This window comes from Aquarana catesbeiana, linkage group LG03, assembly GCF_042186555.1.
Source record: "Aquarana catesbeiana isolate 2022-GZ linkage group LG03, ASM4218655v1, whole genome shotgun sequence".
Classification (NCBI taxonomy): domain Eukaryota; kingdom Metazoa; phylum Chordata; class Amphibia; order Anura; family Ranidae; genus Aquarana; species Aquarana catesbeiana.
The window spans coordinates 480,854,337-480,998,515 of NC_133326.1; positions in this window are offsets into that span (position 1 = coordinate 480,854,337).

Sequence of the window (144,179 nt, forward strand, 5' to 3'; positions counted from 1 at the left end):
TCAAACGGTCCATGGAGTCTATGGACAGATGCATTCTATGATCAGTAACAAAGCCTCCTGCAGGACGGAATGCCCGTTCTGAAAGCGCGTTGGATGCAGGGCAGCCCAACAACTCAATAGTATACTGGGCAAGTTCTGGCCAGTGGTCTATTCTCATGAACCAGTAAGGTTCCCCTGTGGGGGAATCCCATGTCGTTTTTTTCAATGACTTTTATGTTTATTGCCGGGAACGACAATGCATTATAGCCAGGAGTGGTTTTAAATGACTTTTTTCCTTTAGAAATGTCATTTTGCTCTCAGACTGTTGTAAACATGGGAAACATGCACCACTTTACAGGAATACTATAGACACCCCGCAGGTATGAAATTTAAAGGAATATTACACTTTTATTGTTTCACTTTAAGCATTATTAAAATCACTGCTCCCGAAAAAATGAACGTTTTTGAAACTTTTTTTGCATTGATACATGTCCCCTGGGGCGGGACCCAGGTCCCCAAACATTTTTTATGACAATGACTTGCATATAAGCCTTTAAAATTAGCACTTTTGATTATTCATATTTGTGTCCTATAGACTTTAACGGTGTTCGCGTGTTTGAACACATTTTTTGCCTGTTCGCATGTTCTGGATGCGAACCGAACCAGGGGGTGTTTGGCTCATCCCTAGTTCTTAGACCTTCCCCTTATAACAATGGTCAAGGAGGGTTGCCAACCAGTAATCATCCTTTTCCTTTATGCCACATATTATTGGGTCCTTTTGCGGCTTTGAAGCATGAGGTTGCCCATGCGCCTAAAATTTGCCGAGGCTTGAGAAGCAGACTCTTCGGAGTTACTCAGGATGACAGCATCTGGAACTTCCTCCTCCCAGCCACGTACTACTCCCAAGTGTCCTGGGGTTGGAAAGCCATCGCTTACAGATTGACGCATGTCTTCCTCTTCTTCGAAGCCTATGAACGTTCCAGAATCCTACTCCTCATCCTCCCCTCTCGTCTCCTGTGTGTTCTGTGACATAGGAATGATGGTGTCTGGATAAAGTGGGCCTTGAGAGGAAAGGAAGTCCTCCTCTTCCTCCTGCTGCTCTGCCTCCAGTGCCCTGTCCATACTGCCACGCAGAGTCTGCTCCAGCAGGAACACAACATTGTGTCACTGGGATTGTGTCACTGATACATGCACTCTCTCTAATGATCAGCCATTGGCACGGGGGAAAAAACCGAGGTGGCCTGTGCCTGTCGTCGTGCTGTATTACCACAAGTACTCGTTGATGGCCCTCTGCTGCATGTATAGCAGGTGTAGCAATGACAAAGTCGAGTTCCACCTGGTGGGCATGTCACAAATCAGGCAGTTTACGGGCAGGTGGATTTCCCGCTGAATTTCAGCCAACTGAGCACTGGCTGTGTATGACCACCTGAAATGGCTACAGACTCTTCTGACCAGCTTTAGCACATCTTGCAACCCTGGGTACGTATTTAGGAAGCGCTGCACCACCAAATTGAGGACATGTGCCAGGTATGGAACACGTGTCAACTTTCCCTGCCTAAGGGCGGATAGGAGGTTTGAGCCATTATCACACACCACCATTTCTGGCTCCAGCTGGCATGGTGTGAACCACCTCTGGGCCTGTCCCTACAGAGCTGCAAGAATCTCTGCTCCAAGGTGGTTCCTGTCCCCTAAACACACCAGCTGAAGCACTGCATGGCACCTTTTTAGCCTGACTCTGGGAATAGCCCTTTGAACGCTTAGGGGGTACCTGATGTTCATACGACAATTCTGCAGAGGAGGGCATGGAGGTGGAGAAGGAGGAGGTAGAGCTCACAGGTCTGGCATCATCACCACCAGCTGTATGGAGACGTGGGGGCACAACAAGCTGCAGCACTGAGCCCTGTCCTGCATCCTTTCGAGTTGCAAGCAGCGTTACCCAGTGTGCTGTGAACTAAATATATCGCCCCTATCCATGCTTGCTGGACCACATGTCAGCAGTAAGGTTTATTTTACGGCTGACTGCCTTTCCCAATGATGGGAGAACATTCACTTCTACGTGATGGTAGAGAGATGGAGCGGCCTTACGTGAAAAATAGTAGCGACTGGGAACCTGCCATTGTGGTACAGCACATTGTGCAAATTCACGGAAAGGGGAAGAATCAACCAGGCTGAAAGGCAGAAGTTGGAGAGCCAACAGCTTTGACAAGCTTGCATGAAGACGCTGGGCATGTGGGTGGCAGGGACTGTATTTTTTTTTCTCACAGCAGCAGATGGGGCAGAGAAATTTGCCGGCTATGGTCTACAGCTGGTGGTGTTCTGCTGGCAGATGTGCTGCTAGGACCTGGGACACCCTGTGCTATACCATCATCCCTGTCAGTGGAGGCTGCTGAGAGGTAATGACTGAGTATAGCAGGGGCAGAATGAAGTGGGTAAGGAGGAGGAGAGACAGATTTGTGCCCCTTTTGTGTGGCTTTTAGGTGCTCTTGCCAACGGGCTGAGTGGTTGGACGTTAAATGCCTTGTTAGGCATGTGGTACCCAAATGGTTGGTGTTTTTGCCACATTTAATGTGCCTGAGACACAGTTTGCAGATAGCAACAGTGTGATCTGCTGCAGATGTGCTGGAAAAGGCCCAGACAGCTGAGCTTTGGGGAGTGGGCCAGGAGATAACAGCTGCAGAATGTGATGGAATAGGGTGGCTGCTCTCTACTCTTTCTTGATGTCAGCCTTCTTAGGGTTGTGCCGCTTCACCTTCAGTTTCCTCCTCTGCTCTATCTGGCACCCAAGTCACATCAGTGACCTCATCATCTCCATCTCTTCCATCTTCATCATTACCACTGGAGAAAACTTAGCAACACGCTGCGGCTTGGTGAACATGAATGCCAATGTTAGGAATGTGTTCTTCCCTCTCTCTAGGCTCATGTTCTTGTCATCCTCAACCTCATAACCAACATCTGAATCCAGTAATGGCTGGGCATCATCAAGGCACAAGTGGCTGATGCTGTGGTCAAATAACTCAGATGATTTCTCAATGGCTCATGCTGGGGCTATGGCAGGAATAGACGTAGACAAGGAGGCAGGTTTATCCACTGGCAACTGCAGGGGACTGCACACTTGTCTCTGCATGCGTGACAGAGGATGAGGAGGATGAGGAAGGTTTAGTAAGCCAGTCCACCACCTCCTCTGCATGCTGTGGCCGGATAGCACAGGCAAACTCACTAAACAGAGGAAATGATGCCCTGCCTGTGGACTGACCAGTGACCACCACGTCCACCTTTGCCAGTGGACACATTTGTTGCTGGCTCCCTTACAGTGCCAAGGGAACGTCTGTCTCTCCTTGTTGTCCTCCCAGACATTATTGGGAGGGAGGAGGTGGTGCTTATAAACAAATGTACAGAAGAAGTTGAAATCTGTACGTAGATGCACTTTAATCAATATAAAGAGGTGTTTGGTTCACTTTAACTTGAGTACTCGCTACACAGATACACTCCACGGATACACTATAATATACTGCAATATAATGCGTCAAACATACAGTGACGCACAAAACTATATGGCATTAAACTGGCCGTAACGCACACAAAAGTAAATAGCGTTTAACTGGCAGTAACACACAAAACTATATGGCGTTAAACTGGCAGTAATGCACACAAAAGTAAATGGCGTTAAATTGGCAGCAACACACACAGAAGTTAATGGCATTAAACTGGCAGTAACGTACAAAACTATATGGCGTTAAACTGGCAGTAACACACACAGAACTACATGGCGTTAAACTGGCAGTAACGCACAAAACTATATGGTGTTAAACTGGCAGTAATGTACACAACTATATGGCGTTAAACTGGCAGTAACGCACACAAAAGTAAATGGTGTTAAACTGGCAGTAACGCACACAGAAGTAAATGGCGTTAAACTGACAGTAACACACAAAACTATATGGTGGTAAACTGGCAGTAACGCACACGGCACTATATGGCGTTAAACTGGCAGTAACACACACAAAACTATATGGTGTTAATCTGTCAGTAACAAAACAAAAACAAAACTGTATGGCATTTGTGACAGACCTAGCCGGGAAAGAGACTTTTGGAGGGGACTGTATGCTAGCCTCTTGCCGATCGATCGGGGGCCCTTGCATTTGGGGGAACGGTGCTCTTTGTGAGCTGTATGCCTGGGACCCTTGAGGTGGTATTACTGTGGATTCGGGTCCTGGTCCCCCAGGACACACAGACTCTGGGGACCCTGGATTTGCCATATTGGAAAAGTGGCTGATTCATAATGCTGGGACAGATACTGTTAGGAGATGCTGATGTAAAAATACCTGTCTGTCTATTGTCTGCTAAAATGTGTATTGTAAATAAGTCTACTATGGGATCTAAGAGTCATTAGATCCCCATTGTTATTTGTGTTAATTAACTCTGCTATTGTGTGAAGAAGAGTCTATGTTGATTGTGATAATGTTGATTGGATTTTCTGAACTACAAGACGGCCAGTCTGGCCTAACGGTCATGTCTGAGTCATCTAGGCTGTCTAAAGGGATTAGTTAATTAGCTCATGTTAATTAGGTTAATTAGGTTACAGCTGTATTGTTAGAGTAATATGAGCAGGAGGTCTGCACCTCCACTTTGAGTGTATAAAAGCCTGTATTTTGCAATAAAGGATAGATTCCTGTTTTGAACTTACATACAGCCTGCCTGGTGTTTGTTCTGAGCTATCCCAACTGGACTAGAACGGCACAGAGCTGTAGTTCTAGTCTCGGAGCATCGGATGACCGAACCATCAGATGTTGCAATCTGATTCAATAGCTGCAGAGGAGTGTCGGAAGAGTGGAACCGAGCGAGCAAGGGACTCGTTACAGCATTAAACTGGCAGTAATGCACAAAACTATATGGCGTTAAACTGGCAGTAACGCACACAGAACTATATGGCGTTAAACTGGCAGTAATGCACACAAAACTATATGGCGTTAAACTGGCAGTAATGCACACAAAACTATATGGCGTTAAACTGGCAGTAACACACACAAAACTATATAGCGTTAAACTGGCAGTAATGCACACAAAACTATATGGTGCTAATCTGGCAGTAATGCACACAAAACTGTATGGCATTAAACTGGCAGTAATGCACAAAACTATATGGCGTTAAACTGGCAGTAACGCACGCAGAACTATATGGCATTAAACTGGCAGTAATGCACACAAAACTATATGGCGTTAAACTTGCAGTAACGCACACAAATATAAATGGCATTAAATTGGCAGTAACGCACACAGAAGTTAATGGCGTTAAACTGGTAGTAACACACAAAACTATATGGCGTTAAACTGGCAGTAACGCACACAGAACTATATGGCATTAAACTGGCAGTAATGCACACAGAAGTAAATGGCGTTCAACTGGCAGTAACGCAATCAAATAGACGGTGTTCATCCATCACTACACTGATGCTATCTGAACTGTCCCTACTCTAGCTATACACTAATGTAAAGATTACTGACACAGTCTCAGTAATCTTTACACTAATGTAAAGATTACTGACAGTATCACTACACTACACTGAAACTATCTGAGCTGTCCCTACTCTACACTAATGTATGTATGAATGACACGGTCTCACTACACTACGGTAAAATTATCTGAGCTATCCTTACTCCAGCTGCACATTATACAAAGCTGAATGATGGTCCTCCTCACTACACTCACACTATCCCTAGACTGGCACTAAACTAATATTCTACACTGACAATTGAAGCAAAATAGTACCGTACAGCACACTAACTAACTAATAGCACTGAACAGAGCCCTGTTCTATCTCTCTCCATGCCAAAATCACACTGAAAATGGCTGCCATTGAAACAATACTTTTATACTGTGGGGCGGGAATGAGCCATGATTGTATAAAGTCATGATGACAGTGTCTAATTATGACTCATACAGTGCTCTGTGCCCTCAGTGCTCTGAGCTTTCACTGCTTCAGCCAATCAGGGCTTGCAATGCACTGTTCAGTGCCGCAATGCATTGTGGTCGGTTTGGGGCGCCGAACAAACGGTCAAACAACCCATTTGTTGGGCTGTTTGTCATACGTCCGAACATTGAAAGCTCGGCCCGAACTTATGCTCGGGCCAAACCGTTCACCCATCCCTAATTCTTACCACTAGCACCCCTTTATTCATTTATAGGAGACCCTGACTTCCCCTCGGCTTTTCAACAGAGAGACAGTGTTCTTCCATCGAGCTCTAATGGCCTAACAACCTTCGCATCCCTTAAGTCGGGCTCACAATTTAAATCTTTCGCCCAACTCAGAATTGACCATGATTTACCTTCCTCTGAACATTTTAGATATCCCCAAATTCAGCACTTCTACCAAAGCAGAGGTACTTTATCGTCCCGTGTTCTTAGTACTTAATTTGAACTTATTTGCGAACACACCTCAAGGGAAAGAGGAGTAATCTCATGCTTATATAGGTACATTAATGAGGCCTTCTTTGACCAGAAGACTAAACCAATGACAAGATGGGAAACAGAGGTGGCTCTCTCTTTTTCATCCTCCTGAATGGGAAGAGATGCTAGAAAATATGTATAAAAACACTAGATCCTTTTTAATCTGTGAAACTGCAATTAAACTTCATACCAGATGGTATTTGACCCCTGCCAAGCTTCACACTATATATCCAACTGTATCTCCCCACTGCTTTCGTGGCTGCCCTGAAACAGGCTCTTTATTTCATATCTTCTGGAGCTGTAAGTACCTGCAGCCAAACAGTACCTGTTTGGCAACAGGCAGCCACCAGAGCCTCCAGGATAGCTGGTCACCTCCTTAGGTTGACAGTGCAGATGTGTATCTTTTTTTCACTTCTATCCCTGATGTCCCCATTCCCTGTCAGAAACTGATTCACACTCTATTCGTGGCCATTGATTGGGTAACAGCCCTGAATTGGTGCTCCTCGTTTATGTCCTGGTCATAGGTTTTGACCAGGACGGAGACTTAAAATTATCTGAATGAATACATCACACGCTGTACCATACGATGCACCTCTTTGACAGGAAATGGGAACATTGGAACTTCTCACTTTGAAAGTATTTTTACTTCACACAATAAAGTACCAAACAGGCTATAAAAGTGCTACCAAGTTTGTAAATTTTTTGTTTGTGTTTTTTTTTTCTTGAAAAGAAAAGAAAGTAGATATGGCACTGTTCTGTTAATATATATGTTCTTGGTAGCAGATATTTGTTTGGAGGGTTAAAGAGAAGTGCTAGTAGACCCACTTCCAATACCATTAGTGGATATAGTCAAATGGGAGACAAAAGATAGAACACATCCAGTGCTGTTGGTAAGTACTGTTAGTATGCCTTATTAGTGTGAGTCAAAAAATATAAAACAAAAAAGTATGCTTGAACGGTTAAATCTCCTAATATGGTTCTGTGAACTTAGTCGCAAAAATATCAAACCAATGTATGATACTTATGTGTTGTGGAAACTCAGTATGTGCAATCCAAAAATAAAGATAAAAATAAAAAATATAAAATAAATAAATTAAGAGTAATGTTTAGGTGTGGTTAAATACAATCTAAAATGAATAATGTGACAAATAAATATATATATAGGGCAGGACAGATCCCCAGCATGTACAATAGTCAATAATGATTAATTTATACAAAATGAGAGATCAATAAAGTGCTAATTGTGCCGTTGGAAAACACCAATTAGACTTATACACCTAGTAATTAATAAACCAATCATCCAAAAATCAAAAAACATTTAAAATCAATAGAGTGCTCTTGTGCCAGTGAAGGAATCAGTTTTCTAATCCAATGGACTTCTCAAGTGAGTGACACACCGTGCTCCTATTACGGCTGCAGTCACCAGATTCTTCTCCCCCTCCTGGGGTCTAAAGCATCCACAGTATGTGCCACTGTGTAGCAATATAGGGTACAAAACCGTCCTTATTGTTGGATATGGGGAGATTCCATCATATGTTGAACATCGTAGATAATAGCGTAATACTGTAGCAAACTGTTTATTGTACAAGTGCATAGAAAGGTACTCACATTCAATAGGAATAACACAAGCATGTATTGCTGACACCAGCACCTGTAGCCGGAAATGATGCAAGGATGTATTATGACTCCGCCCTACGCGTTTCATCACTCTATGTTTTTTTTTTTCACTTCTCATTTACTACATCTAGTGGTAGTAATTGGTAGAGGCAGCAGTTCCATTAACCAGTTCCAACCCTTGAGCTAGTATTTATCCCTTTGCATGGAAAAAACATTTTTTTTTTTTTTCCTTCCTTTTTTTTTCCTGTTTCACGCCTAACAAGGTTTATTGATCTTGTTGTGTACTTTGCTCCAAGCTTAACCCATGCCTAATAGAGCTTCCTTTCAATAACTCCCCTTTTCACATTGAATTGTGCCTATGCTTTTACTTACCATGTATGTATGCATTTTATTTGTTTATTATTTTTTGTATGTCCATTGATCTTCAAATAAAAACGTTTGTAATAAAAAAAAAGGTGGTGGTGACTTTTCTCCTCCTTTTAGTGTATCTCAGGTGGAAAATTTGGTGTGGCTACTCTAAGATAAGCCCTACTTTTTTTAATATTATTTAGTATCTTCACAAAAGGCTCTGCTGCAATACATTCTCTAGTTACACAAGGAAGGTGTAAACTGAGTTTTGTTCAACCCCTACTACAAGCCTGATCAGATATACTGCATTGCACGCAGCTTGCACCAATCCACTCCTGCTGCTAGGCACCAGCATGTTCAAGTATCTTCTTCTCTGTCACCTACAGCTACAGCCCAGTATACTCTGCTTCTAACCAATTATCATTACCCTGTCTCCACTAGCTACACTTCTTCTGCCTTTAACCCACTGAAGATTTCTCCTTCTATTCCGTTGCCACTGGCAAACCCTCAGAAACTCTCGTCAGCAACTGCTCCCTCCTTTTCATCATCTCTTGGTTCTACTTATCCATCAGCTGCTCACAGCCCTGCAATCACTTGCAAAACTTCAGTGTATAAACCTAAAAAGAAACAAAAGTTTTATCCAACTTGCACAATTTTGTCATCATCCATTCCTGCCTCCATGCCTGCTGATGGGGTCCATTCCTCCTCCACCCCAGCCCACTCTGTCTCTGCACATGCCGATCCAGTCAAGCCTGCCACCAGGCCAGTTGTTCTGGTCAAGCCCATATCAGTCAAGCCCTCAGTTCTAGACCTGCCTGCCAGTGCCTCATCTATGAGTGGGTCTACTCCTGACTCATCCTCCACTCTGTCCTTAGCCTTTTCATATTCAGGACTCTTAGTGGGCAGGTCTCTTTCTACCACAATTGCATTGCTCGAACTTGCCTAAGAAGCTCTATCCATCCTTGTGACAGACTGACTCATTCGGCCAAGTGGGGTCCTTGACCATTTCCCAAAGCCACTATACATCAAGCCCATGTTCATGCCTCCCAGCCAGATTTTACTGAGCTTTGACATGCTACCCATAGTCAGTTTGATCCTGTGCCTAATGCCCAGCCTGATGATCCTGTTCCTGATGCCCAATCTGATGGTCTGCTGCCTGGCGGCCTGCCACCTAGCGAGGTTTTATTGACTTTGTATCTAATGCCCAGCTAGAGTCCATCGACTCTATGCCTGTTGCTCAGGTGGATTCTAATGAAAAGGTTTGTTGCTCACCTGCTAATGGGTCTGAAAACTTTGAGTGTTCACGTGCCTTATATGGGTTATTTGCTTGGCTTGGGATTATTTTTACAGTTGCCTTGGTTGAGTCCCTCTAGCACTATGTTGCTCCAATAACATCCAAAGCCTGCTGGTCCACATATACCCTCAGTAGCTGGTAGCTGCATTTGCCCTCATAACCCTGGTAGTGGTGAGCTCCCGGGGAGTGGCAGAATATCATTTGTGCCTTGCCATGATCCGATCCTGATGCAGTTACCACAATTCCAGGTGCACTAGGATATGGGTCAGGTAACCAGTGCCTTGGAGAGACCTAGGTGGCCAATGGCCATTGAGAACAGGTAAGCTACATGGGTATGACAAGACACTCTTGTGTCAGCGTTCAGGTTTTGTCACATGAACCCAGGGCTAAGTTCACGGATAACCCTTGGGACCCAAGCCTTGGGGTACATGCTGTTTTGAAGGACTTGGAGTATTAGATGTTTAACTTCTCCAAGAATCTGGCCAACAGGAGATCCAGCCAATTGCTTAACCCCAGCAGTGGGGTACTCAGGCAGTCCTCTGACCCAGGCGATGAGACACCTTGCATATTAACCGCTTCCCGACCGGCTCCTGTATATACACAATGGCAGAATGGCTCTCCTGAGCGAATCACTGTATATATAATGCAGTTCCTTTAAGAGCCATAGCAGGCGCGTGCACCCGCTGCATGGCAGGCGACCCGATGCGCCTGGCCAGGGGGGCTCAATCGTCGCTAGCCACTCGTGATCGCGTGCATGAGTGCAGGAACGGGGATTTGTGTGTGTAAACACACAAATCTCTGTTCTCACAGGGGAGGAGAAACAGATCATCTGTTCCTACTAAGTAGGAACAACGATCAGTCTCCTCTCCCAGTCAGTCACACCCCCTCACAGTTAGAACACACCTAGGGAACACACATTTAACCCCTTGATCGCCCCCTAGTGTTAACCCCTTCCCTTCCAGTGACATTTATACAGTAATCAGTGGCTATTTTTAGCTCCATTAAAATGTCAAAAGTGTCTGGTCTGTCCGCCGCAATGTCGCAGTCCCGATAAAATTTGCTGATCGCCACCATTACTAGTAAAAAAAAATAATAAAAATGCTATAAACCTATCCCCTATTTTGTAGACGCTACAACTTTTGTGAAAACCACTCAATATACGCTTATTGCGTTTTTTTTTTTTTTTTTTACCAAAATATGTACAAGAATACATATTGGCCTATACTGAAATTTGTTTTTTGTTTTTTTTAAATTTGGGTTATTTATTATAGCAAATAGTAAAAAATATTGTGTTTTGTTCCAAATTGTCGCTCTTTTGTTTATAGTGCATATAATAAAAACCACAGAGGTGATCAAATACCACCAAAAGAAAGCTCTATTTGTGGGAAAAAAGGGACATAAATTTTGTTTCGGTACAACGTTGCCAGACCGTGCAATTGTCAGTTAAAGCGGCACTGTGCTGTATCGCAAAAAATGGCCTGGTCAGGAAGGGGGTAAATTCTATCCCAAACTCGCCCATGACTTTATGGAACTTGCTTTGTGCACTGGTCCAAATCATTTGGGGGGGGGGGGGGAATTATGGTGTGGGGTTGATTATCAGGGTTTGGGCTTGGCCCTTAGTACCAGTGAAGGGAACTCTTAAGGCTTCAGCATACCAAGACATTTTGGACAATTTCATGCTCCCAACCTTGTGGGAACAGTTTGGAGTTGGCCCTTCCTGTTCCAACATGATTGCACACCAGTGCACAAAGCAAGGTCCATAAAGACAGGGATGAGCGAGTTTGGGGTGGAGGAACATGACTGGCATGCACAGGTTGAGTCCTGACCTCAACCTGATAGAACACCTTTGGGATGAATTAGAGCAAAGACTGCGAGCCAGGCCTTCTCATCCAACATCACTGCCTGACCTCACAAATGCACTTCTGGAAGAATTGTCAAACATTCCAATAGACACACTCCTAAACCTTGTGGACAGCCTTACCAGAAGATTTGAAGCTGTTCTAGCTGCAAAGGGTGGGCCAACTCAATATTGAACCCTACGGAATAAGACTGGGGTGCCATTAAAGTTCATGTGTGTGTAAAGGCAGGTGTCCCAATGCTTTTGACAATATAGTGTATATGCCCCTAGATTCAAATCCGTTGTTCAGGATACAATCTAAGATAAAGAAAGTAGTGATAGAAGCGATATGGGAAGGCTTTATCAATAGTGATACAATTTTTTTTTGATTTCTAAATATCCAGTTACACCAGTTATGAATATCTTGCCAAAAATCCACAAGGATCCTACCAATCCACCTGGACACCCGATTGTGTCGGGAGTGGAATAGGTCACAACACCATTAGCACAATATTTAGATAAACGTCTTACTCCACTTGTGATAAACACAAAATCATATATACATGATACAAGTGATTATCTTATGAAAGTGAAATTAGTGTGGTGCCTGGCTTTTTCCTTGTCACATAGGATGTAAAGTGCCTTGCAAAAGTATTCACCCCCCTTGGCATTTTTCATGTTTTGTTGCCTCACAACCTGGAATTAACATGGATTGTTTGAGGATTTGCATCATTTAATTTATAGAACTTTCCCACAACTTTGAAGATTTTTTTTTTATTGTGAAGCAAACAACAAATAGGACAAAACAACAGAAAAAGTCAATGTGCATAACTATTCACCCCCCTAAAGTCAATACTTTGTAGAGCCAACTTTTGCAGGTATCACAGCTCCAAGTCACTTTGGATAAGTCTCTAAGAGCTTGCCACATCTTACCACTGGGATTTTTGCCCATTCCTCCTTGCAAAACTGCTCCAGCTCCTTAAAGTTGGATGGTTTGCGGTTGTGAACAGCAATCTTTAAGTCTGACCACAGATTTTCTATTGGATTGAGGTCTGGGCTTTGGCTAGGCTGTTCCAACACATTTACATGTTTCCCCTTAAACCACTCAAGTGTTGCTTTAGCAGTGTGTTTGGGGTCATTGTCCTGCTGGAAGGTGAACCTCCGTCCTAGCCTCAAATCACACACAGAGTGGTACAGGTTTTGCTCAAGAATATCCCTGAATTTAGTATCATCCATCTTTCCCTCAACTCTGACCAGTTTTCAAGTCCTGACTGCTGAAAAACATCCCCACAGCATGATGCTGCCACCACCATGTTTCATTGTGGGGATGATGTTCTTTGGGTGATGTGATGTGTTGGGTTTGTGCCAGACATAGCGTTTTCTTTGATGGCCAAAAAGTTCAATTTTAGTCTTTGAAGACCAGAGCATCTTCCTCCATACATTTTGGGAGTCTCCCACATGCCTTTTTGCAAATTCAAAATGTGCCATTTTGTTTTTTGCTGAAAGTAATGGCTTTCTTCTATCCACTCTGCCATAAAGCCCAACTCTATGGAGCGTACGGCTTATTGTTGTCCTATGTACACATACTCCAGTCTCTGCTGTGGAACTCTGCAGCTCCTCCAGGGTTACCTTAGGTCTCTGTGATGCCTCTCTGATTAATGCCCTCCTTGCCCGGTCCGTGAGTTTTGGTGTGCGGCCGTCTCTTGGCAGGTTTGCTGTTGTGCCATGTTTTTTCCATTTGGTTATGATAGATTTGATGGTGCTCCTAGGGATCATCAAAGATTTGGATATTTTTTTTATAACCTAACCCTGACTTGTACTTCTCAACAACATTGTCCCTTACTTGTTTGGAGAGTTCCTTGGTCTTCATGGCAGTGTTTGGTTAGTGGTGCCTCTTGCTTAGGTGTTGCAGCCCCTGGGGGCTTTCAAAAAGTGTGTATATGTAATGACAGATCATGTGACACTTAGACTGCACACAGGTGGACATCATTTCACTAATTATGTGACTTCTGAAGGTAATTGGTTGCACCAGAGCTTTTTATGGGCTTCTTAACAAAGGGGGTGAATACATATGCACATGCCAATTATCAGTTTTTCATTTCTGCAAAATAGTTTTATGTATATTTTTCTAATTTTACTTCACCAACTTAGACTATTGTGTTCTGATCCATCACATATAATTCAGATTAACCACTTCCTGTCCACCAGCCGTCAAATACCAGCTGGGCGGCACGGCTCTCATTCTGGGTGGACGTCATATGACAGCCCTCCAGAACGACCGCTCTCGCGCGCCCGTGGGGGTGCATATCGCAGCGATGTGTGGTGCGGTGTGTCAGTCAGACACACTGATACACCGATCTCAGTAAAGAGCCTCTGACGGAGGCCATGTCCAATCACAACTGATCATGATGTAAACAGGAAGAGCTGTTGTTCGGCTTTTCCTCACCTGTGTCTGACAGAGGCAAGTAGAGGAGAGCCGAGCAACTGCTCTCCTGAAAGGGGGGGTCTGTGCTGATTGTTTATCAGTGCAGCCCCCCTCAAATGCCCACCGAGGACCACCAGGATGCTGCCAGGACCACCAGGGATTGCCACCACCCTAGACCACCAGGGAAATGCCAATCAGTGCCCAGACAGCTGCCAATCAGTACCCATCCCCAATGCCTGCCAGTGCCATCAGTGATGCCTAACAATGCCATCTATCAGTGCCGCATATTAGTGCCCATCAGTGCCACCTATCAGTGCCACCCATAAGTACCCATCAGTGCAGCCTTTCAGTGCAGATCAGTGTCGCCTATCAGTGCCACCCATGAGTGCCAATCATTGCCGACTATCAATGCCCATCAGTGCTGCATATCAGTGCTACCCATCAGTGCTGCCTTATCAGTGCCCATCAGTGAAGGAGAAAACTTACTTATTTACAAAATTTTATAAAGGAAACAAAAGAAACTTTTTTTTTTCAAAATTTTAGGTCTTTTTTTTATTTGTTTAGCAAAAAATAAAAAATGCAGAGGTGATCAAATACTACCAAAAGAAAGCTCTATTTGTGGGAACAAAATGATAAAAATTCTGTTTGGGTACAGTGTAGCATGACCGCGCAATTGTCATTTAAAAAGCGACAGCAATGTAAGCTGAAAATTGGCTTGGGCAGGAAGGGGGTGTAAGTGCCCTGTATTCAAGTAATTAAAAAAAAACATTGAACTAAAGGCTGTAATGTAACACAATAGGTAAAAAGCTAAGGGGGTGAATACTTTTGCAAGTCACTGTATCTAGTCTGTATGTATACTGTCATTACTCACGAATTAGGTGTAGAAGCATGCTGATGACTCCTGGTACTTTCTCAGAGATATGATGACAGACAGATTTCTTTCTTATTGTATTTATTGAAGATTGTACTTGAGGAGAATGTTTTCTTTTTTAAGGAATCACATGTTTTGCAGCTTAGAGGAGCAGCTATGGGTTCCAATGTCTCACCCCCATATGCAAAAATGTTCATGAACATGATTGAAACCTCATTTATTTATAACAGTCTTTTTGCGGATTACTGCCAAGGATGGTATAGGTTTATTGATGGAACCCTGTTATTGTTCAATGAGCACTGAATCACCTTATGCCTGGTTTGACGTTTAATATTATGTATAGTGAAACTGACATTTCTTTCTTGAATACACTACTGAGATTGAAGGACAATCACACTGATAGCAATCTGTTTATTAAATTGACAGATCTCAAGCAACTGTTACATTTTAAGAGCTTTTACGCTTTTGATGGACACTTTTGACACTTTTTTGGGACCATTGTCATTTATACAGCGATCAGCTATAAAAATCAGCTATAAAAATGCTCTGATTACCGTATAAATGACACTGACAGGGAAGGGGTTAAACACTAGGGGCGAACAAGGGGTTAAGTGATTCTAACTGTGGGGGGCATGGGCTACCACTGACATGACAGCTATCACTGCTCCCGATGACAGGGAGCAGTAGATCTCTGTCATGTCATTAGGTAGAACGGGGAAATGCCTTGCTTACATTGGCATCTCCCCGTTCTGCCGCTTCGTGACACTGAGTCCACGGGACCCGCGGGCACGGTCATGGAGCATTCGGCAGGCGTGTGCACGCCCCGCCGGCACAGTGCTTGCACCCGCAATGCCCTGTCTTAAAGGGGACATACCTGTACACCCATTTGCACAGCTGTACCATTGTGCCAACGTATATCGACGTGTTCTGGTCGGCAACCGGTTAAAGACCATGTAGCCAGGCATAAATAATCCATTAGGGATGAGTTGGTCCAATTACCACTGGCAAGACACTTAGTGGAGAAAAAACATTCAGTTTCCCAATTGAAATTTATGGTAGTCATTGGGTTAATTAAAAACAGGAGGGGTGGCAATCGGGAATTATTATTAAGGAAACAAGAGGTACAGTGAATCCATTTTCTTTATACGCTGCACCCCAGAGGGCTAAACTCAGATTTTGACTTGCATCTTTTTGTATTACCAATTACCAAATGGGAAGTGCAATGTTTAGATATTTTTCCCGGTTTGGGATTTTTATACAGAGTGGATTGATTAATGTTGTGATATACTGTACACTATATTGTCAAAAGTATTGGGACGTCTGCCTTTACACGTACATGAACTTTAATGTCATCCCAGTCTTAGGCCGAAGGGTTCACTATTGAGTTGCCCCACCCTTTGCAGCTATAACCGCTTCAACTCTTCTGGGAAGGGTGTCCACAAGGTTTAGGAGTGTGTCTATGGGTATGTTTGACCATTCTTCCAGAAGCGCATTTGTGAGGTCAGGCACTGATGTTGGATGAGAAGACCTGGCTCTCAGTCTCCACTCTAATTCATCCCAAAGGTATTCTATCGGGTCAGGACTCTGTACAGGCCAGTCAAGTTCCTCCACCCCAAACTCGCTCATCCATGTCTTTATGGACCTTGCTTTGTGCACTGGTCCAAATCATTTAGTGGAGGGGGATTATGGTATGAGGTTGTTTTTCAGGGGTTGGTCTTGGCCCCTTAGTTCCACTGAAGGGAACTCTTAAGGCATCAACATACCAAGACATTTTGGACAATTCCATGCTCCCAACTTTGTGGGAACATTTTGGGGATGGCCCCTTCCTATTCCAACATGACTGAGTACCAGTGCACAAAGCAAGCTCCATGAAGACATGGATGAGCAAGTTTGGGTTGGAGAAACTTGACTGGCCTGCACAAAGTCCTGACCTCAACCCAATAGAACACCTTTGGGATGAATGAGAGTGGAAACTGCAAGCCAGGCCTTCTCATCCACATCAGTGCCTGACCTCACAGATGTGCTTCTGAAAGAATGGTCAAGCCTTCCCAGAAGAGTTAAAGCTGTTATAGCTACAAAAGTTGGGCTAACTCAATATTGAACCCTATGGACTAAGCCATTAAAGTTCATGTGCGTGTAAAGGCAGGTGTATTAATACTTTTGGCAACATAGCAATTATGGATGTATGTATGTGTATATATATATATATATATATATATATATATATATATATATATATATATATATATAAAAGCATTTGCCTGAAGTTCTGCTTTAAGGAAATGTCCTGAAGCAAGATATAGATAATACAGCTTGTGTAAGTGAGCCCCATAGGTTCTCCCAAGATACTGCATACTTGTATTTTTAACAGATAAACTGTCTTTATTTTCCAGATTTACTGTCACACTCCAAGCTCAGTTTTACATAAAAACTCATTAGGAGATACAATGCAGCCCTTCATGCTATTGTTATTGAAGGCCCCTTGAACTGATTGATTAAGCCCGTCGAGATTGCTTATTCAGTTTGCCTATTTTCATAATAAGTGTTTGGGCATTTCAATTCCTGTTCTACTAATGTTTGTTTTAATCTACATGTCGAATCTGTATCAGCATGAACCATAATACTGTATATGTGGGGAAGTTTCATGGATGATCACCTGCTGAGGTTACTGTGAACAAATACAAACTAAACTGCCAAATAGCTTATCTTATTATCATTATCTTTGGAATATTCACTACTCAAGTAATGACTGCATAGATATACCGGTGGCATTTAATATATTGGTACTTTACAAACATACTTCACTCTGTAAATTAGTCTGAATTTATAGTATCTTACATGTTTTTTTTGTTTTTTTGTTTTTTTTAATACTGCATGTACCTATTGTAAATGGTAGTAAAGATTGATGAGCCTTAGGTTGCGACACAGTTACTATAGAATTATGTCTGATTATGCTTCATAGGAATAGTGGCACTGGATTAGTTATGATCGATATTATGTGTGGAAGTAGCGGTCTCTTTGCAGAGGTACGACACACCCATGCCAAGACAGAGCTAGAATTCTCCATTTTTTCTGACTCAGCAAGGGGCGTCAGGCCTCTGCAGACAGACCATTGCTTCCAAACAGAGAGTAAAGAACCTTCTGTCTAAAGTTCTACCTAAAGAAAACAGACTGTAAGGCCACTTTCACATGGATTGAGCTTCCTTTCTTGTGATGGGGGGAAAAAGCGGAGCTTAACAGACCCATGCCCCTTTTCTTGTGATAAAAATAAAAATGGCCCCATGTTAGGTCCAAGGGCAGGAGAATGTAAAAGGATGTGCATCCATTACCACCTTTTTATCTTTGATCCATCATTTTTAGTCTGAAAAAATTCAACAGGATGCAGACTAATCTTTTTTTTTTTTTTGGACCTAGAGAAGTCGGAGGAAATGAGATGAAAACAGATACTCTGAGTTGAACTGAGATTTAATGTAAACAATGTAAAGACATAGGTCTGATTTACTAAAGTAAATGAACAACAACAGGGATAAAGCGTTGTGCTTATTGTGTATGCACATATCAATATCTGTGTACATTGTCATCCTTGAACCTAGCTAGATAAACACACACTGATGTTCAATGCTTATGGTGTCATCCTAATTTGTTGTGTACAGTGAACATACATGAATACTAGTCCATTTGTGCCTTCAGTTTCTAGTGGATACCCCTTCCGATGTAAAAAAAAAATAATTTAATTGTTAAGAATTCAAATATGAATGTGCAAAACTGCATGTAAAAAAATGCTCTGTCTTTGAAGGAAAACAGGCAGCCTAAGCACTATCTATTACTGGAATCTCTACTGCAGGCACCAGCACATGGTAATCTTGTACACCAGTGTCAGGCAAGGCCGTCTTTAATATTGATTAGGCCCTGGGCAAACATTTTTTTTGGGCCCCCCCACCATTCTGAGACATGCAAAAAATAGCAGGTAGACTCAAAATCAGTTTACTGCAGCAGATCACGCAGCTGTCAGGAAGATCCTGCCAGTAACAGGCATCATGAGCTTGCAGTTGCGCGATCGCGAGCCTATGCACATGCGCGCACATGTGCGCGCGCACCCATTGGCACCAGGCGGGCTATTTAAATCAGACTTTCACACTAAGATCTTGCTGTCTGCTCTACAGTGTTACGTGTGTCTTGATCCTTGAAAACCAGTTCCTGTGCTAAACCCGGCTTGCTCCTGACTATCCTTGTTGTCCGCATGCATCTGATCCTGGCTTGTCTCCGACCATCCCTGTCATCTGCCTGCATCCGGCCTCAGCTTGTCTGACTTCTCTCCTGCCTGACCCTCTGCCGTCCGGCTCCAGTCTGCCGTCCGGTTCCAGTCTGCCGTCCGGTTCCAGTCTGCCGTCCGACTCCAGTCTGCCGTCCGGTTCCAGTCTGCCGTCCGGTTCCAGTCTGCCGTCCGGTTCCAGTCTGCCGTCCGGTTCCAGTCCGCCGTCCGGTTCCAGTCTGCTGCACCAGCCTGCCGATCCAGCTCCTTCCAGGTTCCTGTCTACCTTCCGGCTCAGTCTGAGGTTCTTCTTCACAGTGCTTCCTGATTTCCAGACCCATCTCCTGCTGTTGATCCTGCCAGGCACTCGTGCCACTCCTGACTCCTATGCTTCCTGTTCACCCTACCAGGGCCCTCAAGTCGGAGCCGCAAACAAGGCCATCCCCTGCAAGTCGGGCTCGTCCACAAGGTACGTAACAGCAGAGATTGCAATTGGTTGCCAGAAGTTACAGCCTATCCTTACTGCTCACTAGCTGGTTGCTACAGGTTACAATACATAATTTCTGCTTGCCGATTGGTTGCTAGAGGTTACTGCACATTATTAGCGTTCACTGATTAGTTGCTAGGGGTTACAGCACATCATTACCACTAACTGGTTGGTTGCGAACATGGTACAGGAGACAAATCAGAGACTGTGGACATACTACAGGAGACAATCTGAGACTGGGAACATACTACAGGAGACAATCTGAGACATCGGTTATACTACACGAGACAATCAGAGACTGCGGACATGCTACAGGAGACAGGTCAGCGACTGCGGACATACTACAGGAGACAATCTGAGACTGCGGACATGCTACAGGAGACAATTTGAGACTGCGGAGATGCTGCAGGAGACAAATTAGAGACTGTGGACATGCTGCAGGAGACAAATCAGAGACTGCAGACATACTACAGGAGACAATCTGAGGCTGTGGACATGCTACAGGAGACAAATCAGAGACTGCGGACATACTACAGGAGACAATCTGAGACTGCAGACATACTACAGGAGACAAATCAGAGATTGTGAACATGCTACAGGAGACAAATCAGAGACTGTGGACATACTACAGGAGACAATCTGAGACTGCAGACATGCTACAGGAGACAATCAGAGACTGCGGACATATTACAGGAGATAATCTGAGACTTCGGATATACTACAGGAGACAATCAGAGACTGCGGACATGCTACAGGAGACAAATCGGAGACTGCGGACATGCTACAGGAGACAATCGGAGACTGCGGACATGCTACAGGAGACAATTGGAGACTGCAGACATGCTACAGGAGACAATTGGAGACTGCGGACATGCTACAGGAGACAATCGGAGACTGCGGACATACTACAGAAGACAATCGGAGACTACGGACATGCTACAGGAGACAATCGGAGACTGTGGACATGCTACAGGAGACAATCAGAGACTGCAGATATGCTACAGGAGACAATCGGAGACTGCGGACATGCTACAGGAGACAATCGGAGACTGCGGAATACTACAGGAGACAATCAGAGACTGTGGACATACTACAGGAGACAAGCGGAGACTGCGGACATGCAACAGGAGACAATCAGAGATTGCTGACATGCTACAGGAGACAATCGGAGACTGCGGACATGCTACAGGAGACAATCGGAGACTGCGGAATACTACAGGAGACAATCAGAGACTGTGGACATACTACAGGAGACAAGCGGAGACTGCGAACATGCTACAGGAGACAATCAGAGATTGCTGACATGCTACAGGAGACAATCAGAGACTGCGGACATGCTACAGGAGACAATCGGAGACTGCAGACATATTACAGGAGATGGTCAGAGAACTTTCAGCAATGCACAGCAATGTGCAGCTTTACAGTTGAATAACACAGCTTAGGGTTTCAGCAGTCGTGCATTTTATGGGTATAAGGACATACCTGGCTAGCCGAGTTTACTACATACATTCAGAGGGAGTGGGGCTTCCACTCTCTGCTCTTACTACAACTGCTCCACCCTGAGCATACAGGCTGCAAGGGGCAGGGTTAGAGCATCAGTGGAGCTCCTGGCCCTGCCCTCGGACCTCTGTATTTCCCAGCCAGTATAGAGGGGTCAGGGCAAGGAGCTCCACTGATGCTCCCACTTCGATCACTGCTCTCACTACAGCCACTCTGTTCCAATCATACAGGCTGCATGGGGCAGGGTCAGAGTGTTAGTGAAGCTCCCAGTCCTGCCCTCTCTCTGCTGGCTAGCTCGGGAATACAGCCTCCTGTGTCCTCTGCAAAGCCGTCATCGGGGCCCCAAGCGGCAGCTGCATTGGGACCTCCAACTAATATTGGGCCCAGGGCAAGTTCCCCGTTTGCCCCACGGTAAAGACGGTCCTGGTGCCAGGATCATGGTGCTAACAGTCAGGCTTCTGTGCATGTCCACTCCACCACGCACCCTATGTAAACCTAAACTCTGCACTAGCCCTTTGCCAAATGATCTTCAGCCTTGTTATTGTTATCCAGTTTTTAATGTGATTCTTGATCTTGTTACTGACCCAGCTTTTCTCTGATCCAACTCTCAGATTATCTTTGTCTGCTTATGTTAGCTGTTTGTCATTGGACTGACCACACTTTTGAATCTGTACCTCACTGCTTGATTGTTACCAGCTTCTGCCTGCTCCTTACTTCGATTTGGTTCCTGCTCTGGTGTCCTTCCACTCGGCTATCATTTGACCATGTTTGAGACCTGAATTCACCCTCACCTAGACTCGGCATCTCTACTGTGCATTGTCAGCTGTACCTCTGCTTGTCAGATACCAGTACTCCCAAGTTCCTGCTCATAATGTCTACACCTTGGCATTTGTGCCTTTCCTTTGCTCCTGCAGACTCTGTCCCAAATCTTGCTCAGATGGGATCTGTGCAAGAGGGCACCCTTGTCATCTCAAGCTGTGCATACAGGTATGTGACAACTAACTAGTGTTTGAACATTGGTGCGTGAGCAAAGAGTATGTTGATGTGCAGTACAATACCCCTCAACAAACTGTTCATTCAAACATTTTACAAATTATGTTTTTTAATTATTGTTTTTTTAACAGTAGTTGTACTGTGGACAGGTGACAGCTGCAGGCCAGGCAATGTACCTGTACATTGCGGCCTTTCTTCTTGGGTTGGGGCACGCATGCATGTGCCCCATGCCAATCTGTGCAGTCTGGACACAGCACAAATTTTGCAGTTGATTTCAACCAATGATTTTGGCTGAAGTCAGTTGATCAGTTGATACAAAAACACAGAGCTCTGTGTACAGGTAACAGTGATCTGGCTGTGTCTTCTCCCTGCAAAGAAGGGAGAAAAATAAGACTGATAGTACAGTAAAAGCAGCACTCATTACACACATTACACATTTTTAGTGTAGCGATGCACCTGCAGAAGCTGTTGAATTTTTTTGGGTCCCCCTATTCCTGCACAGCAAGGCAACACGCATTTTTCACTCTCATTCAGAGACAAGGAATCAGTCCACGGTCTTGTTTTTGTTAATTTATTAGGGAAAAAACTTGGATAGTGCATCGGGATTATGGTATGCCCAACTTGATTGGAAAAGCGACGATGAAGATCACTTCCTTTTCAATGTCAATCACAAAATGGCAAATCCTTAACTGCATTCCCTCCATAACAGAAACAATCTTCCAGGACTTGGCAATGGTAATCCCCCTTTATGGGAGTTTTGTGTCCCAGAGTAGACTTTTAGCAATATCTCCACTTGCAGGAGCTCAAAGTCCCCTTTCTTGAAAATACTAGCCCTCCTCGCTGTTTAGTGAAATGTCCCAGGACAAGGGATTGGGTCACAGCTTGTTAGCACAGTTCCAGAAATGCTTGCTCAATATTACATCTGATAACTTTAACCCTTTTTGGCCCTGGGGATGTAGAGGTACTCACACTGTCTCCGGAAACCCTGTTGCTGTACAGGTCCTTCTCCACAAGCCAGGGTGTCTCACAACCAAGATCGTGGGATAGTAGAGATCCCTCTGTCTTTCTTCCTCTCTCAGCTCTCAGCCTGGAGGTAGAGCCCCCCTCAACTTGGTGTCCTCTCCCAGGCCACACAACACAGCTTCCTCACTCCATCTTTCACCCGACTCCCTTGCTGCCAAAGCTCCACATTATTTAAGGGTTGATCCAGCCACTCTGCCAGGCCTCCTGCCAGCGTATTGGCCAGATTCCCATAAATTATTATTATACAGGATTATTATTATACAGGATTTATAAAGTGCCAACATTTTGCGCAGCGCTTAACAAAATGAAGGCAGACATTGCAGTTACATTACAATTTAGTACAACAGGAATCAGAGGACCCTGCTCATTAGAGCTTACAATCTAGGAGGGAAGGTGAATTGATACAAAGAGTAATAGCTGTGTGGGATGAGCTGATGGAGAAAGTAAAACAGTGTATTAGTTAGAAGCAGGATAAGCTTCTTAAAAGAGAAGGGTTTTCAGGGATCGTCTAAAGATGGACAGATTAGGGGACAGTCGGACAGATTGGGGTAGGGAGTTCCAAAGGATGGGAGAAGCTCTGTAGAAATCCTGGAGGTGAGCATGGGAGGAGGTGATAAGGGAGCTAAAGAGCAGGGGATCTTGGGAGGACGAAGAGAGTGGCTTGGTTGGTATTTTGAGACTATGTTAGTGATGTAGCTGGGGGCAGAGTTGTGGGTGGATTTGTAAATTATTGTTAGTTCTTTATATTTTATTCGTTGGGTGAGTAGAAGCCAGTGGAGGGATTGGCAGAGAGGGGTGGAGGACACTGAATGGTTGGTAAGGTGGATGAGTCTTGCAGCAGCAGTCATTGTGGACTGAAGGGGGGATAGTGTATGTAAAGGTAATCCAATGAGGAGGGGGTTGCAGTAGTCGATGCGAGAGATGACCAGGGAGTGAAATCGAAGCTTGGTGATGTCATTAGTTAAAAAAGGACGTATTCTAGAGATGTTGCGGAGCCTAAGGTGCATGATTTGGACAGGGATTGGATATGGGCCTGAAAGGACAGTTCAGAGTCTAGGGTTATCCCTAGCACCCTGGCATGTGGGGACGGACTGATAGGTGTGCCATCAGTCCGGAAATATTATGAGCTCAGTTTTAGATTCAGTTTGAGGAAGTGGTGTGACATCCATGCTGATATGACTGTTAGTAAATCATTGATGTATGAGGAGACTGATGGGGTGAGCTGAGGGGTAGAGAGATAGATTTGGGTGTCATCGGCAAATAAATGGTAGTGGAAGCCATGGGAGGCTATCAGCTGACCCAGGGAGGATGTGTAGATTGAGAAGAGTAGAGGTCCAAGGACAGAACCTTGGGGGACCCCAACGGTAAGAGGGGTTAGAGAGGAGGAAGTGGAGTTGTAAGTGACACTGAAGGTGCGGTAAGATTTGAAGCAGCGGAGAGCACAGCCATAGATACCAAGCAAATTTTTTTTTTTTTGGGGAGGAGGGGATGATCAACTGTATCAAAGGAAGCGGAGAGGTCCAAGAGTAAGAGTAGAGAATAATGACCGTTGGTTTTAGCTGTTGGTAAGTCGTTTGTGAATTTTAGGAGAGCAGTTTCTGTGGAGTGCTGTGGACGAAATCCAGACTGAAGGGGATCAAGAAGGTTATTCTCAATGAATTCTCAATAAATATACAGATTAGCACCTAATGGACTCTCCTCACAAGCTTCCAGAAACGTCTCCACGTTTCTAGAACCAGGGGGAGGTACCAGGGGCCTGACTTATAGAGCCCATCAGCCTGACCTACAATAACCAATTACAGACTTGCTAAGTATTATCAATATCACAGGCTTTTGTATATATTTACAAAAACAAATGTACCTACATTAGTCTAGCACTAGAGGGTGCTACATTAGGTACACAGTTTTCCCATCTTTCCCATTTTCCTTTTGATTTCCCCTACATGCTAACCCCTTCCCAGCCAATGTCATTAGTACAGTGTCAGTGTACAGTATTATCACTGATCACTGTATTAGTGTCACTAGCAGTGTCAGTGCCAATTAGGGACCCTCCCAGATAGTTTTGCTTAGTGACAGATTGCCCACCATCCTATCACAGGGACACTATAAGTTGCTGATCACCGCCATTACAGTATAGCATCTATAGCTGCATAAATTCCAGTATATACTGTATACCATAGTTTTCAGGTGCTATAACATTTGCACAAACCAATTAACTCTTTCATGCCTAAGCCCATTTCTGACATTTGTTGCTTACAAGTAGGGATGAGCCAGCGGTTCGAGTCGAACGTAAGTTCGTCTTGAACATTGGGTGTTTGTGCTAAAACAAACCAAACATATGGGGCATTCGCGGGAAATTCGAGCGCCACAGAACGCCCCATAATGCACTGCGAGAACGCATTGCTGTATGATGATTGGCTAAAGCATGCACCCTTTGCCAATATTCCTTGTGGAGAGGAATAGGCTAGACTATCAGTGGAGTGGATCAATCGAAGCAGAGGGACTGCTGGGGCCATTAATCATTACTTACATTGTGTATACCCTACCCACTGATGGAAAGGGTCAGCTGGTTTGGGTGCTGGTGGTGGCTTTCCTGTCTGATCTATCTGGTTCTGAATGAAGATCTTCAGTTCGATCGCCTTTTCAATTTTTTTATTATAGATGGACTTTATTGTTCAATCATTTTTTTAAGTGCTACACCTTCTATTTTATATTGTGTTATTGTGTCCAGCAATTTATTGTCAGCTGCTTTTTTATTTGCTTATTGTCTATTGTTAGCGCAACAGATTTTTTTTTTTATTAGCTGATTAAATTTGCTATGGATCTGGGATCCCTTGAAGGCTGCCTATGCTGACTATCCTAGTCCTCCTCAATCTTGATGATGCTAGCTTCCAACAATATTTTTGGTTTAGGGCACCACCACCATCACCACCCAAGGCCCAATTTTTCTGCCACTGTTTAACAGGGGCATGTAATTACAATTTTTGATGTAATATTTCACAACAGGGCCCGTTCCTGCCACCACCAAGAATAACTGTAAGGGCTTACAGTGTTCTGGCACCACCAAAACCAAAGGCCCATTTTTTCTAACCCTGTTTAACAGGGGCATGTAATTACAATTTTTGATATAATATTTCAATGCCTGGCCCATTCCTGCGCCCAACAAGAGTATCTGTGAGGGGTTACAGTGTTGTGGCACCATCACCACCACACAAGGCCCAATTTTTCTGCCAGGGCATGTAATTACAATTTTTGATGTAATATTTCAATGCAGGAGTAACTGTGAGGGCTTGCAGTGTTTTGGCACCACCAAAATAAAAGGCCCAATTTTTCTAACCCTGTTTAACAGGGGTATGTAATTACAATTTTTGATATAATATTTCACAGCAGGGCCCATTCCTGCATCCAACAAGAGTAAACCCTCGTACACACGATCGGATTTTCCGCAGACAAAGCATCAGACTTTTGTCCGATGAGCGTGTGCCGTGAACTTGTCTTATACAAACGGTACACAATTGTCGGCCAACAAACCCGAACGTAGTGACGTACTACGTGGAATTTCAGCTCTTGAGCGCCACTCTTTGGGCACCTTCTGCTAATGTTGTGTTTGATGAGCATTGATTCCGAACATGCGTTTTTGTACTTTGGACTTTTGTGTGACGGACTTGTGTACACACACGATAGGAAAATCTGACAACAGACCGCTGTCCACCGAAAATTTACTAGCCTGCCATCCAACATTTGTTGGCGGAAAGTTGGCCAATAATTGTCTGATGGAGCGTACTAACGGTCGGATTTTAGGCAAATAGTCTGTCATCTTACAATTCCTAGACGAAAATCCGATCATGTGTAAGAGGCTTTACTGTGAGGGGATATAATGTTCTGGCACCACCAACACCTAAGGCCCAACTTTTCTGCATAGTTTATAGGGCAGGCCATATAGTATATATACTGCTGTTCAGAGTACATAGTGCCTGGGGGCCCCCATGCCATTTTTTTGAATTTTAGTGCGGGGTTCCCCTTAATATCCATACCAGACTTGAATAGCGTGGTATGGATTTGGGGGGGGGGGGGGGCATCCACGTCATTTTTTTTGGTATTTTTTAAGCCATTTTTTTCAATGATTTTTTATCTATATTGCCGGGATCCGTCAATACATTACAGCTGCAAGCAGTTTTAAATGACATTTAACATTTTTTTAAACATTTTTTTTACGTTTTTAAAACTTTTTTTTTGCACTGATACATGTCCCCTGGGGCAAGTTATTGCCATAAAAAGGGCAAACCCTTTTTATGGCAATAACTTGCATATAAGCCTTTAAAATGATCACTTTGATTTTTTACGTTTGCATCCCATAGACTTTAACGGTGTTCGCATGTTGGCACAAATTTTTTGCCTGTTCGCATGTTCTGCTGCGAACCGAACCGGGGGAGTGTTCAGCTCATCCCTACTTACAAGTTAAAATCCGTATTTTTTGCTAGAAATTACTTAGAACCCCCAAACATTATATATATATATATTTTAGCAGAGACCCTGGAAAAAAAAATGGCGATCGTTGCAATATTCTATGTCACACGGTATCAGTGCAGAGGTCTTTCAAACGCAATGTTTGGGGAAAAAATACATTTTTATGAATTCAAAATAAAACGAAACAGTAAAGTTAGCCCGATTTTTTTGTATAATGTGAAAGATGATGTTATGCCAAGTAAATAGATATCTAACATGCCATGCTTTAAAATTGCACACACTCGTGGAATGGCGGAAAACTACGGTACATAAATATCTCCATAGGCGTCGCTTTAAAAAAAGTAACGGTTACCAGGTTAGAGTTACAGAGGAGATCTTTTGCTAGAATTATTGCTTTCACTCTGACGACAGTGGCAATACCTCACATGTGTGATTTGAACACTGTTTACATTTGCGGGCGCGACTTACTCCCTGCTTCGCAAGGAGACAAAAACCGGCACATTCCCACTGACAGGCTAGACCTCTGCTTTGTTTAAAGAGGAACTGCAGTCTGCTCACATACCGTAATTTGTAATAAAAACATCTTCACCATTCTGAAGACACACAGAAGCACACCTCCAGCTCTACAGCCCTGCAACTCTCATTGGCCCTCTTATGACTCATTCCTCCTCCCTTCCTGACAAACTCTCACGAGAGTGAGAGAGCTGCAGGGCCGCCATCAGGGGGGGTACAGCCCATACACTTGTAAGGGGCCCCAGCGTCTGGACAGGCCCGGCCGACTGCCAGGGATGCGAGAAGTCAGGGGCGGGTGCAGAGGAGCTCCATGGATGCTCCTGTATGCGTGTGAGTCGGCAGGCTGCTGCTCTGTCATGAGCTGACATCGGGCTCCTTGCTGCCACCTCTGGCCATGTCTCTGTGTGTGTACATATTTGTGTGTGTGTACATGCCTGTGTGTATACATTAGGGTTGCCACATCATCTATGGTTGCCACCTCATCCCTTTAAACCCGAACACATTTGAATTACACAGGTTCTGTGGCTGATTAAGGTGGTATTTAAACTCTCTTGATGCCTTATCTGCATTTAATTAGCCTCAGAACCTGTGTAATTCAAAGGTGTTCGGGTTTAAAGGGATGAGGTGGCAACTCTAACATCATCCCTTTAATCCAGGACACACATTCATTTCACAGGTTCTGTGGCTGATTAAGGTGGTAATTAAACTCACTTAGTGCCTTATCTGCATTAAATCAGGATCAGAACCTGTGTAATTAATATGTGTCCTGGATTAAAGGGATGATATGGCAACCCTAGTGTACATGCCAGTTTGTGTACATGCCTTTGAGTGTATACATGTCATGTGTGTACACAGGCCTGTGTGTACATGTCTTTGTGTGTACATGTCTTGTGTGTGTACATGTCTCTGTATGTGTACATGCCTGTGTGTGTATGTGCATGTCATATATACAGATGTGAGTGGTGCTGGGAGCATACAGGTGTGAGGGGGGCTGAGATCATACAGGTGTGAGGGGGGCTGAGAGCGTACAGGTGTGAGGGGGGGCTGAGAGCGTACAGGTGTGAGGGGGGCTGAGAGCGTACAGGTGTGAGGGGGGGCTGAGAGCGTACAGGTGTGAAGGGGGCTGAGAGCGTATAGGTGTGAGGGGTGCTGAGAGCATACAGGTGTGAGGGGGGCTGAGAGAGTACAGGTGTGGGGGCTGAGAGCGTACAGGTATGAGGGGGCTGAGAGCGTACAGGTATGAGGGGGGCTGAGAGCGTACAGGTATGAGGGGGGCTGAGCATACAGGTGTGAGGGAGGCTGAGAGCATACAGGTGTGAGGGGGGGCTGAGAGCATACAGGTGTGAGGGGGCTGAGAGCGTACAGGTGTGGGGGGACTGAGAGGGTACAGGTGTGAGGGGGAGGCTGAGACATACAGGTGTGAGGGGGCTGAGAGCTTACAGATGTGAGGGGGGCTGAGAGCGTATAGGTGTGAGGGGGCTGAGAGCGTACAGGTGTGAGGGGGGGCTGAGAGTGTACAGGTGTAAGGGGGGCTGAGAGTGCACAGGTGTGAAGGGGGGGCTGAGACTTACAGGTGTCAGGGGGGCTGAGAGCGTACAGGTGTCAGGGGGCTGAGGCACTGAAGGACTTGGTGGGATGGCTAGTGGGCAGATTTGGTGGGACGGCCAGAGGGCGGGACCCTGGGGAATGTTGGTGGTCAGGCTGGGGGGGGGCAGGCCTAAAGCTTTATAAGTGGCCCCATTATTTCTGATGGCTGCCCTGGAGAGCTGTGCATGATGTCATAAGCCTAGGCTAATGACCAGACAAGAACCAGGAAGTGGGCTGTATAAGATATTTACTGGCAGAAAAAAATATTTACTATCCAAAGTTAAAACAAGGGCAGAAGATTTAATAGATGGAAAATTAAAAAATACACTGAAGGTTGGCTTTAAAAAGGCAGAGCTCTGTCCTGTCTTCCTCCTTGCTGATCAGCAGGTGCCGGTGGTCACCCATTGGCCGGAACTTTCTGATTGACTTGAATTTACCACCCTAACTCCTCCCACAGTTTTTACACTACATAGACAAGTAATATACCGAAACGTGCGGATTGTTCCCGAATGGTGTGCTATTACTTTGTGGAACGTTTCGCCGAATGGTTCACGAAATATTGTCGTTTTTGCGGCGAAATTGGTCCCATAGGAATGAATGGGGAAACTAGAGTGGGAGATGACAAAAGCTGGAAAATCAGAACATGATTTCTAAACTGCCGCCACTCCCTCATTTTCAAGCCCACCTACACAAATCTTATATCAAAATGTTCAGCTACCCCTGCTGCCACTAAACATGTCCACGGCTAAGCCATAGTCCTGATAGTTTTCACAATATGACCATTTGTTTGCAACTCACGCCGTCCATTGACATTCATTGAAACTACACTCTAGCCCCCTCCAAATTTGAAGGGCAATTTCTAAACTGCGACTGTGCCTTCATTTTTAATATTTCAGAGACATACTATACATCAAAATCTAGGTCTGGGTCTTGTGATTCTCACAATATAAAGATCTTCGCTGTAGGATGTATAGTTTTTAAAATACGGCCATTTGTTTAGAGGTAATTTCAGGAAATTTTAGCCATTAATCAGAGTGTACTGTTATGCCGCGTACACACGGTCGGACTTTTCGTCTACAAAAGTCCGACAGCCTGTCCGACAGACTTCCTGCGGACTTTCGGCGGACTTGCAGCAGACTTTCTAACGAACGGACTTGCCTACACACGACCACACAAAAGTCCGACGGATTCGTACGTGATGACGTACACCGGACTAAAATAAGGAAGTTCATAGCCAGTAGCCAATAGCTGCCCTAGCATGGGTTTTTGTCCGTCGGACTAGCACACAGACGAGCGGATTTCGGGGTCCGTCGTAGTTACGACGTAAAGATTTGAAGCATGTTTCAAATCTAAAGTCCGTCGGATTTGAGGCTGAAAAAGTCTGCTGAAAGTCCGGAGAAGCCCACACACGATCGGATTACCAGCCAGCTTTAGTCCGTCGGCGTCCGTTGGACTTTTGTAGACGAAAAGTCCGACCGTGTGTACGCGGCATTAGTGTTTGTTTTGTTGCCATGGTTACCAAAGCTTCTGTTATACACAGGGGGGAAGGTGGCTGGAGCATCTCAGCTGATTACAGAGCCCGGGGGAGGGGACAGACACACCATGTACTGATTTATAATAGAGGAATATGATGGGGCAGTTTTGATAGGGCAATTCTGATGGGGCAGTTTTGATGGGGCAATTATGATGGGGCAGTTTTGATGGGGTAATTCTGATGGGGCAGTTTTGATGAAGCAGTATTTGGGAAGCATAAACAGGGCATGAGCGTTGCTAGGAAACAGTGGTTGTAAACACAAGATGCTGAGACACTCCAAATGCATGTGACTTCATCTGCTAGACTTGATAATGCTTGTAGACTCCTCCCACAGTTTTCACACTACAGAGACAAATAATATACCGAAACGAGCGGATTGTTCCCGATTGGTGTGTTATTACTTTGTGGAATGTTTTGCCGAATGGTCCACGAAATGACGTTTTTGCGGCGAAATTGGTCCCATAGGAATGAATGGCGAAATGTTCAAAACTAGAGTGGGAAGTGACAAAAGCTGACAACCCCATTATCAGCCAAAACATTATGACCACCCCATGATCAGCCAAAACATTATGACCGCCCCATGTAAAAAAAAAAATATTTTTGAAAAAAAAAAAATTTTGAAAAAAGTAAAAAAATAATTTTTGAAAAAAAAAATATTTTTGAAAAAAAAATTTTAAAAAAAAAAATTATTTTTGAAAAAAAAATATTTTTGAAAAAAAAAATTATTTTTGAAAAAAAAAATTATTTTTGAAAAAAAAATTACTTTAAAAAAAATAATAATTTCGAAAAAAAAATTATTTTTGAAATAAAAAAATTCATTTTTGAAAAAAAAAATTACCTTTGAAAAAAAAAATTACTTTTGAAAAAAAAAATCATTTTTGAAGAAAAAAAAATCATTTTTGATTAAAAAAAATTCATTTTTGAAAAAAAAAATTACTTTTGAAAAAAATGTTCAGCTCTTTCAGCGAATGATGGAACTTTTTTACTACTATTTATACTTTTTAAAATATTAAGCTTTTTAACACTTTTCACAGTTACTCAAGCCACTCCACCCCACCCAGTTACTCCGCCCACTCCAGTTGTAGAGGCAAGAACACTTTCACAATTTCCCCAGAAATTGTACCTTTTCTAGTTTATAATTAAGTGTTCTTGCATAGCAAGACCACTTACTGTTATCTCACATATATATTATTCTTATTATTATAGCCAAATTTACCACCCTAACTCCTCCCACAGTTTTTACACTACATAGACAAGTAATATACCGAAACGTGCGGATTGTTCCCGAATGGTGTGCTATTACTTTGTGGAACGTTTCGCCGAATGGTTCACGAAATATCGTCGTTTTTGCGGCGAAATTGGTCCCATAGGAATGAATGGGGAAACTAGAGTGGGAGATGACAAAAGCTGGAAAATCAGAACATGATTTCTAAACTGCCGCCACTCCCTCATTTTCAAGCCCACCTACACAAATCTTATATCAAAACGTTCAGCTATCCCTGCTGCCACTAAACATGTCCACGGCTAAGCCATAGTCCTGATAGTTTTCACAATATGACCATTTGTTTGCAACTCACGCCGTCCATTGACATTCATTGAAACTACACTCTAGCCCCCTCCAAATTTGAAGGGCAATTTCTAAACTGCGACTGTGCCTTCATTTTTAATATTTCAGAGACATACTATACATCAAAATCTAGGTCTGGGTCTTGTGATTCTCACAATATAAAGATCTTCGCTGTAGGATGTATAGTTTTTAAAATACGGCCATTTGTTTAGAGGTCATTTCAGGAAATTTTAGCCATTAATCAGAGTGTACTGTTAGTGTTTGTTTTGTTGCCATGGTTACCAAAGCTTCTGTTATACACAGGGGGGGAAGGTGGCTGGAGCATCTCAGCTGATTACAGAGCCCGGGGGAGGGGACAGACACACCATGTACTGATTTATAATAGAGGAATATGATGGGGCAGTTTTGATGGGGTAATTCTGATGGGGCAGTTTTGATGAAGCAGTATTTGGGAAGCATAAACAGGGCATGAGCGTTGCTAGGAAACAGTGGTTGTAAACACAAGATGCTGAGACACTCCAAATGCATGTGACTTCATCTGCTAGACTTGATAATGCTTGTAGACTGCTCCCACAGTTTTCACACTACAGAGACAAATAATATACCGAAATGAGCGGATTGTTCCCGATTGGCGTGTTATTACTTTGTGGAATGTTTTGCCGAATGGTCCACGAAATGACGTTTTTGCGGCGAAATTGGTCCCATAGGAATGAATGGCGAAATGTTCAAAACTAGAGTGGGAGGTGACAAAAGCTGACAACCCCATGATCAGCCAAAACATTATGACCACCCCATGATCAGCCAAAACATTATGACCGCCCCATGTAAAAAAAAAAATATTTTTGAAAAAAAAAAATATTTTTGAAAAAAGTAAAAAAATAATTTTTGAAAAAAATAATCATTTTTGAAAAAAAAAATATTTTTGAAAAAAAAAAATTATTTTTGAAAAAAAAAATATTTTTGAAAAAAAAATTTCTTTTAAAAAAAAAATTATTTTTGAAAAAAAAATATATTTGAAAAAAAAAATATTTTTGAAAAAAAAAAATTATTTTTGAAAAAAAAAATACTTTAAAAAAAATAATAATTTCGAAAAAAAAATTATTTTTGAAATAAAAAAATTCATTTTTGAAAAAAAAAATTACCTTTGAAAAAAAAAATTACTTTTGAAAAAAAAATCATTTTTGAAGAAAAAAAAATCATTTTTGATTAAAAAAAATTCATTTTTGAAAAAAAAATTACTTTTGAAAAAAATGTTCAGCTCTTTCAGCGAATGATGGAACTTTTTTACTACTATTTATACTTTTTAAAATATTAAGCTTTTTAACACTTTTCACAGTTACTCAAGCCACTCCACCCCACCCAGTTACTCCGCCCACTCCAGTTGTAGAGGCAAGAACACTTTCACAATTTCCCCAGAAATTGTACCTTTTCTAGTTATCTATATACATTGACCAGCCTTTTTTATACTTGTTTCCTCTGCTGATTGATAACAATAAGCTCTCTTCAGTAGGGATGAGCCGAACACCCCCCGGTTCGGTTCGCACCAGAACCCGCGAACGGACCGAAAGTTCGCACGAACGTTAGAACCCCATTGACGTCTATGGGACTCGAACGTTCGAAATCAAAAGTGCTCATTTTAAAGGCTAATTTGCATGGTATTGTCCTAAAAAGGGTTTGGGGACCCGGGTCCTACCCCAGGGGACATGTATCAATGCAAAAAAAACTTTTAAAAACGGCCGTTTTTTCGGGAGCAGTGATTTTAATGATGCTTAAAGTAAAAAAAAAAAAGTGAAATATTCCTTTAAATATCGTACCTGGGGGGTGTCTATAGTATGCCTGTAAAGTGACGCGTGTTTCCCATGTTTAGAACAGTCCCTGCACCAAATGTCATTTTTAAAGGAAAAAATCTCATTTAAAACTGCTTGCGGGTTTAATGTCATGTCGGGTCATGGCAATATGGATGAAAATCAGTGAGACAAACGGCATGGGTACCCCCCAGTCCATTACCAGTCCCTTTGGGTCTTGTATGGATATTAAGGGGAACCCCGCACCCAAATTAAAATAAGGAAAGGTGTGGGGCCACCAGGCCCTATATACTCTGAACAGCAGTATACAGGCGGTGCAAACAAGACAGGGACTGTAGGTTTGTTGTTAAGTAGAATCTGTTTGTAATTTTGAACATTTTTAACGTGTTTAGCTCCAGCCAAAAAATCTTTTCTAAGCTTTTTGGAAAACATAGGGAAGGGTTATCACCCCTGTGACATTTGTTTTGCTGTCTTTCCTCCTCTTCAGAAGATTTCACCTCACTTTTTTGTCCCAATGAAAAATGTTTTTTGAAAATTTGGGTTTTTTTGTGGAACAAGGATTGGAAAGCATCAGTGGAAAGGAGAACTTGTTTTCCCATATTAACTCTTACAGGAGAGAATTTCCCTTCCTAGGGGTAGATTTCATCTCACTTCCTGTTGTCTCCTTCCGTTTGCAAGTAGGAGTCGTTTGTAAGTTAGATGTTTGAAAGTAGGGTCCTGCCCTATATACTCAGCAGAAATTTGGGCCTTAGGTGTTGCTGTGGCCACAACACTGTAAGCCCTCACAGGGCCCTGCTGTGAAATATTAGATCAAGAATTGTAATTACATGCCCCTGTTGAACAGCAGCTGAAAAATTAGGCCTTAGGCACTGGTGCTGGTGCCACAACACTGCAACCCCTCACAGACACTCTAGTTGGAACGCAGGAACGAGCCCTGCTGCAAATTATTGCTTCAAAAATTGTAATTACACGCCCCTGTTAGACAGGGGCAGAAAAATTGGGCCTTAGGCACTGGTGCTGGTGCCACAACACTGCAACCCCTCACAGACACTCTAGTTGGAACGCAGGAACGAGCCCTGCTGCAAATGATTGCTTCAAAAATTGTAATTACACGCCCCTGTTAGACAGGGGCAGAAAAATTGGGCCTTAGGCACTGGTGCTGGTGCCACAACACTGCAACCCCTCACAGACACTCTAGTTGGAACGCAGGAACGAGCCCTGCTGCAAAGTATTGCATCAAAAATTGTAATTACACGCCCCTGTTAGACAGGGGCAGAAAAATTGGGCCCTAGGCACTGGTGCTGGTGCCACAACACTGCAACCCCTCACAGACACTCTAGTTGGAATGCAGGAACGAGCCCTGCTGCAAAGTATTACATCAAAAATTGTAATTACACGCCCCTGTTAAACAGGGGCTGAAAAATTGTGCCTTAGGCACTGGTGGTGGCGCCCAGAACCAAAAATGTTCTTACAAGCTATCAGCGTGATGATTGAGGAGGAAGAGGATAATTACTCAGGGATAGTCACTCAGCATCAGCATAGGCAGTCTTTGAAGGGATCTGAGATTTCAAAAAAAATTATTCGGTTACATCAGCATCAGGTGCTTGGTAGCTGGTGGTGATCCAAGACTCATTCATTTTTATGAAGGTCAGCCGATCGACCGAGTCGGTGGACAGACGCACCCTGTGATCGGTTACCACGCCTCCAGCAGCACTGAATGTGCGTTCCGAAAGAACGCTGGATGCAGGACAGGCCAGTAGCTCAATTGCATACTGTGCAAGCTCTGGCCAGTGATCCATCCTCAAGACCCAGTAACCCAGAGGATTTTCGGTGGGAAAGGTGTCCAAGTCTGATCTTGCCCCTAGGTATTCCTGCACCATGTAAAACAGACGCTGGCGATGGTTGCTGGAACCGATCATACCTTGGGGCTGCGGACCAAAAAATTGTCTGAACGCATCGGTCAGACGGCCACCTTCTCCACCGCTCCTTCTTTGACTGACCGAAGCCTCAGCAACACGTTGTCCAGAAACAGGAGTTTGTAACCTCCCAGTCTCTGGGAACGCGTTGCACAGACCTTTCTGCAAGGCCTCCCGAAGATGTTTCATCCTCTGCTCCCTCTGCGATGGCAAGATAAGGTCCGCAACCTTACCCTTGTAACGTGGATCAAGGAGGGTTGCCAGCCAGTATTGGTCCTTCTCCTTGATACCACGAATACGAGGATCCTTACGCAGGCTTTGCAGGATCAGGGAGGCCATGCAGCGTAGGTTTGCTGAGGCATTCGGTCCGGAGTCCTCTGGGTCACTAAGAACGACATGGTCCGCAGCCACCTCCTCCCAGCCACGTACAAGTCCATGTGTTTCTTGGGACTGATCCCTTAAAGACTGCTGCTGATGCTGAGTGCCAGGCTCCACCTCCATACTGACACAATCTTCCTCCTCCTCCTCTTCCTCCTCGTCCTCTTCCTGTGTGATCGGCGGGCACGCAGGAACACTGTCTGGATAAAGGGGGCCTTGAGAGCTAAGGAAGTCCTCCTCTTCCTGCCTCTGTTCTGCCTCAAGTGCCCTGTCCATTATTCCACGCAGCGTGTGCTCCAACAGGTGGACAAGGGGGACAGTGTCACTGATGCATGCACTGTCACTGCTCACCATCCTCGTGGCCTCCTCGAATGGTGACAGGACAGTGCATGCATCCCTGATCATGGCCCACTGGCGTGGGGAAAAAAAACCAAGCTCCCCTGACCCTGTCCTGGTGCCATAGTCGCACAGGTACTCATTGATGGCCCTCTGCTGCGTGTGCAGCCGCTGCAGCATGGCCAACGTTGAGTTCCACCTGGTGGGCATGTCACAGATTAGGCGGTTCTTGGGCAGGTTAAACTCCTTTTGGAGGTCCGTCAGCCGAGCACTGGCATTATATGACCGGCGGAAATGCACACAGACTTTCCTGGCCTGCCTCAGGACATCCTGTAAGCCCGGGTACCTGCCCAAGAACCGCTGCACCACCAAGTTAAGGACGTGAGCCAAACAGGGCACATGGGTCATTTGTCCCTGTCGGAGGGCAGAGAGGAGGTTGGTGCCATTGTCGCAAACCACCATTCCTGCCTTAAGTTGGCGTGGCGTCAACCACCTCTGAACCTGCCCCTGCAGAGCTGACAGAACCTCTGCCCCAGTGTGGCTCCTGTCCCCCAAGCACACCAGCTCAAGCACCGCATGGCATCTTTTGGCCTGCGTACTTGCGTAGCCCCTTGAACGCCTACGGAGCACCGCTGGTTCCGAGGAAGAGGCCATGGAGGAAGAAGAAGAGGAGGGGGTGGAGGAGAGAGGTGTGTCACAATCAGCATTTTGGAGGCGTGGTGGCGGAACAACCTCCAACACTACTGCACCTTGTCCTGCATCCTTCCCAGCTGCCAGCAGAGTCACCCAATGCGCCGTGAAACTTAGGTAACGTCCCTGTCCATGCCTGCTGGACCATGAGTCAGCGGTAATATGCACCTTACCGCTGACCGCCCTGTCCAGCGAGGCATGGACATTGCCTTCCACATGCCGGTAGAGAGCCGGAATCGCCTTCCGTGAGAAAAAGTGGCGTTTGGGTACCTGCCACTGAGGAACCGCACATTCCACAAACTCACGGAAGGGGGCAGAGTCTACCAACTGAAAAGGCAGCAGTTGAAGTGCTAGCAATTTTGCCAAGCTAGCATTCAACCGCTGGGCATGTGGATGGCTGGGAGCAAACTTCTTTCGGCGGTGCAGCAGCTGGGGCAGGGAAATTTGCCTGGTACAATCTGACGTCGGTGTACCAAAAGCAGATTGCCCACAAGTACTTGGCTGTGACACACCTAATTCTACACCTTCATTCCTCTCACTGTAGGTCTCAGAGAGGACTGAAGGTCTAGTGGGGTTGGAAATCTCAGCTGATGAGGAGCAAGGAGAGATCCTCTTTGTTCTTTGGTGTGGGTCTTTTAGATACGCTTGCCAACGAACTGCATGGCAGGTCAACATATGTCTGGTCAAGCATGTGGTACCCAAGCGGGAGATATTTTGGCCACGCGAGATACGCTTGAGACATATGTTGCAAATAGCAGCGGTGCGATCTGATGCACTCGTCTCAAAAAAGGCCCACACCAAAGAACTTTTTGAATAACGCGCAGAGACTGCAGCGCCCTGCACATGTGGAGCTTTGGGGTGTGATGCAGTCAATGTGCTGCCCTTAGGCTGGCCCCTGGAGGGCATCCTGCCTCGTTGGTGATGTGCTGCCGCCTCCTCCTCCTCCTCCTCCTCCTCCTCCTCCTCCTCCTCCTCTCTCCTATCAGGCACCCACGTTGAGTCAGTGACCTCATCATCCCCTCCCTCCTCATCACTGGAGCAAACCTGGCAGTATGCTGCAGCAGGGGGAGCATGACTGCCAGATTGCTGTCCTTCTTGGGCACCCCCTCTGTCCGCGCTCATGTTACTGCCTTCATCGAGCTCAGTATCGTCATCAGAGCCTTCCAAACGCTGGGCATCCTCCTGGAGCATGTACCCAACACTGTGGTCAAACAGTTCGAGGGAATCCTCATGAGGACATGGTGGAGCTAGGGAAGGAGTCACTGATGACATTGAGCTGAGGGAAGAGGCCGCTGCTTTGCCAGACAAAGCACCCTGGGCATGGGTGAGAGAGGATGAGGAGGATGAGGACGGCTTGGTCATCCACTCGACCAAGTCTTCCGCATGTTGCGGCTCAACATGGCCAGCTGCCGAAAAAAAGGCCAAGCGTGTCCCATGGCCACGTGCTGATGAGGATGCACCGTCTCCACGACCAGCACTAGACACAGAGCCTGCTTGCCCTCTCTTATTGGCTTGTGACTGTCTGCCTCTCCTTCTTGGCCTTCCAGACATACTAATGGCCTGTAGCTGCACTAAGCTGGGATAGAACACCTGTAATTTTCTTCAAGTAGCTTTATATACTGTAACCAGACAAGCCTGCCTGTCAGTAGGAAGATAACAGGAACGGATCTAGCTGAACACTGTGAGCAGGACGCACTGTACTAAATGTAAATAGTCTAGCTGCCTGACCGTGGTACTAATAGGATCAAATAGAACACCTGTAATTTTCTTCAGGTAGCTTTATATACTGTAACCAGACAAGCCTGCCTGTCAGTAGGAAGATAACAGGAACGGATCTAGCTGTACACTGTGAGCAGGACGCACTGTACTAAATGTAAATAGTCTAGCTGCCTGACCGTGGTACTAATAGGATCAAATAGAACACCTGTAATTTTCTTCAGGTAGCTTTATATACTGTAACCAGACAAGCCTGCCTGTCAGTAGGAAGATAACAGGAACGGATCTAGCTGTACACTGTGAGCAGGACGCACTGTACTAAATGTAAATAGTCTAGCTGCCTGACCGTGGTACTAATAGGATCAAATAGAACACCTGTAATTTTCTTCAGGTAGCTTTATATACTGTAACCAGACAAGCCTGCCTGTCAGTAGGAAGATAACAGGAACGGATCTAGCTGAACACTGTGAGCAGGACACACTGTACTAAATGTAAATAGTCTAGCTGCCTGACCGTGGTACTAATAGGATCAAATAGAACACCTGTAATTTTCTTCAGGTAGCTTTATATACTGTAACCAGACAAGCCTGCCGGTCAGTAGGAAGATAACAGGAACGGATCTAGCTGAACACTGTGAGCAGGACGCACTGCACTAAATGTAAATAGCAGGAACGGATCTAGCTGAACACTGTGAGCAGGACGCACTGCACTAAATGTAAATAGTCTAGAAGATAACAGGAACGGATCTAGCTGAACACTGTGAGCAGGACGCACTGCATTAAATGTAAATAGTCTAGATAGAAGATAACAGGAACGGATCTAGCTAAACTGAATACAGTGTATATATATATATGCAACACCTGGGATGCATATATATACACAATACACTGTAAGTGCAGCTAACTGACTGACTGTTCTGCCTAATCTATCTAACTCAAATCAAATGACACTGTCTCTCTCTCTCTCTATCTCTCAGCACACCGGAACACACACTACACAGGGCCGCCGTGCAGGCGGCCTTATATAGTGTGGGGTGTGTACTAAATGCCCTGAGCCGTAATTGGCCAAAGCCACCCTGGCTTTGGCCAATTACAGCTCTCTCTACTGACAGCGCTGTGATTGGCCAAGCATGCGGGTCATAGTGCATGCTTGGCCAATCATCAGCCAGCAATGCACTGCGATGCCGCAGTGAATTATGGGCCGTGACGCGCCACACGAATTTAGCGCGAACGGCCCATAACGTTCGCAATTCGGCGAACGATCGAACAGCCGATGTTCGAGTCGAACATGGGTTCGACTCGAACACGAAGCTCATCCCTACTCTTCAGTAATGACTGGTAGCCAGAGATTATGTGATCTAAACTGCTTAGACAGTAAGTTAGGAAACAGTTTTAAATTCATGTCAAGAGCGAGCTACATTTTACTCAAATCCTTTGGCAGGTAAAGTACTAAGTAAAATCTGTGTAATGCACCTGGGTATTAGCTGTTTGCCTGGAGTTCATCTTTAAATGCCTCTATTTTAAACATGTGCAAAGCACAATGAAACCTTGACAGGGCACTGAAGGTGTTAATGACTATCTGAATTTTTCATTATTTTGTTCCTCTGCTCTTTTCTTAACACACAAATGTAATAAGTCACAAGGGTAGTGCAGCCGTTTGCAAATCATTAGGGAAACCGGAATCACAGTTCGACATTTAGTCCATATGTCTTCAAGGCAAGAGGAGGGAATATTCTCTAGTGGGACTTGCCCTGAGGTTCTTCTGCTTAGTACAGAGAAAGATAGGTGGAAATTCTCCTACATAAAACAGGATTTTTTTTTCCAAATGACTCAGTCATCACTTATTCCCCTAGAAAAAGCTGAGAAAGCAGAGCTCTGACCAAGCAGTTTGCATGTGTCTGAGATCATCTATCACCAGAGAGTCTTCCTTCTGGCTGTCCATACAGCAGGTTCCTTCCTGACCTTTAGTTGTCCAAAAGACTGGCATCAATTGGCTGTATGCATAATCTGGATAAAAATATGACTTAGCCCAAAGTATGCATGAACAACTGGCAAGCCGTTTGTAAAAGCTAACTACATGTCAGTTCTTCTACAGTAAATAGTAAACCCAAGGTCAGTTTTGATACTAAGCATGCCATCTGCTCTTTTAAAGTGTTACTAAACCCAGGGCCCTGCAGTCCCTATATCTGGTCTCCCACAGTGCACAGAACATGGAAATTCAATCATTTTAGTAAATACAAACTGCTAAATACCTTTTCTCATCAGCAGTATATATCAGTCTTTTGACTTCTGTCAGTGCCTTGTTAAAGCTTGTGGGAGGAGTTTTCATACTGCACTGGCTATCAGAATGCAGGACCCCTGACCCGCTATCAGGACATTGCTAATTGGCACTGCGCTGATCACATGCACTCTCTTAAGAAAAAAAAAACTCTCTAGCAATACACACCAAATTGAGCATGTGTAGCCTGACTCCTCTAACTCCGTCTTATCTGGACATGTTTTGGGGGCAATGCAAGAAGGGGAGGATCTGTGCATACAGAATCAAACAGCCTTTTTACACAATGCAGATGATTAACCCCTGAGGTCCCACAGTCAGTACAACAAGCATGCTTTACTGCATACACAGACTGTGGGTTTAGTAACACTTTAATGATACTCAGATAACTAGTTATGTCCCATGGCATGTTAGAGAGTAACTGCGCATTTTTTGAGAGAAAAAAAAAAAAACATTCCCCTCTGGGTGATCTATGTCCATTGCAAGGATTTTAACAAATTTTGTTGCAGATTCTTATCTTTTTTTATTCTGAAGAAATAGCAGTTTGTTTGTCTGTGCCCATATCAGATTGAATCTGTATACAAGTGGTTTTATAATTATCAATCAGCTGCTGCACCTGCAGGGCTCTAACTAGGAAAATTGCAGGGTCTGCATCCCTTCCCTTTAGAAATGATTTCCCTTTGAGAGTATCATGCCAAAAATGACATTTTTGTTGCAGGGAATGTCAAAAATCTGACATGTATCCTAGTTCAGATTTCTGGGAGAATCCGTAAGCCAATCACACAAGCAGGAAATGACATTTCTGGGGGGAGTTCTGTACAACCCCTGTGTACAGAATGCCTCCACTAGGGATGAGCTTCGTGTTCGAGTTAAACCCATGTTCGACTCAAACATCGTCTGTTTGCCCGTTCGCCGAATTGCGAACGATATGGGGCGTTCATGCCAAATTAGTGTGGCATGTCACGGCCTATAATTCACTGCGGCATCGCAGTGCATTGCTGGCTGATGATTGGCCAAGCATGCACTATGACCCGCATGCTTGGCCAATCACAGCGCCGTCTGAACAGAGAGCTGGAACTGGTCAAAGCCAAAGAGGCTTTGGCCAATTATGGCTCAGGGGATTTAGTACACGCCCCACACTATATAAGGCTGCCTGCACGGCGGCCCTGTGTAGTGAGAGAGAGATAGATAGACAGAGAGACAGTGTCATTTGATTTAAGTTAGATAGATTAGGCAGGACAGTCAGTAAGTTAGCTGCACTTACAGAGTATTGTGTAAATATTTGCATCCCAGGTGTTGTGTATATATATATATATATATATATATATATATATATATTCAGTTTAGCTAGATCCGTTCCTGTTATCTTGCTACTGACAGGCAGGCTTGTGTTGTTACAGTATTTACAGCTACCTGAAGAAAATTGCTGGTGTTCTTTTGATCCTATTAGTACCACAGTCAGGCAGCTAGACTATTTACAGTTAGTGTAGTGCGCCCTCCTCACAGTGTTCAGTTAAAGCTACAAGTTAGTTTAGTGAGACCTCTGCACAGTATTCAGCTAAAGCTACAAGTTAGTGTAGTGCACAGTGTTCAGCTAAAGCTACAAGTTAGGGTAGTGTGTCCTTCTTACAGTGTTCAGCTAAAGCTACAAGTTAGTGTAGTGTGTCCTCCTCATAGTGTTCAGCTAAAACTACAAGTTAGTGTAGTGCGACCTCTGCACAGTGTTCAGCTAAAGCTACAAGTTAGTGTAGTGCGTCCTCCTCACAGTGTTCAGCTAAAACTACAAGTTAGTGTAGTGCGACCTCTGCACAGTGTTCAGCTAAAACTACAAGTTAGTGTAGTGCGACCTCTGCACAGTGTTCAGCTAAAGCTGCAAGTTAGTGTAGTGCACAGTGTTCAGCTAAAGCTACAAGTTAGTGTAGTGCGTCCTCTTCACAGTGTTCAGCTAAAACTACAAGTTAGTGTAGTGCGACCTTTGCACAGTGTTCAGCTAAAGCTACCTGTAGAAGGTTGGTGGTGTTTTCCTGATCCTATCACTACCGCAGACAGCTAAATAAGCTACAAGTTAGTTTTTTGCGAGCTCTGCACAGTGTTCAGCTAAAGCTACCTGTAGAAGGTTGGTGGTGTTTTCCTGATCCTATCACTACCGCAGGCAGCTAAATAAGCTACAAGTTAGTTTTTTGCGAGCTCTGCACAGTGTTCAGCTAAAGCTACCTGTAGAAGGTTGGTGGTGTTTTCCTGATCCTATTACTACCGCAGGCAGCTAAATAAGCTACAAGTTAGTTTTTTGCGAGCTCTGCACAGTGTTCAGCTAAAGCTACCTGTAGAAGGTTGGTGGTATTTTCCTGATCCTATCACTACCGCAGGCAGCTAAAACTACAAGTTAGTGTAGTGCGACCTCTGCACAGTGTTCAGCTAAAGCTACCTGTAGAAGGTTGGTGGTGTTTTCCTGATCCTATCACTACCGCAGGCAGCTAAATAAGCTACAAGTTAGTTTTTTGTGAGCTCTGCACAGTGTTCACCTAAAGCTACCTGTAGAAGGTTGGTGGTGTTTTCCTGACCCTATCACTACCGCAGGCAGCTAAATAAGCTACAAGTTAGTCTTTTGCGAGCTCTGCACAGTGTTCAGCTAAAGCTACAAGTTAGTGTAGTGCACAGTGTTCAGCTAAAGCTACAAGTTAGTGTAGTGCGTCCTCTTCACAGTGTTCAGCTAAAACTACAAGTTAGTGTAGTGCGACCTTTGCACAGTGTTCAGCTAAAGCTACCTGTAGAAGGTTGGTGGTGTTTTCCTGATCCTATCACTACCGCAGGCAGCTAAATAAGCTACAAGTTAGTTTTTTGCGAGCTCTGCACAGTGTTCAGCTAAAGCTACCTGTAGAAGGTTGGTGGTGTTTTCCTGATCCTATCACTACCGCAGGCAGCTAAATAAGCTACAAGTTAGTTTTTTGCGAGCTCTGCACAGTGTTCAGCTAAAGCTACCTGTAGAAGGTTGGTGGTGTTTTCCTGATCCTATTACTACCGCAGGCAGCTAAATAAGCTACAAGTTAGTTTTTTGCGAGCTCTGCACAGTGTTCAGCTAAAGCTACCTGTAGAAGGTTGGTGGCATTTTCCTGATCCTATCACTACCGCAGGCAGCTAAAACTACAAGTTAGTGTAGTGCGACCTCTGCACAGTGTTCAGCTAAAGCTACCTGTAGAAGGTTGGTGGTGTTTTCCTGATCCTATCACTACCGCAGGCAGCTAAATAAGCTACAAGTTAGTTTTTTGTGAGCTCTGCACAGTGTTCACCTAAAGCTACCTGTAGAAGGTTGGTGGTGTTTTCCTGACCCTATCACTACCGCAGGCAGCTAAATAAGCTACAAGTTAGTCTTTTGCGAGCTCTGCACAGTGTTCAGCTAAAGCTACAAGTTAGTGTAGTGCACAGTGTTCAGCTAAAGCTACAAGTTAGTGTAGTGCGTCCTCTTCACAGTGTTCAGCTAAAACTACAAGTTAGTGTAGTGCGACCTTTGCACAGTGTTCAGCTAAAGCTACCTGTAGAAGGTTGGTGGTGTTTTCCTGATCCTATCACTACCGCAGGCAGCTAAATAAGCTACAAGTTAGTTTTTTGCGAGCTCTGCACAGTGTTCAGCTAAAGCTACCTGTAGAAGGTTGGTGGTGTTTTCCTGATCCTATCACTACCGCAGGCAGCTAAATAAGCTACAAGTTAGTTTTTTGCGAGCTCTGCACAGTGTTCAGCTAAAGCTACCTGTAGAAGGTTGGTGGTGTTTTCCTGATCCTATTACTACCGCAGGCAGCTAAATAAGCTACAAGTTAGTTTTTTGCGAGCTCTGCACAGTGTTCAGCTAAAGCTACCTGTAGAAGGTTGGTGGCATTTTCCTGATCCTATCACTACCGCAGGCAGCTAAAACTACAAGTTAGTGTAGTGCGACCTCTGCACAGTGTTCAGCTAAAGCTACCTGTAGAAGGTTGGTGGTGTTTTCCTGATCCTATCACTACCGCAGGCAGCTAAATAAGCTACAAGTTAGTTTTTTGTGAGCTCTGCACAGTGTTCACCTAAAGCTACCTGTAGAAGGTTGGTGGTGTTTTCCTGACCCTATCACTACCGCAGGCAGCTAAATAAGCTACAAGTTAGTCTTTTGCGAGCTCTGCACAGTGTTCAGCTAAAGCTACTTGTAGAAGGTTGGTGGTGTTTTCCTGATCCTATCACTACCGCAGGCAGCTAAATAAGCTACAAGTTAGATTTTTGCAAGCTCTGCTCAATGTTCAGCTAAAGCTACCCGTAGAAGGTTGGTGGTGTTCTCATACTACAGGCAGGCAGTTGATTTTGCTAGCTGCAGTATCAGTATATATATATATATATATATATATATATATATATATATATATATATATATCCCAGCTTAGTGCAGCTACAGGCCATTAGTATGTCTGGAAGGCCAACAAGGGGAGGCAGACAGTCACAAGCCAATAAAAGAGGGCAAGCAGGCTCTGTGTCTAGAGGCAACAGTGCTGGTCGTGGAGACGGTGCATCCTCATCAGCACGTGGCCGTGGGACATGCTTGGCCTTTTTTTCAGCAGCTGGCCGTGTTGAGCCTCAACATGCGGAAGACTTGGTCGAGTGGATGACCAAGCCGTCCTCATCCTCCTCATCCTCTCTCACTAATGCTCAGGGTACTTTGTCTGGCAAAGCAGCTGCCAACGCGGCCTCTTCCCTCGGCTCAATGGCATCAGTGACTCCTTCCCTAGCCCCACCATGTCCTCCTGAGGAGTCCCTCGAACTGTTTGACCACAGTGTTGGGTACGAGCTCCAGGAGGATGCCCAACGTTTAGAAGGCTCTGATGATGATACTGAGCTAGATGAAGGCAATAACATGAGCATGGACAGAGGGGGTGCCCAAGAAGGACAGCAATCTGGCAGTCATGTTCCCCCTGCTGCAGCATACTGCCAGGTTTGCTCCAGTGATGAGGAGGGCGGGGATGATGAGGTCACTGACTCAACGTGGGTGCCTGATAGGAGAGAGGAGGAGGAGGAGGCACATCACCAAAGAGGCAGGATGCCCTTCAGGGGCCAGCCTAAGGGCAGCACACTGACTGCATCACACCGCAAAGCTCCGCATGTGCAGGGCGCTGCTGTCTCTGCGCGTTATTCTAAAAGTTCTTTGGTGTGGACCTTTTTTGAGATGAGTGCATCAGATCGCACCACTGCTATTTACAACATATGTCTCAAGCGTATCTCACGTGGCCAAAACATCTCCCGCTTGGGCACCACATGCTTGACCAGACATATGTTGACCTGCCATGCAGTTCGTTGGCAAGCGTATCTAAAAGACCCACACCAAAGAACAAAGAGGACCTCTCTTTGCTCCTCATCAGCTGAGATCTCCAACCCCACTATACCTTCAGTCCTCTCTGAGACCTGCACTGAGAGGAATGAAGGTGTAGAATTAGGTGTGTCACAGCCAAGTACTTGTGGGCAATCTGCTTTCGGTACACCAACGTCAGATTGTACCAGGCAAATTTCCCTGCCCCAGCTGCTACACCGCCGAAAGAAGTTCGCTCCCAGCCATCCACATGCCCAGAGGTTGAATGCTAGCTTGGCAAAATCGCTAGCACTTCAACTGCTACCTTTTAAGTTGGTAGACTCTGCCCCCTTCCGTGAGTTTGTGGAATGTGCGGTTCCTCAGTGGCAGGTACCCAAACGCCACTTTTTCTCACGGAAGGCGATTCCGGCTCTCTACCGGCATGTGGAAGGCAATGTCTTGGCCTCGCTGGACAGGGCAGTCAGTGGTAAGGTGCATATTACCGCTGACTCATGGTCCAGCAGGCATGGACAGGGACGTTACCTAAGTTTCACGGCGCATGGGGTCCTCGAAACCAGCGGTGCTCCGTAGGCATTCAAGGGGCTACGCAAGTATGCAGGCCAAAAGATGCCATGCAGTGCTTGAGCTGGTGTGCTTGGGTGACAGGAGCCACACTGGGGCAGAGGTTCTGTCAGCTCTGCAGGGGCAGGTTCAGAGGTGGTTGACACCACTCCAACTTAAGGCAGGAATGGTGGTTTGCGACAATGGCACCAACCTCCTCTCCGCCTCTGCCCTGTTTGGCTCATGTCCTTAACTTGGTGGTGCATCAGTTCTTGGGCAGGTACCCGGGCTTACAGGATGTTCTGAGGGAGGCCAGGAAAGTCTGTGTGCATTTCTGCTTGTCATATAATGCCAGTGCTCGGCTGGCAGACCTCCAAAAGAAATTTAACCTGCCCAAGAACCGCCTAATCTGTGACATGCCCACCAGGTGGAACTCAACGTTGGCCATGCTGCAGCAGCTGCACACACAGCAGAGGGCCATCAATGAGTACCTGTGCGACTATGGCACCAGGACAGGGTCAGGGGAGCTTGTTTTTTTTTCCCCACACCAGTGGGCCATGATCAGGGATGCATGCACTGTCCTGTCACCATTTGAGGAGGCCACGAGGATGGTGAGCAGTGACAGTGCATGCATCAGTGACACTGTCACCCTTGTCCACCTGTTGGAGCACACACTGCATGGAATAATGGACAGGGCACTTGAGGCAGAACAGAGGCAGGAAGAGGAGGACTTCCTTAGCTCTCAAGGCCCCCTTTATCCAGACAGTGTTCCTGCGTGCCCGCCGATCACACAGGAAGAGGAGGAGGAGGATTGTGTCAGTATGGAGGTGGAGCCTAGCACTCAGCATCAGCAGCAGTCTTTAAAGGATCAGTCCCAAGAAACACATGGACTTGTACGTGGCTGGGAGGAGGTGGCTGCGGACCATGTCATCCTTAGTGACCCAGAGGACTCCGGACCGAATGCCTCAGCAAACCTACGCTGCATGGCCTCCCTGATCCTGCAAAGCCTGCGTAAGGATCCTCATATTTGTGGTATCAAGGAGAAGGACCAATACTGGCTGGCAACCCTCCTTGATCCACGTTACAAGGGTAAGGTTGCGGACCTTATCTTGTCGTCGCAGAGGGAGCAGAGGATGAAACATCTTCGGGAGGCCTTGCAGAAAGGTCTGTGCAACGCATTCCCAGAGACTGGGAGGTTACAAACTCCTGTTTCTGGACAACGTGTTGCTGAGGCTTCGGTCAGTCAAAGAACGAGCGGTGGAGAAAGTGGCCGTCTGACCGATGCATTCAGACAATTTTTTAGTCCGCAGCCCCAAAGTATGATCGGTTCCATCAACCATCGCCAGCGTCTGTTTTACATGGTGCAGGAATACCTAGGGGCAAGATCTGACTTGGACACCTTTCCCACCGAAAATCCTCTGGGTTACTGGGTCTTGAGGATGGATCACTGGCCAGAGCTTGCACAGTATGCAATTTAGCTACTGGCCTGTCCTGCATCCAGCGTTCTTTCAGAACGCACATTCAGTGCTGCTGGAGGCTTTGTAACCGATCACAGGGTGCGTCTGTCCACCGACTCGGTCGATCGACTGACCTTCATAAAAATGAATCAGTCTTGGATCACCACCAGCTACCAAGCACCTGATGCTGATGTAACCGAATAATTTTTTTTGAAATGTCAGATCCCTTCAAAGACTGCCTATGCTGATGCTGAGTGACTATCCTGTTACGCTGAGTAATTATCCTCTTCCTTCTCAATGATCATGCTGATAGCTTGTAAGAACATTTTTGGTTCTGTGCACCGCCACCAGTGCCTAAGGCCCAATTTTTAAGCCCCTGTTTAACAGGGGCATGTAATTACAATTTTTGATGCAATTTTTTGTAGCAGGGCCTGTTCCTGCGTTCCAACTAGAGTATCTGTGAGGGGTTGCAGTGTTGTGGCACCAGCACCAGTGTCTAAGGCCCAATTTTTCAGCCCCTGTTTAACAGGGGCATGTAATTACAATTTTTGATGCAATTCTTTGCAGCAGGGCTCGTTCCTGCGTTCCAACTAGAGTATCTGTGAGGGGTTGCAGTGTTGTGGCACCAGCACCAGTGCCTAAGGCCCAATTTTTCAGCCCCTGTTAAACAGGGGCTTGTAATTACAATTTTTGATGCAATTCTTTGCAGCAGGGCTCATTCCTGTGTTCTAACTAGAGTATCTGTGAGGGGTTGCAGTGTTGTGGCACCAACACCAGTGCCTAAGGCCCAATTTTTCAGCCCCTGTTTAACAGGGTCGTGTAATTACAATTTTTGATGCAATTCTTTTGCAGCAGGGCTCGTTCCTGCGTTCCAACTAGAGTATCTGTGAGGGGTTGCAGTGTTGTGGCACCAGCACCAGTGCCTAAGGCTCAATTTTTCAGCCCCTGTTCAACAGGGACATGTAATTAGAATTCTTGATCTAATATTTCACAGCAGGGCACGTTTCTGCGCCCACCAAGATTAACTGTGAGGACTTACAGTGTTGTGGCACCAACACCACCACCACCACCACTAAAGGCCCATTTTTTCAGCCCCTGTTTAACAGGGGCATGTAATTACAATACCTGATTGAATATTTCACAGCAGGGCACATTTCTGCGCCCACCAAAAGTAACTGTGAGGACTTACAGTGTTGTGGCATCAGCACCACCACCACCATCACCAAAGGCCCAATTTTTCTGGCCCTGTTCCACAGGGGCATGTAATTACAATTCTTGATCTAATATTTCACAGCATGGCCCTGTGAGGGCTTACAGTGTTGAGGCCACAACAACACCTAAGGCCCAAATTTCTGCTGAGTATATAGGGCAGGCCCCTACTTTCAAACATCCAACTTACAAACAACTCCTACTTGCAAAAGGAAGGAGACAACAGGAAGTGAGATGAAATCTACCCCATAGGAAGGGAAATTCTCTCCTGTAAGAGTTAATATGGGAAAAACTTTTCTCCTTTCCACTGATGCTTTATCACCAATCCTTGTTTCACTAAAAACCCCAAATTTTCAAAAAACATTTGTCATTGGGACAAAAAGTGAGGTGAAATCTTCTGAAGAGGAGCACAGACAGCAAAACAAATGTCACAGGGGTGATAACCCTTCCCTGTGTTTTCCAAAAAGCTTAAAAACAGATTTTTTGGCTGGAGCTACACTTTAAAAATGTACCAGTTCAAAATTACAAACATATTCTACTTAACAACAAACCTACAGTCCCTGTCTTATTTGCACCGCCTGTATACTGCTGTTCAGAGTATATAGGGCCTGGGGGCCCCACGCCTTTCCTTTTTTTAATTTGGGTGCGGGGTTCCCCTTAATATCCATTCAGGACCCAAAGGGCCTGGTATTGGACTGGAGGGTACCCATGCCGTTTGTCTCACTGATTTTCATCCATATTGCCAGGACCCGACATTACATTAAAGCCGCAAGCAGTTTTAAATGACTTTTATTCCTTTAAAAATGTCATTTTGTGCAGGGACTGTTCTAAGCATGGGAAACACGTGCCACTTTACAGGCATACTATATACACCCCCAGGTACGATATTTAAAGGAATATTTCACTTTTTTTTTTTTTTTTACTTTAAGCATCATTAAAATCACTGCTCCCGAAAAAACAGACGTTTTTAAAAGTTTTTTTTTGCATTGATACATGTCCCCTGGGGCAGGACCTGGGTCCCCAAACCCTTTTTAGGACAATACCATGAAAATTAGCCTTTAAAATGAGCACTTTTGATTTCGAACGTTCGAGTCCCATAGACGTCAATGGGGTTCTAACGTTCGTGCAAATTTTCGGTCCGTTTGCAGGTTCTGGTGCGAACCGAACCGGGGGGGGGTGTTCGGCTCATCCCTAGCCTCCACATATCCATATTGCATTGCATTTTGCAGAAAACGACAGCGCTGCAGATTGAAAAGGAAAGGTAATTTTTAATAACATTCGATTACAATATGACTTGTGTTTCAATTGTACACACCACATTATCATTTTTTTTTATTTGCTATTTTTTTTTCCCCACGAAAGTGGAATTAACCTTTAAAAATTGCTTAAACAGTCCCCCACCTTGACCCTTTCAAACCCTTAACCCTTAATGTATATGTAAAGCCAAAACTTTTTTCTAATGCCGAGTACACACGAGCGGAATGTCCGACAGAAAAAGTCCGATGGAAGCTTTTCATCGTATATTCCGATCGTGCGTATGCCTCATCTGACTTTTTTTTTTTCGAAAATTCCGACGGACCTAGAAATGGAACATGTTCTAAATATTTCCATCGGAACCAATTCCTATCGGGAAAACCGCTTGTCTGTATGCTGTTCTGACGGACCAAAAAGGACTCATGCTCTGAAGCAAGTATGAGACGGAAGCTATTGGCTACTGGCTATTGAACTTCCTTTTTCTAGTCCCGTCGTACGTGTTGTACGTCGCCGCCTTCTTGACGGTCTGACTTTGTTGTGATCGTGTGTACGCAAGACAGTTTCAGTGGAATTCTGTCGGAACTCCGTCGGAAAAACCTTCAAAGTTTATTTCGGCGGAAAAAACGGTCGTGTGTACAGGGCATTAGTATTGGAGAGAGTGGAGAAGAATTAGCACTTTTGTACACGTTTTCTTTTTTTTTTCCTTTTTTTTGCTATCCTCAGTTACAATGATTTACTTTCACTTCTAGTGACAATGTTTTACTAGAAAGTGAGTGTAACTTTCCAAATAAAAATGTTTTTTTTAAGTAGAGCAAGGAAAGGCTTAAACTCCTTAAACTCCTTTCAGGATTTTATTTCTCTTATGGCCTCTTGTCGGCCCTTTCATACATACAGCAGAACGTCATACCATCTCAAGGACAAGAAAGGCTGCCCATGTCTCCTGCCATTGAATAGGACTGTGGACAGCAGAAAGGGAGAGAAGGACTCTCACTGGCTGGTAAACTTACCTCCCCTTCTGGTGCCAGATGTGAGGAGAAAGTATCCCCAGCATAGGAGGATCAGTGACAATATAGGTGAAAATAAACCACACAAACAAAAAAAAGAAACAAACCCTGATTTTGTGGAATGGACAACCTACTATTTAACATACAGTATATTACGACAGAAGTATAATACAAAATATTAAAACCCCTTCCCGCCGAGCGTACGCAGATGTGCGTACTCGGCTTTCGGGGGTTATACCGGGAGCTGCAGGCATCATCCCGGTACCATTTTGTAGCCCGGTCACCAATCCGCCGCCTCCGGCTGCTGCTGACAGTCCGGAACAAAGCCGTGAGTGGCTTCGTTCCAGCCTTCTAGTTGTAAACGCGGAAGCGACGTCATGACATCACTTCCCATTTACTCGGCTGCCAATGGCGCCGGTTTAAAAAAAGTATACAGTATTCAGAATCGCCATTTTTGGCGATCTGAATACTGTGAAGTGCAAAGGAGAGATTGGGGGTCTTTTAGACCCCCGATCCCTCCATAAAGAGTACCTGTCACCACCTATTACTGTCACAAGGGATGTTTACATTCCTTGTGACAGCAATAAAAATGATCAAAAAAAAAATTTTTTTTAAAACACAATTTCTAAATATAAAAATAAATAAAATAAAAATGAGAAAAAAAATAAATTTAAAGCGCCCCCATCCCAGCGAGCTCGCGCAGCAAAGAAAACGCATACGGAAGTCGCGCCCACATATGTAAACAGTGTTCAAATCACACATGTGAGGTGTCGCCGCGATTGTCACAGTGAGAGCAATAATTCTAGCACTAGACCCCCTCTGTAACTCTAACCTGATAGCCGTAAAAAAAATTTAAAGCGTCGCCTATGGAGATTTTTAGGTACCGTATTTTGTCGCCATTCCACGAGTGCGTGCAATTATAAAGCGTGACATGTTTGGTATCTATTTACTCAAAGTAACATCACATTTCACATTATACAAAAAAATTGGGCTAACTTTACTGTTTGGTTTTTTTAAAATTCATGAAAGTGTCCCTTTTCCCAAAAAGTTGCTTTTAAAACACCGCTGCGCAAATACCGTGTGATAAAAAATATTGCAACAATCACCATTTTATTCTCTAGATTCTCTGCTAAAAAATATATATATATACTGTTTGGGGGCTCTAAGTAATTTTCTAGCAAAAAATACGGATTTTAACTTGTAAACACCAAATGTCAAAAATAGGCTTAGTCATGAAAGGGTTAATAAAGTAGAAAAAAAATAATAAAAGCTGCTTATCGTATGATATACAAAATTAAAGACACAATGTTGTTTTTTTACCTCCATGCATTCTATGCATGAAGGTAAAACATCCTTCTGTGTGCAGAAGCCCCCCAGACCCCCCTATTACTTACCTGAGCCCCCTCTCAATCCAGCAATGTCCATGAGAGCCTTGCCTCTCCAGGAACTCGCAATCCTGATAGGCTTTTGGCTGTAAATCACAGCCAGTGACAAAACTAGGAGATGGAGGGGCGGGGCCGAACCACCGCTCCATGTGTGAATGGACACACAGAGCCATGGGTCAGGAGCCTGCCTGTTTGGGTTCCTCCACAGCAAGCTTCTTGCTGTGGGGGTAGCCCAGCAGGAGGGAGGAGCCAGGAGCGCCGTTGTGGTACCCGAGAAAAGGAGGATCAAGGCTGCTCTGTGCAAAACCATTGTACAGAGCAGGTAAGTATAACATGTTTGTTATTTTAAAAAAAGCAAGGCTTTAGTATCACTTTAACTGCACAAACAAGACACAAAAACGGCATGTCAATTAAAAATCAATTCGTTCTGTGTCCTGCTCTCTTAAACATTTTATTTCAAGTTATCTTGAGTGTCATATACAAAACATGCAGAATCAAGAGTTGTCAAATAGACTTGAAGGTCCCTTGTAAATATTTGTAAATGTATTGCAGTTGTGTAATCACAGCCACACCCTCTTAAAAGAGGGTATATTTCTCCAACAGTGTTCACAGGACCCTTCAAAATCAAGAGCTAGCATCCATGTGAAGATGATCACATTTCTGTGACAAGACAAAAATATTAAATAAACCTATTCTGTAAATGGCAACTGAGTACAAAAGTTCAATATCCAGAGATCAGTCAATGTGTGTACCCTATATTCTTCTTGGGACCCCAGTGTGCAACATTGCAAAAGTCTTCACCAAACACTGTATAAATAACCAATTAAATATCTGAGACAGGGCAAGCATACTAGGTAAGACTCATGACTGATGTATTGCTGATTTTTGTCTGCCAAGACCAAACCAGACTTCCCGCCTTACCCACCTTATGTAAATAAGACACGGCCACCTAGAATGGATTTTAAATGGCCACAGCAGCCTTTTTATTAACAAAACACAATTCAATAAATATATTTTTTTTACATTCCATGAAAGATAAACTTTACCCACTAATGTATAATACTGACTCTCTTAAATCCAGGTATTTGGAGACAAGCATGGTCTACCGAATCGGCTGTATCAAGCATCAAGTTCCTTACCACGGCCCCCAGCCGCAATTACACCGACTCGGGGCAGTTAGTTACCACATTACCACCCGATACAGCCCCAATACTGATATCGCCATACTGGTGTCACATCTACGGGAAGGTACCCATACCAAAGATGGGCCCAACCCATCATTCTCCACAGACAATTTTAACCATGCCCACCTTCAAAAGCCTGAAACCCTTGCCCTCTGCTATGACACTGCTATACCTACACGCCAATAGCATGCCCAATGGAACACCACCACCAACCAAAGATACCACAGGAAAAGAAACAACAGAAAAATAACTTCATTCACAGTAACAAATAGGAGAGGGAGGGAGGGAAAAGTTTCTCCTCAGCTGACCAAACTCTGACTGACCCTGGTCAACACCCACTTCTTACTAGACCCCTAATGACCCTGCCCTGCCACACCCAGCCACACCCTGCTACTGTCCAATCAGACAGGCCTCTAAACCTGCCTAGCTACAGCCTAGACTGCAAACACATTAATGTGGGTCCTCCTCTTAAATGCTGGGCATCCTGTTCCAGGCCTGCTCTGAATGTATTTGCAAAGATGACTGTTTAGATGCAGCAACTCAAAATCCCAGCATTTGCCAAAATGTGTCCCATTTATAATGATTTACTGTACATTGGTAATGGACTAACTACAGTGTAATGAAGAATATACTCCAATTAACTCCAAGCCATAAGGCTAACAGTAGCCTAAACAGTGTCCTGTGAAATTCAACAGTTTCAATAAGTCTGGTCTCTCATGCAGCCATAATACATAACACTGAACATAGTAAAGGCAGTTCAAAATAGGCTATACAGTAAATGGTCACATAAAATAACTGCAAGCAACAAATGTAGACGTTGTACGGTCAAATGGTGGAATAAACTATGTATGTATACTTATCACAAACCAGAGAAGTCAATATTAAGGGAGTAATTTTGCAGGGAGAGAGCAAGGCCAAACCTGACCAGTGTCACTGGTGCTCCAACGGTTGCATCAGAGCAAAGGCTGTTATGCCCTGTACACATGGTCGGACTTTCTGACGGAAAATGTGCGATCGGAGCTTAATGTCGGAAATTCCGACCGTGTGTGGGCTCCATCGGACATTTTCCATCGGATTTTCCGACACACAAAGTTTGAGAGCAGGCTATAACATTTTCCGACAACAAAATCCAATCGCGTCAATTCCGACCGTGTGTGGCCAATTCCGACGCACAAAGTGCCACGCATGCTCAGAAGAAATTCCGAGACGGAACAGCTCGGTCTGGTAAAATTAGCGTTTGGAATGGATAGAGCACTTTCGTCAGGCTGCAATGTTTAAATGTTTAACACAGCGCACTCTCTTCTTCTTTATAATGCTAGAAGAATGAAGTAGTTTTGCTGCTCATATTCACACAGACTTCTCACAAACTTCTTTCTTTATTATTTCTCGTGATTTCATCAATATATTTTGATTTGTCACATCTGACAAAAAATATGTATATTATTATTTTTTTGATTTGTATTTTTTTTCAAGCCTGATTTTATTTTATTTTTTTTGGTTTGTATTGTTTTCAAGCCTGATCTTGTTGTTAATTATTTTTATTTTTTGATTTTACATCCTGAATACTTTTGTGTGTGTTCTGTGTGTCAAGTTACCACAACACCATTATTATCTTGTATTATTTAATCTCAAAATTGGTGGCCTGAGGAGTCCTTATCTAAGGGAGTGCAGTCTGGTCCAGAAGTCCCAGAGATCCTGAAAGCAGCAGATGACATCTGTGTCCCCAGGCTGTGGTCATACAAGAGACTGCATCTTTTGCCAGACCAGACTGAACCCAGGGTCATCACTCTCTGGTCTTCCTTCCACGCTTCCTTCCACGCTGTGTCTGTGGTGTTGGAGTTGTGGCAGGAGGAGGAGGAGGATGGTCCAACTCACACAGGTGGGTTTTGTGTGTGATTTCGCCCCTCACCCCCTTAGTTAGTGTTTTGTAACGAAGGTCCTCACACAGCTGGCGTTGACCCTCCTGCATGCCCTGCAGTTTTGTGGCAGCCATGGAGGCAAAGGCCTCTTCAGGAGTGGGGGTGGCTCTGTGGGACGCAGAAGCCTCCTGAATCAGCCTGAGTGATGAATCCTGCACGTGACTCCCTTTCCTGGGTCTTTTGTTTGGAAGGCGGAGGGGAGGGACCTGTGATTCTGTCAGGCTCCTACTGGGCCCAGCCTTCTCCTGGCTGCCACTTAGCCCCTCCTCCTCCTGGCTGCCACTAACCCCTGCTTCCTCTTGGCTACCACATTCCACAGTCTTCTCCTGTGTGCCACATTCCAGATCTTCGTCCTGGCTGAGGTCTTCCTGTGTATGAAAAAGAGACATAGTTTGATTTTTTTTCTTCATCAATCACACACAATTTTCACCTCATGATTGTTGCAAATTGAATGTTAACAAATATAACAGACTATCATTCTGAGCCCAGCATTTTTCATTCTTGTCCCAATTATTTTTGCCCACTACTGTCTATTGCTATGTAAAAGACTTTATTAAATCAGCAATTAGTGATCAATAATAACATCTAGTAAACATCATTTATTTATTGACCAGAAATCTGTAGAACAATACTATACCTGCCTCCAGCTGGGCTCCTCCACTTCTTCCTGGCTGGAAGTCCCAGATTGGACATCGGAAGCCTCAGCTGGGGTGGAAGGAAGAGTGGAAGGAAGGATTGAGAGGGATTCCCTGACTTCAGTCTGGTCTGACAGAAATGGCAGTCTCTCATAGTACCACAGTCTGGGGACATAAATATCATCTGCTGTAGCTCCTGATCTCTGGGAATCCATCACCTTCTTGCGATCCCTAAAATATGTGCTCCTCAGGCCACCAATTTTGGCTTTTAAATAGGGGATGGTTGCTGTGGGGACCACCGGCTTCACCAACTCCAGCGGTTTCTCCAGCGCTGCCTGCCTCTTTTGTTTATTGTTGTATTGGGGGTGTTTGATCTGCCACAGACAGGGCAGCTCCCTGTATTTGCCTATGAACAGGGGGAGGAAGTTGTGGTCATTGAAACCATCCATTTTATCTGCAAGGGACAAGACAAGACAAACCCTAATGTCATGCAAAACTCTCCTAATCTTGTTACAATATAGGCCTCAATCTAGAAGCAGTATAGGCCCAAGTTTAGATCTTACCTTCGTTATCACAATCGGCGCCTTTGATACTCCTTCCTCCGCTCACAGATCGTACGTACCACGCACGCGTGTTACGCTTTATATACACTGTGCATGTGTGAAACTCCGCCCGCCCCTGACGTTCTTTCTAGTCTATTCCCCGCCCCTTCTTGTTCGGCGCAGTGGTGGAAGAGCACATGGCGGAGACACAACAGGTGCGTGCTAATTACAGCAACGAGGAGGAGGAAAGCCCGGAGCCTGAAACGTCCCGATCCAGAAGGAGACAATTTAAGGCCTCAAATATGTCCTTTGGGGAGATGTTGGAGATGGTCAACATACTGAAAAGGACCAACTATGACGAAAAGTATGGACCTTACCCCAACCCCATTGTCAGAAAGGCCAAGATAATGGCGAAAGTGGTCAAAAGTCTGCAGAATAATTTCGGGGTACGACGATCGAAAGATCAGCTCAGGAAGCAGTGGTCGGACCTCAAATTAAGGGAGCACGATCAGTATAGAAGGATCAGGAGAGTGCTGCAAAAAAGTAAGTAGTTGTGCTGTGTTCCTATTCTTTATTTTTATTATGTTTGTGCTGCTCCATGTGCTTTTCTTAACTGTTGTACAGTTTAAAATGGCAACTTTCATGTTCATGGACACATTATTCGTTCGTACGAAACATTGTTCGTTCGGCCTAGAAAACACCATTGTTTTGGCCAAATGCATTTGAATACATTTTTTATGGCCTACTTCTCTTAAAATAATTTGGTTGTGTCGATGGGTTTGTAACTAGAATGAAATGCAAACTAGATTCTGTGTAAGGAGAGGACACTCAGCAGCAGTTTTCACATCTGGACACTGGAGCACTAGTGTGGGACACAAAAACACCCTTTTTATTAAGGGGCCCCACACAGGTACTCCAGTGGATACTATAGGGGTGACTCCATCTGTGAAGCTTGCCCAAAACAGGTAAGTATTCAAGCTTGACAAAGGAAAAAAATATTTCTTCATCTTGGAACTCTGACCAAACAGACAATTGTACCTCACTTCCAAGCAATGTTTCATATTCCGATTTCTGCCATCAAATATCTGTGTGCTAAGTATACCTATTTTTTTCTTACATAGGGGATAAAAGACTCGGAGGACACCCCTCATCGGAGGAGACAACAGAGCCCCCACCTCAGGAAGAAGTGGAGACCCACCAAAGACAACAGGAGGAGGAGGGAGGAGATGTGGTGGAAATTGTCACAACAACATGTGAGTGTCTGCGACCACAGGCTCAGGTAAGAGATGGATGCCAGCATATTTATAATACATGGTGTGTTTTTGTTTCTATCTTTTTAGGTGATCGTGATGTATTGGATCCAGGTCATTTCACCTCTGAAAGTGCACAGATCCTGATCGGGGAGATCATGGGGTGTAATAGGGACTTGGAAAACATCCAGAAAAACCATCGATGATGTTCAAAAAAAAATGAAGAACATCATTGATGTTTTAGGGAGAGTTTAAAACCCCTCCAAATCCTTTCCCTTTTTTGTGCTTTTTGGGATCTAAAAATTTCTAACATTTTTTGACATATTCGAGAAACGCCAAATTTTGAAGATGCACACAGTGTGTCAACATGTGCTATCTGCCATCACTGGAGATCAATGTATGCATTTTGGGGGTGCAACCCCTTCCTCAATAATAAAGTAGATGGGAGGAAGGGGTTGTACCCCCAAAACACGTCCCTTGATCCCCCGTGATGGCAGGTAGCACATTGACATTCGGCAATTTGTGTGCATCTTCAAAATTTGGCTTTTCCAGGGGTGACTTCACCCCATCTAAACGCAATATCAAACACAGTTTATAAATACTCATTTCTGATATTGACATTTCTACTTTTAGTAATGTGACCCAAAAAATTGTTATACAACAAACATGTTGGTTTGTTTTAAAAACCTTTTATAAATGCACATGTGATTGTGCTGGTATTAAAAAGATTGATAATCAAGAATGTGTGGATTATTGTTTCAACGCTCCAAAACTTTTGTTGTGCTCAAATTGGTGTTTTCTGTGACAATGGGGGTTATTTCCTAAGGGAAAATCCACTTTGCACTACAAGTGCAGTTTCAGTGCAGTTTCAAGTGCACTTGTAGTGCAAAGTGTCTTTGCCTTTAGTAAATAACACCCAACAGTGCTTTGTAATGTTACACAATCATGCCATTTTCAGGACTCACCACATTTCTGTCAGGGTCAGTTAAAATAAACACAAGCAGTAAATGTCACCAAAGATTTTAGTAGTTAAAATTATTTTTTTATTTTAAAAATGCTTCAGACATTGTCTGGCATATTGATGGCCCCCCTACCCGCAAAGTAATCAAGGTATCTAAGACGGACCTCACGGGCACGCAGGGGGGGCAAGCCAGGACGGCCACTTTCAAGCGCCGTCAGGGTTGGTTCATTATGAATTCTAAGCAGATTAGACACAAACATTCTTGCCCAACATCAATATAACATTTATTTTAGAGAGTTTTGAAAGACCAAGGTATAAGGTCCACCTATCAGATCCCCCCCCCCCTCATGGGCCATTTCTAACATTTTAGGGGGGGGGGTGTTTTGGACAGGTAACCCTCTCCACTTCATTGAGAGATGAATGCCTAAATAATGTGTATTACTTTGGCCAGCCCCTCCTTACTTACACTATTGACAGCCCACTGGACAGGTAAGAAGTGTCATAATACAAAGATATAAAATACACATTGTACACATTTTAGCACATTTGGACATTCTGCTATTACCTATCAAGATAATAATCGTATACAAAAACTTTAAACAGTACCATTTGAAAGTATACAGGCAGGCCCTTGCACTACATGGTTTGGGGAATTCATCCATACATCTGACCACAAAAGAGATATAGTGTGTATGGGTTTGGCAAAGTCAGCAGATAGATGATTGAGGATAGATAGAGAATTGGTATCAGCTGACTTAGCAGTTGGGGGGAGGGAGGGTTCCAAATGATTTGGGGACCCAGAAAAAAAGCCTCTGGCACTCTGCCTGAATTTAAAGCACAAATCACATGTTTACTCATTTTAGGGGGTATTTAGGGTAAAGCACTACTATGGAGCTGACAAAATACACTGTTAAGTGACTACATGAGGTGAATATAGGGCCAGGAGACCATGCTGGGGAGGTAAGTGAAGGCAAATATGCATGAAGGACAAAAAAAAATAAGTACATAAAAATCCAGCATGCATGAGGACAAAGGGGACATTCACAGCATATTCCAATCATGGTAATTAGGGAATGAGGAAAGAAATACAATACATTATCAAACATTAAATACAATAAAATGTGATATTAAAGGATAAAAATCTTACCTTAATATACTCCTTCTGCAGGACCTGGATGATGGCAGAACAAGTCTCTGGGATAATGATCCCCAGAACCTGGGGGGAGATGCCTGTCGAGAACTTGAGGTCCTGCAGGCTTCTCCCCGTCGCCAAGTACCACAACGTGGCGACTAGCCTCTGCTCTGGAGTGATGGCTTGCCGCATGCAGGTATCCTGCCTGCTGATATAAGGGGTCAGCAAAGCCAGAAAACAATGAAATACTGTTTTCATTCAGAGAAAGTTCCTGAAATCATCAGGATTATTCTCACGGATCTCACGGCGCAAAGGCATGTGACAAAACTGGTCACGCTGAAGCAACCAATTCTTGGTCCATGAACTCCTCCCCACCCTGTTCATGGACTGGACTTGTGTCAAGGTAAGGACCCCAACACCAAGCCCCCGCACAGCACGAACTCTACGAGCAGTACGTATACGCAACATGGCTGGAAAACGGTCGGCTGCTCAGAACGAAGTAACAGAACGCACTGAAGAACAGCAAGGCCTGTGAAGAGCGACCTGAAAAACAGCAACGAGCGGACAAGAACACACTGAATAATCCAATACGAACTGACTGCACGCACTGAAAAGCAAATACAAACCCACAAGCACAAACTGAACAGCAGAAAACGATCTGAAAACCACGAGTCTGAAAAAGCGCGAAACGTCTCTCACCAAATTTTACTAACACGAGTTTAGCAAAAGGAGCCCAAAGGGTGCCGCGCTTGGTTCAGAACGGCCCTTTTCTAGTCTCGTCGTACGTGGTGTACGTCACCGCGTTCTTGGCGATCGGAAATTCCGACAACTTTGTGCGACTGTGTGTATGCAAGACAAGTTTGAGACAACATCCGTCGGAAAAAATCCATGGATTTTGTTGTCGGAATGTCCGATCAATGTCTGATCGTGTGTACAGGGCATTTGAGTTGAACCACTTACCAATTTTCGGTGCTCTCACATTTTGAATGACAATTACTCAGTCATGCAACACTGTTCCCATATGACATTTTTGTCTTTTTTTCACACAAATAGAACTTTCGGTGGTATTTAATCACCGCTGGGTTTTGTATTTTTTGCGCTATAAATGGAAAAAGAGTGAAAATTCTGTAAAAAAAATGCATTTTTCTTCATTTCAGTTAAAAAATATGCAAATTCGTAATTTTTCTTCATAAATTTTGGCCAAAATTTATACTGCTACAAATCTTTGGTAAAAAATAACCCAAATTGGTGTATATTATTTGGTCTGCGTGAAAGTTATAGAGTCCACAAGCTATGGTACCAATCTCTAAAAATTGATCACACCTGAAGTACTGACGTCTTAAGACCCTAACAAGCCAGGAAAGTACAAATACCCCCCCCCCAAATGACCCCTTTTTGGAAAGTAGACATTCCAAGGTATTTAGTAAGAGGCATGGTGAGTTTTTTGAAGTTGTAATTTTTTTCTACAATTCTTTGCAAAATCAAGATTTTTCTTTTCTTTTTTTTTCACAAAATTATCATATTAGCAGGTTATTTCTCACACACAGCATATGCATACCACAAATTACACCCCAAAACACATTATACTACTCCTCCTGAGTATGGCGATACCACACATGTGAAACTTTTACACAGCGTGGCCACATGCAGAGGCCAAACATGTAGGGAGCACCATCAGGCGTTCTAGGAGCATAAATTACACATATAATTTCTTGACTACCTCTTGCACTTTTGATGGCCCTGGAGCACTAGGACAATATAAACGCCCAAAAAATGACCCCATTTTGGAAAGAAAACACCCCAACATATAGTCTATGAGGCATAATGAGTCTTTTGAGCATTTAACTTTTTTTACAAGTTTTTGGAAAATGTGGAAAGAAAATGAAAACACCCCAAAATAGATTCACCTACTCCTCCTGAGTATAGCGATACCACATGTGGGAGACTTTTCCACAGCCTGGCCACATACAGAGGCCCAACATGCAGGGAGCACTGTCAGGTGTTCTAGGGGCATAAATTTCAAATCTAATTTGACTACCTATTACACTTTTGTGAGGAACTGTAGTGGCATGGATGTGGCATGGATGAGAACTGATGTGGCATGGATGAGCATGAATGGGGATGGATGAGCCATGGATGGGGATGGCTGAGCATGGTTGAACCATGAATGTGGATTGCTGAGTATGGATGGGTTGACTAAGTATGGCTGGGTATGGCTGAGTATGGCTGGGATGACTGAGCATGAATGAGTATGGCTGAGTATGGCTGAGTACGGCTGAGTACGGCTGGGTATGGCTGGGTATGGATGGGATGACTAAGCATGAATGCGTATGGCCGAGTATGGCTGGGTATGGCCGAGCATGGCTGGGTAAGGCTGAGTATGGATGGGGATGACTGAGCATGAATGAGTATGGATGGCATGCATGGATGGCTGAGCATGGATGGCATGCATAGGATGGCTGAGTATGGATGGCATGCAAGGGGATGGCTGAGCATGGATGGCATGCATGGGATGGCTGAGTATGGATGGCATGCATGGGATGGCTGAGTATGGATGGCATGCATGGATGCCTGAGTATGGATGGCATGCATGGGATAGCTGGGTATGGATGACATGCATGGGATGGCTGAGCATGGATGGCATGCATGGGACCCTGAATTGTCACAGAGCAGCGATGTGGGCACTACACATCCAGCCCACAGTGCTGCTGCACCCAATCTCTCCCCTTTCTCCTCGCACTGTACTGATTGGTACAGAGAGGGAAGAGAGGAACTGGACATGAAGCCAGTTTGTTTACAAGTGATTGCTCCGTCATTTGATGGAGCAATCGCGTGGTAAATGGCTGCCATCAATGGCTTTTTACCATGATCCAGTCACGGATATTCCCAGGTGCATGCCCCAGGGGGCACGCGGGAGGGCGATTCTGGAAGGACATCAATGTACGCTCCCCCAGAGTCATGCTGTATTTGTACCGTGCTGTATCGGTCATTCGGCTGTGGCACAGTTGTTAAGTGGTTAAGAGAGCAAAATACAGGGAGTATTTTAAAGTATAATTAAAGGCAAAACTTTTTTTTTGTTTTGGATAGAGTGCAGAGGGATTACAAAGCTTATCAGTTTTCATTGCTGTCTGTGCCCCCATTAAGGAGATTCACCCTCTTTATTTGTCCTGTTTACCATTATCATTGCAAGTGAAAGTAAAAGAAAATCCCAAATGTTGGACTGTCTGCAGAAAAGTAATAGAGGGGAAATCTTCCGATGGGGACACTTGGTCTGGTGACTTTTTAGCATATTTTTTAAATATTTTGCTATACTTCTGTGAAAATATATGTTAGGACTCTTTCACATGGGGCTGTCCGTGTACAGACTCCGCTTGCTCAGCGGTGACCCATCCGTTGATCCCCACTGAGCCGGCGGACGACAGGTCTGTCTTCGCTCACTGTGCAGGGACAGACCTGTCAGAGCTCCGCTCTCCTCTATGGGGGATCAAATGATAATGGATCCGCCTGTCCGTTTTCATCTGATCCGCCAGACGGATGGAAAATAGGGTTTCCAGCCATCTCATAGTGGGTTGCCAGGTCCGAAAATGTTGTGTTTTTTTGTTCTTCTTTCTTTTCTTGAGTACCAGGGACTTCACCGCTAGCCTTATTTAGACAGTACTTTGGACCATGAGACAGTTGTCTTTGTATTCAGTTTTATTTTGGTGAAGGCCAGGAGAAATCAGGACTCACACAGCTTCAGCCTATCATTTTAACAACAGAAAGCTACGTTTTTTTTTTTTTAAACAGGCTTTATTTATGTTGAACAAAGCACTTTTAAGAATGATGCATTGTTGAACTGACATTGTTGCCCCGAGTGTCAATGTCAAACTTTTCCTTGGAGGAGGAGCAGAAGCATGTCTTGTTTTGGTTTGGTATGATTTTGGTTGTCCTCCTGGGCTGCCTGTGTGCGTCAGAGCAGGGAGCATCCTCATATTGACCAATAGGGCATTGTGATCAGATGACTTCTTATGGCATTTTAAGTGGAAGAGCAGGAAAGTGGTGCAAAGAAAGCTGGAGGATGTGGCTGTAATAAGAATAAATTGTAAGTGTTTCTGGGGTTTATTTTTTGAAGAAATCCTTTATTGTCCCATGCTTAATTTATCTGTCTGAATATGTTGCTGTTGAAAAAGAAGAGCCTGTAGTGCTATTTTATTTGAACCATTTCAGCTAGTAAGATTCCTCTATTTCACTACCTTGCAATGTTAATCATATATCTCATAATCCAGTTTGTGAATTGGGTGCTGATCAGCAGCTGGCACTGACCAATCAGGAGTCAAGGGGATGGCAAAATACACAAATTGGCTTCTGGGAGATGTGATTAATGCTGCAGGAGAAACTAATGCAAAAAAGTGATTAGCTGCAATGATTCATTAGAAGTGATGTGACAGAGAATAAATATAGGGAGGTGTATTGTGAGAGTCTTTTTTTAATTTTACATGGCATGGGAGAGCAGTGGAGAAAAAGCCATTAGTCTGTCAATGATGAATTCAAAATAAACAGGGTGAAGCACATTTAATACTGAAGCACTCTCATATAGCTACAAAACACATTCACTGCTCAGTTTACATGGCGGTGTGTGTTTAATACAGAATCGCTGTGACTTTGGAAACTTTCTCATTGTGACAATAGAAATACGATGACACCGAATCTTGCCTCAAGTAGTCTGGCTTTGGTAGCACGTTAGCTGTTACTATAATAGGTTTGCAGAATGTAAATGGATCCCTTGCTGGCTTCTAAATTCTTGAGAAATAATTATATACATTTCTTTTCAGTTTCATCTGTATACTTTTCATAAGGAAATGGTGTTGGGTAACTGAATTAGGAGATGTGTTTAACTGCTTCCCACCTGCGCCATTGTAAAATGGCAGTCAGAACCAGAACCTTATTGTTCTGGGAGGACGTCCTATGACAGCCTCCCAAGAATGGGCCATGCTCTGGCATGATCTGTCACCCACTGTGTCCACCGGACACAACGGATGACTGATCAGTGTACCGGGCTGCTGAATGAACACAGCAAAACACATGACAGTTCTAAACAATGAATGGCTTCTTTTCATACCATTCATTGTATACAATTGTGTTGCTAACTATGATCGGTCACAGTGATCACATGGTACAGACAGCCCATTTGTACCACGTAATTAGCTGTGGCCAATCAGGAAGACTTCCTCTGCTTTTCCCAGAGAGTGCAGCTATGTGGGAGGGGGGTCAAGGGAACGAGCTAGTTACATTATCAATTATCAGCTGTAGAGTGGGGTCTGTGGAGAGAATGACTGTGGGATGCCAAGAATATTGCACAGACAGCAGCCCGGGAAAGGAGGAGGCAGGTGGTGGAGAGCTGGTGGACTTGCCGTAATCACCCTTACAGCCAAAAAAAAAGGACACTTTTGAAAGAAGATTTGTACCAGACAGTGCAGTCTCATTTAAAGCATGTCCTGCTATACAATCGCTTCAGACTTGAGCCAGGAGAGGAGAAAAGTCTGTAGTGGGGTAATTTATGGGGGAGGATGTACTGGGAATGGAGAGGGGCATTGGCACTGGCCAATGTGTTACTTATGTCTGGGTAATGCCCATCCCTGAGCACTTGTGAAATACACTCTTGAACCCTCTACTCCATGCACTATGCACGGAGCCTGGCACACTGTACCATACGCACCCCTTGCGTTCTATATAACATGCAATGTTGCGCTCTGTACCATGCGCATCCCTGCGCTATATACCGTGTGCACCCCTTGTGCTCTGTACCATATGCACCCCTGCCTTCTGTACCATAACCCCCCCCTTCCCTCTGTACCATACGCACCCCTGCACTCTGCACCATACTCACCCCTTGCGTTCTATATCACATGCAATGCTGCGCTCTGTACCATGCGCATCCCTGCGCTATATACCGTATGCACCCCTTGTGCTCTGTACCATATGCACTCCTGCCTTCTGTACCATAACCCCCCCCTTCCCTCTGTACCATAAGCACCCCTGCCCTCTGTACCATAACCCCACCCTTCCCTCTGTACTATAGGCACCCCTGCCCTCTGTACCATATGCACACCTGCGCTCTGTACCATATGCACACCTGCCCTCTGTACCATATGCAACCCTGCCCTCTGTACCATAACCCCCCCTTCCCTCTGTACCATACGCACCCCTGCCCTCTGTACCATAACCCCTCCTTCCCTCTGTACCATACGCACCCCTGCCCTCTGTACTGTACGCACCTCTGCGCTCTGTACCATACCCACCCCTGCTCTCTGTACTATATGCACCCCTGCGCTCTCTACCATTCGCACCCCTTGCGCTCTCTACCATTCGCACCCCTTGCGTTCTCTACCATTCGCACCCGTTGCGCTCTCTACCATAGGCACCCCTCGCACTCTGTACCATACGCCCCCCTATTTAGCAATGTTTCAAGTGATAAATAACAAACATGTTAAATCTACCTGATCCGTGCAGTGGTTTTACACAGAGCAACCCCGATCCTCCTCTTCTGAGGTCCCCCGCTGGCTCTCCTGGCTCCTCCCTCCTGCCAAGTGCCTCTAGAGCAAGCAGCTTGCAATGAGGACACCCGAGCAGGCTCACTCTTGAGCCATGGCTCTGCATGTCCATTCTCACCCAATGGGGAGGATCCTAGAGACCCGAGGCTCTCACCCAGAAAGCTCTGTACCATGCACAACCCTTGCACTCTGTACCATACCCACCGCTGCGCTCTGTACCATGCGCACCCCTGAGCTCTGTACCATGCGCACCCCTTCGGCTCTGTACCATATGCACCGCTGCGCTCTGTATACACAACCCTATTTAGCAATGTTTTAAAGTTATATTAAAGTCACTTTAAAAAAATAAATGCTCTCTGTACCATAGGCACCCCTGCTCTCTGTACTATATGCACCCCTACGCTCTGTACCATACCCACCCCTGCCCTCTGTACTATACCCACCCCTGTGCTCTGTATCATACCCACCCCTGCCCTCTGTACTATACGCACCCCTGCCCTCTGTACCATGCGCACCCCTTGCATTCTGTACCATATGCACCGCTGTGCTCTGTACCATACACATGCCTGTGCTCTGTACCATACGCAACCCTGCGCTCCATACCATACGCACCCCTGCCCTCTGTACTATAGGCACCCCTGCCCTCTGTACCATATGCACACCTGCGCTCTGTACCATACGCACCCCTTGTACTCTCTGTACCATACGCACCCCTGCCCTCTGTACCATACATACCCCTTGGCCTCCTGCCCTCTGTACTATAGGCCCTCTGTACCATACGCACACCTGTGCTATGTACCATACGCACCCCTTGTGCGCTCTGTACCATACGCACCCCTGCCCTCTGTACCATACATACCCCTTGGCCTCTGTACCATATGCACCCCTTGCACTTTGTACCATATGCACCGCTGCCCTCTGTACCATATGCATCCCTGCACTCTGTACCATACAAACCCCTGCCCTCTGTATTATACGCAACGCTGCCCTCTGTACCATATGCACACCTGCCCTCTGTACCATACGCACCCCTATTTAGCAATATTTAAAGTGATATTAAATTCAATTAAAAAACAAACATGTTAAATCTACCTGATCTGTGCAGCAGTTTTACACAGAGAAACCTCGATCCTCCTCTTCTGAGGTCCCCCGCTGGCTCTCCTGGTCCCTCCCTTCTGCCAAGTGCCTCTAGAGCAAGCAGCTTGCAATGAGGGCAACCGAGCAGGCTCGCTCTTGAGCCATGGCTCTGCATGTCCATTCTCCATTCTCCAATGGGAGGGAGAGTTCCTAGAGAGCCGAGGCTCTCACCCAGATAGCTCTGTCCCATGTGCACCTCTGCGCTCTGTACCATACACACTCCTTGCGCTCTGTACCATACGCACCCCTTGCGCTCTGTACCATACGCACCGCTGTGCTCTGTACCATGCGCATCCCTGCCCTCTGTACCATACCCACCCCTGCTCTCTGTACCATACACACCCCTTGCACTCTGTACCATAAGCACCGCTGTGCTCTGTACCATAAGCATCCGTGCTCTCTGTACCATAGGCACCCCTGCCCTCTATACTATATGCAGCCCTATGCTCTGTACCATACCCACCCCTGCGCTCTGTACCATACCCACCCCTCCCCTCTGTACCATACCCACCCCTGCCCTCTGTACCATACCCACCCCTGCCCTCTGTACCATGCACTCCCCTTGCACTCTGTACCATACGCATCGCTGCATTCTGTCCTATATGCATCCCTGCACTCTGTACCATATGGATCCCTGCACTCTGTACTATGCGCATCCCTTGCGTTCTGTACCATAGGCACCCCTGCCCTCTGTACCATACACACGCCTGTGCTCTGTACCATACTCACCCCTGTACTCCATACCATACGCACCCCTGCCCTCTGTACCATACCTACCCCTTGCACTCTGTACCAAATGCACCGCTGCGCTCTGTACCATACGCACCACTGTGCTCTGTACCATATGCATCCGTGCTCTCTGTACCATAGGCACCCCTGCCCTCTGTACTATACGCAGCCCTATGCTCTGTACCATACCCACCCCTGCCCTCTGTACTATACGCACCCCTGCGCTTTGTACCATACCCACCCCTGCCCTCTGTACTATATGCACCCCTGCCCTCTGTACCATGCGCTCCCCTTGCACTCTGTACCCTACGCACCGCTGCGTTCTGTCCTATATGCATCCCTGCACTCTGTACCATATGCATCCCTGCACTCTGTACTATGCGCATCCCTTGCATTCTGTACCATAGGCACCCCTGCCCTCTGTACCATACACACGCCTGTGCTCTGTACCATACTCAACCCTGTACTCCATACCATACGCACCCCTGCCCTCTGTACTATAGGCACCATTGCCCTTTGTACCATACGCACACCTGCCCTCTGTACCATACGCACACCTGCGCTCTGTACCATACGCACCCCTTGTGCTCTCTGTACCATATGCACCCCTGCCCTCTGTACCATACGCACCCCTTACGCTCTCTACCATACGCACCCCTCGCACTCTGTACCATATGCACTGCTGCGCTCTGTGCCATACGTACCACTGTGCTCTGTACCATACGCATCCCTGTGCTCTGTACTATACGCATCCCTGTGCTCTGTACCATAAGCACCCCTGCACTCTATGCTATACGCACCCCTTGCGCTCTGTGCTTTCATTTGTCACAGAGGACGGACAGTTATGGATGTACCTGCCTTTGCTCTGTGGGCAACTGGACAGACAGGGCGCAGCAGTCAGGCGCTCCCCTAACGCACCAGAGAGCCCAGGAATAGCAGCACCCGTCGGTGCCCTGTAAAAGTGTTTGAGCAGTTATAGAGATGCTTAGATTACTTCTACAGGATAGCCCATCACTGGCTGCAAATATTAACCACTTCCTGACTGCCGCACGCTGATATACGTCCTAACTTTGATGGGGGATATCGTTGTTATGGCAGCTGCTAGCTGCCATAACCCGGTATCCTCTTGCAAGATCACTTTTATCAGCAGCGGGAGAAGGACCCTTCCTCCCACCGCGCTCTGATGCCCTCCGCCGCTTACCGGAGCCGTCGGCAGCGGCGGAGGCAATCGAATGTTTCTCCTTGGCATGGAGACGAGTGAGGGGAAGATTGCCCCCACCCGTCTCCATTACATTGCAGGGCGGAAGCGACGTCAAAACGTCACTTCTGCCCATAGCTCTTAAAGGGCCATTTTTTTAAATAATTTTTTTAAATGACAATAATTTTTTTTTTTTTACATTTTAGTGTAAATATGAAATTGGAGGTCTTTTTGACCCCAGATCTCATATTTAAGAGGTCCTGTCATGCTTTTTTTCTATTACAAGGGATGTTTACATTCCTTGTAATAGGAATAAAAGTGACACATTTAAAAAAAAAAAAGTGTAAAAATAAAAAACAAAAAGGTAAAATAAATAAGAAATTCTTTTCTTTTCTTTTAAATGTGCCCCGTCCCGCTGAGCTCACGCGCAGAAGCGAATGCATACGTGAGTAGAGCCCGCATATGAAAACTGTGTTCAAACCACACATGTGAGGTATCGCCACAATCAGTAGAGCGAGAGCAATAATTCTAGCCCTAGACCTCCTCTGTAACTCAAAACATGCAACTTGTAGAATTTTTTAAACATTGCCTATGGAGATTTTTAAGGGTAAAAGTTTGTTGCCATTCCACGAGCGGGCGCAATTTTGAAGCGTCACATGTTGGGTATTAATTTACTCGGCGTAACATTATCTTTCACAATATTAAAAAAAATTGGGCTAACTTTACTGTTGTCTTATTTTTTAATTCAAAAAGTATATTTTTTCCCCAAAAAAGTGCGCTTGTAAGACCGCTGCAAAAATACAGTGTGACAGAAAGTATTGCAACGACCGCCATTTTATTCTCTAGGGTGTTAGGGAATAAAAAATGTATAATGTTTAGGGGTTCTAAGTAATTTTCTAGAAAAAAAAAAATGTTTTTAACTTGTAAACAACACATCTAAAAAAGAGGCTTGGTCCTTAAGTGGTTAATACTGGGACCCTGGCTGCAGCTAGTATAACAACTTCTACTTGAGGACATATAGAAATGTCCTAAAGGGAGTGAAGTGGTTCATCTAAAATGAGTTTATTTGGGGAGTAGTTGCACTAATCTCATCACTCCCTCCTCCATGGGCAAAAAAAAGCACACTCTGCTGATCAAATAATGTATATTTATGCAAAGATCGCAGAAAGATCCTTTAACAAAAATGTTACAAAGTTGTTGATTGTATCCATTTGCTCTAGGTTTATGTTATTCTTCAAAAGTTTATACTTGCATGGGGGGTTTATATTTGCCCAGACATATTCTCTATGTAAGAACAAGCAAAGAGTAACGGGGATTTGAAAAGTAACCAATCACATTTTAGTTTACTCTTAAATTACGGTAACTGGTAAAGAGATTATTAGCCATGGATAACTGCATGCTATGAATGCTGCTAGCTATCTCTTTAAGCTGAAATCCTGGCAAACCAAACATTCTGTAAATACAAACATCATGTATATTCCTAATTGAATCTTGGTGTCTTAGCAGGAAACAACTTCTGTACTTTGGCTCTGTGCAGGACTTTCCTGTATGTAATACAAACCAGTCATGACTGCTCTTTCCTTTTGTGCAAGGTGACTAGTTTTGCCTATGTTCAGCACAGGGATGATGTCACCACTAAATTTACACGGTAATATTTGGAATACAAAAAGTTGATTTTTATTCTGGCTATTGAGGAATATAGTAAAAAGAAAGCGTTTTGTGCCTAGAGTTCAGATTTAATAAGCCTAAGTATCTTTTTTAAACAAGTTCAGTAATTAACTAGTTACTGATGCAACAATTTCACCTTCACAGACCTCTTAGAATCCATTTCTTCTTGGCGGTGCCTCATTGGCCTTCCCGTTGTCTTGACAATTGATCTTATCCCTGTGCAATTACTTTTAACTTATAACAGATATGCCTACAGTATTTACAGTTAGACACAACTTCCTAATAAAAAGTTTACACATGTAAACGGACACATTTTTCAAAAGTGTAGGTTTTTAAAATTTCTAAATATGCCATTTGGTTTTGGGATACAATTTATAATGCACCTGTAAATGGATAAGGTGTTATCTGTATATAACAGTGCTAGGTAATTAGCGGATGCTTAATTTTGAGAATATGATAAGTGCTGTGTCAAACCCACACATTGAAAATATTCTATGAAATTCTGGCGCTGATTATTCGCACAGCAGCAAATTAAATTTATATTAAAATGTAAGCACCCAGGCATGAAGTATCTCCAAGTTATACAGACATGGTTAAAAGAAAAAAAAAAAAAGCTGAAAATAGATGCAAGCTCTATTTAGCAGTTTTATTTAATTATATTTAATAAAATATTGCAAGAAGATTACTTCATCAGTAAACTTTCTCTTAGCTTTCTATATTAATTTAGGCTGGCCATACATTATACAATTTTCTCCTAAACCAGGCAGCCCCTTGCACTACATAGTTGAGAGTAAATCTAAAGGAAATTGAATGAGATCTATCTATCTATCTATCTATCTATCTATCTATCTATCTATCTATCTATCTATCTATCTATCTATCTATCTATCTATCTATCTATCTAACTATCGTAAAGTTTAGGGGTTATTAGCAACTGTGGTAGTTCTCCAAGACCATATGGAAATCCGTTTTTTTAAACAAACAGAAAGTCTTTATTGCTTTAAAGGCAAGCAAAACAGTACTTCCAGTAGCAAACAAACATGGTTTAACTTCGGCAAGACAGCAACATAAAAGTCTGCTTATCTTCAGCACAATAATATCCAAAAAGTTAAACCCATGCAAGGCTTTTACCTGCAGGAAGTTTAGTATAGCCCAAGCATGGCTTGTCAGCTCCCAGTATTTATGTAGTATTCCAGGCACTGTCCACTCTAAACTTCTCACTGCTCCAGGAGCTTCCTGTCTTTAGGGGACTTTTCTTGGAATTAGGCTAATTTCTTAGGGACCAGAGTCCCTGTAAACAGGGTTGGAGGTTCATTCCCACCCAAATATCTCTCCGAACCTCTGAATTTCTGGGTCACAAATGATCACTTACAAATCCAGGGATTACTGTAAGTAATTAGTCTCCTCTCTAATCAGACTGCTCCACCTCCTCAACATGTAGGTGTTGGAGGCAGCATTTGACAATATACAATGTACCCAAGAGAGGACACTGGCCTTTTAATGCTGTCTCCCAGGTTTGTGCTCTACCAAAACATTAAACTCCTAGAGAGAGGGGAACCGCCTAGTCACTCTGGCATTGGTCTGCTTGTTTTTCTTGTTTTTTTTTATTTAATCTTTTATTATAAATTTCAAATATACAAAATACACAATGTCAAATACTACGTAACACTCATTAAATACTGTATCAAAAAGAATATAACCCTATCCCCCCTCCCACCCTCCACCCATTTTGATCTGCTGTCCTCCGCATATATCTTCCTTAGACCGGTTCTATCATTCCATGTGCATATCTTTCTGACGTTTTAAATCTAAACCAACTTGCCCATGTTGCTCTATAGATTTCAGTCCGTCCCTGCTCCACACTGCTTAGGTACTTCATTTTACCAATGTGGTCCACTCTCTGTAGCCACTCTTTAATGCTAGGCTTCTTAGTACACAGCCATTTTTTTAAGAATTAGTCCTTTTGCTGCGTTGAGCAGGTGCGGAACCAAGGATTTTTTATTTTTTTTCCTTGTTTTAGTTGTTCCATGGAACAAACAGTTCCAGGGATGTTGGGGAATCCTCTCTCCTGTTATTACTTCTATATAATCTAGTATGCCTTGCCAGTATTCATTGATCTCTGGGCATTTCCACCATATATGAAATGTTGTTCCTTGTTGATTACAGTTCCTCCAACAAAGTGGAGACTTGGCTGGCTGGATTTTGTTAATTCTATTTGGTGTCAAGTGCCAGCATATCATGCACTTGTAATTTGCCTCTATCGTGGTTATGTCTGATGCATAGCTGTGTGCTGCACCTATCATTTGTTTTTCATCCAATTTTATGTCCATGTCCCATTCCCATTTTCCTGTAAAGGGTAATGCCCCCTGCCCATCCAATTCTGATAATATTTCATATATTTTAGATGACCCATGTCTTAAGGGTTTTTTTGTATTACAGAGCTGTTCTATTGATGTTTGTTCATTCTCCTCTCTGATTGGTTTGGGGATAGTACTTATAAAGTGTTTTAATTGTAAAAACTCCCATTCATTTAAATGAGGCCACCCGTGAGTCACTATTAAGTCCTGCGTTGTGATAATTTCCCAGTGAGTTACAATGTCTTTTAATTGTGCGTTACCTAATTGTTTTCCCAACCGTGTCCCGTTTCCTGGTAAAAAAAAAATTTGTGCCCAAAAGTGGAATTAGTGGTGAATTATATTTCCATTTTTCTTTACGATGCAGTTTATCCCATATTTTAAATACTGTTTTAGTTATCTCATCTGCATTTTTTTAAGTGATCTATATGTTGGTGGGATCTATATAATTTTACTTAATTGTGTCCAAAAAAGTGTATCTTCCATCTTTACCCATCTCTTTTTAGTGTTTATATTTTCCCATTCCACCAATCTTGCTAATATAATTGCATTATAGTACCTTCCCACGTCTGGGAGTGACATCCCTCCTTTTTTTTTCCTAGTCATTAGGTTATAGTTTACTCTAGGCTTTTATTTTGCCATATATACTTCAAGAGTATTGTTTTTATTACTTTAAAGAAATTTGGTGGTAATCCTATTGGGAGCATCTGAAATGTATATGTTATTTTTGGTAGGATCAGCTTTTTTAACATGTTTATTCTTCCTATCCATGAAATTGAACTCCTGGGTACGTTTTCTATTTCATTTTTAAGTTCGTTGAGTAAAGGAATAAAGTTAGCTTGATATAACTTATCTATCTTAGATGTTATTTTAATTCCTAAGTATGTTATTTCTTCTTTTTTCCCAAGTGAAGGGGAATTCTTGTTTTAATAATTTTTCCTCTTTTTTTACTTATTTCTAAATTCAATATTACCGTTTTTATAGGATTTATCTTAAAATTAGAAAGTGAACCATATTCTTTCAACTCCCTTATTAGATTGGGTAAGGACAGCCTTGGTTTAGTCATATATAGGAGTATGTCACCTGCATATGCTGCAACTTTATGCTCTTCTCCTCCAAGTTTTACACCCCCTATATCTATATTGTTTCGTATTTTTGTTAATAGGGGTTCATAATGCGATATATAGGAGTGGCGAGAGCAGGCATCCTTGCCTTGTCCCATTGAACATCTCAAAAGCAGGCGACATACTCCCATTGACCATCACCCTGGCTGCAGGATGTTTGTATAGGTTGCCAATCCATGTCATAGCTCTTGGTCCAAGTCCTATGCTCCTGAGGGATTCCATCATAAATCCCCAATCAACTCGATCGAATGCCTTTTTGGCATCGATCGATATTAAAACCATTGGGGAGCTGTCCTCTTTCTCTTTGTTCATTAGTAGGATGGTTCTAATGCTGTTGTCCCTGCCCTCTCTTCCTGGAACAAAACCGGCTTGGTCAACATTTATCAGATCTGGCAGTAGGTTTTTTAATCTTGATGCCAGGACTTTGGCGTAGAATTTCGTGTCAGCATTTAAAAGTGCTTTGGGTCGGTAATTTGAGCAAATTGTGCCATCTTTCCCAGCTTTTGGTATAACTGAGATATTTGCAAGTAGGGATTCTTTTCTTATTTCCTCATTCTCCCCTAAATTATTTAAATAATTACAGAGTTCTGGGACTAGTTGTTCTTTAAATTTTTTATAGTACTTAATTGAAAACCCGCCTGGGCCTGGGCCTTTCCCACTTGGTGTTTCCTTTAAAGCGGCGTAGATTTCATCATGAGTAATAGGTTCTTCTAGGAAACATGCACTCTCCGCTGTAATTTTTGGTAGATTGGCTTCCACTAAATATTTCTGTATTTTGGATTTTCTAGTCTCTTCCTCTTTTTGTGTCTGGTTGTTTCTGATTGCATATAGTGCACTATAATATGTTTTGAAGGCGTTGGCTATCTCCGCTGTCTGATGTATCATTTCCCCTTTCTCATTTTTTATCTTTTCTATGTAATTTAATGTTTTTTTTTCCTTTTGATATTTTTGCCAAGTACTTCCCAGGCTTATTCCCCCACATGTGCCTTTCTTTCACTACATTTTTGAATATCTTTCTGGTTTCCTGCTCCATCAGATCTTTTAATCGACCTCTCTTTATAATAATCTTCTTTTGTGTTTCTGTGTCTAATTGTGATTTGTGTTTTTGCTCTAAGTCATATAATTCTTTTATTGTGTTTGTAATTTTTATTTCCCTTTCTTTTTTTGCCAGCTCCTAGGGAGATCAATTTCCCTCTAATATAGGCCTTGTGTGCCTCCCAGGTTGTTGCCTTTGAGACTTCTGGTGTATTATTTATGCTGAAATATTGCTCTATCTCCATCTTTATTATTCTTCCTACTTCCTCATCCTCAATGAGGTCCTCATTCAGTCTCCAGTGTCCTTTTCTACGGTCCATATCTCTGAATCTAATTTTTACAGTCACTGGAGCATGGTCGGAGACAGAGATAATTCCAATCGTTGCTTCCACAATGTGCTCCAGTATTTCGTGGTCTACTAAGACGTAGTCCAGCCTCGCATACGTATCATGCACCATAGAATGAAATGTAAAATCCTTTTTCTCCATACGTCAAGTAATTGTTGACTATGCATTTTTTTTTTAATCAATCTTAATTGTTCAATTTCTCGGCATGGTGCACGAGGCGTATTGTCCAGGCCATGATCCATTGAGAAATTAAAGTCTCCCGCTAGGATTAAGTGTCCTTGTTTAAAGTCTATTAAAGCGTTTAAAGCCCAATTTAAGTATTTTTTTGGGCGCTTATTAGGACAATATACATTTCCTAATGTGTATTTTATTCCTTGGAGAGTCTCTTTCAAAAACAGATTTACAAGTTGGTATCGCCTGCGAGTATAGTTTGATATTTGAATCGAGTGATAGATGCATCTCCTGTAGGAAGGCTATATCTGCAAAATACCTCTCCAACTCTTTGAGGATGATGTGTCTTTTTCCTGGGGAATTCAGCCCTCTTACATTATATGAAATAATTTTAACGTCTGTGTGACAGACCTAGCCGGGAGAGAGACTTTTGGAGGGGACTGAATGCTAGCCTCTTGCCGATCGATCGTGGGCCCTGGCATTTGGGGGGAACTGTGCTCTTTGTGAGCTGTATGCCTGGGGACCCTTGAGGTGGTATTACTGTGGATTCGGGTCCTGGTCCCCCAGGACACACAGACTCTGGGGACCCTGGATTTGCCATATTAGAAATACTGGCTGATTCATAATGCTGGGACAAATACTGTTAGGAGATGCTGATGTCAATTCCAGCCACCTGTCTGTCTGTTGCCTGCTAGAATGTGTATTGTAAATAAGTCTAGTATGGGATCTAAGAGTCATTAGATCCCCATTGTTGTTTGTGTTAATTAACTCTGCTATTGTGTGAAGAAGAGTTCGGTGTTGATTTGTGATAATGTTGATTGGGTTTTCTGAGCTACAAGACGGCCAGTCTAGCCTAAAGGTCATGTCTGAGTCATCTAGGCTGTCTAAAGGGATTAGTTAATTAACCCATGTTAATTAGGTTTCTGGTCACAGGTGTATGTTCAGAGTAATATGAGCAGGAGGTATACACCTCCTCTTTTACTGTATAAAAGAGCCTGTATTCCTTTCAATAAAAGAGATTCCTGTTTGAACTTACATACAGCCTGCCTGGTGTTTCTGAGCTATCACAACTGGATTCGATCGGCACATAGCTGTAGTTCGAAGTAGTTGTAGTTCCCGGAGCATTGGATGACCGAACCATCAGATGTTGCGATCTTCAATCTGATTCTATAGCCGCAGAGGAGTGTCGGGAGAGTGGAATCGAGCGAGCAGGGACTCGTTACAGTCTGTCATTATTGCACTTGTTTAGGTTCCTTACTTTCACAGGTAACTGAGGACAAGCAGATCTTATCTCCCTCCCCCTCACCCCCCCCTTTCACCCATCCCAATCCCACTACCCCCCCCTTTAAGGTGGTATCTTGACCGCATGGTCTGAAGCAATCCTTGGGGGACCTTTTTACCCCCTTGCTCCCTTTGAACCGAGGTGGAATTCTGTATGGCCTCGTCCACACTCATCTCATCTACTTCGAGTGAGATGGTACAAAAGCATGCCTAGAGGCCAGGCCTCGCCCCTGATGCCATTAATTCTAGTCTTTTCATGTTTTTCCCCCCATCCCCGGCCAACCCCCCAGCCCCACCAGCCTCTCGAGTCTCCCACAGAAGAAAAAATAAAAAAAAAACAAGTGTGTTCTTTAGAGGTCAATGGATAACATTAAAGTCATCTATATTAAGACTTCATTCCGGTTTAATTTCTTATGCAGTCTTTTTCAGTCTAGCTGTGCGTCCTTTTTTTCTGCCAATCAGACACGAGGGGAAGCCCCAGTTATATTGCCCTTGGTTCTCATGTAATATTCCCAGTAAGTGTTTTAGGGCTCTCCTCCTACTCAAGGTTTCCTGAGATAAGTCTTGAAAAAATTGGATACGATTCCCCTCGAGCTTGACGGGTGACTTCCCTCTCAGATTTTGCCAAAGTTGATTTTTATCTTCCCAATTCGTAAAATGCACGATTATGTCTCTTGGGTTCTCATGTGAAAGTTCTCTAGGCCTTCTTAACCTGTGGGCTCTCTCAATCTTTATTGGGTTTGTTATTTCTTTATTCATCAGGGGGTTACAAATCTGTTTTATAACTTCTGTTAAATCTTCTTGGTGAGGACTCTCAGGAACAACACGTATCCTTAAGTTCTTTCTTCTATCTCTGTTTTCTTGGTCCTCTAATTTATATGCTTGTTCTTGTTGTACTTTTTTGAAAGATTTAATTTCTGCTTCTAGTATCTTCACATTACTACTTTTAGTTTCAGCTATTTTTTCAACTTCTTCCACTCGTTCTAATACATGACCAAGATTCTTATGTATTCTTTCCATCTAATTTTTAGTGATTTTTCCAAAGCAGCAAACATAGATTTGATCTCACTTTTAGTCGGTAGGGAGGGATTTTCTTGCAACAGCTGTTCATCTCTTAATTTAGCTTCAAGGTCTAGCTCTTGTTCTATTCTAGATTTTGACAGGGTATCTGTCTCTTGTGTTATTTTATTTTGCAGCTTTTTCTTTTCCTTCTTCCTTCTCTTCTCCTTATTCTCTGCCTGACTGCTTTTGGTAGTTTGTTGTTTATCCATCGATTGCTTGTCTGCATTTCCTGCTTGTGTGACATATTTACTCATGGGGCCTGGGCTGGTGGTCAGACTTAGACGGGGTGATTTAGGGGTTGCTCCTCCTCTGGCCGCCTTTCCCCTCATTATTCACAGGGCATTATTTTTCTTCTCTAACCCCCTTATTTTTATTAAAGTCCGTTAGTTATATGTTTAGTTAACAAAGTATGTTCTTTGGCTGGATTGTGTTGGAAGGCAGGTGGAGGGATGGTGGATTTCTTCTCCCTTCCTCCTTCCCTCTGTCCCCACGTCCTTTCTTCCCTCTCCCCTCTCCATTTCCCCTCCTCCGCTCTTTATTTCATTTAATAATTTATCCTAGGTAGGGATGAGCCGAACACCCCCCTGTTCGGTTCGCACCAGAACATGCGAACAGGAAAAAAGTTCGTTCGAACATGCGAACACCGTTAAAGTCTATGGGACACGAACATGAATAATCAAAAGTGCTAATTTTCAAGGCTTATATGCAAGTTATTGTCATAAAAAGTGTTTGGGGACCTGGGTCCTGCCCCAGGGGACATGGATCAATGCAAAAAAAAGTTTTAAAAACGGCCGTTTTTTCAGGAGCAGTGATTTTAATAATGCTTAAAGTCAATCAATAAAAGTGTAATATCCCTTTAAATTTCGTACCTGGGGGGTGTCTATAGTGTGCCTGTAAAGGGGCGCATGTTTCCTGTGTTTAGAACAGTCTGACAGCAAAATGACATTTTGAAGGAAAAAACTCATTTAAAACTACCCGCGGCTATTGCATTGCCGACAATACACATAGAAGTTCATTGATAAAAACGGCATGGGAATTCCCCAAAGGGGAACCCCGAACCAAAATTAAAAAAAAAAAATGACGTGGGGGTCCCCCTAAATTCCATACCAGGCCCTTCAGGTCTGGTATGGATATTAAGGGGAACCCCGGCCAAAATTAAAAAAAAAAAATGACGTGGGGTTCCCCCTAAATTCCATACCAGACCCTTCAGGTCTGGTATGGATTTTAAGGGGAACCCCGCGCCAAAAAAAAAATGGCGTGGGGTCCCCCCAAAAATCCATACCAGACCCTTATCCGAGCACGCAACCTGGCAGGCCGCAGGAAAAGAGGGGGGGACGAGAGTGCGGCCCCCCCTCCCTCCTGAACCGTACCAGGCCACATGCCCTCAACATTGGGAGGGTGCTTTGGGGTAGCCCCCCAAAACACCTTGTCCCCATGTTGATGAGGACAAGGGCCTCATCCCCACAACCCTGGCCGGTGGTTGTGGGGGTCTGCGGGCGGGGGGCTTATCGGAATCTGGAAGCCCCCTTTAACAAGGTGACCCCCAGATCCCGGCCCCCCCCCTGTGTGAAATGGTAAGGGGGTACATAAAGTGTCAAAAATGTTAAAAATGACAAGAGACAGTTTTTGACAATTCCTTTATTTAAATGCTTCTTCTTTCTTCTATCTTCCTTCATCTTCTGGTTCTTCTGGCTCTTCTGGTTCTTCTGGTTCTTCCTCCGGCGTTCTCGTCCAGCATCTCCTCCGCGGCGTCTTCTGTCTTCTTCTCCTCGGGCCGCTCCGCACCCATGGCATGGGGGGGAGGCTCCCGCTCTTCTCTTCTTCTTTTCTTCTTTTCTTCTTTTCTTCTCTTCTTCTCTTCTTCTTCATTTTCTTCTCTGGGCCGCTCCGCAATCCATGCTGGCATGGAGGGAGGCTCCCGCTGTGTGACGGCGCTCCTCGTCTGACAGTTCTTAAATAACGGGGGGCGGGGCCACCCGGTGACCCCGCCCCCCTCTGACGCACGGTGACTTGACGGGACTTCCCTGTGACGTCACGGGGAATGCCACAGGGAAGTCCCGTCAAGTCACCGTGCGTCAGAGGTGGGCGGGGTCACCGGGTGGCCCCGCCCCCCCGTTATTTAAGAACTGTCAGACGAGGAGCGCCGTCACACAGCGGGAGCCTCCCTCCATGCCAGCATGGATTGCGGAGCGGCCCGGAGAAGAAAATGAAGAAGAAGAGAAGAAGAGAAGAAAAGAAGAAAAGAAGAAAAGAAGAAGAGAAGAAGAGAAGAGCGGGAGCCTCCCCCCCATGCCATGGGTGCGGAGCGGCCCGAGGAGAAGAAGACAGAAGACGCCGCGGAGGAGATGCTGGTCGAGAACGCCGGAGGAAGAACCAGAAGAGCCAGAAGAACCAGAAGATGAAGGAAGATAGAAGAAAGAAGAAGCATTTAAATAAAGGAATTGTCAAAAACTGTCTCTTGTCATTTTTAACATTTTTGACACTTTTTTCGTGAAATGGTAGGGGTACTTATGTACCCCCTTACCATTTCACACAGGGGGGGGGCCGGGATCTGGGGGTCACCTTGTTAAAGGGGGCTTCCAGATTCCGATAAGCCCCCCGCCCGCAGACCCCCACAACCACCGGCCAGGGTTGTGGGGATGAGGCCCTTGTCCTCATCAACATGGGGACAAGGTGTTTTGGGGGGCTACCCCAAAGCACCCTCCCAATGTTGAGGGCATGTGGCCTGGTACGGTTCAGGAGGGAGGGGGAGCCGCACTCTCGTCCCCCCCTCTTTTCCTGCGGCCTGCCAGGTTGCGTGCTCGGATAAGGGTCTGGTATGGGTTTTTGGGGGGACCCCACGCCGTTTTTTTTTTTTTTTTTTGGCGCGGGGTTCCCCTTAAAATCCATACCAGACCTGAAGGGTCTGGTATGGAATTTAGGGGGAACCCCACGTCATTTTTTTTTTAAATTTTGGCCGGGGTTCCCCTTAATATCCATACCAGACCTGAAGGGCCTGGTATGGAATTTAGGGGGACCCCCACGTCATTTTTTTTTTTTAATTTTGGTTCGGGGTTCCCCTTTGGGGAATTCCCATGCCGTTTTTATCAATGAACTTCTATGTGTATTGTCGGCAATGCAATAGCCGCGGGTAGTTTTAAATGAGTTTTTTCCTTCAAAATGTCATTTTGCTGTCAGACTGTTCTAAACACAGGAAACATGCGCCCCTTTACAGGCACACTATAGACACCCCCCAGGTACGAAATTTAAAGGGATATTACACTTTTATTGATTGACTTTAAGTATTATTAAAATCACTGCTCCTGAAAAAACGGCCGTTTTTAAAACTTTTTTTTGCATTGATCCATGTCCCCTGGGGCAGGACCCAGGTCCCCAAACACTTTTTATGACAATAACTTGCATATTAGCCTTTAAAATTAGCACTTTTGATTTCTCCCATAGACTTTTAAAGGGTGTTCCGCGGCATTCGAATTTGCCGCGAACACCCCAAATTGTTCGCTGTTCGGTGAACTTGCGAACAGCCAATGTTCGAGTCGAACATGAGTTCGACTCGAACTCGAAGCTCATCCCTAATCCTAGGCAAGTGAAGTGCATTTTTTTTGCTTCATAGGATAAAACTTAATATCCCACACTACAGGCTTCCAGGATCTTTAAAAATGTTATTTCTCCCTGCAGATAGTTTTGTGTTATATTTCTAGGAAGCTGTATTTTCATGGATTTTTCCTGCTATTTGAGCATGTTTCCATTTTCTCCCTGTTTAAACTTTTTGTCAGTCTGTCTATTTGTTACGTTTGTTGCGTTTTATCTGTCCAGAGTTGTTTATTTTAAAAGAAGTGATTGTCTGTCTGTTCTTGTGTAACTTGTCCCCTTCTGTGGTTCTATGGAGCTATGGTGATAATATTGGTGGTAGCAGTTCTTATGCAATAGGTTAGGGTGAGTTTATTTTTTTGTATAGTACAACATGTAATAGCATATCTGCAGGCGTTCTGAGTTGTACTCACAGCACCAATGCTCTTCGAGGGGCATGTCTTCTCAGACTTGCTGCACCTCGCTGTCTACTGGATCTAGGTGAGCATGAGAAGAGAGAGGGGAGAGGGGGGGGGTAGTGCGGTCCGTTCACAGTCTCCACTATCTCCTCTTCTCGGTCCAGTCAAGGAATGAGACACCTCACATGGGGACCCCAAGGTACTTTCCCGAGTCTCTAGTCTCCGCGCCCTGCTACAAAGCTGCATCGTCCCTGGGAAAAGCCGCTCTGTTGCTTCCTATCCACTCCGCTGTTCGGCGGGGCGGTGTCCAGGAGAGGGGGAACAGTGACCCTAGGGAAGGTGGTTAACCACCATCAACCCACTCTCCCTATAGGCTGGTGGCTCATCCGGCTCACTGCTGAGGCTTATCAAGGGGAGCAGGGAGTGGGATGCCTCAGGGGTTAAAACAGCTTTTGGTCTGTTTCAAATCCTTCATTCAAGGCAGGCCAGTGGGGAGACTGTTCTATCCATAGAGCCAAGGGTAGACCGTTCTATCCCATGGAGCCAGGCTTGGGGCACCCAGGCTCATAGCTCCACCAGCGCCTGCGAAACAACTTTAGGTAGAGTGGGCAAACCTTCGGCTGTCATCTGCAAGTCCACGGGAGCAAGCGGAGCACGGCTGGTGGGGGGGTAGGGCAGCTGGGTGAAGTCAGGGGGTTATAGTCGGATCATTTCATCAGGGAGCAAGACCCGGTTCACTCTCGCACTCTCTAGCTGTGGACCGGCGCCATTGCTAGACTCCTCCTCCACTTCCTAGATCCGGTCTGCTTGTTTTGTCTCATCCAAGTCAATGGGGCATGGTCTGACACCAGGCGGAATTACCTGCCTAGCAGAAAGAACCACAGAGAGTCCAGAATACACATTATGGAGAGACACACTCACTCTAACACAGCCTAGTTCTTCTTGGTAGCCATCAGTTTCCTGCTTAGAAAAACACAGGATGCTCTTCCCCATTGACCAATTAAGACAGGACAATTCCCAAGCCATCACTTGAGGCATCTGTCTGCACCACTAATTCTCTAGGAAAATCAGGAACCATGAGCACTGGATGCTGGTATAATGCAGCCTTAAGCTCCCAAAAAGCATCCTCTGCATCAGCATTCCATTGTATCATTACTGCCTTCCTGCCTTTTGCCAAGTCAGTCAGTGGTGTTGCAATGATGGCAACGTTAGGAACAAATTGCCACTAGTAGCCAACAATGCCCAAAAATGCTGTGACCTATTTCTTTGTTAGGGGGCAGGGCCAGTTCTGTATGACTTCTACTTTATTCATTTGGGGTTTTGCTCTGACCTACAAAGTTTCTTAAGTACTTGGCTTCCTCCATCCTAATTGCACATTTCTCGGGATTGACCATAAACCTGGCTTACATTAATAAGTCTAAGACCGCCTGAACCCAGGGAAGATGGGACTCCCAAACTGTACTAAGAATGACAATATCATTTGGGTAGACTGAGGTGTATTGCCAATGAGGGCATAGTGTCTTGTCCATTGCCCTTTGGAAGGTGGCCGGGGCAGAGTGTAAGACAAATGGTATTCTCTTATACTAAAAGTAGCTTTCAGGTGTCGAAAAAGCAGTTTTCACCTTGGCTCCCTGGCTCCTTAGCTTTATTGGTTACAGGTATCTGCCAGTACCCATTGGTGAGATCTAATTTGGTAATATTCCAGTCTCTCATCTACACAGGGCATCGGTTAGGCATCAAGTTATGTTTCCTAAAGTTGTAGAGTGCCAACACAATTGGACTTGACCATTCACTCTGCAACTCCTCAGTGACATTGAGCTTAAGCAATCTTCCTTCTTCTGCACTTCCTCTCTATGTGCATCTGGGATGGGATACTGCTTTTCTCAAACCTTTACATTAGGCTCTATTATAATTTCATGTTGGATAATATTGGTGAGACTAGGTAGTTCAGAAAATATAATTTTATTTCTCTGTATAAGAAATCTTTAATTTGCTGAGTTTGTGGCTTGGATAGGAAAGTAGCAACCTGCACCAGGTCAACTCCTGCAGGGTCCCCTAAATTAACACCAACCAGAGTGGATGCCTGTTCTCAGTCTCTTCAGGGTTTTAACAAATTTGTGTGATAGATTTGGTGAAGTTTCCTCTTTCCAGGCTGTTGTACTGTGTAGTTTACCACTCTTACTTTTTTACACCACCCTGAATGGTCCCTGCTACTTGGCCAAGTACTCTCTACTGTGCAAATCAGAACAGTCACCAGTCTCCCTGAAACTTTATACAAAAAATATACAAATAAATGCATGTTCATCAGATAGATTTAAAAAAATGAAATATCATGCAGTACATGTTTAGCTTACTTTGGAGCCTAATTCATTTGGGGTTAATTCAAAGCTGCAATAAATCAATAAACAAAAGACCAGCCATTCATCATTCGCCAAGTGGAACCTAAAGTAAACAAACAAAGGGTTTGTGAATAATTAATACTGCTAGAGTCAGAGTTGGGTTAAGGATGGGTGTTCAATATACCTGTGTGATGTCCCAAAATTTGCAGGCTCACCAATAATAATAAGTGCAGTCTCTTTTCCTAAAATACTACAGAGAGAAAAAAAATTTTCAGGGGAAGACTCAGAGAGAAGAGACACAGGCAGACCATGCTGCTTAATAAGGGATACATTTTATTAGAAAATTATATTTAATATAAAAAGAGCCAAGACCAGGTACCCACCACCAACACCAAGATCATATTAAAATTAGACAACCTTGTCTGTTTAAGAGCAGCTGCATCACGCTTCAATCATGCATGCACACACCTGTAACAAGGCTATTGTTAATGGGATTAAATAATATTTGTGGATCAGACTAATGATTTCAGTGACATGCACCATACATGACAAAGTCCGTCCAGTCACTGTATTTAGATAGAAACCCTTTTAACAAAAGACCCCTCATTTGAAGGGTAGTTGATTGAGTCAAGTTGCTAGTCCCACAGAGACAGCCTTAATTAGAGTTTATTTATTTATTTATGGTACTTATATAGCGCCGTCAATTTATGCAGCGCTTTACATTTACATTGTACATTCACATCAGTCCCTACCCTCAAGGAGCTTACAATCTAAGGTCCCTAACTCACATTCATACATACTAGGGACAATTTAGACAGGATCCAATTAACCTACCAGCATGTCTTTAGAGTGTGAGAGGAAACCGGAGTACCCGGAGGAAACCCACGCAGGCACAGGGAGAACATGCAAACTCCAAGCAGGTAGTGTCGTGGTTGGGATTCAAACCAGCGACCCTTCTTACTGCTAGGCGAAAGTGCTACCCACTGCACCACTGTGCCGCCCAGAGTTGTAACAAGGCATAGCTGTCAGTGTGGAGAGATGATTATAGTTCACAGTTAGTATCCAGTCCAAAGACACAGAAATACAGTTTCCCAGAATGGGATTGCATGTATTCACACGGTTTTACTGTTGGAAAAACAATAGCTCAATGACGTTGTTTATGAAGTTGGCTAATACTGGCTGAGAAGTAACAAAAAGCAGGATGCAAGGTAAAAGGAGACAGTTAAAGGACCTATGGTCTGGGGGGGCTGTATGTGCCATCCTGTATGCTCCGTTTGTTGAGTGGGGTCTGTGGGGCTCCAGTGAGCAGTTTGCTGTCAGCACTATATAAGTGTCAAGTCCTCTGGGCCACCATCCGCTTGTATCAGCCAAAGTAGTCACCGCTGGCTTCAGGCAATCAACTGCACATGCACAGGCGTGATGAAATACGTCATCTACGACGCATAGAGCGTCTTTGTCATAATGCCAAATCCGACATGTTTCACCAGGGAATCTGTTTTTTTCAAGGATAGGAGAGGTATGAGTTGTGTTTCTATTTATACTGCATTCAATACCTCCCACTTTCAATTTGAGGTTGCTATACAAGGAATCACCACTAGATGTCATCTCCCATATAAAGCATCACACTCTCTTTCTCTTCCACTTTTCAGAGGCACTCAATTATGGCCATACATTTGCAGACACGGATCGATACGTTTTTTGCAAAGTTAGAATTGAAAATAAAACAGGTTGACTTAATAAATATCTCAAATAGTAAAGATATAGAATCAGACCTACATAACGATAGACAAGGCAGAGAGGACAGAAAAGGGGGGCTGAATGAAGATTATGCGACTAATTGATTGCTATGCAACTTTTTCAGCAAACAGTCGCATATATCACAATGGATTGATTAGGGCTGAAAGACTATGTATGTCTCTCTATATCTTTTATATCTATACTTTATATTTTTTTTTATATATTTTTTTTTTTTTTTTTATATCTATACTTTACTTTATACACAGCGGCTGTATTCAACAGAACAAAAGATATTCACATAATGTGACATGCACCCAATGCGGCTCATAACAATGCAGATAGACTACACATTCTGGATAGGGCCTAAACTTGCGTCAGGTAGATTTACTTTAGGATAGTCAAAAATTTTTTATGAAAGTTATGCGATTATTACTTTGAGGATAACGCAAATTTAGCTAAACCTGGAAAAACGCATGTTTCATTATAAATTGGTTTGAGCCCAAGGGGGATGCATATATGGATCTTAGTTAGTCGAATAACAGCTGCCTAATGTAAATAACTTTATACACAGCAGCTGCATTCCATAAAACAAAAGATAGTCACATAATTCAGCATGCATCCAATGTGGCTCAAAACAACGCAGATAAACTACTCATTCCAGATAGGGCCTAAACTTGCAGTATATATATATATATATATATATATATTTACTTTAAAGTAGTCAACAGATATGGAAATTATGCGATTCTTGATTCCAAGATCACATAGATTTAGCTATACCTTAAAAAAACGAATTTTTCAATAAAAATTAGATTAGGCCCAGAGAGGATGCATGTATGTATCTTAAGTAGTTGAATAACAGCTGCCTGAAGTATATAAAGAAACCACATACCTCAGATGTATATCATATATTGTTAGGCCCTAATCAATCCAAAAATGGCTGGAGGCTGCATTCTGTGTTTAGGCCTTAAGGCGTAAGTGTTTTTAATCGGAAGATCCACATCTTCTCCTTTTGGAGCAGGATCGTGTCAAAATCACCCCTGCGTGTAGGTAAATTTAAGGTATAGAGCCCTTTGATATGGATGCCAGCGGTATTGCCATTATGGTAATCTGCGAAGTGTAACGCAAGTGGGAACATGTCCTCTCTTTTTTGTTTGTTATCTTCTTTGACTGCTTTTTTTATGCTTCTTAAATGTTCCCCGATGCAAACCCGGAGCTGTCTTTTGGTTTTTCCAATGTAATATTTGTGACATGGACACTCCAGCATGTAAATGACCCTGGATGTTGCACAATTAATAAAATTCTTAATTTGGACTGAGACACTCTGAGTCGCATCAGTGAACATTCTAGTCCTCTCAACAAATTTGCATACCTGGCAATGTCCGTAGGCATACATTCCCTTGGGGGGGGGGGGGGGGGGGAATCTGATAACCAATCTGTCTTTCTTTTTCTGGTGTATTTTGAGTGTACAAGTACATCTTTTAAACTCCTTGCTCTCCTGGCAATCATTTGAGGGCGAGGACCAACAATTTCATTCAGCATTGGCGATTTTGTCAGTAGCCCCCAGTGCTTTTGAAGTATGCCTGTTACCTGTTTCCACTGTGCCCCATAATTAGTAATAATTCTTAATGGAGCTTGCGTAGATGTTAGTTTTTTGTTTCCATTTGTGGAGACTATTTTGTCAGCCAGAAGATCCTGTCTGTTTGTCAACCAGGCCTTTTTGCGTGCTCGTTTCAAAGTTTTTTTGGGGTAACCCCTATCTTTAAACCTGGCAAACATTTCATTAGCCTCCTTACGAAAGTCATCGTCTTTTGAGCAGTTTCTGCGAAGTTGCAGAAACTGGCACACTGGGATGCCTCTGATTAGATGATATGGATGGTGACTTGATGCCTGCAGAAGCGTGTTTGCTGCTGTGGGCTTTCTGTAGGTACAATCACCAGTCGTGTATCCACACGTGTAATCTGCAAGTCAAGGAAGGAAATTGTATTGGCATCTATCACATGGGTCAAGATGATGTTTCTGTCATTCTTATTTAGAGTCGACAGAAACTCATCAAGTTCTTCATGGTCACCCAGCCATACCATGATGATATCATCAATATACCTCAGCCAGGTCAGACCACATCCCTTTCCCACAGGCCCAGGTGGAGGCAAGCATATGAGGGGGCCCAGGGAGCTCCCATCGCTGTGCCCCTCGTTTGCTGATAGTATCCATTGAGGAATTGGAAATAGTTGTTGGTCAATGCCAATTCCAATAGTTCCAAGATGAATTCATTTTGTGCCCCGAAGTCAGGATGCGCTGTTTCCAGAAAGAAAAAAACCGCTCTAAGGCCCCAGTCGTGGGGTATCGACGTGTAAAGGGATTCCACGTCGATACCCACAAGTAGGGCCTCAGGCGGTATCTCCAAATCATGTAACTTAGCCAAAACGTCGTGAGTATCTCAAACGTATGATGGCATAGAGGTCACCAAAGTTTTTATGAAGGAATCAACATATCTCCCATATATCTCGGCCTGCCGGGGGGATTATCGAGGGATTTATGGAGTTTTGGGATTATCCCTTTCATGACTAAGCCTATTTTTGAAATTTGGTGTTTACAAGTTAAAATCCGTATTTTTTTCTAGAAAATGACTTAGAACCCCCAAACATTATATATATTTTTTTAGCAGAGAATCTAGAGAATAAAATGGCGATTGTTGCAATATTTTTTATCACACGGTATTTGTGCAGCGGTGTTTTAAACGCAAATTTTTGGAAAAGTGACACTTTCATGAATTTTAAAAAATCCAAACAGTAAAGTTACCCCAATTTTTTTGTATAATGTGAAAGATGATGTTACGCCGAGTAAATAGATACCAAACATGTCACCCTTTATAATTGCACGCACTCGTGGAATGGCGACGAACTACGGTACCTTTGAATTTCCATAGGCGACGATTTAAAAATTTTTTACGGTTACCAAGTTTGAGCTACAGAGGAGGTCTAGGGCTAGAATTATTGCTCTCGCTCTGACGATCGTGGCGATACCTCACATGTGTGGTTTGAACACCGTTTACATATGCGGGCGCGACTTCCGTATGCGTTTTCTTCGCTGCGCGAGCTCACGGGCACAGGGGCACTTTAAACATTTTTTTTTTTTTAAATTTAATTTATTTATTTTTGTACTTTATAAATTGTGTTTAAATTTTTTTTTTTTTTTTTTACTTTTATTGCTGTCACAAGCAATGTAAACATCCCTTGTGACAGTAATATGTGGTGACAGGTACTCTTTATGGAGGGATGGGGGGTCTAAAAGACCCCCCATCCCTCCTTTACACTTCAAAGTATTCAGATCGCTGAAAACGACGATTCTGAATACTGTGTACTTTTTTAAATTCGGCGCCATTGGCAGCCGAGTAAATGGGAAGTGACGTCATGGCGTCGCTTCCGCATTTACAACAAGAAGGCTGGAACGAAGCCGCTCGCAGCTTCGTTCCAGCCCGCCCCCAGCCGCCGAAGGCAGCCGAACAGACACCGGGCCTCCCGATCGCACGGGAGGCCCGGTAACAGCGGCGGGAGACGGCGGGAGGGGGGGATGTCCCCTCCCGCTCCTCCGGTATAACAGCCGAGCGGCTTTTAGCCGCATCGGTTGTTATACACGGGTAGCCGATCGCCCGCTGTAAACAACGGTACCGGGATGATGCCTGCAGCTGCGGGCATCATCCCAGTATAACCCCGGAAAGCCGAGTACGCATATGTGCATTCGGTCGGCGGGAAGGGGTTATATAAAAGGTGGGATTATTATATTCTCCCACCCTCAGACAATCCCATTCCTTCTTTAATAGGAGGTTCACTTTGTGGCCCAAGAAAAGTTGTTGGTTTATTTTCTTGACTAATGCAGGAAAGGGGTTACCCGGCAGCTTCCGGTAGGTGGTGGTATCACTTAGCTGCCACAAAACCTCTCCTTCGTACATGTCAGCTGACATTAAAACCACGTTACCTCCCTTGTCACTTGACTTCACTATCAAGTCATCCACACTTTCAAGTTCAGAAAGTGCTTGTCTATCCTGACTTGATAGATTATCTGGGCCACGTTGAGTCCAGTTATTTTTATTAAGGTCAGCCTTTACAAAATTAAGGAACACCCTAATCCAATGGTGTTTATGCAGGGGAGGCATTTTCTTGGACTTATTTTGTAAGTTACTCGGTCTTGTAACTGGTTCAGGATTAAATTCATTGTCTGAGTCAATCTGCTTATCCAAAAGGGCAATCAGACTCTCTAGGGCTAGGCTTTCTTCTTTATCCTCCGGGATCATAGCAGATGTAGCCCCCTTTGGCGTGGTATTATTTGGGCCAGTGTGCCAGATTTTAAATACCACCTTGCGCAAGAATAAACTGATGTCTTTGAACACTGTAAATTCGTCCATTGCTGTTGAGGGCAAAAAGGACAAACCCTTACTTAATAAATTGATGTTTCTCTCTTCTATTGGAAAATTTGATAAATTAACAACCTTCATATCCCTCAGCAGAGGCGATAAGACCGTTTGGGAATCGTAGCTATCTAGTTCTTGGTGCTGCGAGTTTTGGTCTGTTTGCGAGTCTGGTAAACCCTCCCTCGAGTATTGTTTTTCCTTTCTTGTCCTTGATCTCTTATGTCTACTCTTCCTCCTTCCTTTTGTGGGTTCCCTAAAGGGACTAGATTAGTCATATTTGTCCCATCTGCAAAGTCTACATTTTTAGTGTTGTCACCTTTGTCACTATCTGAAGAATACTTCTTATTTCTTGAATGATTGGATGATCTATTTCTATTTCTTCTACTTTGTCTGCGTCCTCTCGGGATCGTAAGATCAAATATTACACCCTTTTCCAAATCCTCAATGTTTTGCCTAAATTTTTTCTGTTTTATAGTCATTAGATGTTTCTGTGTTTTTTCTATTTCCTTTCTCAAAATACCATTATGTTTCTCAAAGTCAACTTCATTCTGTAGATGCTCTAGCTCTTTACTGGTCTGTTCAAGTTCTGCCTTTAGCTTATCTAATTGGATCTTTTCCTCATCAACAATCAATTGGATAACAGAAAACCCATGCTCAATGCATTTGGCTTTCCATTTCTCCATAAATCTAGGCGTGTGTAGGTGTTCCGCAGGCACAACCCTCTCACGCAAACCTCTTGGGATAACACCAAATTTAATATGTGATTCCAGAGAGGAAATATCCCATTTACGATTTAAATATTTGATTGTCAATTTTTTATGTTCTTTAAAAAGTTTTTAATAGTCTGTTCATTGTCAGTCTTTTCCGTCACTTGTTCTCTAGTGAATGCAGTTTGTATCTCCAAGTCTATATCATCACCTATGCAATAGGCCATGATATATATCTCAGTCAATTTAGAGATCAAATATTAACCCCTAGTGCCTGTGAATAGTAGATAGAGTTGAACCACTGTGATGGAAGCTGATGCAGCTGCTCTTAAACAGACAACGTTGTCTAATTTTAATATGATCTTGGTGTTGGTGGTGGGTACCTAGTCTTGGCTCTTTTTTGTATTAAATATATTTTTCTAATAAAATGTATCCCTTATTAAGCAGCATGGTCCACCTGTGTCTCTTCTCAGTGGGAGTCTTCCCCTGAAATTTTTTCTCTCTCTCAGAGTTTGGTTAAGGCCTGATCACAGAGAGATATAGAACAGGGCTCTGTTCAGTGCTACTAGCAAGTTAGTGTGTTATAGTGTACTATTGTGATTCTATTGCCAGTGTAGAATATCAGTTTAGTGTGAATCTAGTTTTCCTGTTGCCTCCGTGGCAGCATACCAATGGTTGGTTGCTCTGCCCCCGACCACAGGACCACTTTAACTCTATAAATAAAAGAGTTGTTCCTCCCCGCCAGCATTCTTTTCTCTGTCCTCATTTCTGCAGGATCACGCTCAGCCCTACCTCACCGCTTTATGGTGTGACCATTGCAGGTTCATGCTCTCCTGCAGTATGGAGTCCCATTGCTTGGGCTGCTAAAGGCGCCAGATAAGTATGGGAGCCTGTTTTTCTGTGGATCTTTTTGAGGCTTTATGGGTTAACAGGAGCCAGATTATCTCCTTTATGTTCCCTTGTTCGGCATACTGGAGCCTAAATGCTTAAATGCTTGTGCTTTGTTACAAACGCAATGGGGGATTCCTGCTTACCTGAGTGAGAATGACCCGAGCTCCTATGACCTTTTGATCTATCCGGAGAATCTCTGTGGGATGACCTGCGGGATGATCCGTGATGCGGGCTACAATAAAAACTCCTCGGCTCATACTTCTTGCAGTGGTCACAGATCACCCCGGCATACCTCTAGTAAACATGACTCCCAGCGTAGATCGGTGTATCCAGGAGCTAAAGCATGCTGGGCGTGTGGCAAACAAACACTCCCTGATAAATTGGTATATGGTCAATGCCGTGTAGAAGCTACGGGGGACAAAGAAAGAGATAAACTAGAATCCATGGAGTCAATCAAAAACCTGATCAAAGACTCTATCCGGGAGTTGGCCTTATCCCAAGATCAAGTAACCCCACCCTCGGACAAAGCAGCAGTAAATACACCCAACCCACAGCCGGATCCAGAGGTTATTTCTGAAGACGAGACGGAAGTAGGAGAGGAAAAGCGTTCAGCCTTTGATTTCGCTCTAGTGGAACCTTTTATCAATGCGGTAAAGGACGCAATCCAATCAGAGGAAGATCCAGAGCCTCCATCTAAAGCAAAGAGATATTTTCCACACCTGAAGAAAAAATTATCAGCCTTCCCCTTAATGGAAAAAATAAAGGAAGTCGTGACAGATGAATGGCAGAAGGTGGACAAAAGGCCCTTAGCTTTCAATCGTTTTCTCAAATTGTACCCACTTGCGGAAGCGGATGCACAGCTTTTCGACTCGCTTCCAACGGTAGACGCTTCAATTATGAGTTAGCCAGAAATACAACACTACCTCTAGAAGATGCGGTCTCCTTTAGGGATGTCCTTGACCAAAGGATCGATTCAGATCTAAAAAAATCTTATCAAGCAGCAAGAGGGGCATGCAAGCCATCGGTAGCCCTGACTTCGATCTAACGGGCTACCAGAGTATGGTCAGACAATATTGAGACAGCCCTCAGACAGGGTGTGGGCTCTAATGAAATCATCAAGGCACTAGATGAGCTAAGGTTGGCCCCAGATTTCATAGCAGAGGCTGCCATTGATGTCCTAAAGTGTTCCTCCAGAGCTATGCTGTATTCCATCACTGCCAGGAGGGCATTGTGGCTAAAGCCATGGTCGGCCGACCCAACTTCAAAACAATCATGGTGTCGCATACCATAGAATGGTAAAGCTCTGTTCGGCGACAAAATGGATGCAACAATTACCAGAGTCACAGGGGGGAAAAGCGGTCTAATTCCCCAGGACAGAAGCAGGAGAAAAAGATTTGTGTCACGTCCAGCTGGTCAGCAGAGAGCAAGAGATTCCAGAACGTACCGCCCAGGTAGGGAGTACAGAAGAGGCTGGAAGGGCTCGCAGGCCACTTTCTTGAAGACAGGGAAACCTAAAGCCTCAACATCCACGGTTGAGGGCCAGAAGTCTTTTTGACTCCCTATCCACCCAAACCGCTCCAGTAGGAGCTCGCAGTGGAGGAGGAATCACCTGGATCAGAGGATATTAGTCACATCCACCATGAAATACAGTCTTTGGTGGTGGACGAGACCATCCAATCTGCAGGTTCACTGTTCCCTAGGGCCCATCTTGTGGACTATTCTTACGTCAGACGCGAGTCAGTTGGGCTGGGGTGCACACTTCCAAGGTCAACTAGTTCAAGGAAGATGGCAGTTCGATTCGGAGGCGGTAGTCTTGAACATACTGGAACTAAGAGCAGCATGGATGACAATCCTACATTTAGCCACCTACCTCAGAGGGAAGTCCATACTTCTACAGCTGGACAACAAAGCGGCAGTGGCCTATGTCCAGAACCATGGGGGAACACACAGCAGGTCCCTACTCAATGAAGTAATGCCCATTCTGACCTGGGCCGAGAGGAACCTAATCAACCTACGGGCCTCATATATCCCAGGGCCCGAGAACCAATTAGCCGACCATCTGTTAAGATCATTCATCAACAACAACGAATGGTCCCTGAATCCCAGGGTTTTCGGTTGGATATGCCAGCAATGGGGCACCCCCAAATAGACCTATTTGCCTCCCCACTCAATGCGAAAATGCCTCTATTCTTCTCAAGGTTCCCGTCCCCAAGGTCAGTGGGAGTGGATGCTCTAGTCCAGCCTTGGAAATTTCAGAAAGGATATACGTTTCCTCCAACTCCTTTGATATTGAGGTTTCTCCAGCGCCTGACAACAGAGAAAGTCACAATCTTGGCAGTAATCCCGTATTGGCCCAAAAGACCGTGGTTCACACTCCTAGTCAAGTTGGCCCTGTGCAAACCGCTTCCTCTTCCACACCTGAACGACCTTCTGTCTCAAGACGGTTTCTCTCATCCGCATCCAGAAATCCTAGACTTGAGGGCCTGGAAATTGAGCGGAAAAGGTTGGATGATTTAGGATGCTCACATAATGTTATTCAAACACTTCTACAGGCAAGGAAGTCTTCCACTAATTCCACCTATTACAGAATATTGAGAAAATTTACAGAACTGGCAGAGGTTAACCATTTCGATCCCCTGGATCCTGGGGTCCAGAATGTACTTCTCTTCCTACAGAATGGCTTAGACTTAGGATTAGGCCTAAACACACTTAAGGTCCAGGTCTTGGCCCTTTCAGCCCTAACAGATACATGATGGGGAACCCTCTGGTCGAACGCTTTTTGAAGGCAGTCCTGAGATTGTGACCTCCCAGGAAAGCATTATACCCCAAATGGGACCTGATGATTGTGCTTGATGCCCTATCAAATCCTCCCTTTTGCTCCCACAGAAGATTGCACCTTAGAGGATATTTCCTTGAAAGCGGTATTCTTGATTGCCATCACCTCGGCTCGCAGAGTATCAGAGACCCAAGCTCTAGGATAATGGGAACCCTACATCACCTTCTTCCTGGACAGGGTGGTTTTGCAACCCATCCATCAATTCATTCCTAAAGTGCCTTCACTCTACCATCTTAACCAGGAATGGGTTCTCCCAGCATTTGGGGAAGACCCAGACTCCTCAAGATTACACGAGTTAGATATAGCCAGATCCCTGAGGCACTAAGTTTAACACAACAGTTTCACAAAGATCAAAGGCTGTTTGTCATCCCACACGGGGGAATGGCCTCCTCTTGGGCAGCATTGGCGCGGGTCTCCGCTGAGACAATTTGCCGAGCAGCTAGTTGGTTGTCCTTCAACACTTTCGTGTCTCACTATAGTGTAGACCCAGCGGTTCTTACTTCCTGGGAATTTGGGGAAGGAACCTTGCAGATATCAAGGCTGTAGTTTTGATTAAATTTCTTATTGCAGTACCCTCCCTGTAAGCTAGTTATTTACCATTGGTATGCTGCCATGGAGGCACCAGGAAAACGGAAAATTGAATACTTACCTTTCCGTAATTTTCCTTTCCTGGTGCCTACCCATGGCAGCATACAACCTCCCTTCAATAATCCTTAGTATTCTGAGATCTAGTTACAAGAATGCCGGCGGGGAGGAACAACTCTTTTATTTATAGAGTTAAAGTGGTCCTGTGGGTTGGTCGGGGGCGGAGCAACCAACCATTGGTATGCTGTCATGGGTAGGCACCAGGAAAGGAAAATTACGGAAAGGTAAGTATTCAATTTTCCGTTATAGTTCAGTGTGAGTGTAGTGTGACCATTCATTTTTACTTTAGTGTAGCTTCATTTGTCAGGGCAGGTTTCTTGCATGTTTAATGCAGTATATTTCAGTGCGTTACTGCACATTTATCGCAGTATATATCAGTGCGTTACTGCACGTTTAAAGCAGTGTATTTACGTGCGTTACTGCATATTTAACGCAGTACATTTGAGTGTTTTACTGTGCGTTTAACGCAGTATATATCAGTGCATTACTGCACATTTAACGCAGTCTATTTGAATGCGTTACTGCACGTTTAATGCATTTTTAACCAGTGCGTTACTGTACGTTTAATGCAGTACACATCAGTGCATTACTGCACATTTACCACAGTATATTGCAGTGCATCAGTGCATATTTACTGCAGTATAGTCTAGTGTGTCAGAGTGTGTCTGTGTAGTGAGTACTCAAGTTAAAGTGCACCAAACACCACTTTCCATCGATTAAAGTGCATCCAAATACACATTTCCACATCTTTATTACATTTTGTCAATAAGCGCCCTCCATCATGTCTGGCAGGCCAACAAGGAGAGGAAAACGTTCCCATGGCACTGTGAGGGGGCTAGGAGCGTATGTGTCCACAGGCAAAGGTGGACGTAGTCCATCATCGGGCAGGGCATAATTTCCTGTTTAGTGATGTTGTCCATGCCATCCAGCCACAGCATGCAGAGGAGGAGGTGAATTGGCTTACTAAACCATCATCATCCTCCTAATCCTCCATCACCCACGCAGAGACTAGTGCACAGTCCACTGCAGCTGCCAGAGTGGCTTATTCTGCCTCCTTGTCCACAGCTACTCCTGCCATAGCCCCGGCATCAGGCATAGAGGAGTCAGCTGAGTTATCTGAACATAGAATCAGCCACTTTCCCGTTGACAATGCACAGCCATTACTTGATTCTGATCTTGGTTCTGAGGTTGAGGAAGGTAGGAACACAGAGGGGAGAATGCTGGTAAACAACAAATTGACAGTCATGTTCCCCCAGCCGCAGCGTATTGCCATGTTGTCTCCAGTGATAATGAGGATGGGGGATGAAGATGATGAAGTCACTGACGCGACTTGGGTGCTGGATAGTGCAGAAGAGGAAAGTGAGGGTGAGGCACAATCCCAAAGTGGCAACCATCATGGAAGAGTAAAGAGCAGCCACCCTATTCCACCAGATTTTTGAGCTGTTATCTCCCGGCTCACTTCCCACAGCTCAGCTGTTTAGGCCGTTTTTAGCACATGTGCAACCAACCGCACTGTTGCAAATTGCAAACTTTGCCTCAAGCACATCCAGCATGTCAAAAACACCAGCCATTTGGGTACCACATGCTTGACAAGCCATTTAACCTCCCACCGCTCAGCCCATTGGCAAGAGCACCTGAAAGCCACACAAAAGGGATGCAATTCTGCTCCTCCTCACTACTTACTTTTCTGGTCTACCCCGCTATACCTCATGAACTCTCAGCAGCCTCCACTGACAGGGTTGATGGTATAGTGCAGGGTGTCCCAGGTCCTTGCAGCACATCTGCCAGTAGTACACCACCAGTTGTAGACTATAGCAGGAACATTTCTCTGCCTATCTGTTGCAGTGAAAAAAAAATATAGTCACTGCCACCCACATGCCCAGCATCTAAATTTATTTAGATTTGTCAGCTCCACCCCCTCTTCGTCCTCCAAGCTCTCCTCTGCTGAATTGTCCAATAAACCACAAGTACCCCCTAAGCATTCAAGGGGCTATTCAATAAGTCAGGCTAAAAGGTGCCATGCAGTGCTTTAGCTGGTCTATCTAGGGGACAGGAGCCACACCGGCAGGGGCATTGCTAGGTGGCTAAAAAAACAGGGGCTTCAGCCCGAAATCCGAGCCCAGCACTGGGGTGGTGGTGGTGTCTGTTACCTACCTGACACGCACTGACCTACCTGATGCACACTGACCATTACACTCACCTACCTGACATAAACTGACCTACCTAACATACACTGACCATTACACTCAACCACCTGACATACACTGACCATTACACTCACCTACCTAACATACACTGACCCACACTGACATACACTGACCTACCTGACCCACACTCACCTACCTGAAACACACTGACCTACCCGACCATTACACTCACCTACCTGACATACACTGACCTACCTGACATACACTGACCCACACTGACCATTACACTCACCTACCTGACATACACTGACCTACCTGACATACACCGACCATTACACTCACCTACCTGACATACACAGACCATTACACTCACCTACCTGACATGCACTGACCATTACACTCACCTACCTGACATAAACTGACCCACAATGACATACACTGACCTACATGACATACCCTGACCTACCTGACACACACTGAACTACCTGACACGCACTGATCTACCTGACCCACACTGACATACACTGACCCACACTGACCTACCTGACTTCAGGTGACGTGACCTTCTCCTCTTGCAGCTCAGCCGTAGTGTGCGGCGTGCCTGTAGAGTAGACAGCAGGCCCAGGCACTCCAGGCTGCCAGAGCCATGACACACAAGAGGAGAGGAGAGCTGTCCATCTGAGCACCGAGTGGGGTTCTTATCACAGTGGTGCGGCGGCCGCATTGTAATTCCCACCGTCTGGAGCCTGCCGTGCCTATGATGGACATCACACGTCCCGGGGTCCATACATCATAGGCGCTGCAGGTTCCAGAAGGCGGGACCTGCTATGTCACTCGGCCGCGCTCGAGTCAGATTGCTCCTTGCTCAGGGGTGGCTCTCATGCTCGGGGCTAGTAATAGAACCGTCGATGCTTGAGACCCGGGGCTTTTTGGGGACCCACTTGGGGTTCCAGCCACCGTCAGCCCCCTCTGCTGATGCCACAGCACACCGGAGCAGAGATTCTTGCAGCTCTGCAGGGGCAGGCCCAGAGGTGGTTCATGCCCTGCCATCTGAAGCCAGGAATGGTGGTGTGCGATAATGGCCTCCTGTCTGTCCTTAGACAGGGAAAGTTGACACATGTGCTATGCCTGGCACATGTCCTAAATTTGGTGGTGCAGCATTTTTTAAATAGGTACCCAGGGTTGGAAGATCTGCTAAAGCAGGCCAGAATAGTCTGTAGACATTTCAGGCAGTCATACACAGCCAGTGCTCGGTTGGCTGAAATTCAGCGGGAATTCCACCTGCCCTTAAACTGCCTGATTTGTGATACACCCACCAGGTGGAACTTGACTTTGACCAATGCTGCAGTGGCTGCACATGCAACAGAGGACCTTCAAAGAGTACCTGTGTAACTATGGCACAACGACAGGCTCAGCCTGGCTCTGCTTTTTTTCCCCATGCCAATGGCTGCTGATAAAGAATGCATGCACTGTACTGTCACCATTTGAGGAGGCCACAGGGATGGTGTGCCTTGACAAAGCATGGAGCAGACTCTGCGTGGCATTGTGGACAGGGCAATCGAGGCAGAGCAGCGGCAGGAAGAGGAGGACTTCCTTTCCTCTCAAGGCCCTCTTTATGCAGACACCCATTCTTCCTACACCACTGAACACACAAGAGGAGAGGGAGGAGGTGGAGGAGGATTCTGACAGCTTTGGAGACATTGAAGCAAAGAAAGACATATGTCAACCCTTAACAGATGGTTTTCCATCCCCAGAACCCTTGGGAGTAGTACGTGGCTGGGAGGAGACAGTTCCAGATATTCTGCTTCTCATGCCTCCTCAAACTTGCGGTGCATGGACTCCCTCATTCTTCAAAGCCTGCGATAGGACCCGAGAATACGTGGCATCAAGGAGAAGGATCACTATTGGTTGGCAACCCTCCTTGACCACCGTTACAAAGGGAAAGTATCGGAACTCATCCTGTCCCCACAGAGGGTGCAGAAGAAGAAATCTCATCTTCTCATCTCCTCAAAGAGGTGTTTATATAATGCCTTTCCTGACTCTGGTAGGTTACAGGCTGGTGGAAAACATTGTTTTGAGGCTTCTGTTGGTCAAGAAAGGAGCAGTGGAAAAGGGGGCGGCCTCAGAGATGCATTTCAAAATTTGTCCTCTGCACCCAGGGCTTTCACTTTCCACATCCTATCGGCAGCATTTTCTACATATGGTGGGAGATTATCTAGGGGCGATAACAGATGTGTGGCGAGCTTTACAGTTGACGATCCAATGGGTACTGGGTCATGAGAATAGACCACTGGCCAGAACTTTCCCAGTATGCAATAGAGCTGCTGGACTGCCCTACATCCAGCGTGCTTTGTGAACAGGCATTCAGTGCTGCTGGAGGTTTTGTGATAGATAAGAGAGTTTGTCTGTCCACAGTCTCTGTGGATCGGCTGACGTTTATGAAAATGAATCAGTCCTGGATTAGCAGCAGCTATCTAGGCCATGATGCCAATGTCACTTATTATGCGCTTTCTGGATCCTAAATCTCTGAAAGTCTGTCTAGGTTGCCTAGCTTTGTGGGTGTTGATTTCATCTGGAAGACATTTTTTGGTGTAGGTTTCATGGGCAGAATTAACACCCAAGGACCAATTTTTACACACCTGTTTGACAGGTGCATATCAGTACAATTTTTGACAGCAAGGCCAATTCTTGCTTTCATCAAGAGTACCTCTATAGGGTTATGGTGTGAAGCCACCACTGACACCCAAAGACCAATTTTTTCACAACTGTTTTGCCGCGTACACACGAGCGGAATTTCTGACAGAAAGAGTCCGATGGGAGCTTTTCATCGTATATTCCGACCGTGTATATGCCCCATCAGATTTTTACTGTCGAAAATTCAGACAGATTTAGATAGAGAACATGTTCTATATTTTTCCGACGGAACAAATTACTATCGGAAAAAACGCTCGTCTGTATGCTGTTCCGACGCACCAAAAACTACGCATTCTCTGAAGCAAGTACGAGATGGAAGCTATTGGCTACAAACTATTGAACTTCCGTTTTCTAGCCCCATCATATGTGTTGTACATCACCATCTTCTGGAAGGTCGGAATTTGGTGTGACTGTGTGTATGCAAGACAGCTTGAGCGGAGTTCCGTCGGAACTCCGTCGTAAAAACCTTCAGAGTTTATTCCGATGGCAAAACCGGTCGTGTGTACAGGGCATTTGAGCAGGGCATCAAATTTCAATCTTCGACAGCAAGGCCAATTCTTGCTTTCATCAAAAGTACCTCAATAGGGTTAGGGTGTGAAGGCACCACTGACACCCAAAGCCCATTTTTTTGCGCCTGGTACTTCTATCCAAAGTCCACGAAAGAGACACCAGAACTTATCTAAAAAACCTCTAATCTTGTTCCGAGTGCACTAAATTGTGGCCTCATCATACAGACTGGCACCCAAGCTTTTGTTTATAAAATAAAGAAAGCTTGAATGCAAAATGTCATTTTTTTCAGCTTTATAAAAGTCATTATTGCTGCAGCAGGCTCCATACATGATACAGATGAGCCACCTTACAGGCAGACTAAGGAGACCCCCCCAGGCACTATATTAAAAGGAATATTTAATATGATTTGTTATTTTTCATTTTTATGGTTTAACATTAAGCATCAGTAAATCACTGCTCATTTAAAAATGATGTTTTTTTACAAACCTTTTTTTCATTTATACATGTCCCCCAGGGCAGTACCTGAAACCCCATAACCGTTGTATGCCCAATCACTTGCATATAAGCCTTCAAATGGGCTTTTTTGATTTTTCCAGTTTGGTTCCAATAGACTTCAACGAGGTTCGTTATTCGGTTCCTAGCGTTTGCGATGTTCGAAAGTTCTGCCGTGAACCGAACAGGTGATCATTTGGTACATCTCTAGTGATAACCTTCATGGTGTAACTTGGATTCTTCCTTCAGATAGATCTTTTAGTAGCAGCTCCATGGCATCTGCTGTTCAACTTGTGATAAATTGATTACATTTTATTAAAAAAGTATATCACAGTCAGAACTGAAAATAAAACCTTGCATTTTGTATCCAGGCAATATTGTAGTACCCTAGTTTCTTTTGCAGCTAATCGGATGATCTGCAAACCCATACTTATGATCTTAAAATCTTTTCCCAAACTACCCCACTGCAGGCTTCTTCATGTTTCTTGCAATCTGGTTTGGAAGTTTAAATTGTTTGTTTATAAAGGAAGCAAATATAGAGGATGTTATATGGTTCCAGAGTTCAGGAAGTACACTCCAAATCACCACCTGAGTCGTTATTTGTATTGTGACAGCAATGAATTTCACAGAATTCAAAAGTCTAACTCCAGCCTCGCTATGTTCAGAAAAAGGTCCATTTACAGAGGCTGAGACAAGGCATATATAACTGCTGGGAGTGCTTATAATTGTTTGCTGTTGTTCATATGGGGTAAATCTTGCTTGCATACAATCTATTTATAATTACCGTATTTATCGGCATATAACACGCACTTTTTTCCCCCTGAAAATCAGGGGAAAATCGTGGGTGCGTGTTATAGGCCGATCCCCCCCCAATTGTGTGTGATCGGAGCGATCGCGGCAATTGCCGCGATCGCCGCCGACATACGGCGCCGTGACTGCAGGGACTCGGCGGAGCGGAGCTACACATAGCCGAGAGTCCTCGGGTTTTCTCGGCGCTGCTTACAGTCCCGCCCATAGGGCGGAACTGGGCGGGACTGTAAGCGGCGCCGAGAAAACCCGAGGACTCTCGGCTATGTGTATCAGCGCTCCGCCGAGTCCCTGCAGTCTCGGCGCCATATTTAAATTTACACAGGGCTGTGTATGACGGCAGGGATCGCGGCGATCCCACAAAGCTGCACGGGGGCAAGGCTGCACGGGGGGGCAAGGCTGCACTGGGGCAAGGCTGCATGGGGGCAAAGCTGCACGGGGGCAAGGCTGCACTGGAGAAAAGCTGCACTGACATGGCTGCACTGACATTGCTGCACTGACATGGCTGCACTGACAAGGCTGCACTGGGGCAAAGCTGCACTGACAAGGCTGCAATGGACACTGGGGCAAGGCTGCACTGACAATTCTGCACTGGGGCAAAGCTGCACTGACAAGGCTGCACTGACAAGGCTGCAATGGACACTGGGGCAAGGCTGCACTGACACTGACAAGGCTGCAGATGGACACTGATAACGCTGCATTGATGGGCATTTTAATGTAAGTTTTTCTTCCTTAAACTTTACTCCTAAAAGTTTTTTTCCTTAAAATTCCCTCCTTAACTTGGGTGCGTGTTATACGCCGGCGCGTGTTATACGCCGATAAATACGGTATGTGTCCAAGTAGACTACCTTGTTCTAAGGATTACAACACTGAACAGCAGCACGAACAGTTGTGTCACCTTAATACAAGATGTAGAAAATAACATATCAATTGGCAGGATCAACAGGCAGTAAAATTATGTTATGGGGGATTCATAAAAACTAAAACTGCTGTATGAATGCTAGTGATGAACTGCATCATATGTTGTTTTTTTTTTTATTTTACTTATCCCTTTCATGACTAAGCCTATTTCTTTATCGTACATCATAGGACACAGAGCCTCAAGTAATTACTTGGTGGTGGGTTATGGGCCTACCTTCAAGTGTTGACACTGGTATAACCAATACAGGAAGTTGACTCCCCTATATAACCCCTCCTCCTTCCAGGAGTCCTCAGTTTTTTCGCCAGTGTCTAAGGTGTTGGTCACGAGTGAAGATGTGCTCTGAGGAGCTCCAGGGAGGGATCTATGCTGGATTTAAAAACCTCCACAACCGGATCCATCCTCGCCACTGAGGCCATAGGATGGTACCTGGGCCTCGCATTGAAGAACGAGGTTTTGCCTGTAAGCTTCTCTTTGAGAGCTGGACCCTAGGAACCAGGACTTTTTTTGGTATTTCATATTACCTAAAGTTGTTCCTGAGGGGTGCTATACAGGTCCAAAGGAGCGGAACCCCTATTAAAAGGGCCCCAGTCTTTGAAGGTTTAACTACGCTGCCCGCCGTGATGGGTGAAAGTTGGATCTGTCTGTTAAATCAGCAGTATCCTGCAGCGAGGATAAGGTAAGGGGAGAAGCCTAGGAACTGTAAAAAGTCCACCTATGCCTTTTTCCCTTTTTCTCCAAAAAATACATATATATGCAATGGACACTGGGGCAAGGCTGCACTGACACTGACAAGGCTGCAGATGGACACTGATAACGCTGCATTGATGGGCATTTTAATGTAAGTTTTTCTTCCTTAAACTTTACTCCTAAAAGTTTTTTTCCTTAAAATTCCCTCCTTAACTTGGGTGCGTGTTATACGCCGGCGCGTGTTATACGCCGATAAATACGGTATGTGTCCAAGTAGACTACCTTGTTCTAAGGATTACAACACTGAACAGCAGCATGAACAGTTGTGTCACCTTAATACAAGATGTAGAAAATAACATATCAATATATATATATATATATGTATTTTTGAGGTTTAACACAGATGCTCTCATATATATATATATATATATATATATATATATATATATATATATATATATATATATATATATATATATATATATATATATATATATATATATATAATGTATAACTGTATGCCTTAAAATGTCTCCTCTAGAGGGAGTATATTACACTTACCTAGTACAATGCTTTTTCAGCAGCTCCGTGTCTGGCTATAGCAGCGGGTGTGGTCCCTGCAGCCAGAGGGGAGTTCTTAATTGAACAGATAGTGTTCCTCTTCTGAGGGATCTAAAGGGGTTACAGCAGTAGTTTATGAATATACAAAACCAGCCATTTGCATTTTTTTGTATAAAGTCTTCCTTTAAAACTAGGAGCTTAACAAACACTGCTGATAAAAATTCCCCTCCCCCTCCCCTCTCCTCCTGGAGAGGTGCGGTAACAGCTGACACTTATGTGTAATCAGGTTCTCACCTGAGGTTTAATACAGATGCTCTCAGTTCATATGCTGAAGACAGAAGTCTGTCACACTAAGACACAGGAGCGCTGGGCATGTAAAGGTGTGTAAACAGGCATTTCCAGCACAGGAAATATTATGGTACTCAGCATCAAAGGCTGATCCTTATGGTGACATTGTTTTCTTTTGCTAAAACTATTGTTCAGCAAATACCATAATTTGTTAAAGTGCCTCTGCTGTTGTGCTTAGCACATTTGATTTCCAGTGTACCACAAAGGTACCAAGGATTCCACCCCCAGGCGCTGGGAACTCCAGTCATGCCTCCACACTGTCATCCTCTCCGGAGATACCTGACATGGCAAGCCAGGGTGAATCATTGGAAGCAATTGGTGGTGCAACTGCTTCTCACACTTCAGCCCCTGTGTATGTGACTGAAGATGCATTCTCCTCTGCCCTATTGGGCTTAGAAGGAAGATTAGCGGCTTTAATCGCATTCTCCATCCAAGAGGATAGGTAGCATGTTAGATCCCCCTCCCCCACCTCAAACCCCTTTTTCCAAGGGAACAGTGGGCACAGGATGCGGTGTTATCCTCAGGTGATCACAGGGAAAAACAAGCCAAATTTTCCTCTGCGGAGGAAACAACAGTTGATGAACCTTATGCAACCTCACAATCTGACAGATTGATGGTACAAACTCTTACAGAGATGGTTCATTCCACTTTTTATACTACTCCTAACAGAGTAAGCTGAAAGTCCAGGTCCCTTCTTTGTTTTTTTTAAAAAAAAACCTTTTACAGCGCTTATTTATGCTGAATGGGATCATCTAGATAAGCATTTTTTTCCCTCCAAAGAGTTTCTCAGTTCTCTATCATGGAGGAAAAATTCACAAAGGTTGGAAAGTACCAGCAGTAGACGCTGCGATTTCCAGCATCAATAAAGATGCATAATTGCTTAAGCATCTAACAGATAAGGAGTTGGAATTTTTTTGTTAAAATCCTCCTACCAATGGCGCTATGTTTCGCCATAGATGCCATAAAAGACCCTATCCACCAGGCGTCTCGCCTTGCGCTTGTGCTAAAACACATGCTTAGGACCCTGTGGTTAAAAGGGTTGGTCAGCCGAAGCATCTTGCAAAAAAGGGTGTCTGACTAGTTTCCCTTTTCATTGGGGAAGGTTTGGTGAAATACATCCAAATGATTTCTAGCAGTAAAGCTCTTTTGTCCAGTAGAAGGTATAAATGTCCTTTTATTTAAAGTTAAGCCACAACAGCTCACAGGTTAAGTACTCTGACGGCCAGTGCAGCCATGGGAGACTTCCTGACAGACATGGGCTCAGATCCATATGTCGGCGTTCACTAGTGAAGGAGCCACTCCTCACAGGTTAACTACTCTGATGGTCAGCGTAGCCATGGGAGGCTTCCTGAAAGACGTGGGACCTCGTCCTCACGTTGACTCCTTGTGACCTTGGACAAGTCACTTAAACAGATTCCTTCCCCTACGCAGGGGCAGCTGCCTCTAGGCAGCGGTGATGGCCTCCAGCGTCAGACTCTAGGGCATGATTTCCAAGAAATACTGTTTAGAACTGTGCAACTTCAAGGTAGTCCCTGCACTACTTTGGTACCACCTTGATGTGACTTGAGGTCCATAAACCTCTAGAATACACAGGCATTGTTTCCTGTTGCATCAAAATCGCGCCCCAACGTATTCTCGGCGGCAAAGGATCACAGTAAAATCACGCAACTTTGGGGTTGCAATAGTGGAAACTGAGCCTATGAGGAGAAAATATTCAGCCCCTGTATACATGATTGAAGATGCGTTTTTCCTCTGCCCTGCAGGGCCTAGAAGGAAAATTAGCGATTTTAATTGCATCCGCTATCCAAGGATGAGAAGCGTGTTAGATCCCCCACCTGAGATCCCTTATCAGGAGAACAGTGGGTAGAGGATGAAGGATTACCCTCAGGTAATCGGGAAGAAAGGCAAACCAAGTACTCCTCTGCAGAGGAGACAACTAGAGTTGAACTTTTTTTCAGCCTCGCAATCTGAGAAATTGCTGGTACAAACCTCTTACAGAGATGATTTGTGCCTCTTTCAAGCTACCTCTAGTAGTGTCAGCTGATAGTTCCGTTTTTTCTTAGGTTCCTTGGAACCTTCACTGCCTTTTTCATGCGTTTCCTGTACATGTAGAAAGCCACGCAGAAATTCAACAGATCCATTCTAGATCTAAAAGAATCTAAATCAGTTCCTGAAGATCCGCTCCTTTTTATGGAGTCAATCAAGTCAGTAGTTTCTATTCTGCAAGGAGGAAAACTTCTGGCGCCTATCGCCATCAGGGATGCATATCTGCATGTCCATATATTTCCCGCTCACCAAAGGTTTCTGCGGTTCGAAGTAGAACAGTAACATTTCAGTTTATAGCCTTGCTCTTTGGGCTAGCTACAGTACATCGAGTGTTCACAAAGGTGCTAGCTCCACCTGTAGCCAGGTCAAGGGCACAGGGCTTAAATAGTCTTGGCATACCTAGATGATCTATTGCTAATAGACCAATCGCTGTTCGGAGTAAGGTGTACGCATTACAACCAGTTACCTGGAAAGGTCTGGGTTGCATTCTCAACCTAGTAAAGTCTCCATTAAAATCGCTAAAAAAGGGCTGCAGTATTTGGGTCTGATCATAGATACAGCCCAGAAAAAGAGTCTTCTTGCCCAGAAAAAAAAAACAAAAAAAACACCACTCTATAAAAGAGTTGGTGCGGATGGTCAGGTCAAAAGGAGGTCCCTCCATTCACCTTTGCATGAGGTTGTTAGAAAGGATGGTGGCTTCATTCGAAGCAGTTCCCTTTGCCCAGTTCCATTCGAGACTGTTGCAAAACAGTATTCTATTTTCTTGGTACAAAACGATCCAAGCTTTGGACTTGCCAATGCGGCTGTCCCCTAGGGTGTCCCAAAGCCTCAATTGGTGGTTACTAAAGAATGTCCTAAAGGGTAAATACTTCAAACCACTTTTCTGGAAAGTGGTAATGACAGAGAAGACAGTGTGCGTCTGGCTCTAAAAGCCTGGACTTCCAGGTTAAGGGATTGTCCCGACAGGATCCAATCCGTCAATGCCACGGCTGTGGCCTATATCAATCACCAAAAGGGGCACCAAGAATCTCTCAGTGCAGAGAGAAGTGAACCATATTCTAACTTGGGCAGAAAGAAATATTCCGTGCCCATCGGCAGTCTTCATTCCGGGAATAGAGAATTGGCTCACGCACTACATGTGCCGCCAGCAGATTATTCCCAGGGGAATGGTCTATTCACCCCGACATGTTTCGGGCTGTTTGTCAAGGATGGGGGACTCCGGATGTAGATCTTCTAGCATCCAGTGCAACATAGAGTTAGTCAACTTTGTGTCCACAACAAAGGATCCATTCGCATGCAGAACAGATGCGTTGATGATACTGTGGGATCAGTTTCTACTGATCTATGCATTTCCCCCTATTCAGTTGCTGCCTTGATCAAGCTGGAAAGAAAACCGGTAATTCTGGCAGCAAAAGCATGCCCCAGAAGGTCATGGTATGCAGAGGTCGTAAAGATGGCAGTGGAGGATCTGTGGTCCCTTCCACTAAGGCCAGACCTGCTCTCACAGGGGCCGATATTCCATCCTACTTTACGAATGCTAAATTTAATATCCTGGCTATTGAGACCCACATTCTGAAAAGACGTAGGCTTTCCAGGGCAGTTATTTCTAATTTAATTAATGCTAGGAAGCCAGCTTCTAGAGCTATATATTATAGAGTCTGGAAAGCTTATGTTTCCTGGTGTAAATCCAAGGGTTGGCACCCTCGGAGATATATTAGAGGCAGAATTCTTGCCTTTCTTCAAGTAGGCGTAGAGATGAAGTTGGCCCTGAGTACTATTAAGGACCAAGTCTCAGCCTTATCAATTTTATTTCAAAGACCACCTTCTACGCATTCTTTAGTCCGGGGTTTCATGCAAGGAGTGATGCAGATTAATCCGCCAGTTAAATCACCCTTAAGCCCTTGGGACTTGAATTTAGTTTTGTCAGTGTTACAAAAACCGCCATTCGAACCATTACAGCATGTTCCCTTAGTTCTTCTGACTAGGAAGCTGATATTTTTGGTTGCTATATCCTCAGCAAGGAGGGTTTCAGAATTAGCTGCTCTTTCCTGTAAAGAGCCATATTTGATTATTCATGAGGACAGAGTGGTGTTACGCCCTCGTCCAGGTTTTCTGCCAAAAGTGGTTTTAGACTTTCATCTGAATGAAGATATTGTCCTGCCGTCGTTTTTTTCCAAAACCATGTTCCAAGGAAGAAAAGTCACTACATTGTCTTGATGTGGTGAGAGCAGTGAAGATCTATTTAAAGAAAACTGCTCAGATTCATAAGACTGAAGTCTTATTTATTCTACCAGAGGGTCCTAAAAAAGGAAAGGCAGCGTCAAAATCCACTGTGGCTAAGTGGATTCGGCAAATTATAATTCAAACTTATGATTTAAAGGGAAAGATTCCCCCTTTTCAAGTTAAGGCACACTCTACCAGAGCGGTTGGTGCTTCTTGGGCAGTGCGTCACCATTCCTCCATGTCTCAGATCTGCAAGGCCGCGACTTGGTCTTCAGTGCATACATTTACAAAATTTTATCAAGTAGATGTAAAATGGAATGAGGATATCGCCTTCGGGCGCAGTGTGCTGCAAGCAGCAGTATAATTCTTCAAGGTCTGGGGGTGCCCTACGGGTTGTGTCTCCCTTCCCTCAAGTAGCATTGCTATGGGACATCCCACCAAGTAATTACTTGAGGCTCTGTGTCCTATGATGTACGATAAAGAAAATAGGATTTTTAAAACAGCTTACCTGTAAAATCCTTTTCTTGGAGTACATCATAGTACACAGAGCTCCCGCCCCTCTGTTTTATGGGGTGAGAGTATATTGCTTATATTGCTTGGCTACAAAAACTGAGGATTCCTGGAAGGAGGAGGGGTTAGATAGGGGAGTCAACTTCCTGTATTGGTTATACCAATGTCAACACCTGAAGGTAGGCCTGTCACGGAACGTCCCACACTCTACTTGAGTGCTTCCATCAGTATACCACTTCCTTGTAGTCTGGATACAGATATCAGATATTCCAACCGCTCTCAAGCATAAAACAAGGCAAGACTTGCTTCACTGCTAACATGGACTATATTTATTTAGAATCAAACTTACAAGACTTTATATGCCGTTGGAACCTCCTCTAACAATACAACTGTAACCTAATTAACATGAGCTAGTTTACTAAATCATTTACCCAGACTAGGTGACTATTCAATACACATTACCATAAACATCAACACAGGGTTAATTAGAACAAACAACAATGTGTGGAATAGAAGCTGTGGTAAGCCAGACTGTTCATCTCCTAGCCAGTCCTGGAGGCTAATGTGATCAGCTCACTCAATTAACATGTTGAGTTCAGAATCAAACAAACCAATAATAGTCTTTACATATATCCTGGGAGATATTGTGGACAAATATTACTGTCCCATTTTAAGTAGTCCAAGATATACTTTCTCACTCACCCTGTGCCAGGATTGCACAGGGTGACTTAGACATAAGAGGTGTATGGGGAGCTGAAACAAGGGCTTCCCCTACTTTCCAAGGGATTCTGAGTTCCACGGGCCCTCCCGTCACATCTCTCCCCATTCGGCAGAAGTCTAACACAGGAGGAGACCCCAGATGGGTTGACTCCGAAGTTAGTCAGTAGTTCCAGTCCTCTAATGCCTGTACCCACACAGTACCCCAAACAAATTGTTCCAAACAAAGCATTACTCACCCAGCCAACCTCTGCCTTTCTCAGAGAACAACATACACCAGGACTGTGTCTGAGGATGAATACCTGGAGCTTAGGCAGCAAATTCAGGTGGAGCTCTGGATTGGAGCCCTCCAGCTCGCTGGTATAAAACAGGGCAAGTGCTTTCCAACCCAAGAGCAACGGGCCAGTGACCGACGGGCATTGCGGATGGCATTCCTGGGAGAGCGGCCCCAGGAGCAATGGGTGACTGAGTTGGACAGGCTGGTCCAGCAGGAGATAGAGCTGGACAATCATTATCGGGCTCTGCTATGGCACGCAGAGGAGGGATATTTAGGGGAGATAACAGAATACTCTCCGGGGGGATATGACTTTGGAGGCCCTGGATTGCTGTGGGAGAGCCTTACAGATCATTTTATGTTTGGCAATGAAGGGGAGCCTGACCTTCAGGACCTGCGAGAATATAGAGAGGCTATGCTCGGTCTTGCAGGGGTCTCAGAGCTCAAACCTGATCTGGACCATTTGCTAAGGAAGCAACAGCATCTGGAAAGGGCATACAGGAAACTGCTAGAACACGTTCAGCACCATGCCAGAGAATCGGCAGTGGAAAATCTGAAGATTTCTGTCCCCAAACCTGAAGTGCTGACAACAGGGCAGAGCTCTGCTAACCTCTGTCCAGCACTGATGGCATCTTCTGGGTTCCATGGACAGGAGATGGTGAACCTCTGTCCCCAGACATCAGTTATAGAGATAGGGGATTTAATAGACTTTTCTGCTGAGGAAGAACAACCTGATGAGCCTCAAGCAGAAGAGCTGGTATTAGGGCCAAACTTCACTGTGCTCTGCCCAGCACCAACAGCGGTATCTGTGGAGTTATAACAAACTTCTCCAGCTAAAGATCTGGCAACCGGACAGAGGGTCCAAGACCTCTGCCCCACACTTGTGGCAGTTTCGGAGGCCCAGGGTGAGAAGGTGGCAATCACTTCCCAGCAGCAGATACAGGGGGAGAAGGGAGAGGAGGTGTGTGTTGTCCCTCCCCAACAGTTGGCCAGGGTGGAGGAAGCGGCCTTCCCTCCCCAGCAAAGATCAGTGCACCTGGGAGACAGTACCATAGGCATGTTGTCCAAGCAACCAGATGAGGGAATGGAAAAGGAAGCAGCCGGCTTACCTCCCCAATGGCAGCTACACAGTTTGGGAGTGGAGGAAGCCAGCCTCCTGCCCCAACTGTTAGCAGGAGCGGAGGTTGCGGAGTCCCCAGCAGAAGTGCTGGCAACAGGGCAGAGTGTTACCAACCTCTGCCCAGCACCGGCAACAACTACAGAGTTCCAGGGAGGCGGGGCAGTCGGCTTCCCTCCCCAACAGTTAGCCAGAACAGATGGTGTGGGGTTTCCAGCAGAAGGGCTGGCAACAGGGCCGAGGACTGCTGGACTCTGCCTCAACTAAAAGAGGATGGATTTCCTGTGAAGGTGGATGGGACTTCAGTCTCCACCTGTATACCCCAGGGATGCTGGGCAGTGGGCCCAGATCCCCAACAGCATGACAGAGTGAGCCCAGTCACCCTGTCTTCTCTCCAGCGGCAGAAAGGACTCCAGGGAGAAGGGCCAGTCCAGGCCTCTCCCCAGCGGCAGATATGTTCTCTGAGAGAGGCAGAGGTTGGCTGGGTGAGTAATGCTTTGTTTGGAACAATTTATTTGGGGTACTGTGTGGGTACAGGTATTAGAGGACTGGAACTACTGACTAACTTCGGAGTCAACCCGTCTGGGGTCTCCTCCTGTGTTCTGCTGCCGAAAGGGGAGAGATGTGACGAGAGGGCCCGTGGAACTCAGAATCCCTTGGAAAGTAGGGGATGTCCTTGTTTCAGCTTCCCATATACATCTTATGTCTAAGCCACCCTGTGCTATCCTGGCACAGGGTGAGTGAGAAAATATATCTTGGACTACTTAAAACGGGACAGTAATATTTGTCCACAATATCTCCCAGGATGTATGTAGAGACTATTATTGGTTTGGTTGATTCTGAACTCAACCTGTTAATTGAGTGAGCTGATCACATTAGCCTCCAGGACTGGCTAGGAAACGAACTGTTGATGACTAGGCTGAGGAGGGGGGAGATTGTTGTTTGTATTGTTAATTGTAATTAGCTGCAGCTATTATGTTTATACTACTGTGTGAAGCTCGGTGCCCACAAGTCTGTCATCTGGTCTGGGTAAATTTTTTAGTAAATTAGCTCATGTTAATTAGGTTAGCTTTGAGTCAGCCTGCTGTATAAATGTGTGTGAGATCTCAAATAAAGAGTTAGTCCTGATGTACTCCAAGACTGGTGTTGTCTAGTTCTTGGGGGTTCCTATAGCCAGATCCATTGGACTCGTGTTCCAGAACTTAGGAAGCGGTATACTGACGGAAGCACTCAAGCGGAGTGTGGGACGTTCTGTGACACCCGGGAACTCTGATGCCAGGTCCATATCTCCGCTGGGGTGACTGAAGTCTGCTATCCTGATCTTGGATCCAGGTGGAGGTTTAGATTTCCCAGACTGCAGGAAGCTTCCTGCTGCTTGCCACCAATGTCATGGAACGTCCCACACTCCACTTGAGTGCTTCCGTCAGTATACCACTTCCTTGTAGTCTGGATACAGATATCAGATATTCCAACTGCTCTCAAGCATAAAACAAGGCGAGACTTGCTTCACTGCTAACATGGACTATATTTATTTAGAATCAAACTTACAAGACTTTATATGCCGTTGGAACCTCCTCTAACAATACAACTGTAACCTAATTAACATGAGCTAGTTTACTAAATCATTTACCCAGACTAGGTGACTATTCAATACACATTACCATAAACATCAACACAGGGTTAATTAGAACAAACAACAATGTGTGGAATAGAAGCTGTGGTAAGCCAGACTGTTTTGTCTCTTAGCCAGTCCTGGAGGCTAATGTGATCAGCTCATTCAATTAACATGTTGAGTTCAGAATCAAACAAACCAATAATAGTCTTTACATATATCCTGGGAGATATTGTGGACAAATATTACTGTCCCATTTTAAGTAGTCCAAGATATACTTTCTCACTCACCCTGTGCCAGGATAGCACAGGGTGACTTAGACATAAGAGGTGTATGGGGAACTGAAACAAGGGCTTCCCCTACTTTCCAAGGGATTCTGAGTTCCACAGGCCCTCCCGTCACAAGGCCCATAACCCACCACCAAGTAATTACTTGAGGCTCTGTGTCCTATGATGTACTCCAAGAAAAGGATTTTACAGGTAAGCTGTTTTAAAAATCCTATTTTTTTAAATTTGGTGTTTACAAGTTAAAATCCGTATTTTTTGCTAGAAAATTACTTAAAGCCCCTAAACATTATATATATTTTTTTAACAGAGAACCTAGAGAATAAAATGGCGATTGTTGCAATATTTTTTATCACACAGTATTTGTGCAGCAGTGTTTTAAACGCAAATTTTTGGGAAAAGGGACACTTTAATGAATTTAAAAAAAAACAAACAGTAAATTTAGCCCAATTTTTTTGTATAATGTGAAAGATGATGTTACGCCGAGTAAATAGATACCAAACATGTCACGCTTTATAATTGTACACACTCGTGGAATGGCGACAAACTACGGTACCTAAAAATCTCCATAGGTGACGCTTTAAATTTTTTTTACGGTTACCAGGTTAGAGTTACAGAGGAGGTCTAGTGCTAGAATTATTGCTCTTGCTCTGACGATCGTGGCGATACCTCACATGTGTGTTTTGAACACCGTTTACATATGCGGGAGCTACTTCCGTATGTGTTTTCTTTGCTGCATGAGCTTGCGGGGACGGGGGCGCTTTAAAAAAATTTTTTTCTTATTTATTTTATTTATTTTCATTTTTAGAAATTGTGTTTTAAAAAAAATAATAATTTTTGATCACTTTTATTGCTGTCACAAGGAATATAAACGATCCCTCCTTTGCACTTCACAGTATTCAGATCGCTGAAAACGGCGATTCTGAACACTGTATATTTTTTTTAAATCGGCGCCATTGGCAGCCGAGTAAACGGGAAGTGACATCATGACATCGCTTCTGCAATTTACATTTAGAAGGCTGGAAAGAAGCCGCCCACAGCTTTGTTTCAGCCCGCCCCCAGCCACTGGAGGCGATGGCACGGGAGGCCCGGTAAGAGCGGCGGGAGGCGGCGGGAGGGACGTCCCCTCTCGCTCCTCCTGTATAACAGCTGAGCGGCTTTTAGCCGCATCGCTTGTTATATCTGGATAGCCGATCTCCGGCTCTACAACATGGTACCAGGATGATGCCTGCAGCTGCGGGCATCATCCCGGTATAACCCCAGAAAGCTGAGTGAGCACATCTGCATACGCTCGGTGGGAAGGGGTTAAAGTTCCATTCTAAAGAAGAATTCCAGGAATGGATATTGTATACAGTTACATTGGCCCAGCTTGGATAAATGCAACTGTGCATATATCATACCTGTGGGATCTCTGTGGAAGCTGAAAACCACTGTAATGGATACCGTTACTCCAGTGTTCTCCACTTGCTTTTGGGTTCTGTGACGAGTGGCTGCTCTGCTGCATTCTGAACACAGAAGTTTGGTAACTTGGCACCCGCACCAGTCATAGAATGCTTACTATTTTCTGAATATATTCAAAGCATGCTCTGATTGGACAAGGTAGAGAGGCAGCACAGTGATGTCATGCTCTTCACCTCATCCAATCAAAGAACACTTTGTCATACTTTCAGAAAATGAAAAGCATTCTCTGAATGGCCCTGGTACTGAGCAGCCAACCTCCTGTGTTCATACTGCAACAGGGCAGCTGCTTAGTCCAGGACCTGGGAGCAAGTGGAGATTGATAGGATGGCGGCGTCTACTTCAGTTTTTCCAGCTTCCAGGGGGATCCAATAGGCATGGAATATACAGTTCATATTTACATTGGACCAGCTATGTATAAAACATCTATCCTTGGAATTCATCTTAAAGTAAAATGCCAGACTTGAGTCTAGCAGTGCCAACTAAATTTGCTGTTATACCATCCAGAATACAAATCAGCTATACCATATACAGTTCTAGACCTTTTAATGAAAAGGTACATGATTTGCAGTATTTTCATGTGTTTTTTTTTGTTTTTTTTCTGGTTTACGAATGTACTTGCATTTGTGCCTATAGAACATGCTCCTGCATTTTATGATTCAGATCACAAGCGACAAGTGAGGAAAAACATATTACAATCTTTTGTGGTAGTTCATTTTACAAACATTGTAAAGGGGGCACAATATGGGCCCACTTGTTTGAGAGTGCGGCCATCCCACCCCTGGGTAGTTAGTTAGTGAAGTTAATTAAGATGTAGGACATAGGGAAAGGTTACTGCCCCTTTAAGATCAGGAGAAGCAGGTTGCTGGCAGGATACAATAGGAACCCTGGGAAGGTTCTGGAATTACAGTGAGGCTATATAAGGAGGTTATTCAGGGGTTTTCCCCCTCTTCCGGGTAACCAGCAAGAAGACAGGAGCCCTTAACCAGAATGGAGTCCCTTGTGAGGCAGCTCTTAGAAAAAGCAGGCAGTGAAGGCGGAGAGGTTTGGCTTTGCCGCTGCCTGGAGTTTATGGATGGAAGAGAGGAACAGCCGGGCAGCAGTGGAGCAGGTGTTTTACCTGTGGAAGCAGGGAGGACGCAGCTGTGGAGTCCGGGGCTGAGCGGAGTAGCGCTTGCTCAGCATGAGTGAGCCAGAATAAACACGCCACTGGAGCGGAGCCGACAGGCTACGGAAGTAGCCGAAGAGGTTCGGGAGCCGAGTAGAGCCGAACACCATGCCAGCGGCATTGTAAGCTGTAGCCGCCGAGCTGTAAAGAAGAGGCGGACTCTTTCCCCGTCGCCGGCAGCTAGAGGAGGACGGAGGAACCACAAGAGCCAGCCAGCCAGTGCAGCAGCAAGGGGGCAGATGCCCGCCCAGCGCTCCCCTGGACAGCATGAAGCAGCAACGTTCCAGCATGACACTCCCCAGGTAGAGGTGTCTTCAGGTGTGCAGGTTGGGCATGAACTACAAGTCCCTGACCCCATGGTGCTGCTGGAGGAGAGTCAGCAAGCGGCAGTTCAGCCTCCAGCAGTGGGTGAGTTGTCACAAATAAACGTGTTATCTGGTTTGGTGGGGTCACTGTCATCTTTAGTGCAGTCTCTTTCTGGTATGTCTGTCCCTGCTGTTGCTCCTAATATATCTGCTCCACCTCTTGCTTCTTCTATTACTGTCCCACCTGTTGTTTTGCATAATTCCCAAGGTATTCAAAATGCTTCCTTCATTCCTGAGTCATTAACCCCAGCTGTGCCTGTCAGGGCGCCTGTACCTGAAATTTGTATGAAAGATGCTATGCCATGTGAAGTTTCCCCACTAGGTTTACACTTAAATTTAGTGGTTAAAGAAAAAATATGTAAAGGGGAATTTTATAGATATTCTGTCACTTTTACCTTTGCATAAAGATTTTATGGTTAAGACTGACAGAAGGGGAGATGAGGAAGACAGGCGTAGACCTATATCACGGTCCTTTAATAATTGGCTTCAGGCTTTCTGCATATATGCTGGAGTGTTAGCAGAGAAACACCCAGGGCTGTGCTGGGACCTTTTTCAACATGTGGACCACATTCTGGAGGCCTACAAGAATTTTGGTGGGCTGGGGTGGTTCTATTATGACAAATCTTTTAGGCAAAAATTGTCCATTCACCCTACGCTAAGCTGGGGAATGAAAGACGTAGGACTTTGGCTCAATCTGATACTGCCACAGAAGCAATTAGCATCTAAGCCGCTCACAGTTATTTCTTCACATACAGCATTTAGGAAAGGCTGCCGTTTGCCTTTAATGACGGGCAATGCTGTTGGAATGCGTCATGCAAATATAGGCATGAATGCGCTGTTTGTGCGGGAGCGCATCCGGCAGCGAAATGTTTTAAGAAACAAGGGACTGCGGGAGCCAGTCAAGCACAAAAAGATATTTTTTCCAAGAGCCTGCACGCCAGTGAGGCTGGAAAGAATGCGTCCTTGGCTGGACAGTTACCCAGACAGGGAGAAAGCGTGTTTTCTCCTTGAAGGTTTTGCAAACGGTATTCCATTACCCTCCTTCTCGGGAGAGGGGTGCAAGGTGGTAGGCAATTTAAAATCTGTGGAGCTCTTTCCTCAAGTGGTTAGGGATAAGTTGTTAAAGGAACTGGCGGAAGGTATCCGCCTTTCAGGAATTTTCGGATCTTCCCTTTGGGGGTGGTTCCAAAGCGGGAGCCAAATGAATTCCGCATCATTCATCATTTGTCCTTCCCAAAGGGCAGTTCATTGAATGATGAGATAGACGGGGAGTTGTGCTCGGTTTCCTATGCATCTTTTGAAGATGCAATAAGCAAGATCCGATCATGTTGGGAGGGGGCTTTGTTAGCCAAAGCTGATGTAAAATCGGCTTTTCGCTTACTGCCTATTTCCCTAGCGGCCTTTAATTCGTTAGGTTTTTATTTTGAGGAACATTTCTTTTTCGACAAATGTCTCCCTATGGGATGTTCTTTTTCCTGTTCTTATTTTGAAGCGTTTGCCACCTTTTTACAATGGGTGCTTTGTTTCCAAACTGGGTCGGATAGTGTGATTCACTATCTGGATGATTTTTTGTTTATAGGCCCCCTGATTCTTCGCTATGTTTTGATTTATTGAGTGACTTTACGGCCATGTCTCAGTATTTTGGTGTCCCACTAGCGGAAGAAAAACGTGTTTGCCTTCTACGACACTAGAATTTTTAGGGATTCAAATAGACACTTGTGCTATGGAATTTCGGTTGCCAGATGCGAAGTTAACTAAGTTAAAGTTGTTGTTGTCACGGGTATTGGACAAAAAGAAAATTCGGGTGAAAGAGATGCAGTCTCTTTTGGGTTCCCTGGCTTTTGCTTTTGTCGGGTTATGCCAGTTGGCAGAATTTTTTCTCGGCGGCTTTATTTGTCTATTTCTGGTAAGAAATCGCCTTTTGCTCATATTAGACTCACCAGTTCGCTTAAGGAGGACCTCTTAGTTTGGGACAAGTTTCTTGGTCATTACAATGGGAGGTCTCTTTTTCAGGCTGAATTTATTTGTGCGCCGGATTTTCGTTTTTTCACGGATGCGGCGGGTTCGAAAGGTTTTGGTGCGGTCTGGCAGTCACATTGGTACTGCGCAGGATGGCCAGAGTCTTGGGGGTGGAATCGGGCTACCAAAAATGTAGTTTTGTTGGAGCTTTTCCCTATTTTGGTGGCTTTAGTGATTTGGGGGCCCCAGTTCGCGAACAGATGAATTTTGGTTGAAACAGATAACAAGGGCGTGTTGTACGCTGTGAATTGCCTGTCCTCTAGTTCTTTATGGGTTATCAAGGTGTTAAGACAGATTGTTTTGCTATGTCTGCAAATTAATATTTGGCTTAAGGCTAAATATAAACGTGGGATTTTGAACAATATAGCTGACTCCTTATCTCGGTTTCAGATGGACCGTTTTCGAAGTTTGTTACCAGAGGCGGACGAGGTTGGCATTCCATGCCCGGAACAGCTGTGGGAAGTAATCTGATGGTGGCGGACGCAATTAAGGGTTCAGTCGCCCCAAAGACGTGGTACAGTTACATGGCAGCCTGGAGAAGTTGGGTGTCATTTTGAGAGTGAAGGTTTTAGTTGGGAAATCTCTTCCAGGGCCACAATTTTGGCTTTTTTTATCGTCTTTAATGCAGCAGCAGTTTTCTAGTCATTATGTGATGAAAACTCTTGCTGGCATTTCTTTTTTCTTCAAACTACGGAGGTTGCAGCCTTGTTCGGGTTATTTTTCGGTTAGGCAGGCACTAAAAAGTTATAGGAGAAGAGTGTTAGTCCCAGACAGTAGAAGACCGATATCTGTGGACTTGCTTGGGGGTTTTTGTGGAGCAACTAAGCTAGTTTGCTTCTCAGAGTACGAAGCCTTGCTGTTCAACACGGTTTTTTCCTTTGCCTTTTTCGGTGCTTTCCGTATTTCGGAGATGGTACCTGTAAAGAAGAAAGAATTGTCAGGCATTTCATATGAACAAGTAGTAGTTGACCAATTTGGAGTACATATTTGGCTTCAGCGTTCAAAAATGGATCAGGCTGGCAGAGGCTGTTTGGTCAATTTACAAGCTCAGGAGAATGTGCTGGTTTGTCCAGTAGCCTTGGTTCAGTGATTTTTGGGAGCCAGACCTCCGGTTGGGGGGCAATTCTTTATTCATGCTAATTTAGAGCCTCTCACTAAGTATCAATTTGATTCAGTGCTCCGGAAATGCTTAAATCAATTGGGTTTACGGGATTTCAGATTCTCTTCCCACTCCTTTAGGATAGGCACAGCATCAGAGGCAGCCTGAAAGGAGTTATCAGAAACGGCCATTATGGAGATGGGGAGGTGGAAGTCGAAATGTTTCAAATTATATGTCAGATCTAACTTGTTTATTTAATTTCCTAGGTATACAACACACGGTATGGATCATAGGACACTCGTTTATATACTGGGCACGTAAGAGAGCGGCGCACCTCTGTTACTCAGCCAATTTGTCCTTGCAGCCTGAGCAATTTAAGTTATTTTGGAAAGGAATAAGAGGCCTTCAGTGGCATCAACTGTATTTTCACCTATCCAGATTGTACCAAGTTTGGCCCCCACCATGTTAGAACACTGGACTTGCTGGCCATGATCAAGTGAGACCTTCATTGTTTTCATATGTCTTCTGAAGGCACTATTATAGTATTTTCGGAAGTGGTTCCTCGTATCTCTTGGTTGTCCTCTTGTCAGAGGAAGGCTATGGAGAAGATGAGAAAAAGGATCAATAGGGCGCTGGAGAAGTTCATGCCCTCGATAGGAGGTTTGTCTTATCGACACGTAGATCTTGAAGGTGGCATTCAGGGCTTGTACAGGCAGGATGTTGTTCACCTTTCGGATGTGGGTCTTGATATTTTTAATTTAGGCTTACAGTATGGCATTGAGATGGCCACGGCAGTGGAGTGGGCCGGTCCTGATTCTCAAGACCGGCTGGTGGGGACTGGTTATTGATATTATATATGTGGATGGCTGCTTGAGTTCTGATAACTGAGCAGATAATAAACTGTTATTGGTTGATCGATGATGTTATTGTTTGTTAATAAAAGAGTGATAAATATATATGTGTTTAAACCAATAAAGGTGCCGCGGCCAATTTTTGCCATATTTAATGTTTGGTGTTTTTATTAGGATGGTCAATGGGGTAAGTTAATTTTTGGGGGGGTGTGGCCTACAGTCTCAATGACTTTGTATCAATACATTTCCATCAGCATGTAAAGATGTCAATGCATTGCCTTTTCTCACACCTTTTGGATTTAAACAGCACTTTACTGCACACAAAAACAAATTGTACTATTACAGGCTATAATATGATTCAGCTTTTCTCTTTCCCTCTCTTTAAAATGATTTATTTTTATTTTCTTCTCTATAAAATCAGTTTCTATTTACTTAAGGGTTTGGTAATTTTACAACTTTCAATTCTCTAAGCACAACTGCGGCCTGTGTAATAAATAGTTTTGTATCTTGGGTTTAGTTGTATGTTTAACCTTTAGATTTTTCTTTCTTTATCCAAAAGGCTGAACTGATTATATTGGTAAAATGTTAAATAATGTTAAATGTTAGTGAGATTGAGTTTATGCACATATAGTACAAATTTTTTTTTTTTTGTTACAATGTAGGTGAATTTTAAAGAAGCCTCACAATGCAATAGTTGGCAATGGAAGAAAAGTTTTATGCTTCATTTTATGGACTACTCTTATACACTTAATATGCTAATGGCATGTCATATGTTGCCTGGACATTTATGGACCATGTATTAATAAGCTTGATGTGTTTCTAGATACATATACAGTATCTCACAAACGTAAGTACACCCCTCACATTTTTGTAAATATTTTATTATACCTTTTCATGTGACAACACTGAAGAAATGACACTTTGCTACAATGTAAAGTAGTTAGTGTACAGCTTGTATAACAGTGTAAATTTGCTGTCCCCTCAAAATAACTCAACACACAGCCATTAATGTCTAAACCGCTGGCAACAAAAGTGAGTACACCCCTAAGTGAAAATGTCCAAATAAGACCCAATTAGCCATTTTCCCTCCCCGATGTCATGTGACTCATTAGTGTTTCAAAATCTCAGGTGTGAATGGGGAGCAGGTGTGTTAAATTTGATGTTATCATGCTCACTCTCTCATACTGGTCACTGGAAGTTCAACATGACACCTCATGGCAAAGAACTCTCTGAGGATCTGAAAAAAGGAATTGTTGCTCTACATAAAAATGGCCTAGGCTATAAGAAGATTGCCAAGACCCTGAAACTGAGCTGCAATACGATGGCCAGGACCATACAGAGGTTTAACAGGACAGGTTCCACTCAGAACAAGCCTCACCGTGGTCGACCATAGAAGTTGAGTGCACGTGTTCAGCATCATATCCAGTGGTTGTCTTTGGGAAATAAACGTATGAATGCTGCCAGCATTGCTGCAGAGATTGAAGGGGTGGGGAGACAGCCTGTCAGTGCTCAGACCATACGCCGCACACTGCATCAAATTGGTCTGCATGCAGTATAGTCAGTGTTTATCTGGCGCTCCAGATGGAGTAATCCTTAGGGGTATAGTCTGTGGCTGTAATAGCTGGATGGTGATGTATCCATAGAAAGGGGTATTAAGGGTTAACAAGGAAGGCAGCCATCCTTCAGAGTGTGTCCAGAACTGCAAGACATGTAAGGAAAAAAACAGGGAGGGGGAGGCGCCGACTTGAGTGTAGTATTAAAATGATGACTTTAACAGGATAAGATTAAAAACACTTACAAGATGATAGAAGATGCATGCTCGTCGAAGTAAAGTGCAATCCTGGAATTCCACATGACTCTGTGGGTCCCACCACTGTTCCGGATAACTGGAAAGGATTGAGCAGCTGGCTGGAATAGATCACAGTGTTTCTCCAGGAGCAAAGGAGCTAAGCAGCTCCACACAGACCGGGACAGGAAGTGATGTCAGCAGCGTCTGATTGGACCTAGGCAGGGCTGGAATCTTGTCAATCAGGGCTGCAGTGATGAAAGGCTACGCGCTTGGAGCTGACTGCTCCTTCTATTGGCCTGCTGTCTTCTAGAGGAGAACAGCTATATATACACAATGGAGAGCATGTGGGTGTGGCCGTAGAACTGGAACTTCCAGCAGACCAATCAGGGGTTAACAGTCTCGGATTGACAAAAAAACAAAACAAACAAAAAAAAAAAAATATATATATATATATATATATATATATATATATATATATATATATATATATATATATATATATATATATATATATATATATATATATATATATATATATATATATGTATATGTATATGTATATGTATATGTATATGTATATGTATATGTATATATATATATATATATATATATATATATATATATATATATATATATATATATATATATATATATATATATATATATATATATATATATATATATATATATATATATATATATATATATATATATATATATTGTAATGTTTGGGGTATTTAGCTCAAGCGATAAATGCGTTTTTAGTGCAGTGAGTCCACATCAGACAGGCATTATAGTTAAGGGCCTGGTAGCCCACGTTTATTAAACCGAAAAACAAAAGCAAAAAGGTCCATTCAGGATTCCCACGCAGGGGTTTAACTTCATTAAGCACTCCAAAAATGAGGAAAACATACCAAGCCACCTGGCTCTCTTGTCAGCAGTTCCTCTGCTTGCTCTCAACAGATTTGCCAATTCTTTACAGCCCCTGGACTCACTGGCTTCCTCAGTCTCCCCGACTCTCAAGGCTGGCCAGCCTTTCCCAGTCCCTGGGCAAAGAATCCCCTTTACATAGGCTGCAGACTCCCACAGGGCAGACCACTCTCCAGACACAGGTCTGTCTTCACACAGCAGTAGCAACAAGCTACACACACTCCACCTTCCTCCACCTTCTGCTCTCACTAGCCCCTCGTTATATGGGCTGTGTGCACCTGGGCACACAACCTGCTGGCTCTCCATAAAACATGGACACAGGGTTAGAGATCCCATCCCTTTTCCCAGTGACAGGGACTATTACATATCCCCCCCCTTTGTTTCGATCCGGAGGGAGGAACACCAGCACCCGTCATGGTTGGGACACCTCTGTGCTGGCTGTCAGCCACGTAGGCCCAACCTTTTTTTCGGGTGCGCTTCCAGGTACGTCCCACCCTGGATCTTAACAGGGTCCTACATTTCCCTATACTCCCCCCTTGTTTCGCACCGGAGGGAGGAACACATAAACCAGTCACTAAGAATGGGACACCTCTGTGCCAGCCATTCGCTGCGTAGGCCCATTTCTTTTTCCGGGTATGTTTCCACCAGCACTTCACCTTGAACCATGGGCTCCCACTAATCTCTCTATCCCTTCCACCTTCTGGCCACGGGATCCTCCTTTTCCCTCCCACAGACCTACTCTCCTGGGACTGTTGGGGACCCATTTCCATGAAATCTGTCAGGGACTGACCCCTCTCACTACCTGACGCAACACTAACCAACAACATCTGTTTATCAGGTTCACTAACCCCTGTGTGGTTGCCCTTGGCAACCAAATCATCTGAGATCAACACCACATACTTCTGTTTAACCTCGATAGCAATGTTCCACAAGGGGTTATTTAATTCAATATCATAATCACCATCAAGACCTCTTGTCACCTGGTTTGCTAGGACAGGGTCTAGGGAGGGACCATCTACAGGCAAGCAGTTACTCCCTATGGGACATTCCCGCAGTTTCACAACGCTCCCGGTTGTCCAACACTCCAATAGCGACTGTCCTACCAACACACATTTTGCGCCACATTTTTCCACACCAATCTCTTTAACCATTTCTGTGTCCATTGGTACCTCAACCAATACCTCTGAGTTGTCCGACAGTGCTCTACAGTGCTTCTCATACACTTTTTCATTACAGTTACCAACACTGCCATTTCCTGTCAAAGTGTCTCCGGGTACCTCAAACTGCACCTCCCTGCGAGTGATGGATTGAATTCCCACTACTGCTGCGTCTTTTCCGGGCCCTTCCCTTTCACGAGGTCTAGCGGGTGAGACAGCACACGCGCCATGTACCAACCACTGCTCAGCTGCACCTCGGATCGCACCAGCAGGAATGCACCTCATCACACCAGCATACGGAGAGACTTCTACTATGTCTATCATTTCTGATTCCTTTAGCAGTTCCCCTGAACGCCTTCCGCACATAACTGTCGCTGGAAGCATTCTCGCAGAGAACTGCGAGACCACTTTCTGCAAAAGTAACCAACATTGCAGTAACCAATTTTTATCAACATTGCTTAACATCGCCTGTACCACGTGTCTCCACTGATTGGTACTACGCAGTACCAGGTCGCCCATCTGCGGTGGATACATGCAGGTATACAGCGGAAAGATTTTCACCAATTCCAACAACATCTCAGTTATTTCTAGACATGCCACATCTAAACACAGAACTCTAGGGACTTTTCCCTTACTAACGACGTGGAGGGGCTCATTTGCTAAGGCTTGAGAGGCTGAGACACTCAAAGAGACCTCCACCTCAGAGGCCACTGACAAAACTTGCGGCTCCCAATGAGCACCGCTAAATGCATGTGTCACACTCATTGTCTCATTTTCAGCAACACTGAGCCCTTCCAAGTCCCTATCCATTATCCCATCATCCTGGCACTCAACATGACTCATCTCTTTTGCTGTGGACAAAACTTCTGCTATATATGCGCCCTTTTCCGATCCTTCCGCCTGGAGGGGGTTAAGTTCTGCAACAGCCAACGCACCTGTGTCTACTGGCTTTGCAGCCTCTCCATTTGTCACAGCAGCAATAGTGTCCAGCTTACTATTACCTTCAGAAATTTCTTTCCACCACGCTATCACCTTAATGGCGAGACTATCCCAGTCTATCCTGTCTGTGCTCCAGTCATCAGCACTCTGTAGTACTGCTCCCTCTGCCCATGGAGACACAGGTGGACAGAGTGGTTTAGCAGCAGACAATCTGCACCAGTCACTGTCAACCACATCAGATTGTGATAATACATACTCCCTCATTTGAGCTATTTTCCCATTGTTTTCCACCTGAGCAGTATCAGAGCTGTCCTGGAGCCCCGCCGGCTCCAACACTGGGAGTCCTCCTGAGATTTCCTGGGACAACTCTGCTGCACTACCTGTGGTTACCATGGGAGACACCAAACCATCAACATTGTCAGTAATACACTTTTCAACATCATCATTACTTTTGAATACATCACAATAAGTACATGTATCATCAGCCATAGACATAGCAGTGTTATAAGCTTTAACAGGCTGTTTTTGGTCAGAACACACAGCACCCCGTGTAACGCTCAGCACACCACCCTTCCTCTCCAAAGGCATTCTTTTGCCCACTAGGGCGGCTCCACAGTTGTCCTGGGAAACCATGTGCCTCACCACTGCGGGCTCCTGGGAGGTTTCCCTGGGCATCTCTGTAGCATCTGTCACTAGGGAACCTGGCACACAAACTGTATTGGTCACCCCTAGGTTACCACTTCCAGCACTCTGGTGGATTACACCAGGTACATACAGAGTCCAGTCTTTTTGAGTTCTTAACCTTGCTGCAGGTTGAGCTTCAACCTGTGTCTCCCCACTACTCGGGGTAGCAAACTGCAGCAAGTCCATTTTTACCACTTCTGCTGATCTCCCAGCCGGATATACTCCCACTTCACTGGGATCAGTCCCGCAAACTGCAACAGTCTTACCATAATCTGTAGCAGGTAACTCTGGCTTCATTTGAGTACGTTGTCTATCCTTTATCGCACTTTTACTGACTAACTCTCCCTGGTGGCCATGGGATGAAACTGCAGCAGCCACTTCTGACTCCTTAGCACCCCCTGCAGGCACAACAGGTACTTCCTCACTGTTGCCAGAGGTGACTGAAAATAGGTTTGCACAAAAATCTGGGCTTGCAGACAAAGACTTCTGCCCAGTAACCACATCTCCAGGCATGTTCCATACCCTGGGACAAGAAAAAATTTCATGCCCCAGTTGACCACATTCCAGGCATGGTACATTTTTACACATATCTTTAATGGGATGCCGCTCCACATCTCCACTGTATCTCCTCCTTCCGGTTAACACCCGATCCCTTGTTGCTAAGGGAGATGGCACTCTTCCAGCTGTACTTTGCTGACTCTCCCAAAAGCAGCGACTTTGCGCTCCTTGAAGCATTGTTGCTTTAAACATGCCACGATCCTCTGTCGGCAATACGTTTCTCGCGTAGTCCACAGACTTGACATCACTGCCGTTGCTACGGGCAACCACATACTTGTCAAACTTCTGATAAGCCTTTTGGACACTCCTGGGACTTAAATCAGGCTTTCTAAACATTGTTGCAGACCTCTGTCTGGCCGTGTCGCCTTGTATTGGAGACTGAGACAAAGGGCACTTGGAGATAACATGCCCCCACTCTCTGCACCGAAAACAGCGCTCTTGCTTCAGAGCCTTGACAGGGCTTCCCAAATTGCATCCTCTTGTAAGCTTGGGACTTTGCACCTTAATAGCTGGCCTGCTTGCACCAGCGTTGCCAGGGGCAACAGCATGCACTTCCCCTTTAAGTGTAGCAAAAAACAGTCTGCAATATTCTCCGGCAGGCTCAAACTCTTGCTTCATCTCTGCAGTCACTCCACCACACTTTTGCGCTTTCCAGCAAAAAATGAAGCACTGTTACTTTAAAGCAAGTTGCTTTTCACTTCATGCAAGCTTTCCTCACCTGCACAGTGCACACACAGATTGTGCTGTCTCATGCACACAAACACAGTTCATCAATTTAACTTCTGCGCAATGCAGTTTGCCTGGCTGCCACACACCGCTAACAGCAATTCCTGAAATGACTCACTACTGGCGCAGAGACCCGGACTTCACCGTCTGTGTGCCCGCATTCGAACACCACTTGTAATGTTTGGGGTATTTAGCTCAAGCGATAAATGCGTTTTTAGTGCAGTGAGTCCACATCAGACAGGCATTATAGTTAAGGGCCTGGTAGCCCACGTTTATTAAACCGAAAAACAAAAGCAAAAAGGTCCATTCAGGATTCCCACGCAGGGGTTTAACTTCATTAAGCACTCCAAAAATGAGGAAAACATACCAAGCCACCTGGCTCTCTTGTCAGCAGTTCCTCTGCTTGCTCTCAACAGATTTGCCAATTCTTTACAGCCCCTGGACTCACTGGCTTCCTCAGTCTCCCCGACTCTCAAGGCTGGCCAGCCTTTCCCAGTCCCTGGGCAAAGAATCCCCTTTACATAGGCTGCAGACTCCCACAGGGCAGACCACTCTCCAGACACAGGTCTGTCTTCACACAGCAGTAGCAACAAGCTACACACACTCCACCTTCCTCCACCTTCTGCTCTCACTAGCCCCTCGTTATATGGGCTGTGTGCACCTGGGCACACAACCTGCTGGCTCTCCATAAAACATGGACACAGGGTTAGAGATCCCATCCCTTTTCCCAGTGACAGGGACTATTACAATATATATATATACACACATACATACATACATACATACACACACACATACCCACATATATAAAAAATTATATAAAATAAAATTTAAAAACTGATACACATGGAAATATTTGAAGCATAATTCTCTTATATGTATAGAAGCCTATTGAAGAGGTTAACGATGTATGAAGGGCCAAGCAGGTAAACAATAAACAACAATAAATTATAGCAGGGGGCAAGGTGAAGCAGGGGTTAATTTTATAAAATAAAATAAAATTAAAAAAAAAAAAAAAATATATATATATATATATATATATATATATATATATATATATATATATATATATATATATATATATATATATATATATATATATATATATATATTTTATTTTATTTTATAAAATCCTTTTATATGTGTGTGTATATATGTATGTATGTATGTGTATTATATAAATATATACACATATAAAAGAATTTTATAAAATAAAATAAAATTGAAAAAAATTGAAAAAAAAAAAGGAAAACAATTTTAAAAACTGATACACATGGAAATATTTGAAGCACAATTCTCTTCTATGTGTATTGAATAGGTTAACGATGTATGAAGGGCCAAGCAAGTAAAATAGAAAAAAAGGGGGGTTAGTATGCATGGAAACATGATGAGGTGATGGAGGGGGAACAGGCTGTAGTGTAAAGAATTATTAATAATAATAATAATGAACAGTAAAGATAAAGTTGGTGCTGTGTTCCCCCTAGTTGGTATACAAGGGATATATGTGTGTGTGTGTGTGTCCCCTCATGGTGTGGATACCAAGTGGGGTGCACCTAATGATGGATCATGCAACATGCATATATGTCTGCCACATACACACACACATATATGCACGTTGCATGATCCATCATTAGGTGCACCCACTTGGTATCCACACCATGACGGGACACACACATATACATCCCTTGTATACCAAATAGGGGGAACACAGCACCAACTTTATCTTTACTGTTCATTATTATTATTATTAATTCTTTATACTGCAGCCTGTTCCCCCTTCATCACCTCTTCATGTTTACATGCATACTAATCCCCCTTTTTTTCTATTTTACTTGCTTGGCCCTTCATACATCGTTAACCTATTCAATAGGCTTCTATACATATAGAACAAAATGATGCTTCAAATATTTCCATGTGTATCAGTTTTTAATTTTTTTTTCCTTCTTTTTTCAATTTTATTTTATAGAATTTTTTTTATATGTGTGTGTATATGTATGTATGTGTAATCTATATATATATATATATATATATATATATATATATATATATATATATATACATACAGTGGGGACGGAAAGTATTCAGACCCCCTTAAATTTTTCACTCTTTGTTATTTTGCAGCCATTTGTTAAATCATTTAAGTTCATTTTTTTCCTCATTAATGTACACACAGCACCCCATATTGACAGAAAAACACAGAATTGTTGACATTTTTGCAGATTTATTAAAAAAGAAAAACTGAAATATCACATGGTCCCAAGTATTCAGACCCTTTACTGTGACACTCATATATTTAACTTAATATTACTTAATATGATATTACTTAATATTACTTAACATGACACTCATATATTTAACTTAATATTTAACATATATTTTAAGGTGCTGTACATTTCTTCTGATCATCCTTGAGATGGTTCTACATGTTCATTTCAGTCCAGCTGTGTTTGATTATACTGATTGGACTTGATTAGGAAAGCCACACACCTGTCTATATAAGACCTTACAGCTCACAGTGCATGTCAGAGCAAATGAGAATCATGAGGTCAAAGGAACTGCCTGAAGAGCTCAGAGACAGAATTGTGGCAAGGCACAGATCTGGCCAAGGTTACAAAAAAATTCTGCTGCACTTAAGGTTCCTAAGAGCACAGTGGCCTCCATAATCCTTAAATGGAAGACGTTTGGGACGACCAGAACCCTTCCTAGAGCTGGCCATCCGGCCAAACTGAGTTTGGGGAGAAGAGCCTTGGTGAGAGAGGTAAAGAAGAACCCAAAGATCACTGTGGCTGAGCTCCAGAGATGCATTCAGGAGATTGGAGAAAGTTGTAGAGAGTCAACCATCACTAAAGCCCTCCACCAGTCAGGGCTGTATGGCAGAGTGGCCCGACGGAGGCCTCTCCTCAGTGCAAGACACATGAAAGCCCGCATGGAGTTTGCTAAAAAACACCTGAAGGACTCCAAGATGGTGAGAAATAAGATTCTCTGGTCTGATGAGACCAAGATAGAACTTTTTGGCCTTAATTCTAAGAGGTATGTGTGGAGAATACTAGGCACTGCTCATCACCTGTCCATTACAGTCCCAACAGTGAAGCATGGTGGTGGCAGCATCATGCTGTGGGGGTGTTTTTCAGCTGCAGGGACAGGACGACTGGTTGCAATCGAGGGAAAGATGAATGCGGCCAAGTACAGGGATATCCTGGAGGAAAACCTTCTCCAGAGTGCTCAGGACCTCAGACTGGGCCAAAGGTTTACCTTCCAACAAGACAATGACCCTAAGCATACAGCTAAAATAACGGAGGAGTGGCTTCACAACAACTTCATGACTGTTCTTGAATGGCCCAGCCAGAGCCCTGACTTAAACCCAATTGAGCCTCTCTGGAGAGACCTAAAAATGGCTGTCCACCAATGTTTACCATCCAACCTGACAGAACTGGAGAGGATCTGCAAGGAGGAATGGCAGAGGATCCCCAAATCCAGGTGTGAAAAACTTGTTGCATCTTTCCCAAAAAGACTCATGGCTGTATTAGATCAAAAGGGTGCTTCTACTAAATACCGAGCAAAGGGTCTGAATACTTAGGACCATGTGATATTTCAGTTTTTCTTTTTTAATAACTCTGCAAAAATGTCAACAATTCTGTGTTTTTCTGTCAATATGGGGTGCTGTGTGTACAATAATGAGGAAAAAAAAATGAACTTGAATGATTTTAGCAAATGGCTACAATATAACAAAGAGTGAAAAATGTAAGGGAGTCTGAATACTTTCCGTCCCCACTGTATATATAATTTTATTTATATATATATATATATATATATATATATATATATAATATACATATATATATATATATATATATATATATATATATATATATATATATATATATATATATATATATATATATATATATATATTTTTTTTTTTTTTTTAAATTATATATATTTTTTTATTTTTTGTCAATCCGAGACTGTTAACCCCTGCTTCACCTTGCCTCTTGCTATAATTTATTGTTTACTGATTGGTCTGCTGGAAGTTCCAGTTCCACGGCCACACCCACATGCTCTCCATTGTGTATATATAGCTGTCCTCCTCTAGAGAGCAGCAGGCCAATAGAAGGAGCAGTCAGCTCCGAACACATAGCCTTTCATCACTGCAGCCCTGATTGACAAGATTCCAGCCCTGCCTAGGTCCAATCAGACGCTGCTGACGTCACTTCCTGTTCCATGGTCCATGCTGGTCTGTGTGGAGCTGCTAGGCTCCTTTGCTCCTGGAGCATAAGTGCTGCCGGCACTGGGGAGCTACAGTTCATTGTGGGAACCATGAATGCCAACATGTACTGTGACATACTGAAGCAGAGCATGATCCTTTCCCTATGGAGACTGGGCCTTAGGGCAGTATTCCAACATGATAACGACCCCAAACACACCTCCAAGATGACCACTGCCTTGCTAAAGAAGCTGAGGGTAAAGGTGATGGACTGGCCAAGCAGGTCTCCAGACCTAAACCCTTATTAGCATCTGTGGGACATCCTCAAATGGAAGGTGGAGGAGCGCAAGGTCTCTAACATTCACCAGCTCTGTACTGTCATCATGGAGGAGTGGAAGAGGACTCCAGTGGCAACCTGTGAAGCACTAGCGAACTCCATGCCTAAAAGGGTTAAGGCAGTGCTGGAAAATAATGGTGGCCACACAAAATATTGACAATTTGGGCCCAATTTGGACATTTTCACTTAGGGGTATACTCACTTTTGTTGCCAGTGGTTTAAACATTAATGGCTTAGTGTTGAGTTATTTTGAGGGGATAGCAAATTTACACTGTTATACAAGTTGTACTACTTTACATTGTAGCAATGTGTCATTTCTTCAGTGTTGAAAAGATATAATGAGATATTTACAAAAATGTGAGGGGTGTACTCACTTTTGTGAGATACTGTATGTCTATAAAGAGATATCCAAGGGCTTTGGTAATTCTGTGCTCCCATGCTAGCCCATGAGTCTTTTTCTGTGATGCCCCTCTCTATGGCTACGTGTGTGAATATTGGGGCAAGTTCTTTTTTCCACACCATTCTGTTTAAGTAATGTGTTACCATAACTGTATATTATGTAGCTAATAGAATTTTATATGATTATTATTTTCATTTACATTCTAGTGTTTATTCCCTCTTCATTCTCCTGAAGAAGCTGGCAACCGCAAAACACGTTGAGAGCCTGATGGCCCACACCTACATTACCCCCAGAGTGACTTATCAGGTAGAGGTGGCTCCCCTGGTGAGGGTGTAGGAGCCGTCAAGAGTGATCTAACTGTTCCTTTTTTATGTATTGTATTTTCTAGTAAAATTCCTTGTCCTGATGGACTGATTTTTCATTTGCATATATTTGTAATAAAATTTGTTTTTTATCACTATTAAATTTGTCATGTCCTTTGATGGTACTATGAAAATCCTGCTGCCCTACTATACCCCAATTATTTCTAGCCTGGAAGTTTAATAAAAATCACATGGCTTGGATTTGTTTGTCTTCATAAGCACTTAGGAGAAACTTCTAATATTACTAATATGCCCTGTACACACAATAGGATTTTCCGATGGAAAATGTGTGATAGGACCTTGTTGTCGGAAATTCTGACCGTGTGTAGGCTCCATCACACATTTTCCATAGGAATTTCTGACACACAAAGTTTGAGAGCTTGCTATAAAATTACGATCGTGTGTACACAAATCCGATGCACAAAGTGCCACGCATGCTCAGAATAAATTAAGAAACGAAAGCTATTGACTACTGCCCCGTTTATAGTCCCGACGTATGTGTTTTACGTCACTGCGTTCAGAACGATCGGATTTTTCGACAACTTTGTGTGACCGTGTGAATGCAAGACAAGTTTGAGCCAACATCCGTCGGAAAAAATCCATGGATTTTGTTGTCGGAATGTCCGATCAATGTCCGACCGTGTGTACAGGGCAATAGGCACAAGCAAAGGATTGCAGCACAGGAGGTATTTCATTAACCCAGCCTTCAAGAAAGCAATTTACTCTAATGCCCCATACACACGATCGGACTTTGTTCGGACATTCCGACAACAAAATCCTAGGATTTTTTCCGACGGATGTTGGCTCAAACTTGTCTTGCATACACACGGTCACACAAAGTTGTCGGAAAATCCGATCGTTCTAAACGCGATGATGTAAAACACGTACGTCGGGACTATAAACGGGGCAGTGGCCAATAGCTTTCATCTCTTTATGTATTCTGAGCATGCGTGGCACTTTGTGTGTCGGATTTGTGTACACACGATCGGAATTTCCGACAACGGATTTTGTTGTCGGAAAATTTTATATCCTGCTCTCAAACTTTGTATGTCGGAAAATCCGATGGAAAATGTGTGATGGAGCCTACACACGGTCAGAATTTTCGACAACAAGGTCCTATCACACATTTTCCATCGGAAAATCCGACCGTGTGTACGGGGCATTATTCTGTGCAGCAATGTAAAACCAACCTAACATGTTACAACTTAATAGAACTATTGGCCTTGCAATTCTAAAACGCAAAGTGACAGAAGATATAAAATAGAGGTTTTGACCGACTGATGGAGAGGGGATCCAAATTGCCCCCATCAGGCTCAGTGTAAAAACCCAATTGATGTTGATGACACGGTTTGTGAAATGTACTGTATATTGCTTAATTTCTGGATATTACTTTTGATTCTATGTGTGCTTCTCAGTGACTGAAAAGTGGTTAAAACTGACTGCACTTTTCCACATGTCTGGCCATCCTAAAGTATAATTCCACTTCTATTGTAATTAAAATATCCCCTTTGAGTGATCTATGCTAATTGAAAGGATTTTAACAAAAAAATATGCAGGTTCCTACATTTTGCTGCTCTGAAGAAATATTGGGTTGTTTCACCATGTCCTTTGTAAATGATTTAAAAAAAAGGGGTCTGCTTCAAAAACGAGTTCCCGTCCAGCCTATAACAAAATGACGGCTGGGCGAGCCTCTTGTCGATCCGGGTGGATGTCATATGATGTCATATGATCACACTTCAAGCATAGCCACACTCCGGTGCGATCTGTCACCAGCTGTGTCCATTGGACACAGCCAATGACTGATTAGTGTACCGGCTCACTGCCGGTACCATGTGAAAGCTGTGACCAATCACAGGACGTCACATGATAGTTGTAAATAATGGATGGTTTCCTTTCATGCCATGCATTGTGTACTATTGTGTCGCTAGCTGTGATTGGTCAGTGTGATCACATGGTACAGACAGGGCCAATCACAGCCCATCTGTACCATGTGATTAGTTCTGGCCAATCACAGCTAATCAAAACAAAATAAACTGAATGATCATTTGGTTAAATGCTTGCTTATAGCAATGAAATACACTGATATAAGCAATCATAATGTGTAAAAATAGAAATCCTGATCACTTTCATAGAATAGAGCAATGTTACTATGGTAACATTATATTGAACTTGTCACAGTGTGTTAAAAAAAAAATCATTAAAAAAAGAGAGAAAAATGTAATAAAGAATTAAAAAATGTTAAATTGTAAAAAATGTAGACAAAATTATTATTATTATTTTTTTTTTCTTGTACTGTCATAAATCGCTGTACTGCACTGATCACAATGTGTGTAAAAATAAAAGATTGTGAAATGTTTCTTTTTTAATTTCTTAAATTTCTCAAAGATGATGGCAAAAAATTACAGCTTCAAAAAACTTGCCATGCCTCTTACTAAATGCCTTGGACTGTCTATTTTCCATAAAATAGGTAATCTGGGGGGGTGGGTATTTGTATTATCCTGTCGTTTTCGGACCTCAAGAAATGAGATGAAAATAGGTCGTCAGTACATTAGGATTGATCAATTTTCAAATATATACCATAATTTGTGGACTCTAACTTTCACACAGACTAAACAATACACACCGATTTGGGTTATTTTCACCAAAGAAATGTAGCAGAATACAGTTTGGCCTACATTTCTGAAGAGCAATCATTTATTTACAAAATGTTATAACAGAAATAAAGAAAAAGCAATTTTTTTCAAATTTTCGCCTTTTTTCCATTTATTTAGCACAAAAATAGAAAATCCAGTGGTGAGTAAATACCACCAAAAGAAAGCTCTAGTTGCATGAAAAAAAAATCATAAAAATTTAGTTTGGGTACAGTATTCCATGACCGCACATTTGTCATTCAAAATGTAACAGCGCTGAAAGCTGAAAATTGAAGTGCCCTGTATTGAAGTGGTTAAAGTCACCTGATGCACTTTTCATGGTTTGATTAGAAAAGCTGCAGTGTCAGCATCCCTTTAGAAGTATTTAACCCTTGGGATTTAGCTCATAAAAATGTATATTGCAGTGAATGCCTAAAAGGAAAGGAAAAAGTCATTTTTACTAATAGTATGGTGAGGAAGAATGTATTACTAAAGCTATGCAATACTCATGCAGCCATCTTTGATTAATCCATTGCTAATAACACTATATTGCTGGATGCATGTGCATGTGCACTATCATCCTACATGATTGTGAAGATCATTCAGGAGATTTAAAATATCTATCAAAAATGGAAGGGTTACTCTACTGCAGCCAATCTCACTCTGTTTTTTTTTTTTTTTTTTTTAAGAGAACTTCCTAAAAGAATGTTTACTCTGAAATATTATGATATTATGTAAGCCACATAACTGAGTTTTACACTTAAAGTGTATGTTTTGCAAAATTAAAATATACATATTTAAATTCAATACATATCTTCAATGCATGCACATTTCCCCAAATGTTGTCTTTAAAAACATTGCAACACAGACAAATACCCATTGTTCCTGACATAAATCCAGTGGGCTTTTAACTTCATGTGTACTCTGCATGTGCTGCACTTAAAGCTCAACTTTGGGAAAAAAATGACCCTTGCAGTGGGGATTCCCAATTACTACAGGAGTTAAATGCTCATTTCATCTAGGGGTGAACAGAATAAGGAACTATACTTATATTATTCCTTGCTTTCCTTTCTCCTCTTAGATGTTTCTTAGGCCAACCATACATGGTTTTAATCTCGACTGGTTCAGAAGGAACCAGACAAAATTTAAACTGTTAATGGGGAGGATGATTGTACAAAGTTGATCTACTGACCAACTTGGGTACAACTCGCCTGCTGGGTTCTCTTGTGAAAATCGCTAGTGGCTGCTATAGCCGCTAGTGATATTCATTGTGTTCTCCTGGCGGGGGCAGCTTGAAAGGAAAGAAATTTGCACCGTATATGGCCTTAGTTGTGGGCAGATGCTCAACACCCTCACTTACAATGCAAGACCATTGTTCCTGCATTGTATGCAATGACATCAGAATGCCTGTGACCAATAAAATAACAAATAGAAATGCTTTGGGGGAAGCAGTTAGGCAGCTGGGAGGAACCCTACAGAAGTAAGGAATAAGGTAAGTATAGATGATTTTATGTTCCCCTTAGACAAAATGAGCATTTAACTTTTACAGTGCTGGGAGAGTCCCACTGAAAGAGTCTTTTTTTCCCCAGAGTTCAGCTTTATAAGCCTTGCTCTGTTCCTTTCTATGAACTACAGAACACTCCCCCTTGTTCATGAATATTAGTAGAATAGGGGTGTTCTGTCATCCAAATCAGGGGTAAGCATCCTAGGGTAACAAAGCTACTCTGCTATGGATACAGTATAGTGAGTGTCATCTGACTAAGCATTGTTTTAGGCTCCATTCACACTAGCGCGTTTTTTGATGCACATTTTTGAGCAGCGTTTTTGTGGCGTTTTTGCCGCGATTTGCGTTTTGTGTTTTTTTTTTTTTTTTTTTTTTACAGTTTTTTTTTACAGTCTAAAAAAAAAATTAAAAAAAAATAAAAAAAAAAAAAAAAAAAAACGGCAAAAACGCTTAAAAAACGCATCAAAAACGCTGCAAAAACGGTGCACTTGCGTTTTTGATGCTTGTCCATTGAATTCTATTACATGCAAAACGCTGCATTTTGCATGAAAAAAAGTCCCTGACCCTTTCCAAAAATGCAGAGAAACAAAAAGGCATTGATGTGAACATGTTCCATAGGAACCCATGTTAAAAAATTCCCGTGCATTTCTGCAAAATGCAAAATGCATCAAAAAACGCGCTAGTGTGAATGGAGCCTTACAGCGTTTTGCGTTTTTTTGCATTTTTTTTTACACTGTGTACAGTTTAAAAAAAACTGTAAAAAAAAAAAATACAAAACGCGGCAAAAACGCTGCAAAAATGCTATTCAAAAACACTGCAAGCACCGCAAAAAACACTGCAGAAACACTCAAAAGCAACATGCATAGATGTGAATCGAGCCTAAGTGCCGGTTCACACTACATGCAGTCCAGTGCATTTTTTTGTATGCATAAAAAAATGCATGGATAGTGCATGGATAGTAGATTATATGGGTTCCAATTGCATAGTTCACATCAGTGCAGTCAGATCCAGAATAAAAGTAGAACATGCTGCATTTTTCTGTGCTGAACTGTGCTGTAACGTGGTAAAATCCATTAAAAAATGCACCGGAACACATGTACGTTTAGGTGCATTTTTGACTTGTTTTACTGCTTTCCGGTTCAGTTCAGTGCAGAAAAAATGCAGCACGTTCTACTTTTTTTATGGAACTGGAATATCCTGGAACTGACTGCACTGGTGTAAGCTATGCCATTGGAAACCATATAACCTACTACCCATGATTTTTTGATGCAGAAAAAAAACACACTGGACTGCATGTGGTGTGAACCGGACCTAAAACAAGAAATGTGTAACTTGCAGTATAGGAAAATAAAATAAAATAATTTTAAAACATTTTAAAAATTTGAGGAATGAAACAAATTGGAAAACTACAATATATTTATTGTTTGTTTATCTTAAATTAACCACACAATGATTTATATGCAGCACTGCAGTCATGTAATCACTGAAGATCAAAAAGAAGAAAAAGAAATAGAAAACTCTTAATGATGCAGGAAGGCTGAATGTAAACGCCTGGATCTGTGCTGACAGCTCTCAAAGCACAGGTTACAAAAGCAAGAGTAAGAACTGATAAGCTTGTTTGGTATCCCTGGATAGACTAAAAGAGCTAATGTGTTTGAAAACAACAGTTATCCTTTAATGCAGTTTTTCAGTGTTGTATACCCTCTTCTTCTTCCACATGCAGTAATCTTAATTGGTAGTGTAAGGTCAGAACATTGGCTTAATATTCACAACATTTGCAGCTGGAAACATGATAACTAACAGCTAATGGGCACTAATTCAGCTGTAATTGCCAACTAGCGGCTTATATTAATTGATCAGTGAATCAGGAATAAAGCAATCACCAAATGAATGCCCTAGAGCAGTTCTGTGCTGTGAATCGATGTATGTTTTATGTGCTGGACTTTTGGGTGAAACAAACTAGTACAATGAATTAATATATAAACAACCTAATTATTTCTCCATAATCTTTTATTTTTATTGAACACTAAAAACATTATTAAATATATATCAACCAGCTTGTATTATTAATAACGTATTGATGTAACTTCTTAGTTAGTAAAGAAGATCGCTTGGAAAGTCGGATGTAATTTGTATGTGTGAATGTATGAGTCTTACCTACAAAAATTAAAGAAAAGTCAATGGACTGTTACTTGTCTCAGTCACTTAAATTTTAGTTTTTTCATCTGTAATGTGTTCTGTAAAAATAAGCCAGTCATTTTAATTGGTTATAACAACAGCTTCACATTTATTTGATCCAGTTTCATATTATCTTACATGGGCATTACTGCCAAATGCCACTTTGATTCTGAGAATTTGTTTTCAGGAAAATCAAACAGAAGCACGATGCCAATGAAATATACAGAGTAGTTTATTAAAATGCAAAACAAGGCACACATACATCAGAGCCTTCCAGGGATAAAGAAGATTCAAGGTGTATCACAGCAGCAACTACAAGGAATCCTATGGCCAGCACAGGGGAATCCACGTGAAGAGAGATGAAAACTGTTAATGGCTGCAGCTAGACCCACCAACTTGGAACCTGACAGCATGACACTGACAGCATGGGATGAAGAGCTGGTAATGCTTTTCAGAGTAAAAACACTCCTTTATCAAACTGTAGGTGGCTAATGCCATTTGATTTGCATGTTGGAGTTTGGCTAGTTCCAGGTAAGAATTATTTCTCCAATAGGACTGTACACCATATAGCCTGTTACTTTTTGGTGATATTTAGCTTTTGTCCAGACTTAATGCATGAGTTCAAATGTGAGAAAGACTTTATTAGGCTGGCAAAAATACTGTGCTTCTAAGCCCTCCGGGAGAGATTGTGGGTTAGTGAAATAGAGAATGGCTGACAATGTGGAATCCTGAATCCATTCAGTCCTTGCTGGCACCTGAACAAGTCCTTCCACCATATTTTGGTGTTGAGCTGCCAGGTAATACAGCCATGGATTAGGGAAGAATATACTCCCTCTATCCTTTGCACATTGTAGATGCTCGAGCCGAATCCTGGGTGAACGGTTCCTCCATTTTAATGTTAAAATATTTGAAACATTTTATCTGGTATAACCACTGGGGAGTAATGTGAAAAAAAGGTAATTGAGGCATAAGAATCATTTTGACCAGGTTGGATCTACCAATCATAGAAAGCCATAGCCTATTCCTGTCCATGAACCTAGAAATCAGTGGAAGTATATTAACTACTTGCTGACCGCTGCACGCCGATATACGTTGGTACAATGGCAACAGTGGGCAAATGGGCGTACCTATACGTCGCCTTTAATTGGTGGTGATGTCTGCCGGTGTTCCGCGATCATGTCACGGAGCCGCAGAACGGGGAGGTGCCTATGTAAACAAGGCATTTCCCCTGTCTGTCTAGTGACATGACAGGGAGCTATTGCTCCCTGTCATCTGGAGCAGTGATCACTGTCATGTCAGTGGTAGCCCACCCCCCCACAGTTAGTATCACTCACTAGGACACATTTAACCCCTTGATCGCCCCCTAGTGTTTAACCTCTTCCAGTGCCAGTGTCATTTACACAGTAATCAGTGCATTTTTATAGCACTGATCGCTGTATAAAAGACAATGGTCCCAAAATAGTGTCAAAATTGTCCGATTTGTCCACCGTAATGTCACAGTCACAATAAAAATCGCAGATCGCCGTCATTACTGATAAAAAAATAATAATAATAAAAATGTCATAAATCTATCCCCTATTTTGTAGACGTTATAACTTTTGCCCAAACCAATCAATATACGCTTATTACATTTTTTTTACCAAAAATATGTAGCAGAATACATATCATCTTAAACTTTATATATTTTATTATTGGGGATATTTATTATAGCAAAAAGTAAAAAATATTGCTTTTTTTTTTCAAAATTGTCGCTCTTTTTTTGTTTATAGCGCAAAAAATAAAAAACACAGAGGTGATAAAATACCACCAAAAGAAAGCTCTATTTGTGGGAAAAAAAGGACGTTAATTTTGTTTTGATGTAAAGTTGCACGACCGCGCAATTGTCAGTTAAAGCGTCGCAGTGCCGAATCGCAAAAAGTACTCTTGTCAGGAAGGGGGTAAAATCTTCCGGGGCTGAAACGGTTAAGGGTCGGCAATAGTCCATCAAGGTAGGGGAGATCATAATCCCCATGTATTTAAAGCGGGGGTTCACCCACACCGCCAAAAAAAAAAAATATTAAAAGCCAGCAGCTACAAATACTGCAGCTGCTGACTTTTAATACATGCCCACTCACCTGTCCCAGGGTCCAGCGATGTCGGCAGGGGACGCCGAGAACCCGCTCGGTTCTCGGCAGCTGCCGCCGCCATCCTAGGTGAGGGAATCAGGAAGTGAAGCGTTGCGGCTTCACTTCCCGGTTCCCTACTGCGCATGCGCGAGTCGCGCTGCGCGTCCCTAGTGGTCCCCGCTCTCTTAGACAGGTATCTGCACCCCCCTCCCCCCTGAAAGGTGCCAAATGTGACACCGGAGGGGGGGAGGATTCCGAAAAGCGGAAGTTCCATTTTTGTGTGGAACTCCACTTTAAAGGCTGTACCTACTTTATTTAAATGAGGAGTAGACCCCTTATTTTTTAAGAAGGCTCTGCCATGTCACAAATGCATGAAATGTGTTTTTGCTCAAAGATAGACCTCAAGTACATCACATCTGGCTGTGTGTTAGCACTAAGCAAATAGAATTTTTGTTGAATGTATACTGTACGTGCACTAATGTCCAACAGCCAATTATAATAAATCTCTCAGAGTTGGTCAAAGTAATCTGAAATCGGTCAGTTATTGCAATCTTTGTTTTGCCTTAATCTATTTATTATTAGTAAAAGATGCAAAATAAAATTATTTGATGATTTACTGCATGGAAGGCACCACACAAAAAAATGTAGATTAGATTAGATTTGCTTGATTTTTTGGGGGAAAAGGCTTGAGGAAGAATTAAGAGGAAAGATCCAGTTTGGCAATTTCAGCCATAAGAGACACATGAAGCATTTGGGCAACAGCACAACTAGGATTGCCTGGAGCTATTGAGATGGCAGCAGTGATGTCATTTATTTGACATTTGACAAAGGATGGAGGGAACTTTAGAATGTCAGTGAAATGTATAAAATGTAAATAAAAGATGACTTTTCTGTGCATGCACTGTTTCATTTGCTATTTAATAACACTAAA